The following is a 144,179-nucleotide window of genomic DNA, read 5'->3' on the forward strand; positions in this document are numbered from 1 at the left end:
CTGTCGCAGCTGGACACACAGCCTTTCAAGCCCACAATGGTTATCTCCCCACGCTCCAAACCACCCGATCCCTTTAGGCCGAGCTGACCTTCATTCCTCCCAGCTGACCTTCTTTCTATTCACAGGGCTGCAGGTCAACCGGTTAACCAACTTCAGCAGCCATCACGCCTGGACAAGATTGACCCTCCCCATCGTAACCCCATTCCCACTTCACACCCTCCTCACTCACACCGTCCTTCCTCGGAGGGATGACCCAATTCAAACCCCGCCAATGATGAATGCTTTGCCACGACGAAGACCAGTCGTCTTGTCGAAACGTCGGCAGGCACCCTGAGGCTTTCCTCTCCTGTGTTCACTTTGTGATTATTTTAAACAAGCTAGTATCCCCAGCAATTTGGGATCAAAATTTTGAAAATATTAAGATACTTCTACGAAAATATTGAAGGTAACGGTCCATTCTTCTGGTGTGTGGCCAAATCTTTCTTTTATAAAGTGTTTCCATCAATCGCATCCAACTGTTAAGACTTTCTTAAATAACCAATGGGGAAAGGTTTTGACGACAACTAAAACCACTATTGAAAAAAATTCAAGACTGCCACTGGGTGATCTGCGGTTGCACTGATTGCTACTTTATCTTACATGAAAAATGGCGTTCATAAAAGCTTTCTCGCTCAAAAATGCTTTTGTCCAGAATTGTTGGGTATGATGCAAAAACTCTTCACCTTATAATTTTGCCACATTTTGCGCTTCTTGTTTAGGTAAGTAAAAAAAATTAACTGCACCTGGTAACACTGCCCACAGTGCATAGCGTCTTATATTATTCCACAGAATATTGACAGCAGTGAAGAAATTCAACTTTTGAATGTTTGACTGTTTCAAAAAAGCAAGCGGGGCAAATATTCTTCACCTTATTATTTTGCCTCATTATTAGCTTCTTGTTTATGTAAATTAAAAATGCACTGACGACAGTTGATAACACTGGCCGCGGTCGAATATTATTCCACTGACTAGTCACAGAAGTGAATAAATTCAACTTATTAATGTTCGCTTGTTTTAGACGAGACAGATGTGCCAAAATGTTTCACTTTTTAATCTTGCCTCCTGATCCTTGTTGAGGTAACAAAGATGTTTTAACAGCACATGATAAATGAGACGAGTTCCACAGTGTCCTCTATTACTCCACCGATCATTCAGAGTATTGTAAATAGTCATCCTTTTAATGTATGACTATTATAAACAAGGAAGAGAAATCTTCAACCTATAATTTTTTGTCTCGATTAGGTTATTGCTTAGGTAAGAAAAAAGGTTTAACTGCAGCTGATAACAATGGACGCATTCCACAACGTCCTATAGCGCTCCGCTGACCATTCACGGCAGTGAATGCTCAACTTTTTAGCGTTTGAATTTTTTAAAGAAGCCACATGTATCAATTTTTTCACCTTGTAATTTTGTCTCAGGATCAGCTTCTTGTTTAGGTAAGGAAAATGGGCTTTAACTACCGCTTATAACACTGGCCGCGCTCCATAGCGTCCTATATTGCTCTACTTACCATTAACAGCAGTGAATAAATTCAACTGATTAGTGTTCACTGTTTTCAACAACAACGATGAACCGGAGTTCTTCACTGGATAAATTTGACTCGTGATTAGCTTTTTGTAGTTCGAAAAAAAGAAGGAGTTATTACGAAAGGCTGCTGCCGACAACGTAGTATTACTCCAGTGACCATTCACAGGTGTGAAAAAAGTCAACTTTTTGATGTTTCACTATTTTAAAGAAAGCAAGATGTGACAAACCTCTTCACCTCATAAAATCGCCTCATGGTTGGCTTCTTGTTGAGATAAGAAAAATGTTTTAGCAGCATGTGGTAACACTGGCCGCGGTGCAGAGCGTCCTGTATTACTCCACCGACCATTCAAAGATGTGAAGAAAGTCAACTTTTTAATCTTTGTTAATTTTTAGCAAGCAACATCTTTCATAGTTGTTCGACTAATAATTTTTTTGCCTTGGATTACCTGCTTATTTATAGGGGATAAAAAAAGCTTTAACATCGTCTGGTAACCCTGTCCTCAGTTAACAGCATCTTGCATTATTCCATTGACATTTCACAGCAGTGAACAAACTCAAATGCGCACCACAGATCGTCATTGTTACTTTGTACTCTTGCTTTCTTTTTGCACGGGTCACAATTTTTTGGACTTTGCTTGTCTGGGAAACCAGATGCAACGGCGTATGTGCTGAAATTGACTGAAATCAGGCTCATTGACGGCAAACTCGCTGTACGCATACTTCATTTTGAAACGCTGGTGTTCGCCAGTACCAAGAATAGAATAAGAGCCGGAAACTTCCTCGGTATCCTCGTATTTCATTTAGACGCGAATGTTTGATTCAGGGTTCCCTCGATGTCGTCGGGCACAGTCTCCCGGCTTTTGTTACATCCTCATCGATTTCCGGTTAGGCAGCAATAACGAATACAGTTTAATGTACCTGTAAGGCAATATTCTTTTGCTGTGATCCTATCCCATATTTGTGTACAGCCTTGTCGGCTGGTAGGTCCCGGCGTTAGCGCGGTCTGTTCATGAAATTACCATAGGCAAAAAAAAAAAAAATGCGCGGTTTGGCCCTTGATAGATGCAAGCGTCACAACCAGCGTTCGTGACTTTTCTGCGCTGGTATTAATTACCGAAGCCTTAAGAAGATGACTCGCGAATGAAATGCACGCTGAAAGTCTACAGAGATGCAGTACATGACCGGACAAATCTTGTGCCTGTTCAGAAGAGCGGGTTGTCGGGCTAGTTGGTTCTGCATAGTATATAAGTGAAATGTGCAACAACTGTCTAAGTTGTTGCGCATTTCACTTATATACTTGTGCCTGTAGCTAGCTGGTTCCATGAATTGAAATTTCAGTTATTGCTCTTATATCGAATTTGCTTCTTTGCGACAAGGGTCTTTTGAGCGTTTTTTTTTCCAGTACGCAATGAAAGCGCGTCTTCGTGAGTGCTTCCGAAGGTATTCCTGGTGACTCAGCTTTTTTTCTGGTTTTTAAGTGCAGTTCTATGCAGGCTTAGCGAATCGGGTAGGGATGCCAGATATGATGACCTCACCAGTTGTGGGCCCTGCGAACAACGCATTGTTGTATACTACCAAGAAAGACGACAAGAATGTCAGAACAAGCGCTGGGTGTTTTCACCTTTCCCTGAGCACTCGGCTAACCGGTGCCCTGGAGCCATTGTCAACCAATGACTAGTTCACATAGTGTTTCTATGAAAACCTTGCTTTTGTAAAGCGCAAGAAATGATTCAAGGCATCCCATGAAGATCTCCCCTCCGGGGTTCCGAAAAAAATTTTAGCTGGCTTTCGCAACCCTGGACTGTGTCAATTTTTTCTTTTCTTTTTTAACATTTGGGTCAATGCCCGAACAGCTTTTGTCACGTGTGTGTGCCAGCTATTCCAGGATGAAGCAAGGCACATTTTCAGTACCGCGCGCGTTAGAAGCCCAACAGGCTAACATTTTTTGCTAACCATTGCGGGAACGTTAACGATCACATGCACACACACACACTGCATAAGAGCGCCAGTGCTGCTGGAATCATCAAGTGTAGTCACGCACAAAACATCATCCTTTCCTTGTAAGTTTCTACTGCTGGGCTTACAAATAATATACTTAGAAAGTTGTTTGCATATATGCTCCAGTAAGCAAGAAATAATAATTAATCTACAGTGCGTAACTTATTTTGAAGCTCAGATTAAAGGAGTCTAATGGACTTCAGGTGCACGGTTTCCTCAAGTCAGCCAAGTGCACAAATAGCATTGTCAGGCTTTACGTTCTACGCGACAAAATAAAAAGTAGTTTCTTTAAATTGAAAAGAACGTAAGATGTCTGGCTATCTCCGTCAGGAGTCCTCCTCCCCTATATGATTTGGATTAGATAAGGTGTAGTGATGTCACTGCTACTTTCTTTGCTCTGTGGAGCCACTGGGTTTCTTTCTCACACTTGTGAATGTCAAGCACAAGAACTCTCAGCTCGTCCACATCTTGTAATACATAGTTTGAAATTTCGATCGTGACACTTAGTGTCACCTGCCGTGGTGACTCTGTAGAATGTCTAAAACAAGAACTCGGAACTCCTCCGCATCTTGTAATGTATGGTTCAAAATTTTCAGCGTGTCACCTAGTTGCACCGGCCGTGGTGACTCAGTGGGTGTATATTGCTTCAGGTCGCTAATTCCGAGGTCGCGGGATGAAATTTCGACCGCCGCGGCCGCACTTCGAGCGCGGAGTGCCCTTTGCGCCAAGTAACTCGGAAAGAGACGACAGTGTGTGCTAAATATAAATTAGGTCAGGGAAATCTATTGATAAACGATTTATGCTTGAAATCAATGGAACTTTCCTGGATACAACGACGGCGCCATGGCTTAGTTGGTCAAAGCGCCTGTCTTGTAAACAGGAGATCGTGAATTCGAATCTCACCCGTGCCTGATGCTTGTTATTTTCTTCTTGGTTTCGAGTAATTGATTGTGATGCAGCAGAAGTAGGATTCCATCCTAATTGTTATTTTTATTTTCTTTAACGACAATTTGGCGGTGCACTGAATTGCAGCTCTGGATATCACAACAGGCTATGCGTGCAATAAGCGCAGTGTGTTGCTTCAAATATGTGTATATTTCAATGCTTTGTCTTTTCTTAATCACTGTCAGCTTGCGACCGAATCACTTTCTGTTCGCCATATCATGAAAATTATCTGTCATATGCTAGGTCGAAGTAAAATCGACATTTGAGATAGTTGGTATAGCATCATGGAAAAATATATAGCACACTCAGGACAACAGACAGGATGCGTTTGTGTTGTTCAGTCTTCCTTGTCTGTTGTCCCGAGTGCGCTATATTTTTTCCAGTATGCTGGGTCGCCCTGGGAAAATACAAATGGCGTGATACCGCTTCTGCGGTGTTTGAAACTGCTAGCGGTTTAGAGTATATGAGGTTTAATGTCCCAAAGTGACTCGGGCTATGAGGGACGCCGTAGTGGAGGGCCCTGAGCCACCTGGGGTTCTTTAGCGTGCACTGACATCGCACAGTACACGGGCCTCTATCGAAATGCGACCACCGCGGCCAGGATCGAACCCGAGACTGCTAGCGACGGTGTAGTCGTGCTATCTGTGTAGTTTGGAGTAATCAGTAGTAGAGCGCGGTCAAGAGCGTCGGACGTCTTATCACTACGAGATTTGAGTGGGCGACTTAAGTGCAGCTTCGGGACGTTAAACTTCCCATGCCATACCATACCATACCGTACCATACCGTACCGTACCTTACCACGTCATGCCATTTCATACTTCAGCATGCCGTACTATGCCACATCTTACCATATGGTATGGTATGATAGCGCATGGTATTGTATGGTAAGGTATGTTATGGCATGATGAAAGAACACCTTACCATACTATACCATGTGCTATAATACCATACCATATCAAGCCATGCTTTGCCGTGCCATAAATACTACACCGTACCGTACCCTGCCATAACATGTACCGAACTATAATATCGTACCACGCTATAGCATAACACACTATATCGTGCCGCGATATACCATACCATGCTACCCCATACTCTACCACGAGCTCCCGTATCATACACTTCATGCCATACCGCACCGCATCGAACCATACCGCCTGCCATACCGCCTGTGCTATCTAGGACACCATACTAGGCCATGCTACGCCAATATCATACCATACCGCGTAATATTATACCACACAATGCCATTCCGTATTAACCATATTTGTTTCATTCCATAACATCTGCCATGAAGTACCATACCGAATATGGCATAGTGTGACACCCCAGTTTACTACACTGTGCCGTATCAGGCCGTATCAACCATGTCGTACCATACAGTATCGTACCATACCATACCATACCATACCATACCATACCATACAATACAATACTGCGTCGTACATTACCGGACATACCATTCCTTACCGTACCATATAATGCTGTGCCATTCCGTACCGTACCGAACATACCGTGTCATAACACCATAGTGTGCCGTACCGTGCTGCATCATGCCGTACCAACATGCCCTACCATACCACCCTATATCACGCCGTAACTTACCATACCAAGCCAAACATACCATACCGTACCATATATTATGCCGTACTATTCCTTACCGTAGAATACTTCACCGACTCTCTCGCTGACATGCCTGCTGTCGCGGGGTATGAAACAAGGTGAATGGACATGCAAAAAAATGAATTTCGATCCCACAGAAGTGTGGTTAAGTAGGTCTGCTCTGGTTGCAAGTTGTTACGGTGTGGTATGGTAGGGCATGGTTGGTACGGCATGATGCAGCATGGTACGGCACACTACGGTGTTATGACACGGTATGTATGCTCAGTACGGTACATAATGGCACAGCATTATAAAAAACAACGGGAAGGCACCGGTGAGATTCGAACTCACGATCTCCTGTTTACTAGACAGGCGCTTTACCCAACTAAGCCACGGCGCTTTTTTTTAGAGCGCAGCTCTTTGGCGTCCGTTCCTGGGTTTCGCGTCGTCGTCGGCCTCGTAACCAGCTCCGCCCCCAATGTCGCGCTTTTCAATTGGTCGAAATGCTCGTGACGTCACTGTGCGCGAATTTCAAATGGGGCCAATTGTACTTTGGCTAGTAACCATGCAACCAATCAAAGGGATCGTATAGTGATGCTGCAACTAAGTTGGACTGAGTTTAGTTAATTGCTTAATTAATCAATTAGCCTAATTAATATAGAGGAGAATGAAGAGGTCAGAAGAAAAGAAAAGAAAGACGCGCGCCGCAGCGACAACAGCGTCCGCAGAAGGAGACGCTGCTGAAAAAAAAAAGATAAGTACGAAGCCGCGTTCCCTCCACCACCACGCACTTCCCCACTCAGTAAGACGTTGCTCGTTTCATATACGTTGTGTCGAACATCCTAGACAGTTCCAACAATTGACAGGTTAATGACAGAACACGATGGATAGAAATACAATAATATAAATATGAAATAGCCTAATTAACCTTTCTAGTTAGACCGCATAAATCAATAAAACCGAGAACGAAATTGGTCGAGTTGGGGAATCGAACCAGGGTCTCCGGAGTGCGATACGAGCACGCTAGCCACTCCGTAATGCCAGCTGAATGGTTTGAAATGAACAAAGGCGCGTCTAGCTAATACGGCGTCTTCGTTCACTCCCATCTTCCCCCTTTCCCTTACGGCGAGGTGCAGGTGTCCACCCAGATATGGGAGAGAGATACATTTCCTTTCCTCAAAAAATAAATTTACCGTCCAGCAAGGCGTACAGCCGAATTGGCGATGGCGTTCTGTGGACTCCCTGGCAGCGTTGCAAGACGCTGTCGCTTTCCACTCTTACAGGCGAAGCTTAACATGTTAACCACACATCAGTAACACACGCAGACAGCCAATGGACGCGTCATTCGCTGGGAGCGCTTGATTCATCATTCACAACCACATTCTTAACGTACGCTCCCTTGCCGCACATGCCAAGGACGTACACCACGATCACATTCTGCGCCATTCCTCTGTACTTTGCTTTGCTGAAACCTGGATGGATCCCGAAGAGCCTCTCGAAATCATAGATTTCCTATACTGCTGTGGTGCTCGCAGAGACCACAACAGAGCGGCGGGAGTCGCTATCTACTTGCGCACAGGTCTCTCTGCAATACCAGTCGAAATGTTTGGCACGTCACATGAAGTTGGCGAACTGTGCGCCGCAAAGTTGCCCAACGGCTTGCTGGTAGTAGCTGCCTACTTCGCCCCTACCGCACTCACGAAAGACGTCGTGCACTTCCTGCAACTCGCATTAACCGTCCATCGATCCACACCGATGTTAGTAGTGGGGGACTTTAATGTTGACATAAAGACAAACAGCAATTTCCTAACACTTATGCGGGAGAACATCCCGTTCCTCTCGCTCGTAACGCGTCCCACGGCTGTGACAACCTCGCGAGGCACTTGTGTAGATCTCGTCTTTGAGAATCAAGCATTGGTGTACCAAGTCGAACATATATCAGTCTATTTCTCCGACCACAAAGCTTCCTTCATGACTGTCAAGAACTGTTAGTGGAGTCTTTGTTAAAGGAATACGTGTGAAAAATAAAAAAAAAATTCTGTGATAGCGCATACATGTGTTGCTCGATTTTTTGCCTCAATCTATCGAAAAGGTGAAACAGCTTATTTGCTGCGCTCAAATTTCGCATTAGGAAGTAACGTAATCGTCGGTAATTTTTTTTCTCTTTATTATCTAAGCCACGGCGCCTCACGGTAATGCCCAACGGTGAGCTCTTCCGGAGCATCTCTCGGATTTAGTTCGACTTGCCGCACCTAATTAATGTTCTGTGCACACTGGCACCGGACCCTGCCGAGTTACGTTGAGCCAAGGACACTGCGCTCGCCAGGTCTCTACAGCGTGACGCAATGATGGCTGTCGGCCTCTTTTGCAATCCTCGGGAAGCGTTCACGCTTTTGAGGAATCTGCGAGTTTCGTTTACCGTCGTCTTTTTGGTGCACACTTTTGCTTCTTGCTGACACGGGTGGTAGAGAGAACGAAGAGTGAAATGCCCACGGCCACCGTTAAGCCCGTCGAATGCAGATGGAAGGTGAGATGAACAGAATAAAAAGAAAACTAGTGTAATTATGTTAATACGAGCTCAAAGAAGAATGCTAGCGATGCAACTATAAGTTTGGAAGTAATTTACGATATATGTGCATGCATTTCTTAATACAAACACGATTTACCTTCTAAAAACCGCTATGTCCGACCTCAAGACTCTCACTTCAATAAGGTGAGCTCTCCTGGCTTTTGCTTATAGTTATAATAATAGGCAGGAGCGAAGTAATATTGAAGGACTATTGTTGGTCACCATCGGTGTCTCCAACACTAAGAAAACGTGCTTAATTGCTGACTGCCTTTTTCTGACTCTCACTTCAATCGCAGACAGAGCTAGAAGAATATTTGAATGCTCGGAGAGACGGTACAGAGCCAAATAATGAAAGAAAAGTGAAAAACTAAAGAAAAAGGCCGACAGCAATTAAGCACGTTTTCTTAGTGTTGGAGACACCGATAGTGACCAAACAATAGCCCTTCAATATTACTTCGATCCTGCCTATTATTATTACTATGAGGAAACACCAGGAGAGCTAATCTCATTGTATTCATCATCATTATCATCATCGGTCAATTAGTTAGGGTTTCCGAAGCACAAGGAAAGCGGGGAGCGAGCACAACAAAGCGATTTAAAGCTGCCGCTCGACCTCCGCGACTCGCCACTGTGAATCCCCGTTAAGTTTAAGTTTCACCATAAAATTAGGGTTTCCTGAATGTAATATGCATTCATCTTAGTTATTTTTCATCTATTTCACTATTTGTGACGTCAGTTGTGGGAATATGTTTTTTTTTTCCATTTCCACACATGGCGCATATGAACACAATGAACCAGGAGAAACGCGGTAAAAAGAAAAAAAAGTACGCGACAGTTTAAAACCATCTGAAGGGCCCGAATATATTTTCCTCTAATCGAATCTTATCGCTTATGATGATCACCGCATTCAATTTTCTTCCATCGTTTTTTCTGGTTTGTGTACATGTCTGTGGCGTGTTGCATTCAACACCATGCGCTGCATTGCAAAATACTGTGCCTGCCAAAACAACACAGAAATAGAAAGAACAAAAGTACGGTGATTGAGCGGTAGGAGGAAATGCTGTCGAGCTCGACCGCGGCGGCCACATTTCGATGGAGGCGAAACGCAAGAGGCGCCCGTGTGCTGTGCGATGTCAGTGCACGTTAAAGATCCCTAGGTGGTCGAAATTATTCCGGAGACCTCCACTACGGCACCTCTTTCTCTCTTACTTCTTTCACTCCCACCTTCCTCCCTTCCCTTACGGCGTGGTTCAGGTGTCCGCCGAGATGTGTGAGACAGATACTGCGCCATTTTCCTTTACTCAAAAACCAACTTACCAATTTATTTTTTACTCGGCAGTTCAGGAGGAGCTGACCGAAAGGGCAAGAACGGCTGCAAGGTACAATGCACTCTCGGAAGAGGTGGACAACCGCCCGTTTTTGTTTATGTAAAATCTTTCCATCATCATCATCCGTTCCAGCCACGCGACCCCAAACTCGTGCGCTCGCGCGTACGTGGCTTGAAGAACAAGAAGAAGAAGATTATCAAGCGCAACGGCCGGCCATGTCGACGCAGAAGCCACCCAAGGATCGCTCGAAGGTTTCTCGCAGGAGCCGTAGCCACAAGTCTTCCATATCAGAGGGCGGCGGGAGACGGCGGTCTTCAGCGCCCGCTGACGATGCGGGCCGGAGGGTCAGCAAGAGCGACGCCGCCCAAGATAGCGGAGGCGTACGCGGCGACGTCGCGGCCCTCTCCAAGTACACCTCAGCCCCGCCTGATGCGCCGCCGTCGCCAAAACCTGAGGACATTCCCGCGGGTTCGAACTCCTTCCCGCCAGCTTCGTCCTCATTGGAACAACCTAAGGACGCTGCCGCCGTCTCGGGCCAGGACTTGCCACCTCTTGCATCTCCGTCTGAACAGCCTGGGGACGCGGCCGTGGTCTCGAACGAGGTCCCTCCGCTGGCTGTACCCTCATCGGAACAACCTCATGACAACGCCGCGGCCCCTGACCACGGCTCACCGCCACCGGTTGTGTCCCCGCCGCAACAGCCTGAAGACGCTACCGCGGTCCCCAACCTCGTCTCGCCACAAATTACGTCCGCAGCTCAGCAGCCTGCGGACGTCTCCGCAGTTTCCGTCCCCAGCCGGCCGTTCGGCGCATCCTCACCGAAGCCTGGCGACGGCGACCCTGCGGTTCCCGCTGGACCCGACTTTCTGCCAGCGTTGCCCGTGCCATCTGTACCGGTAGGTGCGGTTTCGTTCGGGGTGCTTGTAAAGCACTGTGGTGCATCGTTGTAGTGACCGGAGGCGGGTGTAATTAAGGAGGCTCTGGCTAGTTGCTTAGGGGAAAATTTGGACATGCTTGGCGGTTCGTGGTAGAAGCGCTACAAGGGAGGAGGGAGCCCTACGGTATTTAAGATTTTAATGCACCCCCTCAGTAACTGGCATCTATTTTCATGCATGCATGATTCGACGAACTCGAAACGCAAAAAAAAACTCAAAAAGCACAGCGAAGTCTTTGGCCTTCTCTCAACGCATATAGGCTTAACGGCTACCCAGATATATATCGTAGTGATGCCGGGATCTTTGTGGAGCTGTTTAGATTCTTTACCTGAATTAAACTGGTATGCTCCACTAGTCGTCAGTTTTCGTGAATAGAGGTGGGGGTTATAGAATCGTGTTAGTTTGAGCAACTTTAACAGTTAACGTCAATGTGGTAACATTCACTGTGCTTCGATCGACCGTGAACAATAAAAGTTTTGAAGTTTGTCCTCCCCGTCTTTAAAAATGAGGCCATGAAGGACGTGTGGACAAATTTATCCATGCAGATTTGTTCATGTAATGTTTTCGCCAGAAATATCCATACAACCAACAGGCTTCGCTGCTCAGCCACGTAGTGGGGCTCTTGTGTTATAATAAGTCAACTCCGCAGCAGGAATGGAGACAAGAGTTCCGTTCACCTTCAAGAGCACTGCAGGTCTGGCAATGCAAACCGTGCCGTGTACTCCGCGCTCCAGAGGCAGACCCAGCGGCCTGTATATTTTCGACAAAGGCCATACTTTGCTCATCTTTTTTGCGAAATGAAAGCTGCGGTTGAACACGTTGTTCGAGGAGGTTCATTCAGATGTTCTCGCAATCATATCAATTCTGATTGTAGAGTTGTGAGCAATATGAAAGGGAGCAAAGTTTGATCATTCATGTCTTGATTAATCCATAACTATGTGTGACAAGCATGCCTTTATTTCGTTTTGTAACTAGTTTTTCTCTTGGCTTATCATATCCAAAAGTCAGGCTCAAAATCAGCGAAGAAATAACCAGAAAATTTGCAGTTTTGTGCAAAACGTTTGTTCCCTTTCGCTCCTTTTCTTATATCTTATAGCTATGCCTATTATTCTCAGTTTTAGACGACGCACTGTACATCCCGCGCTGGAGCGGTTGATTGCGCCAACACGGCATCAGCTGTGGTCATGGGTTGGCTGTGGGCAGAAGTGTGCTAGTCGCACCAACCGGTCGCATATGCCGGCTTTATGCCCACGTCGAGTTCAGGTTCCTGTGCGCCTCTCCCTCCAGGTGATCCCGTCTACCTTGGCAGTTCAGCGCCGCCAGTCGCGCTGGCAATCCCGGACATCGGCTTCATCCAGAGGTGCCCGCAGGTCCAGCTACAACGTCGAGGGCTTCGAAACGCGCGATGGAGCTTCGTCTCCTGGGGCCTACCAGTCGTCCTTCGTGGTGAGGAGACGCATCGTCTTCACGAGTAGTTTTTACCAGCTGCATGCAGCTCTCCGCCTCAGTAACGCTGCTCGGCTGCTTGGAACGTCGCTGTGCAATGAATTCCTGACGCAGCGCCTGCAGTCGGATGTAAGGGAAATGCAAAAAAATGAAGTTTAAGCATTACAAGGGATCTGGGGCAGCACTGTTATAGTCACGCCAAGCCTAGCGGCCTATCGCATTCTGTTCTGCAGCCAGCAAGACATTCTCTTTCTTTCTTACGTCACGGATGATGCCAACGCGCTTTCTTTGAATGTTGAAAGCCGTTCGCCACGTAGTGGCAGTGAAGGGAACTAGAAACGCTTGCCCCGAATTCCTGGTAGTGCTTGTTACATGAGCCGCGAAATTCAGGAGTAGGTAGTAGTGTACATCCTGACGACCAGCACGAAATTCGACAAGGGAACTCGCCCAGTATAGCGTGCTTCCAGTGGTGCACTTATCAATAATTTAAAATTTGTGCTACCTCACCCTTATTTCCTTTTCGGTACAGCCCAGGCTTCCACCCGGCTACTGAGCCGGACTACCCGGGTTCGAGTCTGGCCGCTGTGACCGCGTTTTGAATTAGGCGAAACTCAAATGCAATGACGCCCGTGTGCTAAGTGCGTGTTAAAGATGCCTAGGTGGTCGAAATTATTCGGGAGCCCTCACTACGGCCCCTCTTTCTCTCTTTCGTCTTTTATTCCCTCATTCCTTTCTTCCCCTCAGTGCGCGGTAGAGGTTTTCACCAAGTGAGACAGTTACTGTGCCTTTGCTTTTCTCAAAAACATTTTTTTTCCACCTAGTGTAAAACTTCTATCCCGCCGTTTCTTTCGTTAGAACTAATATTCCTATACAAAAGCTCTCTGTGGCTCCCGCAGAGTTGGGACACAGATGCTTAGTTTAGTTTATGGGGGTTTAACGTCCCAAAGCGACTCAGGCTATGAGGGACGCCGTAGTGAAGGGCTCCGAAAATTTCGACCACCTGGGGTTCTTCAAAGTGCACTGACATCGCACTGTACACGAGGCTCTAGAATTTCGCCTGCATCGAAATTCCACCGCCGCGACCGGTGGCGACCGATGCCTCGAGCTATGATATACTTAAATCTAGTGCTAAGCGGCACCACTGTGGATGGATGATACTGCTTTTTTGTAGTCTCCCGCATTACGCGGCATGTTTAAGTCGATAGCGTTAAAGCTCCTGTTCGGAAGAATATGCTGCGTCACGAGATGGCGAGTAACCCGCCTCATGGATGGATGTCAGGAAGCGTTTCATATCCACTTTGCTTGATGTTGCATAGTGGCGCCGGCATGCGGAGGCCAGCGAAAAATTCCCGCGACCTGATGTACGCCGCTGCGCCAACAGAGGGAGCAGGAGCTGTATAGAGTTTTCACGACGCGGGATCTGCGTCTGGGTGGAATGCTTCTGTGTGTATAGAGAAGCAAGCTTACGGGCGTAAACTGCAGTGTGGAATAGTTCAGACAAAAATGTCTAAACTGTGTTATAATTGTGGTAAATTTGTGAATGTGAACAAATAATAGAGACTGTTTGTGAAGTGGAACCACTGAAGGGAGCCGTTAACGCTATCGCTTCATACCCTTAAACGCGAAGTTTAAGTGGCCTCCCAGTTTTTTTTTTTTATTTTCAGAGTTAAATGTGTGGGGCATAAACTTGCTGGTGTTATCGGGCGGCACATTTGATGACAACGACCCGAGCGCTTGCTGTTTGTGTTCAACTCAACGTATTTTGAGGGCAGTGATCTCATGCCTACGTGGATCATCAGAGGGGGTTTCGAAATGCTTATCGGATCCAACAGATGACGACGAAAGTTGCACGAGGCTCGAGGCACGGCGGCGTGTACAAGAGGTCGTGCCTCTCGCGCTCCTGCCTGCAGCTTCCACACAGCTGCTCTGTGCAAGGGAGTGTCAGTAGTGTGTAACGGAACGGCGCCGGGTATCGACAGGTGTATCTCATCTACAGCTACTGCTCTGGAAAAAAATGGCTGGGGTTCAACGTGGCTTGAACCTAGTTATACGAGCCCTGTCTGAAATCAAATGCGAAGGTTCAAGGTCAAAGGTCAAGGTCAGGTACCCAATGGTCATAGTCATATGATCAGGTGGTCATGCTACGGTAGTTTGGGCCATACGACCACGCTGTTAAGTTCAGTTTGACCTTGTGAGGCATTCAAAATCATTGTCGATGTGGTGGTGCCCGCTTTCTCAAATCAAATATCAAGGTCAAGGGACAAGGTCAATGGTCAAGCTGAAAGGTCAAGGTCAGGTACTCAATGGTCAATCAGGTGTTCACGTGGTCACAATACCATAGCTTGGACCATACCACCATACAGTTAAGTTCGGTTGGACCTTGTGAAGCATTGAAGGTCATTGTATCATCCACATCGAAATCTGAAGTTCTGCACCGAGGAGCAGAGCTCTCGTTCTAATATGATTCCTTTGCCCACAGGCGAATGAATCTGCTGACGAAGGCCAGGCTAGCGTGTTTTGACAGTGTTTCTGAAAGTGCGTTTGATGTGTGTGCGAAGACGAAAACGAAGATTAGTACTGCAGAAAAGAAGTGCGCAGTCACAGTTTCACTTTCGATGGATAGTTCAGCCGCTCCGAGAGGGAAATAGTGAAGGGGAATGGAAGAATGTGGTGACAAAGAGGCACCGTAGTGGGGCTTCAGATTAACATTGACGACTTGGGATTCATCCTTTCCCTTACGGCAGCGTTGAGGAGTACGCCATGAGCGGCAGTTGCCACGCGTTTTCTTTCCTGATGAAAGACGAACATTAGAAGAAGTGATAGTGAAAGCTCTAGGTCCTTCTTGAGAACAGTCTCAGCATATGTTTTCAGCTAACTCGCTTGGTGTCTTTTTCCCAGGAACTACTACTCCGCGTCCTGGAGGCAGCTGCAAACACATATCCCTATTTACACATCCTGAACAAAAATTAATCCTGCCGTATACAACGGCCTATGCTAAACTTGTGGGGAGAAACTCGCCCTACGCCACACCACACGGCGCTGCAAAAAGCAAACGAGAGCGCCAAACATACAAAATACGAACGCGGAGCTAAGCTGCGCTATCAAGTTTGAACGCAGACGACCAGCTAAGGCTAGTCTCAAGCCCCCCTCTGGTATCTGACGCTACTGAGCGGCTTTAGGCTAGTAGAGTGCTCTTATCGGTAAGCAGATGCTGCAGAAGCTCTTGACTAGGGGTGCCTGCAAAGAGGATTCCGAGAGTTTGGATATTCTAAGGTCAGAGTTTTCAATCAATCAATCAATCAATCAATCAATCAATCAATCAATCAATCAATCAATCAATCAATCAATCAATCAATCAATCAATCAATCAATCAATCAATCAATCAATCAATCAATCAATCAATCAATCAATCAATCAATCAATCAATCAATCAATCAATCCGCGTCTAGCAGTGCTACCGACTTCTTTACAACTAGGACGGTTGAAGTGTCAAGTTCATCGTGCTGCAGTGCATAATAAGCGTAATTTATTTCCCACTTGCAAGTGTTCCCCGTCGGCATCATTACCTTCTGTTCATTCACAGGAACTGACACCACCACCCCAAGGCTTGGCCAAATGGTTCCGCTGGCTGGACGCGAAGACGGGTGCTGCACTCGCCGTCTTCCTTCTGATCGCTTCGGCCGTGTTGGCAACTGTGCTGCAGGCCAGCCAGAGCAGAGGCGAGCGCGGCTGGCTGTGCATGACGATGGACTGCGCGGCACACAGGAACCTCCTCGACGCGGTTCTCAACGAGAGCGTGGACCCTTGCCAAGACTTCGATGCGTATGTCTGCCCACGCCACCGCACACCCTCCGCTGAGGCATACGGCGTGGACGCTTCGACGTCCACTCTTTCATCCATGCGCCGACATTGGCTGGATGGCCTTGAGAATTTACTGGAGGGCGGGAAAGAGTTCCTAGCACTAGGAAACAAGGCGGCTGCCATGTACGCCAGCTGTCTAACTCACAAGCCGACAAACAAGGACGCCGTAAAGCAGTTCGTGGATATGCTAATACTTGGATCCATCGACGAGCGACAGCTAGTGGAGGATGTGTTCGGTGTTCTTGTGGACGTCGCGTACAACTGGCAGGCGCCACTGTGGTTCCGGGTTTCCGTCTTGCCCCAGAACGCTTACCATCCACTTCGGCGAGTACTCATCACCCGGAACCCGCTGATAGCGGAGTGGCAGGCAGCGCTAGAGGGAGTGAACGCCAGCGACGAGTACCGCAAGCGTTGGAGTCAAACGGAGGGCGAGCACGCCAGCGACAACGTCATCTTCCGGAGCTACGAGACCAGGAGGACAATCTTCAGCATGTTATTGAGCAAGGGAGCGTCTACCACCGACGCGCTGCTGAAGTTTTCCCTGGGCGACGCGTCCCGTTACAGCAGTTTCGCCAGTAACATGACGCAACTGCTTAATGAACGCATTAGACCGAATAAGGACTTTTCTAAAGATGATTTGATGATCTTTGAAGAAGCGCACTTGCTCGAAGTCATCAACGCGGTTTTCGCCAGCTTCGAGAACGGAGAGCTGATAGAACATGTCCTGTGGCTCTTCAGGGATGTTTATGGTCCTGTAGCTGACCCTTCCTCGCTACTGTCACATGGAGATGACCCAGACGGCAACAGAACGCTCCACCGTTACTGCTCGTCTCAAGTGGAAGCCAGCTACCACCTGCTGGTCAACACTCTCTTTGCTTTCGTGCGCTTGACGCCTCTTGTACGCCAGTCCATCAGCGATCTGATAAAAGGAATGCATCAAAAAGCAGTACAGTTGATAAGGGATGTAGATTGGCTAGAATGGCGCAGCAAGAGCATGGCTATCGCGAAGCTTGAGGGCCTCAAAACCCTGCTCTGGCCCCCAAATGAGCTTATCACGGAAGACGATCTATTCAACATATATGATGCTTTCCCTGACAATGCGTCCTCCTTCGCAGAATATTGGATGGAGACACGAGGAGCGATCAGAAATTACACCACCCAGAATCCTATAGGCAACATTGAGCTCCTGGGCGCTCCGGGCAGCTACGACGTGCCGATAATTAGCTACGTCCCCGTCTTGAATATCGCGTTAATCTCCATGGAAGCCTTGGCAAGACCTCTCTTCTACGGAGCCGGGACCCAGGCGGTGAACTACGGAGGCCTCGGTTACCAGTACGCGAGAGAAATGGTACGGGCGCTTGACCGTACAGGGGTTGGCATCGACGCATACGGAAGTATTGTGAATCGATGGATTTCTGGACTATCTGCGGCCGAGTACGAGAACCGCGTAGCCTGCCTTCGTTCGGTGGACAAGGACATCTTCCCAGACGTGCCTGCATTGGAGCTGGCGTACAGGGCATACACTGCGGTAATGCAGGAGGACGGACCAAAGATACTGGAGAGGAAGACCGAGACACAGATCTTCTTTATTACCATGTGTCTCGGGATGTGCAGGCAGCAGCGGGGACACAAAGAGCCAGCCTGTAACAAGGCTGTCATGGCGTTTGAGCCGTTTGCTGAAGCGTTTAAGTGTGACGGGTCCTCCAGGATGAACCTTAAGGAAAAATGTGCATTCTTTAAGTAGGATTTGCCAGAAAGGTTATCTGCTCACAAACAATTTGTTTTTGCGACCTTGTATTCGATTCTCCCGGTGTGCTTCTTAAAAGGACAGCCTCCAACTTGGTGCTTTTCTGTGCTCATCGTGTTCTTGAGCAAGTCAAGATGGCTTCAGGGACATTGCTTCATTTTAACGCTGATGTGTTTTTATATGCGGCTTGTTGATCTCCCGTGGCTGTCGAACTTTGATCTTCAATAGCGGCGGTGCATACGATCGGCTTTTTTTTAAATTTCGGTTCGCAATGTTATCTGATGTTTCTTTTTCTTTACTGCAGCGCTTTTTTAAGGGTAGCCTTTTCGCGCTTAATTTCCAGCGCAAGACTTTCCCTCGTTTGTGTTCGAAATGGCCCTCTCTGGTATGGCTTTATAGTTCTCAGGACAGATGTGTTGTTTTTTTTTATACTACAATCCGTACTATAGCTGTAGTGCTTGGGCCTGTGAGATTTAACGAGCGGACGAATTTTCTAGAGAGCCCACTCAAGATGTACTGTGCTTGCATACGCTAGATGGCACGTTTTGACATTCCTAATGCACGTTCCTTGTTAGTGGCATGCAATATCCGTCAGATACAGCTGTGAAATATACCCCATTCTCTTCCCCTGATTGCTTTCAACAATGATTCTTGCCTTGCACCTCTGCTTGCCTGAAAAGGTTGTCTTTTGTCGTGAGTACATTTTGTGTCGGGGTAGTCCTAATGCTCCCCTCTAACGGAAGCATATTCATTGTGCATTTCTGACCGAACAGAGCATTCCATGCGCACTTAATTGGCTCCTGAAGGTACACACTGCTGGTGTTATCAGGTAAGATTGTACTTGCGAAGTTCATTTGATTTGTTGCAAACTATTATCGTGATAACTCTCGTATATTAGGACAATGACAAATTATTTCTTCCATCTGACCTTCATAATGTATATGACAGGCGTTTCAGAGAAACCCGCCCCTAGTATTTAAAACTTTTTGGGGCAGCAGTATGGCATTTGCGGCATAGAAATACCAGTGCTGGCGGACGCTGGAACACCGATGCATCGCTTTAACACTTAATCCGGTTGACTAGATTGCTGGCAGCTAGTAATAGACATGCTACAATACATACAATAGACGTCACGATGTTCGGGCATAAGGAGGCAGTGCAAGTGGATCAGTTTTACGTTTATTTCGTGGATAACGCGCCTCCCTCAGTAAATATGCATGTTAGGAATTGTAACACTAAGGACCATTTGACAGAGGTACTAAAATAAGTACACGTACACATTTCTGCATGTACACGTGCATTTGAGAAAAGCGCGACGATGTAAAGCGTACTACTTCTACTGCATATAAATAAGCTCCACCACCACCATGATTAAGCTCACGACATAAGAGTATATAGAGTACACAAAGCTGTTTTTGATGGCGCCATGTCACTTGCACTTGCGCACAATCAACAGAAAAAGAACAGTTACTAAAACGTCCTCAGTATGTTGAGGACAGCGCATCATTGCACGCATGACTACTAGGACAGCGACGCTATACAACGAGCGCTGTGTCCCCTGCAGGAGTATCATGAAGGACATAGGCGACATGGAGTCGACGGTAGTCGTCGTGGCGGTGAGCGACATTATGATCGCACAGAAGGAGTCGGTTGAGCTTATTTCAGTGCCCGCAGTGAAGTCCGAAGGGGTGTGAAGAGGCCAATCGCCACGCCTCTCATGTTGACGCAACCAGCGACATGAACCACCCCAGCGTGACCAGAGTGGTAACGCGTAGTGCGAGCAGTCGGTGTTGACAAGCACTGCAAGGGAAGCCAGTCGCTCAAGATGCTGCTGTACACCCAGCAATGTGGATCTTCCGGACGTCTCTGATGATCCCGCCGGTTCACCGGTCGCCATCCGGGCGTCGTACCTGCGGCGATTGCATTTATTTACTTCTTTAATTTACACTGATTGTATACTTAATTTTACACTTGATGTATAATTATTTACATTATTTAATTAAGTATACAACACCTGTACCTTACCGGTACTCACCTACGGGGTAGAAACGTGGAGGCTGACGAAGAGGGTTCAGCTTAAGTTAAGGAAACGGGAAGAGTGGGAGAGGGAACAAACGCGGGTTAATGATATCCTAGTAGAAATCAAGAGGAAGAAATGGGCTTGGGCGGGGCATGTAATGCGAAGGCAAGATAACTGCTGGTCCTTAAGGGTAACGGAGTGGATTCCAAGGGAAGGCAAACGTAGCAGGGGACGGCAGAAAGTTGGGTGGGCGGATGAGATTAACGTGTTTGCGGGGATACGGTGCCCGCAGGTGGCAAAGAATAGGGTCAATTGGAGAGACATGGGGGAGGCTTTTGCCTTGCAGCGGGCGTAGTCAGGCTGATGATTATGTTTAGTTCATTAATTTTATTATTCAACGTGTCACAGTTTATGGCCTGCCTTTCATTCGTGTCCTGTACATTTTTTCTTGCAGTCGTCGTGAGCAGCGTGCAACAATGAACGAGCTGAACCTAAACCTGCTGTCCCAATTTGCTGCCTTAATAAAGGTGACTGCAGTTATCAGTCCAATAAGAATCCTTTAGTTAGAGATCAATTCGTGCACACAAATTTTGAATGTTAGTAAAAGTGCAGGAAGAGACAAGTTGATCTGGCGAGATCAAAACATTGCGTTGAAGACAGAGGGCCGAACAATGTAGCGCACATCCTTTCTTCAGGTGTAATGATTGTCCGTGCCCCTCCTGTTTTGTGGAGATATAAGGTCATCCAAGGCTGAGCTGGTGGTGCTAGACTAGCTCGGTTCTGCACAACTGTCGAAACCTGCATTTTAATACTATAGCAGGTGTGGACGTTAGGATTCATATGAAACGACATAGGTCGGAGCGGCCACATACGGGGGTCGGTCAAAGCGAGGGAGTTCAACGAAATTTCGAAAGAAAATATCAAAGCTTGGGTTGGAAACGCGCTTAACTTTTCACAGAACGAGATGAAGACACAACACAGAGTGCGAACTTACAACTGGTTTCAACGGAGGAAACGGGTTTAACCTTTAAGGTTTATAGGCTTTAACGTCCCAAAGCGATCCAGGCTATGAGGGACGCCGTAGTGAAGGGCTCCGGAAATTTCGACCACCTGCAGTTCTTTAACGTGCGCTGATATCGCACAGAACACGGGCCTCTAGTAATGGAGAAAACGGGTGTTCTTTTATACACAAGACGTGAGCGTCTTCAGTGGCACATAGAGGAACGAGAGAACATACTGATATCAGCATTCGAAAGCAGATCCACACTACAAAACCAGTCATCACGATAGCTTAATCAGGTCAACTTTTTTCTCGGACAACGCAAACGACGCAGTGCTGACACCTTTTGGCAACGGCGGATTTGATTTTGAAACGCTTCTGCGATCTCTCTTTCTATTAAGTTAAGCGCATTAAACCACCATTAACAACCTACTAGGCACAGTTCTCGCTATTTTTGGGTGGGAAGAATCCTAGTAGAGGGCTTAGGAAGAGATGACGAGCGATTGTGGAGCAAGATATAGGGTTTAAGAGGCGCTCTGGAGGCTTGAGACCACGCCAGAATTAGGTGACACTGACTGCATGGTTTCCGGCAGCGAAGACGCACTGAGGAGGAAATAAACGAAGAACCACTTTCTTCTCAAGTCACCTCCGTCCAGCAATAATTTTGTCCGCTAAAGTGAATGTGAAATTCACTTCCCTTGAGTGTGAAGAAGCATCACACAATATCAGGGTACCTAGCTAGAGCTGCAGCATCGTGCCCTACCATTGTAACGCAAAGAGAGCGTATACCCCGGCCGTACAGCTCTAGCACTGTCCCTTAATGACAACAATTGGTCTAAACCGGTGAAATTATGCGCATTACCTATAAGGCTCAAGAAACTAAAGGTCTAGGTGGGAAACAATGCTTTTCTTCGCATACGCTGCGGTCTGACTGCAGTGGTAATGTGGTAGTAAAACGTGCCAGTATATCATTTAATAGCAGGGATCTATATGTTGGCTGTTAAACAACATTCACATTTTATTTCTCGGTTTACAACGGGTTAAGTGACAGTGAGAGTTGCACCGCATCTCTATCTCCTCCGCCAATACCACACCAGCGCTCATTGAGGGCCCACTCGGATGACCAAATATTTAGCGAGCACGTGAATGTGGGAAATCCAAGGAGGGTTAAAAAGGCTGCCACTTGGTTCAGCATCTTAGTTACTGCCTGCCTGAACTCAACACTGCCAACGAGACAAGAAATAGACATGTACGAACTAAGCGAAACACAACTATTTATCAGGTCCATAACTCTTGCAAGGTATACATTCTTTAGCACATGCTCTGTCCTGTTTTGATACTATAATCATTTTTTCGATAATGCACGTGTGGCCGTACCTCTGTGACTTTACAGGCTTTTCATTAGTTCTACTATAGTTTATCATGTGCTGTGCGATGTCAGTGCACGTTAAAGATTCCGAAGGGATCGAAAATATTACGGAGCACTCCCCTGCGGCACCTCTGTGCCGATAAGCGCAGAAAACAGGCATGCCTGCCTACGCGTACCGGTGGTACCGAATAAGTGATCAGGCCTGGTGCAGTGGCTGTAGGTGCCGTCCTCCTGGAGCTGAGCAGCCAACTGGTTCCACCCCTTAACGCTGCCGATGGTGTACGCCTCCGGTGGCGGTCGGCACGAGTGGTCCATGGCGTACTCGGAGGGCAGCTCGGCACTGAGGAGATTAGAGTGAAAGGCAGCATCTGTCGGACCGGTGTCGAACTGCTCACCAAACTGGCAGGCCTGCACATGCGCACAGGGGGTACTGAAAAAGTAGACATGCCTAGTGCAGTGGCTGCAGGTGCCGTCCTCCAGGAGCTGATCAGCCAACTGCTTGCACTCCGTAGCGCTGCCAACTGTGAACGCCTCCAGTGGCCCAAGGCTTACGCCGAGGACTACAGAGCACTAAAGGGGAGGGGGGCAGAAAAAGTGCGTCTGTTGGAACATTGTCGAGGTGTGACGCAAAACGGCGGATATGCTCGTGGTTTCAGGGGCGGCTGATTAAGTATACTCACCTTACGCACTGGTTGTAGGCGCTGTCCTTTGAGGAATGAAATAGCTAATTTCTTCCAACTCGCCACGCCGAAGGCGGAGCATGCATCTCGGGTGTGTCGGCTCCATTGGTACATGACTTGCGCTCAGAACAGCCGCACGCCAAGGAAGTGGCACAGGAATGCGGTGCCTGTGGTTGAACAGTGGTACAACGGTTTGGCGCTTCCAGGCGGACGTCGCCGCAGGGCGCTTTCTCCTTTCACCAGTGGAATTCTCGTCAGCTTGGGTGGCTGCCACCTGTTTGCAGATTGCCGGGAGATCGGAATGCGTCTTCGAGCTGTTGTTGTTGATGATGATGATGGTGTCCTCAGGCTGAATGGCACATACCCACGGCGGGGGTGCCAGGGTGCATAGCGGATTCAAACGCACTCATGTACAGGGAATGGAGTATATTTAAAATTTGGGACGCAGAGCTAGAATTTGTACAAAACGAAAAAATACGGAGAAGGAAAAGTTGTGAAATCACATTCTAGCAGAGGAATCAACCAGATGAAATTATATAATCGTGAATAGAATCGCGCTTGCCCCGAAGGATAAGAGAATCGGAATAGATAGAGGAAGCCCAAGCCGAGCGAGGGGGATCTCCAAGTAAATTCTACGGAGAGCAGTGAGCCGCCGGTAGGAGAGGAAAAAATGTTCTATAGACTCAATTTCGCCACAAGACTCACAAAGGTTGGATATCGAAAGCCCCAATCGGCATAAATAAAGATTTAGCCGCGGTATCCTGCAGCGCAAAAGGGTCATGGACACCTCACATTGCCTCGAACTTGTTGTTGTTAACCTTTGAACAGCTATACCGGGACCGCGGTCTTCGTCGTCTTCTTCGCTGAGATCTTGCACTTGAGCACGAGCCAGCTCTCAGTGTCGTCCTTCGACCAGGCTCTGTCTGACAATTTTAGCTTGTCACATTAGAATTATGAGGAGCACTGCCTTATAGCATGCCGACACAGTATGCCACGGTCCGTACCGGCACTGAGTAGTTCTCAACACTGTTTTATATGCACCTTGAATCCCAAAATTATGCCCCGCGCGAGCATGTTTCCGTATAAAAACAGCAATGGCCGGGGTTTTTTTCGACAAAGAATGTTAGAGAAATCCAGCGCGCAAATCGGAACAACCACTGAACCGTCCGCTCAGTCCACAGATGCGGTGTCTACCGGTGTCGGTGACTGGAGAAAATCAGTACTTCATTGAGGTAATCATTATCATCATCTGCCTAAGTCCACTGCAGGATAAATGCCTCTCTCATATAACTCGTATTAACTATACACCGTCGTCCTGTACAAGCCGCGGCCACCTTATTCCTGCGAACTTCTGCAGCCTCCTGCTACGCTTGCCCTCTCTTGGAATCCGTCTGTTGCTTTAAGAGACCATCGGGGATCTTGCCTTCTCATTACATTATCTACCCTTGATTTCGAGCAGGATATCATTAACTCTCGTGTGTTGCCTGGAGCATGCTGCTGTCTTCCTGTCTCTAAACTTTACACCTATAATTTTCTTTCTATATATCACTGCGTTATCCTCTATTTAAACTGAATCCTGTTTGCTGTACTCCACGTTTTAGCACCTTAGGCCAGGACTTGCAGGATACGGCGGCTATATACTTTTCTCTTGAAGTGTATTGAGCACTTGCTGGATACGGCGGCTATATACTTTTCCCTTGAGTCGCTTTGGGACGTTAAACCCTATAAGCCAAACCAAACCTTGAGGTATATTGGTGAACTGGCATTCATGATATAAAAGAATCTGCCAAATGCGCTCCACCTCAATCTTATTCTCCTAATTATTTTCCTCTCATGGTCCGTATCTGCGGTCATTGCTTACAGTAAGTAGTTGTATTCCCTTACCACTTCCAATGCTTCGGAGCCGATCATGAACACATGTCCAACAATTTCGAGCAAATATTTTGAAAATTAGAAAATTGTAAGATACTTTTATGAAAATATTGAAGTTAATGGCCGATTATTCTGATATGTGAGAAAATCCTTCTTTTAAAGTGTTTCCATCGATCCCATCGAAGAGTTAAGACTTCCATAGAAAACTGATGGGCAACGATTTGGACGATAGCAAAAGCGCTATGAAAAAAAATCAGGACTGCGGCCTGGTGATCTGTGGATTTATTGATTGTTAAAGGGAAACCTTACATTATAAGAAAAAAATACGTTCATAAGAGGTTTCCCGCTGAAAAATGCCTCTGTACGGAATTGCCCAGTATGGTTCTCTTCCGAAACTGTTGCTTTTATCTTCAAATTTCTTCATATTACTTTGTAGACTATCTTTCTGCTTTGCCTGTCTATAGGTGCTCACTCATGTTTTGCTCAAGGTCAAAATCATGCGATCATGAGGTATCTCATGATAAGTTGTCTTGTTAAAGATGCGCGATATTGAACACAGGCGCACGGGAGAGTGCGTTGTTTTTTGGGCTTAATCTCTGGCTAGTAAAAACGGTGTCCCCGGAAAAGAAATTTCCATCGAGTAGGAAACCGGTCTCGGCGGCTGTTCTTTTGTGACTCTAGGCACGCTCTGCCTGCGCGCTGTCCTTGCTGATGGGCAAGTCGTGAAGGCGCAGAGACAACGTGCACTGAACAATAATTATATCCAGGAAATGCGGTGACGCAGTCGGAATTAATTGTTTCAAGGATGCGCTCGGTGCGGTGCCTCGTCGGCGTCGTGGCTTAGTTGGTTAAAGCGCCTGTCTAGTAAACAGGAGATCGTGAGTTCGAATCTCGCCGGTGCCTTAACAACATTTTTTTTACTTATCTCTTCCTCACTGTTGAGGTATACATGCCCAAATGTATAGACTATGGCACTAGGAGTCCTAAGAGCCAATGCATACATAGCACATTATAGTGCAAGCTCTTCCTCCTCCGGCACCTCTTTCCCTTTTTATGGCACCTGCCAGGTAGCTTCAAAACATTACAACCATGTTACTTTATTGTTTTGCTCAAAGGGTCATTGAATTATGTTAATTTTCTTTCTCTTTAGACTTTTGTGTGACGTTACCAATACGCTTTGGAATAGCTTTCCCTTGCATCTATAAACATTTAAACAGCCGAAATGCAAGATTCTCGAAAATGGTACATCCAACCTGCACGAAAATGCCGGTTGTAAAGGTACCCAACTTAATCAACGCTTTACACGAATCAGCAACGACAGCGACGCTTGAGCCCCCCAAAAATGGCGGGGGTTTAACTCAGTTAAGCCTAATGAGACGAGCGAAAGAGCGGCCTCCATCGCTCCGCAGAGTCGAGCCCCGAACGGCTCCAACTGAAGTGAGTGGGGAGAGGAGAGTGCTAATCACGTGGTCATGTCACGTGGTACGGTGGAGGCTCGACGCTGCGGCGAGGCGAGCGCCGCGGCGCAGGCGGAGCCCATCTCCAGCTGTGGAAAGTCACGTGTTGTGACGTCAGGCGTGTGAAGCCTGGCTCAAGGTCAAAGTGAAATGTTGTTGACCTTGAAATTTGCAGCTCGGAGAGTGGAGCTTTCGGTTCAATACAGCGCACATGCAACCCATAGACTTATCTAGGTGCGGATGCTATGGAGTCAATCTTATGCAGAACTCTCGCGGGCCTAGTCAAAACACTGCGCGTAAAGAAGCAGCTAGCAGTCCAATTCATGCCGTTTTCAAATTGCAACGGTCGGTTTGTGGGCCGGCGAGTTGTCTTAGTGCAATAGTCCTTTATTTTGCGCTAGGGTGAATGGATTTGTGAATATTTCAGATATCGATATATTTCAGATATGAATATTTCAGATATCGTTATTTCAAAAAAAGGTTGTGCTGTATGCGTTGTGTTGTGTTGGGTTTAATGCTTCTGTTTTGTGTGCAATATGGTTTTGTGTGCAACAGAAATCAAGATTCCATGCGTGTAGATAAAGACATAAATCAAGAAATGGAGTGTAGCGTTGGTGAGAGGAAGCCAAATCTGTTTTCTGGGGCAGACTACGTTGGCGCCAATGATTTAGCAGCACCCATGCGAAAGATTTAGACCGAGGTGAATTCATCTCGGTCGCGATGGCGGGGCTGGATTGCGGTCTAGAACAAAGTGCCAGCGACATCAGTTGAGGCAGTAGAACGCAAGCGCCAAAATGAGGTTAGTGACCAAGTACGAATGAAAAAGAATAATTGGTTTTATTTTTGTGGTTCATAACCATTTGAAACATCATTCTAGTTACTGGTTTTGGAAATGGTTTGCTTTCGTAGATTTTGTTGGAAAGTACAACCCGTTTTTGATGAAAAAAAATGGCTGAGGCTTAACTTGGTTAAGCCTGGAGAATGCGAAGCATCATCGTGTCGCGTAATTTGGAGGCGCACAACCACAGCGACGGCGCGAGGTGGGCCCCCGTTTCTCCACTGTCGTGACGTCATCGTGTCACGTGGTGTGACATCATGTATCACGTGATTTGGAGGCGCACAACCACAGCGACGGCGCGAGGTGGGCCCCCGTTTCTGCACTGTCGTGACGTCATCGTGTCACGTGGTGTGACGTCATGTATCACGTGATCTGGAGGCGCACAACCACAGCGACGGCGCGAGGTGGGCCCCCGTTTCTTCACTGCCGTGACGTCATCGTGTCACGTGGTGTGACGTCATGTGTCACGTGATTTGGAGGCGCATAACCACGGTGAAGGGCTGAAGTGGTAGCTAAAGTAGTATGCTTCGCATAAAAAATGCTCGCGTTTTCTGTCAGCAGCCGGAAGCAGCTCGTATGCTATCCACCATGACTCTAGTTGCTTATCGCTAGCGGCCAGCCAACGTGCTGCCGGTCTTAACAGGCCTGTGTAGCTCTCGGCATCTCGGGACTTCACCACTTCGTTGCTTGCGGCTGCTCGCCTTTTATCAGCGTTAATTTCAAGAGCTTGGTAACATTGCCCTGGTGTTAAGTTCTCGCCGGCTATTTGCGCGCATTTTGCCATGCCAGCCGCGGTTGGAGTCGTACTTCCAGTCGTAGGGTATTGTCGTGTCCGGTCGCTGTGTTGAATGCAGCGAAAGACGCACACGGTACTTTAAGACTTCGTTTATTTAAAGCCGAAGAGGGTGCGACCAGCGTCGACCGAGGCAGGAGCCGAACTGGCCGCCCGAAGAAAGGAGGGAGTGGAGAAGCGTCCACGGCAGGGAGTGGCTTCCCAGAACAGGAGGAGGGTGCGGGGGCGCACCGTGGGGGGGCCTCTGGCGACAGCGTGCGACGAAGGGCAAGCGGTCGTTAGGAGGGGATGCGAGTGGTCGTTAGGAGGAGGATTGAGTGGTCGTTAGGAGGAGGATGCGAACTGTCGTTAGGAGGGGAATGCGAGTGGTCGTTAGGAGGGGGCGCACACACACAAAAGCAATAAGGGGACACAACACTTCCTTCCCCCTTAGAAAGTTGCCTGGTATCGTGCAGGGGGTCGGCGCTCACGCGTGGAGGCGCGCTGGCTTTGTGCGCTCGGGGGAGAAACACTTGTAGGCTGGCTGTTGTTTGCTGTGTCTCCTAGGTCTGTCCTGGGCGAAGTCTCTTCTTCCGGGAAGAGGTGCCAGGCTATGTGGGAAGATGGTGCACGTGTTCTCTCCGCTGGCGGACAGCTCTCAGACGGCGTCGTAAATCTACGCAGCTGGTTGAGATGTCGGCGTGCTACTGTGCCATGTATGTTGACGAGCCAAGAGCGCAGGCCTATGCGTCTGACAATTGTAGCTTCCTCCCAGCGTGGCTTTTTCAGAAACTGTCGGGCGAGGACGCGCTGCCCCTCATTAAGCGTGCCGCAGCGCGGAATTGCTTTTTTTTTTTTTCGGAACGTCTCTGCCTTTGGCTCGGGGAGGATGGCTGTGAGCTGGGTTCGCATTTCACGCTCGAACATCATTTTCGAGGGGGTCTCGCCTGTTGTGCTCTGAACTGTCGTGTGCTGCTTGAAGAGAAAGCGCGCAAGGCGGCGCTGCAGCGAGCCTGTCTGATCTCTTTCAAGGGCGCGTTTTAGCTCGGCTACGTAGCGCTCGGCTTGTCCGTTTGTCGCTGGGTGGTAGGGGGCCGATGTAACTGATGAGATCCCGTTGTCGCGATAAAACTTGAGGATCTCCGCAGACACAAACGGTGTTCCGTTGTCCGACACTACCTTGCGCGGCAGGCCGAACGTTGCAAATAGTGATCGGAGGTTGTCAATGACTGCTGCCGAAGTCGTCTGTCCCATTTGCCTTATCTCAAGCCACTTTGTGTAGGCATCTACGACCACAAGGAAAGTGCAGCCCTCAATTGGTCCTGCAAAATCAATGTGCAGTGTGTGCCATGGTGTGTCTGGCTTTTCCCATTCTGGGACAGGAGCTTTCGGCGGGGCGCTCCGGCTGCTCTGGCAAGGCTTGCATTCTCGCACCACTGTTTCGATGTCGTTGTCAATGCCAGGCCACCACATGTAGCTTCTGGCACACTTTTTCATTGCAACGATGCCCCGATGTCCGGCGTGGATGAGAGACATAGCTTGTGCGCGTAGTTCTCTCGGCATCACAACTCGGGACCCAAATATGATGCAGCCGCGATGGGTGCTCAACTCTGTAGCTCGCCTGCGGTAAGCGTCGAAGTTGTCCCCTTTGAGTTTATGCACGTTGCCTTGTTGAACAGCTGTGTAAACTAGCCGGAGAGCTGCGCACTTCTGCGTAGATGCTGCAACTGTGCCTGCTGTAAGCGGAGGTTCTGGCAGTGCTTCGAACATCAGAACGTCTCCTGGTGGAAATGGTTCGTCAACAGTTGCGTCTAGTGGCAGACGGCTTAGCGCATCGGCGTTTTGATGTTTACTCCCATTGCGGTAGACCAGAGCGTAGTCGTACGCTGAGAGTTTGATGGAATGCTGCGTCGGCTCGATGACACCTTGCTGCTCCAGTTTGTCCAACTCTTTTTCAACTGAATCTCGGAGAGCAAACGGCACCGGCCTGGCCTTCAGAAATTTGGGTTGCGCGTTGTCCAACAACTCCAGTGTGACCGGGGGCCCTTCGTTTCCTGGAATCTCTTCCGAGAATACTCTTTCGTATTTCTCTTGGAGTTGCTCAACCATGTTCTGGCTCGGCGTCTGGTGTATGCCGCATATCATCACGCCTAGTGGAGAAAACCAGTTTCTCCCTAGAAGGCTTGATCCTGTGCCCTTCACAACAAGCAGAGGTAGCGTATGGGTCTGGCCGTTGTAGTTAACCTGCACGTTGGCAGAGCCCAATAGTGGCAGATTCTGTCCTGACCACGTTCGCAGGTGCGTGTCGTCTTGTTGCAGGGCGGGTGCGTCAGATGGCCATGAAGTTCGGAACGTGTCCTCACTGATCAGAGTACAGGCTGCGCCGGAGTCCACCTCGAACTTAATCAGCTGGTGATGTACGCTTACTTCTGTAAAAATCTTCGGTCGCGTGCCGAGATTCATGGTGTTCAGGTCGTACAACACAGATGGTGTTGCTGATGTTGTTCCATGGAGATCAGATAGCGGCGTATTCTCTGAGGCGTTGACGCTGTGATTAGGCTGGGAAGGTGACTTTATCTTGGCAAGTCTCCGTTTCGTAATGCATGCTCTTTCGATATGCCCTCGCTTGTGGCAAAAATTACACGTGGCTGACTGGAATCGACATCCCTGGGGGTTGTGTTGGTCGTCACACCGCCAGCAGCGTTGTGCCTTTTTGACCGATTTTACAACAACAGAAGGCTTGCGCACCTGGTTGCTTGTCTGGTGTACCGGCTCGGTGTTCCGGCGAATCCCTCTCTGCTGGTGACCGGCGCTCTCCGCTCGAACGGCGATGTCGTAAGCTTTGCTGAATGTGAGGTCCTTCTCAGCGAACAGGCGCTGCTGCAGTGACTCGTCACTCAGTCCGCACACAAATCTGTCGCGTAACATCACGTCCAAGGGAAGCATGGTGGTGTTAGCAGAAGAAGCTGCGTCTCCCTCCTGCCCGGTAGCTGTTGTCGACAGCGTTCCAAAATTGCAGTCGGCAGCGAGCTTCTTGAGCGCGGCTACGTAGGCGCTCACAGTTTCTCCTCCCAGTTGATCTCGTCGTTGGAAGCGAGCCCGGCTGTAGACCTCGGATGGTCTTGGGTCGTAGTGCTTTTGCAGCGCTTTTACGATGTCGTCGTAAGGCACTGCCGCTGGTGTGCTTGGCTGAATAAGGGCGCAGACAGTATCGTAGGTCTGCTCCCCGCACAGCGTCAGCAGGTTGGCCCTCTTCAAGGCTGGGTCTGTGATGTTGTTAGCTTCAAAGTAGAACTGAAGGCGTCCAACCCACGATGACCACGATGAGCCGTTGAACTCTGGTATCTGATTGGGAAACCCTCGCGTAGCCATGGCTTGTCAATAGCGTTGCGTAGCGCGGGTCGAATCCACTTTCTCGTCGCCACCGTCGTGTCCGGTCGCTGTGTTGAATGCAGCGAAAGACGCACACGGTACTTTAAGACTTCGTTTATTTAAAGCCGAAGAGGGTGCGACCAGCGTCGACCGAGGCAGGAGCCGAACTGGCCGCCCGAAGAAAGGAGGGAGTGGAGAAGCGTCCACGGCAGGGAGTGGCTTCCCAGAACAGGAGGAGGGTGCGGGGGCGCACCGTGGGGGGGCCTCTGGCGACAGCGTGCGACGAAGGGCAAGCGGTCGTTAGGAGGGGATGCGAGTGGTCGTTAGGAGGAGGATTGAGTGGTCGTTAGGAGGAGGATGCGAATTGTCGTTAGGAGGGGAATGCGAGTGGTCGTTAGGAGGGGGCGCACACACACAAAAGCAATAAGGGGACACAACAGGTATGACGTTGCTGCCGCCCCGGAAAGACGATGCCGTTCGAGACGAAGAGCGCACAGCCCGCGAAGAAGTAGTGCTCCTTAGGGCAGTGTAAAATTTAGAACTACTCCAGTTGCATTACGCAAGGACGCTGCGGTGTTACACTCCTTGGTAAGTACCCAAGAATTATGGACAACAGCAGTTTTGAGCGACCCTTATAAAAATGGTTTATAGACAAAAATCTACTAAAAGTGTATGGGCATAAAGCTATATATTGCCTATAGACTGTCTATGGAATTTGTATTGCCTATAGACTGTTCTCTAGGATTTGTCTATAGACAGTCTATAGACTTTATAGAGAGATGTCTATAGACACTCTATAGACTGTCTAAAACTTTTTTTGTAAGGCGGGAACCGTTCATGAACGCAGTTTTTTTCATATAACGTAAGATTTCACTATAACACTCAATATATCCGCAGATCGCTCGACGGCCGTCTTGCATTTTTGTTTTCTATTAACATTTTTGCTATCGTCAAAAGCGTTCCCTATTACTTTTTAAGGCAGTCTTAACTGTTTGATGCGATTGATGGAAACGCTTTAAAAGAAAGATTTTGCTATATATCAGAAGAATGGACCGTAGCCTTCAATATTTTCCCCAGAGTATCTTACGATTTTCCAATTTTCAAAATTTTTGTCCGAGGATGTCGGACATGTATGATATGCCGTTGTCAATGAAAGCCTATAGGAGCCAGACATGTTGCTGATAACGCCTGTATAGGAGGTGTGAGATGTGTTTCGGATGATAGCTTAGGAGCTTTTAGGAAAGCGCAAATGCTTTGTTGTGAATTTTGTTCATTTTCTGGCAGGTGCAATTTAACTGTGTTTATACGTTGTGTGTACTGCACGGAGGCAAATAACGCGTGAGATTTATTTGTGTTCGTGGTGAAGCAACACCACCGACAGCGTGCTTTTGACAGTTATTTTGATACACAGGTCTTTAGTGGCATGAAATTTCGGTGATTTAAAGTGTACACAGGCATCGTGGGACGCTTTGGAGAGATATACAGCCCGATATCTCGCAAAGTGAACACTGCACTGAACGTTTATACTAATTACGTGTTGCTGAGCGCTGGAAACTGCGTCTGAAAAGGTTTTTGGTAAGAGTGAGTTTTGTAGATATTCCGTTGGGATTCTGCCTTGTTATTTTGCCTTATTATCGTTGATCAGAGAATAGATTCATATATATGTCACGTGCCATGGTATCCTCACTTTGCGGAATCTTGATAGACTGTTGCTACTTCTATGTTTATATTAGGCACATACTTTTTAATGAGGCCAGTTGTTTCATTAAACTTTTCCTGGGTGATCTCTCAAAGCAAGTGCTGGCTTTAATGTTACCTACGAATAAAATCTTACTATTCTTAATTGGTCATTCACCCGTACCTTCTCATGCTTCCTGATTGTGTGTGCACTTGATATTACAATTTGTTTGATCCGCGTAGCTTTTGATCGTAATAGTTAAAATGTATGTTCCCCATACCTTCTAAAAGGCAGCCCTATAGTTTAACTGCGAAATCGGAGTACTATTTACAGCAATCTTGTGCCATGTAGGCAAAGCAGGCGATCGACTGGGTTCATGAGCCTCTTGTTGCGTCACCATTTGTAGCCTGAGTTGTATGTTGCGGTTCTCATATAATAGGCCTTTAGGCCAATGGCTGCTTTCGCATTCACAACTCTAAAGGACTTTGAGTCCCTACCTTAACTCTGTTTTTAGTTAGCTGACCATACACGAAATATTTCAAAACGAAATTTAATAGAGCAAACCACAATTTTGGCGTACATTTTCTGCTTTCAGCTTGTTGTCAAACTTCTCTGTTTATTGCCTAGAACAAAAACTGTTCTTAAAGATATAAGATGGGATATGTTGATTCGGACGTAGAAATGCACTCCGTAAAAATTGATCGACTTGAGTTATGATGTCCCTCTGTAGCAGGAAACGTTGGAGGTCGAAGATTAGTTGTACGAAATCCACCGCTGACTCACGATTCTTCGTAGAGAGGAACCTGAAATGAGGAAAAACGAAAAGAAGCTAGCATGCAGCAGGTCTTGACACATGTAGGAGTTTTGAAACAAGCGCTAAGTTGCTTATCGCTTTGAACAGTGAAGAGTAATTTTGCTTTTAGCATCTAAAGCAACTACTAAAGATATGAATCGAATACTAAGACAATTAACATATCAAAAAAATTGGGCAAAGAAGTGATAACTGGTCAAATGGAATTTCCCGAGGAGTAATTCTCGTACTGTTCGATTTTCGCGGCTATGTTCTGTGTTGTTTAAGGACGGGCAGGAAGGGCTATATTTCGAAAAAGTAGACGTGCATTTGAACGCTTCCCTACTGGCTCAATAGTGCTTTCCTACTGGCCTTGACAGTACTCCCACTATCGGAGCTGATAGTTCTTTTCTAACATGCCTGACAGTGCTCCTCTAGTGGTTTCGGCAGTACTCCTTCAGCGGTCCTCCTTCTTAGTACTACAACGAAGCTGTTGCGTAGGGCGCGTCTTACATTTCGGTAGCCGAAAGTGAAACGAAAAATATGTCAGCTTCAGCAGTCGTTCTGTTCAGTTGACAGACAAAGCGCCATCCCTACTGAAAGTTTCCATAATGTGAGTCCCATAAATCCACGTATTTTCATATGGACTATATAGAGTCAGTACAGAGTGTATGGAGTCGGTATGGACATTATGGAAAGTACAGTCTTTGCCAAAAGTAACCAGGCTGCATGGTTTGCTTCTCAGTCATATTATAAAGCTATTATTCTAGCCCTCAAGCTCTAGATCTCTGTATGGTAAGGAGAACCCCTGTGCTCACCTTCAAATCACTTTTCGATCTTTAGGGAAGCCGTGAGGGCTCTACTATACGAATGAGAAGCAAACCATCCAGCCTGGTTACTTCTGGCAAAGACTGTACGTATGGAAACTTACGGACCACATATGATGTCATTCACGTTTTATGGAAACCATACAGAAAACGTATGGATGTCCATATGTCTTTCCATATCTTATGGACTCCATCTTCCCATAATTCCATACGAGCTACTCCTGTGGTCCGTTTCAGTAGGGATAGTAAAACCTGCGTCACACCGGGGGGAGTTTTGCGCCCATGGTCACCTCTTTGCTTGTGTACTTACTCAGACTAAGTTTATAATTTACAAAGGATTATCTCAGTACACATGCAAACTACGAAAAACCGACCAAATTAACGACTTCAGGGACAATACAAACATGTACGCTTGCTCCTGCGGCTAAAAAGTTTAGTAATCGGTGCCAGCCAGTTAGGAGGTAGACGACGACAATATTCATTTAAGTTTTTTTCCCCTGGTTGCATAAGCAGCCTGTGAAAACAACTTTTGTGTACTGCCCATGATTTGCCCCCCCCCCCCCCTTCCTCTCTAAGAATGTTATAAAAGGAAAGATAATAGAAAAATATGCACTACTTTTATTTTTTTTACGCCGATCGCAAATTTCGTAACGTACTTCAGTGTTGCGCTAGGCGTTGAGCTCTGAAAGAAAATTACTAAATAATGTATTCCACTATTATTATCATACATGCTTAGAGTCAGTGTACTTTCTCGAATCCCGGTCAATGGTCAACTCACTGCGCAATTCCCTCTTCAGCCATGGCTCGATGTGGTCCTTTGCCAGAGATGGACGGAGGGCGTCGCTTGCGAAGCTCTCCGCGATGCTGCGTCGGCTGCTTTGACAGCTGACGAATCGCATCCTTCCGCAAAGGCCGTTGACAGTGGTCAGCGCAGACGACAGCGAGACGGTAACCGGGCCGGTATAAATGCTGATGTCACAGGCCAGACTGCAGCGACGGGAGCTGGACGATCGTTGAATTCCGATCGGGATTTCCAAGTCAACGCTCAAGCCGTGATGCGTGACATTCACTAAGAGGGTGCCGAATCTGGTGTCCAACGGCAGTGACGCCACCACGGGCATGTCGGACTGTAGTCGGAACTCGACAACCTGCGAGGCATGCGCCGAATATGGCATTTCTGAAAATATTCATTTTATGTCCCTGTCAGTAGTAAAAAAACACAGATATATTACACAAGTGATCTGCGGTATTTTTTTTTAATTCAAGCGTACATTTCGTGCGTGAGCACATATGCAGACGGGTGTGCGTGTGCATTGCAGGGCGTTTCAGGCAAACGTAACTAATTTTCAAAAATAGGCTTTTAAAGGTAAAAAATTGAGAGGACACTTTGGCAACCAAAGTGTTGAGAGGCGAAAGCCGAGGACATTATGCCGTGACGACTTCCGGTGGATGTGACGTCACGCCGTTCCCGTGGCTATATCGACGTCCTCGCTATTTCGACACAATTTCGACAATTTTGCCTATAATTAGTTAGATAATTAATCTACATTCATAAAACTTGGCTTCTAGGTTCATTTTTTCCTGCTTTATCTGAAGCAACCACTGGTTTTCTTTTTTAGTTCCCGAGTTAAACGCGTGTGACACGCTTTGTTAACAACTGATGGACGACAGTATAAGCCATTAAAGGCTTTCGTCTTAAAATAGGGCTTATAGTATTATAAATGGGGGCGGACACCGGAAAGCCGGTGAATTGTCTTAAGTAGTAAGCTGGTTAACTAAATTCTGATATTTTCTGATAACTGGGAAAGAAGGTTGTTTAGTACTGCTACTATGTCCTCTCTAGCAGACGCATGATATGCACAGCAAGTTCCGTATTGGGACATGACGCAAATGACCTTTTGAGTCGTCCACCTCTAAATAGCTTACGTGAGTACCGCCAAGGCTTAGTGACTAACGGCGAGGTAAAATAGTTTTAAGCACTGTGGTCATTACCGGCATTCCGTCCATGCAGATGGTTCGGACGGGCCCAACGCGTCGAAGCCAGTCTACTCCATCCACAACGTAAGACTCCCAATCGTGGTCCTGATATTCAAGCTTCATCCGGGAGGCGTACATCGCTGGCATCTTCCCCAGCGTGCCGTCGAGGGAGTGTTCCAGAAAGCGCTCAAAACTTCCGTCGTTGTATCCTGGGATGGAGCGTAACAAAGCTTGGATTACGGAACTGGTCGGAACTCTCAAGCCGATTAGCTTTTGTTGTCAAAAGAACATGATATTTGCAAAAAGAAGGGTCCCACTTTATTAATGCGAGAGCATTATGACTGTCGCGCCAGAAAAAAGTCCCAAATTCTGTCTGCAAATTTTGTCGGCACGATTACGTCGTTCTCTGAAGATAAATACGTGGAAGTTTCATTGCGGTAGGTAGTGGGTGATAAAATGTTGCTGTGGGAAAAATTTCGTCGATGAGGTGCAATTTGCGAATTAATTAAACGCGACAAAACCATTGAAAAATACACTCAGAGGTCAAAATATCCATGGACGTCGATACAGTACATGGAGGTCAGAATAGCCACGGACGTCGATATAGTGTGTGGACGTGTAAGGGATCGGTAGTGTACGCGGGGTCATCGGAACGCGGCTGGGGGCGCTCAAAGCGAAGCGTCTCCTTTCTTGGAACGCCGCCGCTCGCGAACGCGCCGGGAAGTACGGGTGTCCCCCCGCCCCGCGGTACCGACACGCGCACGTGCTGGCACGAATGTGTATTTGTTTTTATTTTTATTTTGTGGTGGAGAGGGTTCATCACCTTACAGGAGCTGGAGGGCTGGCCAGGCTCTCGATAAACCAATCATGTGAACATTGTAACATGATTGGAAGCCACCAAATGTGGGCCGGCCTTTAGGGCTTTAAAACCGGGCCCCGGAGCCGGAAGCGGGGTTCTGCGCTAAGGTGAGACGCGATGCATCTTCGGCTATGCCGAGTAGGGGCCTCCCCTAGTGTTAGCCAGTCCCGCCTTTTTGTTGCTTGTTCTTTTGCTGCTTAATATGTCTCTAGTGCACCTTAATTTGTATATGCTGTAATTATATGTACATAAATCTTCAAGTGTTCGCCTTACCCCTGCATCTCAACTCATCGCAAGACCGTCTCTGACGGGGCACCCCTGGTGCGAAGAAACGCTTCAGTCTTCAAGTCAAACAAACCGTCTCTGGCGGGGCACCTCTGGTGCAAGGAAGGAAGAAGAAGAACCTGAAATTTACTGGACGTTTTGCTTTCGGATTGCTCCAACGCGGTTCGCCGCGGCGATCTCAAAGTTTATCCTCTTAAAAGGTTCGCAAACGCCTGTCAAATTATTTTTTCCACCTCGAACAAGAGATTGTTCCGATTGATGTAGAACAGGTTCATAAAGGTTTGATACAAATAACTGCCTGTAAACAGTAAAAGTGGCAATAATAACCGGTGCTGCAAGGAATTAGTTTATGTAGAATATAAAGATGAATAAGGATTCCTAGTTTTGCGAATGAGTGTCGACAGCCTCGCCCACACTTTAGGGCGTCAGAGTATCTTTATTGTGCGTGTATGCGTCGGATTTGATGTTTAGTGAGAGCACTCACTACAGGTCTCTTTATGTTGTCATTGTTGGTGCTTTCTTGCATTCTTTCAGGATTCGCGCATGCGTGTGGTTGCTCAGTGATGGAAAGTTTTTTCGTTGTTCGTTTTCATTCAGTTGTAAGTTTAGCACCCGTCCTGTTCTCGCCTTTCTTTGTCCTGTCGAAATGCTACGCTTTTCATTGGGCATAAAGCACTACTTCGTTAGCAATTCTGAAAAAGCCGATGGATCTCTGAAGCCTCTACTTTTGACCCTTGACCTTAGGCCTTTGAGATGAAATGACTTGGATACAGTGGGGCTAGGGGAAGGTCACGTGGTACGGAACTTTAAAAGAAGTTGTCTTGAAGATGTTGCCGTAAGGCAACGTTTAGGCAATACTCAAGCTAATTCGAAACCAAATTGTTTCGCTAGTCATACTCGCTTTAACCGCGTTAGAGCTGTCATTTTGTTTTTCTCTCACTCATTTAACCCGCTTTTTCGTCACTTCCCTAAAAAGCTCAGTTCGGGTGGTCATCCCGAGTCAGACTGGTGCAGTGCCTTTCCGTTCTTCATAACCTATGGCCATTAATAATAAATGTTTAAGGACTCTTATACATAAAAAAATCACAGGGATGCCTAATTATCCTGTGTGTTAGCAATATGCGATAGCACTATAAACTCTTTATGCCTTTACCGGACGTGACGTCACTTCGAGTTTGGTGACGTCACTTGTGATGCTATCGCGTCAAAAGGGGCTTCATGCCGCCGCTTATGCTTGGTGCATTCCCAAAGCAAGCAATGACGTCACCCGCGAACACATCATCGCTGAGTAAAGTTCTCTTCCACGCGAGGCGCATTAAAAGCACTTGACTGCAGTAGTGCTGTCGCTGCTTGCGTGGCGGGCTTACCATTGTTGCATCCTACGCGGGCAACGGAGCTTGATTCCTGCACGTACGTGTAACCCGAGCTCCACCAGCTCATACCGGCTTCGCAGTGGTCCAGCCAACATGCCGTTAGCACAGCGGCCCAAGCCACCACTGCCTTGCTTCGACCCATTGCTGAATTCTTACCACTTCCCTGCGAGGAAAAATAAAAGATAACAAAATTTTGTTGATTTTTGGATAGAAGGTACTTTTCGGTAAACGTTTGCTTACTTATTTAAGTAACACTGAGAACGACTCCAATAAAATTTTGCTCGGAGTAAAATCCGATTGGTTGGATGTTAATTTTGCGCCTCTGTTTACGGACGCTTGGTAGCAGAAGGCGAATTTATTTTCCAAAAATTTGTAGCTAGAAATGGAGTACTATTTACCGCCACTCGAACCAAACTAGAGTGACGAGTACAATGGTGAGCAGCCTTGTCTAGAGCGCTTGAGCAGTGCGCACTTGGTAACAAAAACCGAAATTAGAGAGCAGCCCCTCATTACAGGGCAAAGTTTTCGTTCCTGCTTTGTTTACGAGGCTATCTGGCGCTACTTCCGTGCAAGCGTTGCAGCTGGACCCTAGAGGCTGCCACAAAATCTGGATTTGTTTGCAAGGAAGTGCACCACCCGAGCGCTCTAGACAAGGCTGCTCACCACTGTACCTCGACAGTAGCCTCGTTTTGATAAAAACGTTACAAAAAAAAAAGACACATAGACAGGACGAGCGCAGTTTAGCGCAATTTCTTATAGATTTACAAGACAATAACCAACTAGCTCGACAACAACAATTGCTAAGCCCTCGTTATTTCTCTGTGTCATGTATCTACTTCTCCCGTACAAAGCCCAAGGTCATGTGGGTATGAAATTTGACCTTCAAACTGGGAGGAGCGGAGGCTTGGCTCTGACGTCCTGCCACGTGACTCGCCACGCCTCGACACAGCTGCTTATGCGGAGTCGAGGTAACTCTCGCAATTGCCTGAAATAGCACGACGTGCCGTTTCGCTTTATTAAAGCTTGTGGCGTGTGTAGAGATGTGAAGGCCTGAAAAAAACACTGCAATTTTGAAAAAAAAAAAACAGTTTTTTTCGTTTTTTTCAGACGAGGGAAAATAGAAAGAAACATCGAAAATTTCAATTTTCAATTTCAAAATGCAATTTGAAGGTTTTATGGTTGCTTGATGGTTGCTTGCTTTAAATTTAGGCTTTCGTTTTTGCTTTGAAAAACATTACAGCATGCATCGTTAATAGACTGGAGAGCAGTCGTCATCGCCGGTGCCAGGTAGTGCTTTTAAAACGATCGTGCTGCGCATAGAGTTAATATAGGTGCTGCGAGTACGCGGGTTGAAGGCCAGGTCACATATAAGATCCAGGCTTGACTTAAAAACACACTAATAGTTTGAACAAAATGGCTGCAAATTCTACAGCGCTACACACAGGGGATAAATAACATAGGCTGCTGTGCACTTAAGCGGTTTTAGCAAAATACAAGCCTAGCTTCTTGATTTCCAACGCAGCAGAGTACAGGACATCCGCAGGAATTTGGTCCAGTACAGGGGTCTGCAGCGAAGCACGTGGCCCCATCTACCTGGTGGCAAGGCCTTTGTACCAACCAGCCGCTAACTCGTCCGGCTTGCCGACTGCTGCAGATACCACCATCATCCGCCAGCTGCGAACTAAACTGGTCCCGTTTCGGAAACGTCAATACAAGGATCCGCAACAAGCTTTCAGGGGAACGCGCTCGAAAGCTTGTGTATGTGCAGTCGAACCTAGCTGTAGACACAGCTTCAATCCATGCTGCTGCGCGTAGTACCGCATCCAGTGACAGTGACTCTTAGTCCGATATGGAGTGACTTATAGATTAGTTTTCATGTTCCCTTTCTCGGTGCAATAGAACAAGAAGTTCGTTCCACAAATATGATATTTAGATTTCCACATTCGCCTGAAGTGCAAATCATTATTTATCTTCTCGGTGCAATAGAAAAAGAAGTTTGTTTCACAATATGACATCTATAACTACATATTCGACTGAACTTCGGAGCATTATTATTGATCGTCGTGCTGTTGCAAATAAATCTTTTTTTCGTCACGTTTTGCAAAATTTCCAATTTTTCATGAAAAAAACCCTGAAAAAAAAACGGTTTTTTTCATGCCATTCAAAATTTCATGAAATTTTATATCTCTAGGCGTGTGCTTACCTTCGTGTGCTTACCTTAACAGAGGTTTCGCTCGTCTTACTAGGTTCTGCTGGGTACAACCACAGCAAATTTTTTTATCGCAATTTCTAATGGATTTGTTTTTAAATCCATTGCGCCAACAAAAAAAATTGTCAACGTTTGCTAGATTCACTTATCCGTAACTTGAATCCTTCACACCCTTATTTCAACACCCGCAAAAAAATGCCGCGTATGAATCGTTGGGCAGAGAACGAAACGGCTAGAAGCATTACTGACATGTATCGCATTCCTACAAAGAGTGCCCTTCCGCGGTGGCTTAGTGGTTACGGCACTCGGCTGCTGACCCGAAAGACGCGGGTTTGATCCCGGCCGCGACGGCCGAATATCGATCGATGGAGGCGAAATTCTAGACGCCCGTGTACTGTGCGATGTCAGTGAACGTTACTGATCCCCAGGTAGTCGAAATTTCCAGAGCCCTTCACTATGGCATCTCTGATAGCCTGAGTCGCTTTGGGACGTTAAACCCCAAACCAAACCAACCCTACAACGACGTTTCGTTGCGGCCGACATTGTTGTTGAAGCAGATATTGACCCTAAATTTTACCTTCTGACGTCACTGTACCCTTTTCCCTCACCTGAAGAGTCTTGTTAGGACGCTGTTAGCAATGGCACACAGGTGCAATTCATATGAGGCAGGGCTGTTGAAATGGGATGCCGCTGACGTTGCTCCCAGTCCATTTTAGCCAATTTCGGACCATATTTGCAAGGATTTATTATATGCATTGAACATTTTACAGGCAACCTTAGCCAAACGTCATTCTTTCGTGTTTTTTTTTTCTAGCAGCCGTTCCGCAGCGTACTGGAATGAAGTGACAAGAAAAAGGAGAAAGAGGGGAAGGGAGTGTATCAAAAAAGTTTGGCTGTCGGAGCCAAAGCGATATATGAAGAACTATAGCTCCGATAGCGTTGGGCTTCCAACTGAGCTTTTATTGCGCCGAGCCTAGTGTCAACTTTTTTTTAGAGCGATTCTAAAAAAAGATAAACATCTCTTTTATACCGCCGGTTCTAAATAACCATCCACTGGAGCCAAAAACTGTTCGGCATTTACTGATAACCATTTGATCTAAACGCTTCAGAAGCATCCCTTTTTTGGGGGCAGTAGTTCTTTTCAAAAACTTCACGCCATCACGCAAGTTGAACAAGAATGCCTTTTTGGTCGTCTCGTATTTTACTCATATCATATGTACTCACCGAAATTGGTATCGACATTGGATATCACTGAAAAATAAGTACATTGCTGCTTGCATAGAGCTGAAAATTGTTTTTCCAGCTCATGCGAAAGGGTCCCTGCTCTAAGGTCTACCTCTTGGCCACATAACCACAGATGATGCTCTCTCGTGGAGGTGCACAAAGGAAGAAAAAATTAAGGTGAAAGAACGCAAGAACTACTTGAAAGAAGCAAATAAAACTGCTCGTTAATAAAACTGAATACTCACAATAAAACTCGATCTTCAATAAAACTCAACTTGTGTACGTCTGTTCATGCGTCCTTGAGTTGTTTGCGTTGTTTCAAGAATGGATCATCATTAAAGGCAGTGTATACGATGTGGCCCGAAACATCCATGCATTAAAAGTTATTTGTTGCTTCTATTAAATTTACCTGCATACATTTGCATGGATGTTCCGCTACTCATAGCTCCAGTTTGAACATCTTGTGGTGCCACTGGTTCCACTGGTTTGTACAGGAGCAGTCGGGGAAAAAAAGAGACAGTCTCAATTACGTCTCATGTGTCGCAAATCACCGCCGTTGTTAGGCCTTTCGAGCGGTTGCAGGGGGCGCAGCAGACCGGTCGAGCGATCGCCGCACGTGATTGGTCAGGCCGTGCTGCTCTGCATTCAGTTACGCGCTGAAGTCGAGGGTTCGACGGCATGCCGTCTGGTCAGGAATCATGGCTTGTTGAGATTCACTCGTTAACGGTCAGTGACCAGTTAATCTCATCAAGTCAGTTACGCGCTGTTATCGGCGGCCGACAGATGGCGCCAGTTATAGTGACACCCAGGGAAGCGATTTTTTAAATTTACTCGCAGGAAATTGGTTGTAGAGACATATGAGCGCTCATGACAAAAGCTGGCTTTTGAACTGGTCAAAATCAGCTTTGTCATGTGCTCTCCTCTGTAGCATAGCTTTATTGCGAGAGAGGGACCCACGTGGAAAGAGCCCGAGCTGTTGAGGAAGTAGCTCGCCGCCTCGAAGGTGACGCTGAAGAGCAGCCGGGGTGCCATTGACCGCTCGAAGCCGGGCATCGTCTCCCGGAGGTCGGCCAGCAGCCGCGACATGCTCGGCGCTCGCGTCGTGCCGCCCAGGTCGAACGGCATCGGACAGGCGGCCGCTCGTTCCGGGGCAGGCGTCAAGTCGTGCGTGCCCAGAACCACGATGTCCTGCACTAGCGACAGCACGCTGCTCCCCCCCCCCCCCCCCCCCCCCCCCCCCGCGGCCACGCCGGGAATCACTGTGAATAAACCTTATACCTTACTCTTCGTCGAGCAGGGCTTCTCCACTCCTCTCTCTTAACGTCCTCACGGCGTGGTTCGGGTGTTCACCCTGCGTGACTGTACTAATCCTTTCCGTCCCATTTTCTAACGACTGCCTCCCACACTTTACTTTTAAACTCTGATGCCTCCGCCATAATAATCGTCATTACCAATGCCACTGGCACCACCACAGGGTCCGGAAGCGTAGCGATATCTCGACTAGTGGGGAAACCTACACCAAATTGAAGACAGTGTCCATACAAATGGTGCTTGTTCGCGTACCTTTTCATTTGAGTGTTTAATCTTCCGTTGCAGGCTGCCAGCATGATCTCTCTACTGTCAAAAGTTTGCAGTGAGTGAGAGATAAAAGGTAACTGCAATGTAGGTGCCCTTTGGAGGGCTTGCGCAGGTATATCTTAGCAGGGCCCTCTATTGTTCCTGCCGAGGGCGCGTGTCTCAGTGCGTGATCTTAGTAGATAAACTTTATAGTACAAAACACGTCGTGTCTTATTAGTACAGTCTGGACAGCATGGCTAATAGCAGAGACATATACAGTATGTAAGACAGAAGATATCTATGTCTAGAAGCCTTCTTCCTTCTAGTAGAAGGTCCCGTGTTGCGTCTGTCCTGTGCCCGTGTCCGACTAGTGTGTAAGTTCTGCACCTATACAACGTAACTACATGGGTGTGTCGGTATCAAGAACATCCATGCTCACATATACAGGAGCCCTGTGGTGTCCCGGCTACTCTACCAATTTGGGGCCCAGCTTTTAGCCTCGCTTATCGCTGCACAACGGAACCTATGGCAGAGTAGAAAAAGGAAGGGGTGATGGACAGACCTGCTGGGGGACAGCGGGCCGTAGGGCTGCTCCTTGTAAAAGGAGACCACGGCCGACACGAACAGGCCCATCCGACCGAGGTCGTCACGCATGCGCCCCATATGCTCGAAGAACTCGGCGTCCGTGGCCGTGGATGTGCGGTGCGACCGGTAGAAGAAGAGCAGCCCGTCGAGCTGCTTCGAGTGTAGCCACTTGCCGGCCACAGAGCTCAGTTCGTTCGGGGTGGAGCCGCGCACCTGCGCCACATCGTTTTGCATAGATGCAACAGAAAGCGACGAGGCAGTTGCACTGCATTTCGTAATGCATCACTGTAATGGAACATCCACATAAATAGTGTTCGGCGTCAAGAGAGAGCGAAGTCCGCCATACATAACGGCTCCAGCTCTTTCCGACGCAAAACCCGGGGGCGAGGCGAGCGCGATCGGTATAAACCCGATTTATGCTGTCAGCAAAACCGGTCGCTCAATAGGAATGAAAATTTCCCTCGCCACCTCGCTTGTTAAGAGCTGCTACCAGACGGCATAGACGTTTAGACTGAATAGGGACGTCGCAAGGGTGTTTGAGGTTTCAGTACATACCCCATGGTGCGTTTACATGTTTAGGGTATATCGAGCGATAGCATGAACTGTTGTCCTTCGTCGTGTACCCTATATTCCAAAAACATCCTTGTGACGTCCCTATTCAATCTAAACTTCTATGCCGTTAGGTAGCAGCTCTTATTCACCCCCATATATCAACCTTTATTGAGGAAAATAACTGGACCAACTTGCAGCGGTGTGTCCACATTATTCTGAGACCACACAGACTATAATCCTCCGCAACTCTGACGGCGTGATGCGGATCACTACCCTAGCTAGCTGTCCAGACAGAGGGTAGATCGATTCAGGACATATTCTGTATACAGACCCTATCACACCTGTCTAGAACGCTCGAGCGTTGTGCTGCGGAGCAAATGAAGTTAAACAAGTTCACATGCTGCTCTGCTGTTGGCCAAGGCGCTTGTTCCTGTGCGGCTCGTATGCCTCTCGAGCACAATTATTATCAGTGAAAGTCAATATACCTGTTTTAGAATTTTTGCTTAATTTCCTCATCACCACACGAGTGCTCTGGACAGTAATTAACTATACTCTGGTAGAGGGCGATTTGGCCTGTACACGTAACACTGCCAATCCCTCTCCGAATTTCTCACACTCGGTCCGTTCCTTTTGGGGTGCTGCTTTCACACGGACCTACAATACTTACAACGGGCTCCAGCGGTGCAAGTGCTCGTTTCCACGAGACGTTACAGTTCTGGTCTCAAATAAAGCTGATCGCATATATCCTCCTTTGACGAAAAGTAACGAACATACGACTGCCTCGCCCTGGACCACAGGGACTAAAACATACAGCCATAGCTTCAATAAACGGGACACAACACGAAGACCCACCCACCTGGCTGCAGAAGACCGCCGTGGTCTGGACGCCGTCGCCCAAGAGCGCGTACAGCGGCAGGCTCAGGTGGCGGCGTCGCAGGGACGCGAACGCGTCCACCCCGTCGGGGCCTCCGTCCTCGGCTCGCCGGTGGAGTACCCCGCGCGCCGTCAGGTGGACGCAGCAGTAGAGCACCACGGTGCACAGCGACGCCGGCACGTCTCGCAGCGAGTAGTCCCCGCGACCGGGTTCGAAGACGCACCACAGCTGTCGGCCGGAGGAGGCGCTGCCGGCAGTCGATGGGTCACCTCCGAGATCGGGGTCGTCCACGCTATCCACGCTCTCAGAGTCGTCGTCCGCGTCCTGGTGCTTCCGCTTTGTGCAACCGCGAAAATAATTCAGTTACAGCCATAGCTCTTAAACAGGGTTGCAGTTGCAAGTTGTCAATATGGTGTGAAACAGGCGAGCTGACTCTGCTGATAACACGCAGCTAAAGGTTCGGCTGTGGTTCGTGGCGCATCCGATAGAGGGCATCGCAAATTAATTAGTGATTGCACTAATTAGGGATACCACTAGTTAGTATTAGCAGCGGGGGTCGTATAGACTTGCTTTGGCAATACACCAAATCAGGGGGTACAAGGTGACATGGGATAGGCATCATTTGCGAGCAGAGAAGCTAGTCGCGAGAGATTGGTTTGGTTTTGGGGGGTTTAACGTCCCAAAGCGACTAAGGCTATGAGAGACGCCGTAGTGAAGGGCTCCGGAAATTTCGACCACCTGGGGTTCTTTAACGTGCACTGACATCGCACAGCACACGGGCCTCTAGAATTTCTCCTCCAAAGAAATTCTAGCCGGCGCGGCCGGGATCGAACCCGCGTCTTTTGGGCCAGCAGCCGAGCACCATAGCCACTCAGCCACCGCGGCGGCCCGCTAGTCGCGAGAGAGAGAATTTCAGCAGCGATTGAGTTGAGGGAAAAACAGTGGGCTAAGAAAGTTTTCAGTTACTTGTATATGAGGAATATCGACCCAAAATGGAGAAAGCGAACTAGAAAATTAACAAGCAAATGTCAGAACAGCAATGCGAGCGGGCGGGCGGGGGGGGGGGGGGGGGGGGGGGGATTCAGGAATTTTCGGTTAAGAAAAGGTTAAAGAAGCAGGGAGGGGGGGGGGGGGGTTGTCTGTGGAAAATACTTCCGATAAATAAATAGCAAACTACACCGTGCCGGTAAGTTCGCTATGTCCCATGTAAATCTTTTTCTGCCGTCACATCCATGACATTGTTTTGAAGCACAGGGACTTGATTTGGATTTTGATTTTGAACACGCAATTCTTTCAAGCGAGTAATATCTTGCTTAATTAGACCGTTTATTCTGCCTATACACAAATGCGAACCTGCTGACGTCAAGCGACGGGGCAACCACAGCTTTCGTCGGTGTTCTCTGTACCTTGGTCATCATTGCAGACTAGCCCATGCAGCAGCGATGCCTTGTGGAACCATAAGCATTTGCTACAAATTCCAACATATGATTTCGTTCAGTACGCGGGTGTGTCACTGTCGCATTCCACAAATTCGCCAAAACTACTCTTGCAAGCCTTCAGAAATGAGCATCAGTGCTCCCTGCACCTCGCTAACACCGACAGCGCCAGTGTCGCAGGCAGGTGAACTGCCACAGGCGAAAATGCTGGCGTTCGCTAGCACGAAGCAATTTTTAAAGGAGAAATGGCATCTACTGGCCTTCAAAAACCAGCCTTCCTTTCTGTAACCATTTCTTTGTCTCAATTGCAATGAAAAAAAAAAAAAAACAGAGATGTTAATATGGAAACTTCGTCACGACCTTGAATTTCTTTCGGTATATGCGTATTTTTACTATATGCAAACGTTTAGAGCACTTTTACCAAGTTAAGTATGGCAATGGAGGCTTGTATCGCAAGCCCCGGGTGGATGGATGGATGGATGGATGGATGGATGGATGGATGGATGGATGGATGGATGGATGGATGGATGGATGGATGGATGGATGGATGGATGGATGGATGGATGGATGGATGGATGGATCGATGGATGGATGGATGGATGGATGGATGGATGGATGGATGGATGGATGGATGGATGGATGGATGGATCGATGGATGGATGGATGGACGGACGGACGGACGGACGGACGGATGAAAGGTATAGCAGTGTACCCTGTGAAACGGGATGGCGGTAGTTGCCACCTTGCTCGGCTTTCCCCTAAGAAATCTGTCAAATTTAATGGTATTTGCTATATGCATAAAATTCGCTGTTTTTGTTTAATTACAATGTTCAATCCTGAACTTCCATTCTTACGTCAGCTTCTGAGCCATGTATCGTCCAGTCGCTTTTTGCTAACTTCCACCGCAGATTAATTCTTATGACCTTCGTTATGGCACTCAGAGAGAGTGACTGGGCCTACATCGACATCCGGATGGATACTTTCTCATTCTAGCGCAAGATTTTCGATCGTTCCTACAAATTTACCACACTCGGCACATATGCCATTTTCTTGGATAAATTTCTTTTTGCAGCTACGCTTTCTAAATACACCCTAATCAACCCTAGCTTCAAAAAGTAGGCGTTCTCTCCTGAGTTTCGTCCTGATTTGCCTTTTCCAGTTTCTATTCAGTTCTACAGTGCTACATTTCCCTTGAATTAATCTAGTTTTTACCTTCTGCACTTTTTAACCTGTTGTTTAAAGCTCACCATTTATCCGTCCTACTTCTTCCTGCATACTAACTAGTTAGTTTCCTAGTCCTTTTCTGCCAGTCAGCGCTCCTTCTGTACAAGTATTTATGCACCTTACACGCAATTTCCTCAGGCGTTGCGCTGAACTTAGTTGCGCTGAAGGTGAAGCCTACAGCGTCTCCTTCGTCCCCACAAGAATTAACCAGAGTCTATAAATCTTGGCTGTTAGCTAACCGTACAATACATATCGTACGCATATATTAAACCGGGGAACCGCTGCTCCATGGCCGTTCCGCCTATACTGCTCGATAGATCATAACCTAGATTACATTCTTTTAGCTAGCCTAGATTTCCATATTTGTCATGTAAATCATGAACAGCAGCGGTGATAGAGGACAACCCTGCTTTAATCCTGTGAGTACCTTGACAGTTGTCCTACTTCTTAACCCATTCCGTGCAATTTCAACTTTACTATCTTGGTATATTTCCACACAGAATTCCTTCTTTAGATTGTCGTACGCACAGTTTATGTCCAGGAAGGCTAAATAGAGAAGCTTGTTTTCCGCCCTAGATATTTCTATGCATAAGGTAAGCACGAAAAAGCCATCAGCTTGAGAACCCGGGGTGGCTTGGCAGAGCTGCACTTCTTAACAATACGTCATGACGAGAAAGTTTTCGCTCCACCAGAATTTTGCAAAAGGTCTACTTGCACAATGTAGTTTCAATGAAGGAAGAAAAACTTGCACAATGTAGTTTCAATGAAGGAAGAAAAAAAAAACGTTTCTAAGGTCTCACCGAGATTTGAACTCGGATCGCTGGATTCAGAGTCCAGAGTGCTAACCATTACACCATGAGACCGTAAAGAAACTCTTCCGACGCCGGGAATCGAACCCGGGCCTCCTGGGTGAAAGCCAGGTATCCTAGCCACTAGACCACGCCGGAACTGACGGAGCCGTCACATCGGGATCAAAGGGAGCCGCAACTCATAACCTTACCTAAGCAAAGCAAAAAAAAAAAGCGTGCCCAAGGTCTCACCGAGATTTGAACTCGGATCGCTGGATTCAGAGTCCAGAGTGCTAACCATTACACCATGAGACCGTAAAGAAACTCTTCCGACGCCGGGAATCGAACCCGGGCCTCCTGGGTGAAAGCCAGGTATCCTAGCCACTAGACCACGCCGGAACTGGTGGCGCCATCACCCCAGACACAAACTGCATCACACATCAGAGCGTGACCTTCACTGAACAGGACTGGAAGGTCAAAAAATGTGCGTCTCGCCCGGACAGTACTTTTTGACCGACATTCTTTAACTTAATGCTTCTCTCAAGCCAAAAGACTATATTGTTTTCGCATGCAGTTTTTTGTTTTCCCGCTAGATGGCGCAACAAGCTCGCGTTCTTTAGCGTTCTTGGTCTACGTAAGTTAGCCCGCGAAATTCAACCAGTACAGCCCTATATTCCGCGTTCGCTGCACTGTGGTTCGCTGTGACGCTACTAACTGAAAGATGCAGAGTCCTGTCAAATATTTTACTTTGTTTTTCTTGCTTGGAAGGCGTCTAGGTGCGGAGTTGACGAATGTTTGTGGGTGCGCTGTGAAATTTGGGTGTAGGGGGCGGCGACTGAACGCGACCACACGTTTAAGCGTTCCAGAAAATGATAACGGAACACGGATTAAGGTGGAAGTGCGGCCAGGAACATATTTGGAAGGTCGTAGATGTGGACAGAGGGGTGGATTCACTGTTGGGCAACCGAATGTCGCACAAACTGGAAGACATACGAAGACGCAAGATTCTGGCAGCTCTATAAGCGCTTTATTCTGAGCTCCAGTACGTTGAGATAGCTGGCTCACTCGGTTTTAAGTGCTGTGCACCGTTTTCCGGCCACAAATCCTTGTTTTCTCATTGTTTCAGCAGCCCACGGGTAAGCATTTACTTGCAATGCCTTCTCCTCTAAGAAGAACGGTCTGAAAGCTACAGACCAACAGGCAATATATATGTTGGGACCGGTCAGTGTGCACAGAACCAAGACGCAAGCACAGAGATTTCCTGCACATGCGCAGTTGCCACTCTACCACCCACATGCGACGCCATACAGGATTCCCGCCTTGCTTGAAAGAGAAAGGCAGAACCCGACGCCCACGACAGGCAACACCTTTTTTTTTCTTTCAAGGATGGTATGCAGACAGACACGGCATTGAAGTTTCAGATACGCACTCATGTGTTCACGATAAATTCATGCATAACGTTTTTTTCTTTTGTTTTTGCCCAGAACAAGGTTCAGCGCTGGATATACTTTTTCATTGCACAAGCGAAGCGATCGAATATGGCGAGCGAAATCCATTCTACGCAGAATTGTATAAGCACGTGCCGGCTTCTCTTCGAGGGCTTCACTGCAGGGGGCCATTTAGTCTATATCGCCGCTTGAGCCGGTCAGTGAATCGACATCCTGCGCAGAACCGATCGAATGCAGTCAGAATGAGGGCCACCAAGGCACCATGACGTCTACGTATCGAGCGACGAACATTACACTACAAGCTTCCTTTATTAATTGGTTATCGTGCATGGATTGGACCGAGGTATCACGGAGCGCTATACGCAGATCGGATATGATATCGAAGTTTTCGAGGTCTATCCAGAGGCATCGCTGCAATAGGGCGAATTTCAGTTATCACGTGGCCTCCGAGATCACCCCCACGAGCTCGTGATTATCTCGGAGGCCACAATTATCATTAACTAGTCAGCTTGTGATCCCACAGATGGCACTAGACGCAGCGGCATCAAATGATTATCATTATCATCATGCGGTAAAAACACGAATGTACCAATAAGCCTGAACTCGCATACTGAATAGTCAGGCCTATTATTGATTGGAGGTTCGTAGGAAAAAGTTATTCAAACACCTCAAGTTCGCACAATCCACCGAGAGCGATTGCGGAGCGCCTATGGGCGACGATGCGTACTAAGTTTCGGTAGCATTCATTTTTTCGCTACCGAAGCCATCTATCTTCTGTTCTTAATCTGTCGCTGCAGCGCTTGCGGAACACATTTCGTTCTCGGTCATCGTAAAGAAAAACGCTTGTACACGACGCAGACTGAAAGCGGCATTTGGGAACCGCCGCGGTGGTTCTGTGTATATGGCGCCTGGCTGCTGAACTCCCCAAAATTCAGGGGGGCACTTTGTTGACCTAAAGTGCGGTGAGGCGACAGCCTTTAGCGCGGTGTTGCTGCTTGTGTCACTGATGTAAGGTTAAGATGTTAAGTACACAACCGTTTGTGAATCTTAAATGCTGGAGACACTGGAGGGCGTTTGGGAGGCATCCGTCTGATTCGACGCCTTTCTGCAAACACTGTCCAGCGTCTTAGGCAAGGAGAACTACATATGCGTTGGCAGGAAGTAGCGTAGCCCATTAGTACGCTAGGCTGAGGAAAAAGATTTTTCGTGCAAAAAGATTTTTTTTTTCTGGTCTGTCTAGAAAAGCGTGACACCTCTGCAGACAACCTTCTGTCGACAACAGTGAGGCATTAAAGGCTTTCGCCTTAAAAGACGCGGGTTCGATCCTGGCCGCGGTAGTCGAATTTCGATGGAGGCGACCGTGTGCTTTGCGATGCCAGTGCACGTTGAAGAACCCCATATAGTCGAAATTTCCGGAGCCCTCCACTACGGCGCCCCTCTTAGCCTCAGTCGCTTTGGGACGTTAAACCCCCATAAACCAAACCAAAGCGGCATTTGCTTATTTACATATGACAGTCTGGGAATAACTGTCATTCGGACAGCCGAATAAAATTAATTGAACAAGTTAACGTAATTTGAAGATTTTTAATCAAAACAAAATCATTTGCATTGTTATTTCGGGTCTTTGCACTATTATGTACAGCGCGAAAAACTAAGACAAGGGAAGAAACACGCAAACAAACAAGCGCTGTGTGTTTGCGTGTTTCTTCCCTTGTCTTAGTTTTTCGCGCTGTACATAATGTTGAACCTTCACCAACTCGCCCAGTTTTCTGTTCTACTTAAGTCTTTGCACCTTGTTTTCTCAGCTTCTTGCGAGTGTGAGGCTGTTCTCAGTATAGTCCTTGTGATAGCCATGACCATTCGCGAACCTCTAAGCATTTAGTTTGTTCTAATTGATTTCAGTGTTAACTGAAAGCTGTCAATTCCCATCGAGCTGAATCACAATTTACTCACTGCGCATTATAGAACTTCCCGTGTGAGAATTATCAGGTGTCCCACACTTAATCCTGTCATTTTTCGTTACTTGTCAGAAGAAATATATTTGTCTCAATTTCAGACGTGATCACCACAGGGGTGCCCGTCTGAGTCCATACATACATACATACATACATACATACATACATACATACATACATACATACATACATACACATACATACATACATACATACATACATACATACATACATACATACATACATACATACATACATACATACATACATACATACATACATACATACATACATACATACATACATACATACATACATACATACATACATACATACACTGTGCGATGTCAGTGCACGTTAAAGAACCCCAGGTGGTCGGAATTTCCGGAGCCCTTCACTACGGCGTCCCTCATAGCCTGAGTCGCTTTGGGACGTTAAACCCCAATAAACCAAACGAAACCATACATACATACATACACGTTTGTGCAGCATACATGGCCAGGATAAATTGCGTTAATTCTTTACCAAGCCTTCCTTAGGGCCCAACTAACCAACCAATAAGAGATCGATTAAGAGAGTTCGACTGTCGCTGTCAGAGACCATGACCAAAGGGTGGTGCTGTTTACCACTTCTGTGCCCTAAAAGTGAGCCAACTTGACCCTGATACCACCTGAGCTGTGCAGCCCGCTCATCTAAAGTAAAAACACAAGTAACAGTGGAAGCGACAGCAAAAGGCTGCCAGTTCTCCAAACAACAAGAGTTTGGGCTGTTATTGGTCACAAGAGCGAGCCACGTGACCTTATGGGGAAAAATTGAACGCCGATCGGCTGAGAGACAATGAAAAGGGTAGTCACATGATGCCGTGATATTGCAGGATGCTCAGTTACCGACGCCAATGAAGCCGCAAACCCGGAGAACCATGTTTGATACATGATCGCTTGAAGACACAAGCATGAGCTATATATTTGTAGCTGCATGTTGCCCGGTCAGTGCTAGATGACGGACCAGCCTGGACGACTGTGAGCGCGGGGGATTCTCCTTTTAAATGGATTACTGTTAATACCGGAAACGGTGACTTGTGATCCGGCTGCACAAATATCGTGCGAGTGCATGCTAGCCGTAGTAGGCAATGCCTCCACTTGAACAGAAGATCTCTCCTGAATAAAAATGGCAGCAAACTGCTCTGCCTCCTCAAACCGACTGAAACTTTCGGTACCCGATACGGCTTACGTTGCAGAACATCGATGACGTGCAGTGAAGAGCTACCATGTCACATAATAGGCGTAGTTAAGCTAATTGTTGTCTTTGCATTGCGCTTGCAACTCTGCACAGGTAGCTAATCGATCATTTAGCCGATTAAGTTTAACAATGGACGGGGCCAGAGCCTCTAAACGAAGCATAGCAGCTATATTGTTTGAAAACTGCTGAGCACCGTCAGATTGGCGGTGAAATAGGCAAGTTGTCGCATTTGGGACCAACGCTCAGAGAGCAAAGCGTTTTAACATTTTTTTTTTGTACTCACTTCAAGGAGGCTCTTGAAAGAAATCACCTCGTCCGGGGTCATCTTGGTCGGACGGAATAACGCCAGGACCAACGCCACCTGCGTAAAAAAATAGAGACCGGAGTCAAATAGCTCTCACACAGAAGCATCAGCGAAACAAGCGTGCGAATTTAAGTTCCACCTGTACGTGCTACGCGTTGAACTGTATACGCAGCGGCTTTTCACCATCAAAGAACCCCCTTCCAGCTAATGGCATCCACCGATTCTCGTGACCCTGATAGTGTGACAAAACTGGGAGTGGTAGATGAAAGGGGAGGGAGGATCACTCACTTCTGTGGTCGGGGATAGACCCCTTCTCGGCGCTGTCGCTCCGCTCCCTGCATTGCCACGCTAGCAGGTGCTTAATAATCGGCCGACGCCATTGGCTGGAAGGAGGTCCTTTGATGGGGAAAAGCCACTTCGTTCTTGAGTTGTATCCGACTGTAGTGGCTACTGGAAGCAATTTCTCCTTGAGGGTACTGGAAATTTGCTATTCAATATCTCAGAGTACCTCGCAAATACACTCCACCTCATCTTAGCTATTTCACTCTCGTGGTTCTGATATGCGGTCGCTCTAGTCGGATACAATACAAGAATGAAACGGTTTTTCCCCGTCAAAGGACCCCTTTCCAGCAAATAGCGTCCGCCAATCCTCCCTAATGGTAATCGAAACTCCCTCGGACGTCTCATGGATATCCAAAACGTCCACAGGACATTCCAGGGAGCTTATTGCCCACTGGGTCGTGACCCTGCTAGCGTGACAATGCAGGCAGCGGCGCGAAAATGCAGGCAGGTGACTATCCCCTTTCAAGCAGCCTACGCGAGCCAAGGAGAGCTTGGCTCGCGTAGGCTGCATGGCCGTAATTCCCCGTGGTTCTTTCTTCCCACACCAAGACAATCCTCAGTGCAGGTGAACTCACCTGAAATGCCAGCACCGCCGCCGCCACGCAGAAGACAATCACGGTGCGTTTGTGGCTGCCCAGGCGGTGCAGGGTCGGACGGCTGGGGCACTGGTTCCGCTCCGAGGACTCGACCAGCGCCTGCTGGGAACCTCCGACCACTGCTTCCAGCTTCATTGCGGCACCGGCACTGGTTAGGGCGTGCTTGCGTTTATACGAGGGTTCGGAATGGGCTTCGCTGGTCCCTGCTGCACGCGGTACGGGCTTCTTCTGAGGGTTGGTGGTGATGATGATGATGTCCTCATGCTTAATGGCACATACCCGCGGCGGGGGATTGGCCTGGGTGCGTAGTGGATACAAACGTAGTCATGTACAAGGGGTGGAATATTTGGACAATTTTGCGACTTTGACTAGAATTTGTACAATAAAATACGAAAAGAAAAAAGCAGTGAATTCTCATTCTAGCAGAGGAATCTACCTGATGTAATTACATAGTCGTGGATATGTTCGCGCACCGGTTTCAGGGCATATCATTTGGCGCTTGCCCCGAACGAGAGGAGAATCGGAATAGTTAGAGGAAGCCCTAGTCTAGCGAGGGGGATTTCCAAGTGAATTCTACGGACAGCAGCGAAACGCCGGGAGAAGAAGAAAAAGTGATATATGGACTCAATTTCACTATAATTTCACCACAAGACTCACAAAGGTCTTCTTTTGCTTCATTTATGCCTCTGAAATATGAGCGATAATGGTGGCGTTAATACAGCAATGCTTTTCGAAATCTTCTAAACCTTTCGCGGGCTATTGTTGGTTTTGATGCACGGTGAACAGTAAGAGCACGAGTACAATTTTATTTTTAGAGTTGCAAATGAAGAATTACCTCTCGTGTGCTTCTTCAACAGTGTTGGTGAAGAAAAAAAATTGCTGGTGGTTTAGCATTGCTAAGCACGAAATATTGTGCGAAAGCGCAGTTTCTTTGTTTTTGCAGGTGCACGTCACAGCCACGCACCCGAAAGCGCGATTGAGATGTCCACTGACCCAGGGAGCCAGTTGTTTTTATTCATTAAATGGCTTTCCCTCTCCCTCTTTGTTGTTGTTGTTGCTGTTAGCCTTTCAAAAGATGGCACATACTCACACTGGAGGATTGACGAGAAATGGGATACGGAGGTTGCTATTCACCTGTACATATTAAAGGCAAAAAAAAAAAGCCCGCAGGAGAGCAACACCGGTAGATTCTCCTTCATGTAGGGCAGGGACTGAAAGGGAATAGGAGGTATTCATTGAGGGCGCGCTACCAGACGGCGCGAGCGTCGTCGCGGCAAACGCGCCATGTTTGCGGTCGTTCAACGCCAGCTCGCGCAGTGTCACGATACGCCGTGATTCGTGATTTACACGGCCTGAACTGTTAGTGATCCGTAGCATATTTGCACGCAACTCCAGCAGTCTTCTTCGCACAGAGGTGAAACGGCGACAATGGAGCCAAAAATGATCGAGAGATTCAGGCTCACGCCAAAATGCACAGAGGGGAGATAGCGCCAATCCAGACCTGTGTAGATATATAAATTTAGAGGAGGGATAAGACAGCGCAACCTCGTCAGAGATACTTCAAGCTGCCGAGGTCGTCAAACTTTTCTGCTCCAGCAATATCTCAGATGTTGATATTCCGCCGATGTTAAAAGGGCTGCGTCTTGCGCGCTTAGTAACGCACGTCGCCGAAACCTAGTTGCTGTGACATACGCTGTAGCCGGGAAGATAGGAGGATAAGCCTTCGCGAGGCTATCAGCGATCTCATTCACGGTCACACTGCTATGACCCATATTAAACGAGCAACGTTCAATGCGCAGGAAGCAGGGATAAGAATGTGCTTAAAAGTGGTAGAGTCAACATGCGAAGCGAGGGACGAACACAAAGATAAATAATCGACAATGACTGCCACTGCGGAAATAGATTGTTTAAAGCAAGTACTACTGCCAAAAACTACGCTTGAAAAACAGGGGTGAAATCTGGAAGGCGTAGTGAAAAGGACCAGTGTAAACGTGGACAGAATTTTCCGACACCTGCCTTTTCGTTGCATTGCGAGGCGTCGGTTGCTATTGTAATGTTTGTGGGTAGGCTCCTTAAATGATCTTCTGACAGTCCATTTAGAATACGAGGTGGTAAAAGTTTTGCATCTTGGGGGAAAATGTCGTCGAAAACAATGCAAACAGAGGACCCACTGCTTAGCGCTAGACGGATATTATAAATTTGCAAATTTATAGGCTCAAGTAGTCTTTGCACAAACAAAACGCACCAACAAAACGGCTGCTTCTGTTTGCGGCCCTTCCCAATTTTGATCTCCCTCGTTGTTAATCGCAGGTACCGCGCTCATTTTTGGAAGTGTGCTCTGTAGTCGCAACTTGTTCTCACATTCATAGATTTGCCTTATGGACAAATGATATTGCAAACCATCCAGTCACCGGTAACATCTAAAGCGATCTTCTAGAAGGTTGGTCTGGAACTTCCCAAGAAGCACAAAGGACATCTTGAGCTCCTCAAAGCAGTATCTTGCAATTTCAATAAATGCTTGAGTCGTCTGGATCAGAGCGCCATGAGTTTCATCAGACAACTTACAGGCATCCGCCCGCCTTTCCGTCCATCCCTCCAACCAGTCCAAGAAATCGCTCAAAAAGGCAAGCTTCCAGTCGAACGGAGAAGGGTTTTTGATATTCGTCCCTTAGTCTCAGTCCTTTGAAAAGAGTATTGACGCCGCCGCGGTGGCTCAGCGGTTATGGTGCTCGGCTGCTGACCCAAAAGACGCGGGTTCGATCCCGGCCGCGGCGGCTAGAATTTCTTTGGAGGAGAAATTCTAGAGGCCCGTGTACTGTGCGATGTCAGTGCACGTTAAAGAACCCCAGGTGGTCGAAATTTCCGGAGCCCTCCACTACGGCGTCTCTCATAGCCTTAGTCGCTTTGGGACGTTAAACCCCATAAACCAAACCAAACCAAAAGAGTATTGACGTTGACAACTTGAAACCGGCGGTTTCTTCGTGGTGTTTGAGCTTGTGCTCGGCTCCAATCACCCAAAGTGCGTTCGGTACGCAATCACTGAACACCCGCAAAGCAAGTTTAACATTCTGTTTCTCAATGTCTGTTGGAGAAACAGCTTTCCTGGACAGTGTAGCCGTACCAGAGTAAGTTCTCACTCTCTAAATTATATGCGTCTTTGATTGTCTTAAAAATTGCGAGGACACTTTGGCAACTAAAGTGTTGAGAGGCGAAAGCCGAGGACACTATGCCGTGACGACTTCCGGGGGATGTGACGTCACACCGTTCCCGTGGCTGTACCGATACCAAAATTGTACATCTTCCGGGGATCTTAAGTGTTAATTACGCTTAATTACGCACTTCTCCATCTAATTTGACACAAATACGACGTTTTTCCGACCATTCTGCGACCACTCTCCGACAAGACAAACGATAGAGATCTTTCTTAATGGCAATAATAGTCGGATTGTTAAAAGTAACTGAAGACAGGGCCGAAGGCAGAGATAGAGAATCAGTGTAAAAAGCAACAGGCGTAGAGGGAGGGTTGCGATTAGCATAAACAACAGCAGAATAAAAGGCTACAAGCTCAGCGGCATAGGCGCTAGAGTGTGGTTTGAAGAGAGACGATGAACGTATACAATATTTTGTGTTGAGCTAAGAACAACAAATGCGGCACCAGCTGAGCGAGGAGTGAAAGACCCATCAGTCCATCAGTGCAAATATGCAGGGCACGTTAACAAGAGAAGAATACAGCTTTTTGAGATCCAAGTTGAACAAAAGAAAATTTGAATTTCAATGAGCGATAGTCGGACCAGGGATAAAATAAAGGTTGAATTTGTGAGGGGTCGTAAAAGGTATTGACGTAAACTACAGATTGACATAATGTGAAAAGCATAAACTCTGCGCATAACTGGTCTAGATAAATAGGCAAAGGAAGAACGTTTGCAAGAACATGAAGAGCAGCGGTTCGCGTAGTATTATAGGCACCAGTAAGAGCCAGAAGGCGAATTCGTTGAAGCGATAAAAACGATCGATCTCTTAGCCGAGAAAGGGGGCAATGAAAGCACCAAGCTGGGGTGGCATAGGTAATTGTAGGAAGAATAACCTGATGATAAATTTGGCGCATATGAGAAGGAGAAACACGAAAATGGAAATGAAACCAATTAAGAAGCTTGGTGATGGATGCAAGAACTTTTGTATGCAAATAATTGACATGGGGAATAAAGCTTAAGTGAGAGTCAAAGACAACACCTAATAACTTAATACTAAGTTCACACTTGAGACTGTGTCTAATCGAATAGTCGGCTTACGCTTGTGTAACGCCGGGACTCCATTAAAAAACAAAACATAAGGACACTTTTTTGGGGTTTAACTGAACGCGGGATGTGGTACACCAGTTTTGGATTAAAGTTAAAACGGTTGAGCCCAGTGTTGACAACTCGCGGCCAGTTTTGCCAGGGATGAGTATAATGGTGTCATCTGCATATGCCTGAATGTGGATAGGTGAGGGGACAGGAAGGTTTAGGAGATCATATAGCAAAATGTTCCAAAGCAATGGCGAAAGTGGTGAACCCTGCGGACTGCCGAGGGAAGAAGGCACAGAAAGAGTACACGAAGGAGATTAATAGGTCAAATGGTGGTTATGAAAGAAAGACTCCAGAAGGGAATATAGATTTCGAGGGCTACGACGTTTTCGTAAAAAGTGTAAAACCAGAGGGTGCCAAACACTATCAAATGCTCCTCTGAAGTCCAGAGAAATGAGAACCACGGGAATTTTTTTTGTTTATAACTTTGTGAGAACTCCCGCAAATGATATAGAGCCTGAACAGAACTGCGGCCATGCGTGAAACCATACTAATCTCTATGAAGTAGTTTATTTTGGCGCAGGAAGTAATACAGCATACCATATAGTAAACGCTCGAGCACTTTACCGAAAGAAAATTAATACAGATCGGTCGGTAAGAATTCGGAAGGTGCTTTGGTCTATTCGGTTTGGGAATAAAAGCCGGCATTACGCCGGCAAAAATGGCGGAGCTGCGTCACGTAATCGGTAGGGTTGGGACTTCAATTTTCAATTCAATTCAATTCAATGCCTTCTATTTCCTTTTTCAGAGGAGGAGGCAGGACAAAAAGCCGTGGCAACGGCTTGACGCAGGTCCTGCACCCTTACAAATTGGCAGACATACAGATACTTTTGTGGCACAAGTGTTTGACAGGTCAAGAAGAAGAAAAAAAAACTTGTGGGCGAATCGGTGGATTCGAAAAATTTGAGGGATGTTTTTAGAGAACGATGGAAACTTTCGATCGTGCCGATGGCGATGGGATGGTAAGCAGTAGTTCTGATTCTTGAAGTGCCAAGTAAATTCATAAGGATATTTAAAAGAGAAGATTCAAACTGGGCGTCACGGTCGGTGGTGATGGTTGAGGGAACCCCGCACCGGGAGACCCAACCGGCGACGAATGTCCTGGCGATGGTGTCACTGGTGGCGTCAGGCAGAGGGAACGCTTCGGGCCAGCGAGTAAACCGATCGATGCAAGTAAGATACGAATGTCCCGCGGAAGGTGGCCAGGGACCCAATAGGGTAAGGGTACAGGCTAGTTGGTGATCCATAACATATAAATACCAGCGCAAAACAGCAGGACACACGACGAAGAACGAGGACACACAAGCGCTGATTTCCAGCTGACGTTCAATTGGTGAAAATGGGCTTAAATACTGGTTACAAACAACAAAAGGAAAAAGAATATCTTTGCTTGTCACTTCTTCAGGAAGCGCAACTCCGCATCCGACAAGGCGATTGAAGGCGCGCTGACACAATTATCTTGCAGCCCGGCTATCTCAGCAGCCTCCTTGATCTCCCGCACTATCTGGTCCGAGTGCCAGCTGATTACCGAACAGCTGGTCAAGTCCGGAGTGCACTGCTCTTCTTTCCCTGTGATTCGGTCTTTGATGATGCATTTCCGCCGGTGCAGCGCCAGATTGCCTGTACCTGTCTCGAATGTCCTGTAGCGATGTCCTTTCAGCCGCTCATTCAGGCAACGACCCGACTGGCCGACGTAAACCTCGCCGCATGAAAGGGGAATGGAGTACACCACATCGCCTCAAGAAGATTGGTCGGCATAGTGAGGTTGACGTCGTATTTTCGGCCCCTATGAAATTAGGCACTCTATGCGCATGTGTCAACAAGGGAGATGGCGAGCGTCGGCGGTGTAACACGGCACATCAGAACCCCTTCGTCGAATGTGTGGAGGGTGTGGTGTACTGTAATGTAGCGTAATGTAGGCGAGCGGCGCGCACACCAGCAGCGTGCTCTGACGTTACTCCGCGCATGCGCACAACTGACGAGGCGGGCGGCGTCTGCTTCGCCACCGGCGCAACGGCGAGGCGCGCGGCGCGTACACCAGCTGCGGGCTATGACACCACTCCGCGCATGAGCGCTGCTGGCGGAGCAGTGAGGCCACCGCACAGCGCGCAGCCACGCTGACCTCGCGAAGCGGCTGGCGTAGTGTAGCTATCGCTACAAAATCGATTCTTTTTTTTTCATTTGAACTGTTGTTTATTGCAAGCCATGGACAAGACAAACAAACAATGTCAGTACTAAGGAACTGAAAACGATGATGCGTACGATTTCAACAAAAAAGAACAAAAATAGACAACTACAGAGATTCCAGTCTTCCCTTTTTTATTTCTTTCACACATAGTGTGCTCCTTTCCTGGACTCCATTTGAAGGTGATTAGCCTGAACTATCGTGAGACTTCACGCAGGTATCCGATTAGAAAGGTTCCAATGTATGCATGACTGTACCATTGAGTACAAGCCATACTGAAGGACGCAAGCATACACAAGTGCTACAAGACAGGCAATACTTTCTAGATCGGTGTAACATATCGTCTATTGCAAGTGCAACGCGCCGTATATTTCACATCGATCTCGGAAGTCAGGGAGTTGAGGAAGAAAGGGTAGGGGTGGGAGTGATTGTATGGCATAATTATTCCCTTCAATTGCCTCCCTGCCTTGTCCTGCAGTGGGTAGGGGCAAGGAAAATGGAAAGCCAATGCCAGAACTCAGCGCCTACATAAGCTTGGATGTGGCTGCGGTTCGAAAGAGCGCAACCTGCTCCCTGACCTCTCTAATCTCTGACCTGAGCTTTTGTTATCGTTCATGACCTTTTTAAGCTCTGAGCTGGGCTTTGTGTTTTCAATCGCCAACTCGGTGAGCAGATCGGCCATGGCGACGTCCCTGGCATTCTTGGAAGCCCGGGACTTCGCGGCAGATCCGTAGTTCCTTTTGCGGCTTTTCAAGTACGCCGGGTCCTTGTAGTCTGTGGCAAAAGCCCACAAGAGCGCTACCTCCTTGACCTCATTAAGCTCTCTCCTGGTGCTAACTGTTTTTACTCGAGGCAATACCGCTTCAGTCACAGTAGAAAGGAAAGCGTTTCAGATATCGCTTCTAGACTGTTTTTTCTTTGTAAGCCACTAAACATGTCGACGCATGTTGTGGACCTGACACGACAATCAAATGAAGGAAGGAAAAAAGATTGCGCTTGATTTCAGCGAAAAGAAAAATGGGATGACTAGAGTGGTTGACATTTTTTCGTAGAAAAATGTGTCTGCATAAAGAATGGAACAGAAGTTTCTTAAAAGCACAGGAACAAGTCGATGATGAGGTGCAAGTTCTCTAAACTTAAGTATTCCAAGTATTACGAATGGGCACAAAAAAGGAAAATCGTTGGAAGTAAACGTGAAGCATGCACATTACCATAAACACGTCGGGATACAAAAAACTAAAACATACGTCTAAAAAGAGTATTCAATCGAAAACCCTACGAAAATTAAAAACCAAATGTAAGTGTATCCTTATAGTATTCCCTTTTCGAAAGGGGCTTAAATACAGGAGCCCATGGCTACGAGGCGCTCAAGAAAGTCATTGAAGAACCCAAAAAAGGGCGCGCATAGTGTGGGTAAAAGCAAAAATAAAAAAAAGTTCAGCAAAAAGACAGAACTTGATTATACACCCCCATGGGACTATAGCCGCTGTGCGCCGAGGACGGAACACGTCCGTGCATTTGCACTATTCGCATTCGCAAGTCAGAGAAAAATGACGGAACGAAACAACGGATGAAAGCTGAAGCATCGTCTGTTGTCGCAGAGCTACGCACTAAGACATAGCTCATGTAATCTGTAGCTGGATGCACAGACAAGAAGTCAAGATACCCGACACAGCAGGTATGTATACAAGGGCGGCGCAGATGTGTTAGTTTAGCTGAAGCGACAAATGCAGGTAGCCCTCCTACACGATGCAACAAATGCATACAAATGTGCGATTGCGATGCGAACCCTTAAGTCCATCACCTGCCCGCAATATCATTGCGCTCCCTCGGCGAGGATTTGACCGCTGGAGTTCCGCTCTGAGGACGCCATGTCATGGCGTCATGCTCAGAGAACGAAGACGCCCTGGACGGCTACTCTGGTGGCTTCGGGTATGGCGTCCGTCTCTTATTCTGGCGTTCATTTCGAACTTTCCTCCGTTCTTCTTCTCCTCTCTTCGCAATGAAGTTCTCCCTGAAAGCTGTGTAGCGTAGATCTTCTGTCAAGGACAGATGGCTGGGTACCCCCACTGTCGGGAACGGCATTTCTGCCCTGTTTTTAGAGACTGGGATTGAGACCCGGGCCTGAGAGTGAGGGTTGAAGGGCTGCGAAGTCATCGGTCTCCCGGCGGTTGACGGGGGAACGACCGCGCGTGGTGGCTCCATCCCTGGAAACGCCGGCTGCTGAGACCGGAGACTGACGATGGCTGAGACGACGCAGCTCGGGGGCAGTCCACTCGGATCCCAGAGGTGGCGATCCATTTGCGAAGTCAGCGCAGAGCTTTGCAGCGGGCTGGTGCATGTTGCACCAGTGGCGCCAGAAGCGCCCGGCTCTTCATCCGTGTGCTCAGGGAACAAGTAGTCCAGGCACAGCATTTCTGGGGCGAAGTCGCTGATGTTGCTTCCTTCGGGAACGCGGGCGGCCGTCGTGGACTTGGGGCCTTCGACGTCATTCACGGCGGTTGGTTTGCTCTTGCGCGACAAGTCCATCGCGTGTTTTTGACAAGACTGAGCTCCCACGACAATGATTTCCAGACTGGAATCCCGCTCTGTAGACGCCAGCAACGCGGACTGCTCTTCGCTTGGGAAGGGCAGGTGGTCTTTGCTGTAGGTTGCCTTAGCCTTCCATTGTGCGTGTGGTCAAGATGCTTCCAGAGCCCAGGATATGCTGCATGGTGAAAAAGAATCCAGCAAAAAAAAAGTCAAAATGCTGCGTCTTGGGTATCAGCCACCACATGTAGCACAACAGCATCACGGCAGCAGGTATTACAGATAGTATAAAGCATGCAGGTGCAGTACACATAACGACGCCTGTGTCCTCATGATGCATTGACCTTGTCGCGAGATGTTACGGAAACTTTCGCAGTATTATAGTAAAATGGATTTGCGACGCTGATATGGGTTGCCTGATAAAACCACCCACCCTCGCTGTCGTTTCTAATGCAAATTGGCTCGCTCTCGCTATTGGTGCGAATCGCTTGTGTGCCGCACTGTAAAAAATATATGTTTTGGAAGTTTTCTGAATGAACCAGCTAAAATTTAAAAAATAAAGCTAGCAATGCATACAGACCTGGTTCTCTGTTGCTGCTACATGCTTCGCTGTTGGCGACTCCTTTTTATTTATTACTGTGGCTCCCAAATCTACCAAGGCCTTGTGAATGGCCAAAAAACATTGTTATACAAGGTGGCTGCCATATTATCAGAAGACGGCATCTCCTGAGTAGCACTGAAGCACCGACTGTAGGGCTAATTAGCTTAGCGGGCCAAACAAACAGCGCAGCTGTGCACATACACGGCTCTAAACAAGCTAGGCAAAGCAGTGCTCAATAAAAAACGACCTTTATTTGGATTCTGTAACCACAATGTTTCCGTTTAGACAATTGCATTAACCACACAGGTAATGGAGTGGATTCTCTAACCACAATGTGCTATACGACTACGATGAACTATATCGACGGAAAATTACCAGCGCAAGAAGTCGAATTAGAGTAACGTTTTCAGAATGCAAGGACCTGTCCTGCGTCCATCCTCCCTTCTTTGTTTGTCCGTTGTGTGCTTTGTTATGCTTCCTGAAAACGTAACCATCTAGGCTGTCCACAAGCTCCTTTAAAAGACAGTAACGCTATTTCTCTCTGGACACGACTCAAGACGTGTGCACGGCTAACGCTAATACAAACACATCTCTAGAATAGCCCGCAGAAACTAGGTGATCCTAACACCAACGTAAAAGGTTGTAACTCTTTCCGACAAATGTTTGTTTTGTTTTTTTTCGAACGAATGAACAATTACGCCAAGTCGCCAGAGTTAGCAGACGATTCTTGCAAAATCGGGGCCACTAAATCGTCTTCCGACGGCAAATGCACAGAAAATAAAGGAGGCCTGGTTGCCAAGACCACTCTTGACCACGGCATGGCAGGAAAGAAAATAAACGCATGACCCTAGTCAGTGGTGAAGCAGTTTCCGAACACTGACGCTGAAACTCTTAACCCTCTTGGAAGCAATCTCGCCCTTGTAGATAATAGCCAAAGAAAAAGCAGGAACAGATTGCCAGCGATAATACATCGCAGCGATAAGCTCTGCAATCTCATGCAAATGTTATCTCCGTAGTTCATCCTCTGCTGACACAGTTCCGAAAAATCGCGGTGTCGTCTTCTGGGAAACGCAGTAAGCATTAAACGGTTCCCAAGTAACACACAGCTGCCCGAACATTGCTTGTATTCCCACCAAAATTGAAACAACATACTCGCCCACTGAATGCAGGCTGCTTTGCCCAACACCTACTAGCAAGTTAAATGGCGTGTTAATTTAACGCTAACTCCTGGAAAACAAACAAGAACAAATGCACGACTGCAGAAAAAATAAAAAACGTTTTTTTTTTTCACAGCCGGCACCTTACTAGCGAATCGCATGAAACTATCGTTCAGGGAATAAAAAAAAAGCAAACTAGATTTGCTTGTTTGAGCTCTCGATTCTAGGATAGTCGATAAAAAATTTGAACCGGGTCCAACGAACAAAGCCCGCATATTAAAAATGTGTGCTTAGCGCGGTCTTCCTGCAGTGACATACGTCACCAACATGCAGACGGCGCACGTTTTGGCTTTAGGTGGCAGGAAATAAAGCTGCCAAAATAAGTGCACAAACAAGAAGGTCTAAGTCTTATTTATACCAATAGCTAATGACAAAAAATACCGATTTGAATTTCTGGAGACTTACCACAATCTCTCGGTTTCACTTTGGTAGATTACGGCAGGTATCCTTTTTTTCTCGCGTCTTCGTGGCATTCGTAAACAGCAATAATAATATCGTAACTAACCAACGTCCACGCCTACACTGGAAAAATAATATATAAAAGGTAAACTAGCGCTCGTAATGTGCACTGAGCGGTTATGGGAGTGCGCCGTTTTGTCACAAAACAATCACATACCGAAAAGCTGAAGATGTCCCACCGTCGCAGATCACGGACAGCTCTCAACGAGTCGAAGCGTGGCTATGGTGGGCTGCTTGGCAGCGGTTCTCCTCCACAACCATTGGGCGTCACTGATGTACAGCCAAGGGGCGGCGAGGATGCGCCTCCTCGTGGTCGTTGGGTGAAGTTCCAAGGCAGAGGAGAAGATTACTTCAATATCGTGTATTTGTACATAGCTTATATTGCCGCCCTACCCCAGTCCTTTCTTCTATCGCTCCCCCCTTTCTTTCCTTCTCGCTGTCTGTTCATTCCCGCTAGCTGCAGCTCAGGTGCTTCGGGATTCGATGACAGATACTGCGGCTAGCAACGCCTTTTCCTTCCATTTTTATTTTTATTAATAATAAATAGCCACCAAGAACAACAACAGGGGAGTAAGTTTCTGCTGCCGTCATCACACGTGAACAGAAGGAACAAGTGTGATAGCTCGGATTAGTGCGTAATTCACGTAAGGTTCAAAACAACCAAGGGACAAGACACAAGCGCTGAGCTTAACTAAACGGTTGTAATCGGTTTATGACAAGGACAGAAAAACGCCAGCCACTTCCCCCCTGGCTAACTCGACGACTCACCCGTGTTGTTGTAACTGAAAGAGCGGTGAAAATGAAATTGCACGGGCCTGCCGACTGGCTCGAGCTGAGCCACCACCGCTGCCACGTGCAGATAGACGATAATTCAAAGATATGAGAGGAGAGAGTGAAAGAACCCCACATTTGTTGTACGGATAAAGAACGATAAGATTCGGAACGAAGGAAAACTCCCTCTGGTCTTTCTCGCTCTCTATCCACTCACGTGAACGCCCGCCTGTTTCATGGCCTGCGTCGATGCCGACGTGAATCCTCTTGTGTGTCAGCTTGTTACAGTCGACGACAGTTGCCGCGGTTGTTACCTTGATGCTTCCGACCTTCGTGCGCGGAGCGGCTCGGTCACAACACCAACGTGAAACTACGAAAGGGTACGCTTACCTGCGCTGCCTTCAATTATGCCAGGCGTCAAAACTGCCGCGGTGGCTCAGTGGTTATGGCACTCGGCTGCTGAACCGAAGTAAGCGGGTTCGATCTGGGCCGCGGCGGTAGAATTTCGATGGAGGCGAAATTCTAGAGGCTCGTGTACTGTACGAGGTCAGTGCACGTTAGAACCTCGGGTGGTCGAAATTTACTACGGCGTCCTTCATAGCCTGAGTAGGTTTGGGACGTGAAACCCCCCTAATTCATAAACAATTACTAGGAGTCAGTTAAATGAGGCGTCGCACTGTGGATGGCGTAGTCTCCGCTTTGTCTCTTTGGTTACTGTTATTTGGATACGGAGATAAGTACAGTCACCAACTTTCACAAAGCGCCGAAACATCGCTGCAAGCTGTAAACCAAGCTAAGGGATGCGAGTGTGGTCAATGACAAAAACATGTGAATGAAAATGCATATACAATATTTCGCTTTCTTTTACTGGAATGTTTTGCTGTCATGGAATGCTTGCTGATGCTATTCAATTTCACGCCAACAGGAGTAGCATGAAAGTCATGTCCCAGACAGAGCCGAATGATTTGCAGGGCAAATTAAGCTAGGGCCTTTTTTATTGCATGCAATATATTGTATGCAATAGCGTCGCAAAGATAGCTGTTTCAAAATTTTTCACTTCGATTGTAACCACGTGTCTATTTCTACTGTACAGTCGTCAGCACGTCTGTCTAGAGCGCTCGGAAGGCCAGCCTTTGGCTGTATATACTCTAAATGCTGCCATGCATGTTAGCTATCACCTGCTATCATTAGCACACGTCACAGCGCACCAGTCCGACTTTCATCTGGGCAAGTGCGGTCTCCACAAATGACGGTGTAAGAATAATATACTGAGGTGTTGACACTCTCCTCCCGCCGCGTGCGAGCGCGCCGCCTGCTCGCGGCCACAATATGTTCGGGGGAGGGAGCAGGTGTTGCCATGGCAACCGGTCGCTAACCTAGAGGGCGCTGCGAAAGGCGGGCCCATAAAGCCCCTCGATAATTTTAAAGTAGCGTCTTTCTGTGAACTATGCCGCCGCGCCGCGCACCGTCGCCGATCCTCCTTTCTCACCTCTCCCATCGGCGCTTTTCTCAACGGTGATTGGCTCCGCGGGCGGTCTCCGGGAAAAGCGCGCGGAACGTTCGCTCTTTTTGTGTTTTCATTTTTCGTCGGCGCCATTTTTTTGCCAGCCGCCGCTGCTACAACCGATCTGCCTGGCATTGCGCGCTTGCACTTCGCGTTATTCGCGCTCTTTTAGTGCAGCACTATGCCGAGTTGCTGCGCATTTCAGTGCAGAAGCCGGCGTGAAAAAGCCTTTGTTCTTTTCGCGATTCCGAGCGGCAAAAAAGACAGCATTAGAAGAAAAAAGAGGCTGCACAACATCGGCCTCAAGAACTTTACCCCGACGAAGACTGCCCACCTCTGCGAGCAACTGTGCATTTCTTCCAAGCGACTGTGTATACTGAAACTGCATGCATGCGCATCACAAAGCCAACAACCTCACTTAATTCACGGATCATTTTGCGTCGTTATGCGTGCTATTGTTGTCACTTCATGGTTCCGCTCAACGAGCTATAATAGCGGCGGCTGATGCATACAATGTGTGTGCATGTGTTAGCAAGTGTGGAAGCAAAAGTGTTGGTATGCGTGCAGCGGTAAATTTTTCGAACCGCTGGTAATGGTTCACATCGCAGTAATGCGGCGCATGTCCCGAGCGAGATTAAACGTAGATTTTTTTTTATGACTGCAACTTGTCTAACGATCTACGCTTATTTGTTGTTTTGCTGAACCGTTACGCTTCTACCAGGTGAGATTATCAATGCCACATTCTCGGAAAAGACCTCATATTGCATTCACATAAATAATTCGTTTTATAATCACTTCAGTGCTTTCCATTGTTGCCTGAATGTACTCAAGTGTTGTAAATATCCAATGCATGCCTTTTTGTATATTCATTGCTACAGTTTGTGATCATTTGCTTTAGTTGAGCATGGTCGCGTAGCCTTTTGTTGACTACATCATCCGCTCAAAAACTATAGGCCTACATCTGCGCTGTTTCGTTTCCCTAAGTATGTTTTTGTTTTCTGTGTTTTGTTTTGAGGACTGCACCCAACGGGTGACAAATGTCCCCAGCTGGCTTATTCGTGGTTTTTATGTATATTTTCGGTGTAACACTACATGACTCATCTGTAATAAACATTGCATCTGAAAAACTGTGTGTCATATTGTGACTATATATACTCATGACTGATATTAGTCAGGCACTTGCTTTAGGATAGCCTTGACTGTGGCTGACCAAAATGCTAAGACCCTATAACTTTCTCTTGGGTTTTGTCACGGTCGTTCCTATCAGTTTTTTCTTTCCTAACTTAACATCTCTTTAAGCTGATTTAAAAAGGAATAGAACGTGGGCGGAAAATGCCCAAGTGTGTCAAACTTTGGGGGTGGTCTACCTAAATTTGGAAGCCAACACTGAGTTTCCCATAGTCAAATTAGGTTGGACCCCAATGTTGGTCAAATATGGACGACGTCAAATTAATGGGTACCAGAGAGAGAAATTTTGGGGATAGCCCACCTAATTTTGGAGCCCACCATTGAATTGGTCATATTAAAATTAGGCTTGACACCAATTTTGATGAAATTCGGACAAGGTCAAATTTCGGTGGTTGAGAGGGCCAAATTCTGGGGTGCGGACACTTTCCTTGGATGACGGAAAAACGGTGCGCGGATCTTTGGCTCTCGGCTTCGGCTCGACATCACCTCAAGGTCGCCGACAGCGGGTGCTGAAGTCGTTTCATGCTTAACAGAAAAAAAGTTCATATTTGTTTTCAAGCCGCCGCGAAAATTCTCAACTACAAAAACGATTAAGCCGTTGCATGTGCACTGCGCGGTGCCGAATCTCAAACTGAAACTTAATGAAAAATTTTAGGACGGCCATAGAAGCAAATGCCCCAGATTGTTCCCAGCAACCTTCCCACTTCTGAAACTCCACTCGTGAACAACTTCGCGATAATTAGTTCGAAGTGAGTCTACATTTAACTAAACATTGGTATGCTGAAAATATTCAGGAATGTTCAAATCTATTGTAGATATTATGCTTCATATACTATGCCTTGTTGAGACAGACGGTATTGAAAAGTCAAAAATAATGTGAGATGTATGTAGCAAGTGGTTTTGTTAGTGCCGCAAGCGCTCGTAATTGGCACTTTCATTGCGCGAACGAGACGCTAATTTACGTGGCTCGTGGTAGTCACGCGTGTCGCATGTCTTTCTCGTGTTTTTATTCAATAACAGAGAGTGTAAAAAAGCGCGAACTTAACATGTGTCAGCCAAGTGCCCGGACGGCGAGCGAGCGATGGCCAAAAAAGCGTGCCGTGTGCAGCGCGCGCAGCCGGCGGGCGAGAATATTCGAGGAGGAAAACACCGGAGTGGAGGAGAGTGTCGCTACTTTCAAATTATCGAGGGGCTTTACGGGCCCACGCTTGGCGGCTCGGTCCGGCGTGGCGCGGCTCTGCGCATGTGTTCCTGCCACATTTATGAGTGTGCGGCTGCACTTCTGTGCTGTTTTAAACGCATTCTTTTATTTTGCAACAAGACCGTGCTGCGCAATGGGAAGAAAGTGCTTCGTGCCCAACTGCAGTTCGGGGTACCGGACTTTAATGCCCACTGACCATGTGTGCGCCAAGCATTTTGCAGAGGACGCGATATCCCGGGCATATTACGCGGAGTTCGATGGAAGAGTGCTACTTGACGCGGAAGAGAGGCCCGTGCTTTCCAGAAATGCAGTTCCTACCTTATTTTTGAACTGCCCCAAGTACCTCACGCGGCAAGAGATACCTAGAAAGCCACCTCGGAAGCCACCTAGAAAATGCCTTTTATCCGGAATTGTCATTAATATGTTTTAACATGCCACATTTTTTGCTACATTTGCTGTTTAGGTTACATCGAAAACTGCTGTTATCGCGCTGTGACACTGATTATATCTTGAACATTCACCCAGTTACAGCATTTTTTGTTTGCCCTGGGCATATGGTGTCAATACAGTTCTGAATTTTTTTTTATTGTTTTTAAATTGTGGGAGTACAGGACAGTCCAAGCATCTGAGTTGGTGATTTCCTCGTATTTTTTCACCTCATTGTGAGTTTCGAAAGCGTACTTGGCTGAACGCTGACCCCTGCACACGTAAGTCCTTCAAGAGCCATTTAGCCTCCTGTAGAAAGGAGCTTAATGAAAATTATGCCCGTTCTAACATGCGCTGACAGCGCACAGTACACGAGCCCCTAGAATTTAGCCTCCATAGAAATTCGACCGCCGCGGCCGGGATCGAACCCGCGTCTTTCCGGTCAGCAGCCGACCACCATAACCACTGAGCCACCGCGGCGGCCGATAAGAATGGAGCAAGAAAATTTCCGGTGCGTCAATTTTCTACCATTGCGAGCGGAAAATGGTACCGGGACCCCCACTTACATTCGTTGTGCTTAGAGCTATGAGTAGATCGAATGAAACAGGAACCGAGCGAGGAAGCGGAACGTGAATGGGCTTCGAGTGCTGTTCGACCGAGTCCATATCTTTAACTGCTTTACACACGATAATTTCATACAAACATAGTTTTCAGACTGGCACACTACTGATTTTAATTTCAAGCAAAGAATTTCCTCACAGTTTTGAATTCAATTCACGCCACCATAGCGAGAATCGAGCTGGAGCAGCGGAACCTCAAGGCGCCAGCACCGCTCAACTGGGCCCGCTGACATCTGCGCCATCTGTCGGCTTGCAGCCGAACTGCAAGGCACGCCCCGCCGCGGCCGAACATAATCGGGACGCTCGTGTGGGCGCAGTGTCAACACCGCAGTATTCTTGCACCGTGCCACAAATCTACTGGCTTCGGTTCACGATTACGCATCCTGGAGAATTTTGTCGCCGACTGTACATGCGCTACGCCTGCTGATAACGTCTGGTTTAAGATAACGTGCATCTGAGCATGCGTCGCCGCCCTGGTGACACTGCCATCATCACTATCGCACCGCCGGTCCGCAGCCGCGATCGCCGGTACAAACTTTGCAGCTTGCGGAACCAAAGCCGAGATAACACGTCTGGACGCAGGCTGCAGCAAAAATTTCCCGAAACGTATTGTTTCGGAATTTCGTTTAATTACCAGGGTAGTCGGTAGGTGCAAGGAAAAGCCAATGCCAGAGCTCAGCGCCTACATTCGCAAGCATGCTAATGCGGATCGCAAGAGCGCAATCTCCTCCCTTGCCTCTTAAAGCTCGGACATGAGCTTTAATTGCGAAAGCAATACTACTTGCCCTTTCCAGGATGACCACCATCGTGCCGCGGCGGTGACCACCATTGACCTTCATTTGACCTTGATTGCATTAGATTGGATTGGACTGGATTAGATTACACTAGATTAGATTGCATTGGATTGGATTAGATTGCATTGGATTGGATAGCATTGGAATGGATTGGATGGGATTGGATTGCATAACCGATGCATCACCACAAGTCTAACCACAAGCACCACCACCAGCTACACTACCAGCTGTACCATGGCGTAGGTACGGATATTCATGGTAAAACAGCGCGGAAAAAACACGAGGACGGAACAAACACGACAACACGAGCGCTGACTTTCAACTGACGATTTATTACGCACATGTGTACATATATAGCATTCCCACCAAACACTAAACAGAACAAAAAAAACACTGCATCATCACTGAAAATATTAAATCTACATATCTACAAATGCATGCTCCAAAAAGGCTGTCATCCCATACGTCCACGCATTTTCACACCGTCTGAAGAAAGTGGGGCGAAAATTTCAAATTGATGTGGTATTTTCGTCTCGCAGAAAATTAAGCAACATTTGCCGAGCTGTGCAGCGGAAGCGAGAGGCCCTACTAGGAAGGAGGATCGGTGGTGGTTGTACCACAGCACACGTAGAGAGGAGGGTTGAGTGCATCGAGGGTGTTGTTTATAAGATTCCCCTTTCTTGCGGTGGGTGGTATGTTGGCCAGACTGGGAGATGTCTAAACGAACGCCTGAGGGAGCACCATAATTCTTTGGACAAGGCTGCCGGTTCGAATTTGGCGCTTCACTGCAGGCAACCTGAGCACACGTGCGCCCCATTGCTTCATCAGACATCCGTCATCTTCAAACATAAGGATCAGATAGTAAGAGAAATAGTAGAGGCGTATCACATTGACAAAGGGGGTACAGCATGCATTAGTAAGCCCTCATTATCACTGGCTAACCGCGAAATCACCTTTTTGGAGCATGCATTTGTAGATATGTAGATTTAATATTTTCAGTGATGATGCAGTGTTTTTTTTGTTCTGTTTAGTGTTTGGCGGGAATGCTATATATGTACACATGTGCGTAATAAATCGTCAGTTGAAAGTCAGCGCTCGTGTTGTCGTGTTTGTTCCGTCCTCGTGTTTTTTCCGCGCTGTTTTACCATGGATAGTAATAACCAACTTGCCCACCTTTCTGTACTTCTAAATGTACGGATATTGCTTTCGCAATTACCGGGATTAACCAAGCTAAGCCACAGATAATTTTTTATTGTCGTTCATGACCTTTTCAAGCTCTGAGATGAGCTTTGGGTTTTCAGCTGCCATCTCGACGAGACGGTCTGCCCCGGCGACCTCCCTGGCCTTCTAGGCAGTCGGGACTTCCTGGCAGCTTCGCTGTTTTTCCTACGGCGTTCCAAGTAATCCGGGCCCTTGTAGTCTTTCGGATCGGAACTCTGGCGTCTCATCGGACCGACGGTGCTGGTGCATTGCTCAGGAGGACCCCCCACACAGGCAGAGCCGCCGGTGACGCTTTGAGAGACCGTAGGGGAAGACGAGTTGCTGCTATCCGACGATGTACGGATGTTCGTCACTGTACTTGAACCGAAAGACTTCATGGCGTCGTGCATGGGGTACGAGAAGGCTTGCGAGTTCCATTTCGGCGGCCGACAAGGTACCAAGAGTCCAATATATTCTGCATGGGAAAAGAAAAAACACAAAAGAAAAGCTTTAAAAGGACTGAACACTTACCAAAACGTGTCATAAGATTATGGTGGAAATAAAAATGTCGTGCTTCTAATTGTGAGAATAGAGCACTCCAGTATCTAGGAAACGAGAATTTATTATCGTAATTTGCCATTGAAAATCGTAAAAAAGCCACCTAGAGGTGAAACTCGAAATTATCGCTGTAGCCTACCATGTTACCACACCTCGGTAAAATATCGGTTGCTTTAAGTTCGCAGTTGTTTATTTTCTATTTGGAGTGTTCATGTGTTTTTGTTTATATTTAACGCTCTCTCCAGTGCGCCCTTCGACGAAAAGCAAAGCTTCCTTCGCATCATCGGTCATGCGCTTTTGGCTTTTGTGACTAGATGACGCCAGAATGTTTTGAATTTCTCGTGTAGATCACAGAGCGGCAACCACAGCCTACTAAAACGTTCGTCTATCAGGGGTTAATCGAATTTTGGAGTAGAAACTTCAATGGACGCTACTCCCCAATGGGCACTGAAACTTCATTAGACGTCCGCAGGACGTCTCAAACGTCCCCAGTTCGTCCTGGGGAGTTTCAGTGTTTATTGGGTCTATAAATTCGAAATGTGTTTTTACTGTGGGTGAGATGTGTATAAGTTTTTGGTACAGCACTTCTGCCCACGTGCAAACACGTTCGCTGAGCGTGGTTTCCAGCGTCGGGATGCATATATAAAACGAGCGCACGCATAGATTAAAAAAATCGTGGTAAATATCTTCTACACCATTTCCAACAAAACCGCTGCGGAATACAGCACCTTAGACAGCAAGCTTTCCGTTGTGCTGAAAGAAATGGGGTTGCTAAGGTTCAGTGTGCCGTCCCTTTAAAAATTACAGCCGATCTAGCTTACTTGCCAAGTTGTGAAGTGTGCGTGCTTGCACGTCGCGTTTGATTTCGCTTTCAGGTCGAGGTTGGGGTTTAGAGGTCACGCTGCAGGCAAAGATCGACGAAATCGGTGACTGAGCACCTCAGTGGTGGCGCACTATAAAATTCTCGATTCGCGCCGACGCACCACCCGCGTCAGATTCGCGCCGTATCGACGGTATCAATAGACAGCTCAGCTCCATTCAACGACGCCTGGATCCGCACTCCACGTTTTCTCCCTGCTAGACTTGGTGAAGGCAGGCCTACACGCAGACACCCACCGACCCGGACGACGTCCCGAAAACTGCAGTCTTTACCCCTTTCGGCTTGTTCGAGTTTCCCTTCATGAGGTTTGGCCTGAGGAACGCGGGAAAAACCTTTCAACGCTTAATCGACGAAGACGTCCGTTGCCTCGACTTCTGCTTCGTCTATCTTAACGACATATTGGTCTTTTCCCGTAACGCCGAACACTACACGCACCTTCGGCGTCTGCTCCGCCGTCAGCGCAACGGCGAGGCACGCGGCGCGTACATCCGCTGCGGGCTGTGACACCACTCCGCGTATGCCCACAGCTGGCGGAGCGGTGGTGCCACGGTTCAGCGCACAGCCACGCTGACCTCGCGAAGTGGCTGGCGTAGTGTAGCTATCGCTACAAAACCGCCTTTTTCATTTGAACTGTTGTTTATTGCAAGCCATATACAAGACAGTAGTGATGCAAAACTATCGCAAAATTGACTATCGATAATATATTATCGATAGTAATACTACCGATTCTACTATCCCTTTCGCTCACGTCTCAGTAACAGAAGAAAAAACTATTAATTTTTATACAATAGTTCCTTAGGGATCCCTGGTGCTATCGACATCGCTGTTCACAGACTTCAATTGAGCTGTTCGGCCCTGGCGTTGTCAATTGACACCACAATACAAATATTACGCTCACGTCTGTTCACAGACTTCTGTTCACAGACTTCAATTGAGCTGTGCGGTCTAAAGAAGTAGCAGCATGGGAGGCATGGAGTGAAGAAGCCGAGGCGTAGCAAATTTGTTCATTTTTATCTCACTAACCATTCGTTCTTCTGCGCTCAGATTTTTATATGTTGCGTGAAACGCCTATCCAAGCTCACATCCCCGTCGGAAATATTACTGAATGCGCAGACACTGCGTTCGAACACATTTTTGAGATGTGCGATTTTGATACCATCAGGGCTCAACGGTTGCCAGCGGTGGCCGTTGAGTGATGATGGGTCATCTTTGTAGAATAGAATCCGCTAGTATTTTAGCAGATGCACCTATACTAACGGCCTTTTTAGACTGCTGACATGAATGTTCATTACAGAAAATGGACAAAATCTTAAAATTTGCTTTTTGATGAATTGTAAAACGGAAATTTTCGCTATTATACATGATGAATATTCGGACTGAGCCTGGTGGTGGTGGTGGTGAAAAACTTTAATCAAAGAGAGCTTGAGGGTTAAAAAATAAATAAATAAATAACCCTGCTGCATGGTCGGTATCCTTAGTCCGGGACACCGCATGACGAGGCCCCGTCTCGCGCCCGTTTGACCAGAGCCCTTTGGGACTCCAGTGTGGAGCAGTTGAGGAGGGCAGTCTCCCATGCCTCTCGGGTGGGGGTGGGGGAGGGGGGAAGGTGAGGATTCTGAGTACATGCCCACACCATGTGAAAGATATCGCAGATCTCTCCACAGTGCGGGCAGCGCCCATCTGTGTTCGGATCGAAGTGTTTTGCTATTGCAGGACAGAGAAGGGTTCCTGTCTGCAGGCGCCGCAGAGTTCGCTCCTCCGCCTTACTCAGCCCCTTGACAGGTGCCGGGTAGAGACGGTGGCTGTCGCAATAATAAATTAGGATTTCGCGGAACCGCAGAAGCGGTTTATGAGCTTCTGAGCCATGAGAGCTAGGATGAGGAGCCCGGTGTGTGAGCGCTCGGGCGGCCGCATCAGCGGCCTCATTGCCTCGTAGACCCTGGTGGCCAGGAGCCCAGATCACTTTTGTGCGAGTTGGATGGGCGAGAGCGCGTCTTAGAATTTGCGAGGCCAGAGGTGATATTTCGCCTGCAAGATAATGTTCACAGGCCCGGCGAGAGTCTGTAATAACCGTTTTCGATTTTGGATCGGCGGCAGCGAGAGCTATTGCGACTTCCTCCGCTCGTGTTGAATTTGGGGCCCGAAAAGATAGCCCATCGACATTCATTCCCCGGTGGACTACGGCAGCCGTGAAGAATCCCGCGGGCGACAGCCCTGTGATGTCCACGTAATAGACGCCCTCTTTATACCCATATTGCCTCTAAAGCGTGCGAACCCGCGCTTGTCGTCTGCCTTCATGTGAAGCCATGTCCATGTTACGCGGGAGCGGAGCGACCAAGAGCATGTGGCGCCACAGCACCGGGATGTTCTCCGTCCCCTCTGGTATGCATGTGTGTTGGATGTGTAAGCGGTTTAGCAGGCGGCGCCCAGGCACCGTCTGCGATAGCCGCGTATATTGGTTCACGAGGTGGGCCTCCCGCAACTCCTGATAGGAGTTTACCACTCCCAACGCCTTCAGTTTGGCGTTGGAGGTAGCCACCGGAAGGTCCAGTGCTCGCTTTGTTGCCTTCCTGATGATGGCGTCAATGCGCTCGTCTTGTTGTTTGGTGGTGCGTAGGTACGGCACGGCGTAGAGGATCCGGCTGGTCACGAAGGCATAGGCGAGTCGTAGCGCGTCCCTGCCCCGCAGACCACCCCGCTTGTTGGAAACACGGCGGATCATGCGCCCTACCTGTTCACCTATGCTCTTGAGTTTCGCTATAGTAGAGTCCGGCCTAAGTTTGTTATTGATGAACAGACCCAGGATCCGGAGCTCCGCCACTTCTCTGATGGGACCGCCTGACAGAGATATGTGTAGAGACGTGTTGTCCTTGTGGTTTGTCCTGACGTGTAGAAGCTCTGATTTGGCGGGAGCACATTGGAGACCACAGTCGGCAGCATATGCTTCGACTATGGTGGCGGCCTGCTGAAGGCGGTCCTCTATCTCCCCAAGGCTCCCCTCGGTGGTCCAGATTGTAATGTCGTCTGCGTAGAGTGCGTGTTTTATGCCATCTACCTGAGCCAGTCGGCCGGGCAGGTGCATCATGGCGATGTTGAAAAGGAGCGGTGATAACACCGCCCCCTGTGGTGTACCTCGTGTACCCATAGAGTACGGGCCGTACTCCTCGTCCTCGATCCGGAGGAGTGCCTGACGCGCAGAGAGGAAGTCTCTGACATAGGCGAAGACCTTCGCCCCGCAGTTAGTGGTGTTCAAGTTAGAGAGTATGGTGGCATGTTTAACATTGTCAAACGCCCCCTTAAGATCGAGGGCGAGAATGGCCTTGTCGTTTTGTTGCATGGCTGTGGGTCGTATTATGTCCCTGTGTAGTTGGAGTAGGACATCCTGTGCAGACATGTGCGGGCGGAACCCGAACATAGTGTCTGCAAAGAGGCCCTTACCCTCCATGTATGGAGAGAGGCGATCCCTAACCATCGTCTCCATGAGCTTTCCCACACACGAGGTTAATGAGATGGGTCTCAAGTTGTCCGTAGTCACGGCTTTACCTGCTTTGGGGATGAACGTTACAAGGGATGTTTTCCATTCGAGTGGGAGCGGACACCCATCCCAGATCTGATTTATGTATTGTAGCAAATGGAGATATGCACAGTCGGAGAGGTTCGCCAACAGTTTCACTGTTATGCGATCCCGACCCGGTGCCCCACCTCGGCGCATTTTAGCCAGGGCCGCCTTAAGGTCATGCAACTCAAAAGGGGCGTCTAAATCCTGATTTGGCTTGCCGGAGTACGTGTACTCGGGCCCAACCGGGTCGTTTGTGCGGCAGAGATACCTGTCGCACAAAGTGTCCGCAAGTTGCGCCGTCGTACCTTGGTACCCGTGCAGAGCCCGCCGGAGCTGTTTTTGCGTCTCCCCTTTCGTTTGAGAAGGGGCGATGAGGCTGCGCAAGAGACGCCAAGTCCCCTTCGAGCTCATCTGACGCGCTGCCGAGTTGCAGCGTTCTATCCAACTGGCGTCTGTGAGCTGGGCGGCATATGCCGCAGCCTGCTCCGTAAGTTGTGCAATACGAGCTCTAAGCTTGCGATTCGTCTTGTGTTTCTTCCATCGTTTTGTTAAGCTCCGGCGCGCCTCCCACAGATGCAGGAGGTGATTGTCCACTGCGGGGATCTCGTCGGTGGTGTGAAGTGTTTGCGTGTGTTGTTTCTGTATGTTGGTGACCTGTGTTGCCCACTCCGTATAGCCGTCAGAGATTAGTACCGGAGGGACGTCCTGAATTCGAAATTGGTGCCAATTGGTTATTTTCGCCTGGCCCCATTTTTTACGGGCTGCCTTCGCCAAAAGCGTGATGCGGAGAAGGCAGTGGTCGCTGCCCAGGGTATCCCTTAGGTTCTCCCATGTGGCGTTTGTAGTGTTCCTAACCAGAGATAAGTCAGGACACGTGTCACGGGTGACCGAGTTGCCCACACGTGTGGGGCAAGACGGATCCGTGAGCAACGTAAGACGAAGGGTGGAGATGAGCTCCGCCAGCTTGCGTCCCCTGGATTTCTTGAAGTGATAGCCCCAATGTAGACTGGGTGCGTTGAAATCCCCAATGATTACCAGGGGTTCATTGTCAGCCGACTTGAGAGCACGATAGAAAATTTCGCTGAAAGTAACACGCGGCTTATGCGGGGGGCAATACACATTAAGCACATGTATTGACGGGTCGCGGCGCCTGAGAGGCAGAACCCTCACCATGGTGTATTCTTGCTCAGTCTCCAGATCAAGATCGACCTGAATCGCGGTGTATGCTTTATGCACCAGGATGCAGGTCGAGGGGCCCCCCTGAAACGAGCTATACCCAGAGAATTTAGCATCATTGCCGGGCTCTTGCAAAGCAAGAAGCGCCGGCATGTCACCAAGGGACTGCAGGTAGAGCTGGAGATGTGACCGTTTTTTGCAGGCTCTGAAACCCCTGCAGTTCCATTGAATGATTTCGAATTCGTCTAATTTTTTAGCTTTCTGAGAAGGTTTGCCAGCCATATTGATGTTTTTATTTTACAGTGCTGGGTAGCCACTCGGTTCGGAGGCCGGCGCAGCCCCAGGTAGGGGTTGCATCAACGCCGCGGCTATCGGCCCGGAACCGCTTTCTTCCGCTGCCTGTCGAGGAGCTATTTTACGTTTTAGCTGCGGGGAGTCGCAGGAGAGATAATTTTTTATTTGGGAGCTGACCCAGGGCTGCACCGCCTTAAGGACAGAGTCAGTCACCTGGGCCGCAATGTCGGGAAGCATTGTAGCAAATGCGGAACTGAACATGTCCTGAAAGGACTCGCGGACCGCAATCATAATTTGGTTCGGGAGCGCTGCTACCCGCTCCTCCAACTGCTCGGCTTTACGCTCCAGGGCCTCGAAGCGGCCGGCGTCCGTGGGGGCCGAATCGACCACCGTGTCCGCGGTTTGCCGCGAGACGCTAGTTAGGCAAGATGATACTGAGGATCCGTCATCACTATCCTCGGGCTCAGCGTTCTGCATGGGCTCGGACTGCCCGGCCTGCTTAGCTTCTAATTCTTGAATTTTACGGGCGAGAATTTGATTTTGGCGCCTGAGCTCCTCTACCTGCCGCTGTAGGGCGGATTCGGTGGGGGAGGGAGGGGGGGTGGGCCCAGAGACTAACCCACTCCAACTGCTCACCTGATTTTGGCGTGGTACCAGAGGTGGGAAATCCTCGGCTTTCAGGACCGGTGGCCTCGTCGGGTTCCCGGACTTCACAAATTTTGGCGGCCCGGACTGGGCCTTCTTGGGTTCGGGCCCCGGGGCCTGCTTGGGTCCGGCCGTGGGCGTCTGGGCCTTTTTGGGTCCCGGCGTCTGCTTCTGCTTTGGGGTGTGTGGGCGTCCCGGCTTGACGACCTTGCGGTACTTGACCGCGCAGCCAGGCGCTCCGGTGGGATGGCTGCCTCCGCAGATGAGGCAGCACGGGGAGCATTGATGTTCAGCTGGGCCACCGTCAGGAGCAGCAGCAACCTGAGCCCCGCAGCGTTCACAGCGTCCAGGCTGCGGCCGCGGGCAGGCGTCGGCCCGATGCCCCACCGTGCCACAGCGAGGGCAGGCAGGGATCGTTTTCTTATAGAAGCGGACGGGGAGACGCTCGCAACTATAAAGCACGGTCCGCGGCACCCTTGTCCCCACAAAGGTGACCACAGCAACCTGCGTTTTGCCCAGTTTGCGCACGGATAGTACGTTGGGGTCCTCACTGAGTTTTTTCTTGACAGTCTCAGATGTCTCGTCCGGGGAGACGGTGATGACGCCCTTGCAGAATTCGCCGGAGAGCTTAGGGTGGCCCCGGAATAGCAGCGTGCGGCCTCCGACCGGCAGCATGACGTCCCGGAGCAGCTTCTCCGCAGCTTCCACTGATTTCAGTGTGCACACGAGCACATTTTGCTCCCACACGGGCCACACTGCAAGCCCCACACTTGCGGCGTCCCCGAGGATGCTGCGAACGGCAGCGCCGGCGTGTCCGGGACCTAAGGTGGCCTTCAGGTCGATGGTTTCTCGTGGCTTAAGCACCACAATGATTTCGTCTTTCCCGATGCGGGGCGTGTGTTGCGGCCGCCACCGGGGCTGTTTTGCTTGTTGCACAGCTGCATGTTGAGCGTTCTCGCCCTGCACATGTGCAGAGCTTCCCGCCACCCGTTGCTGGCCGGCGTCCGTGTTGGCGTCCCAGGAGGCCTTAGTCTTCCTGCGTCCGCGCCATACGCGGACCATGTCTTGGAGGTATTCCTCCTCGCTGGGAAGAGGCTCTTCATGTTGAACGGTTTCCATGTTAACGATCCCTATGGAGGTGGGATCGTATCCGGTGACTTGGCCTTGGACCGCCATTGCCGAGGAATCCCAGAGGAAACCCCGAACGCTGCCGGCGCAGGCCTTGCCACCGTCAGGCTTAGCGCCGCAGAGATGGGGCGAGGTCTTCAAAGCACTGAAAATGGAACAAAATTCAGCGCACCTTGGCAAATGTGGTGTCCACGGATGCCGCTTAGGTTGCCGGAGACGATGGTGCCAAGCTTTCTACGGGAAAGAGTTGAGGACCGCAAATAACAGCGATCATTGGTAGAGCCGACGTGGCGTGCGACCGCTCGCGCTGCCTGCCACCGGCGTTTTCCAGCCTGGAAATGACCATGCGGATGTCGGCGAACAGCAACCGGACCAAAGGAATAGCGAGAACAAATGCACGCCTGACCTTGCGCTTTTATTCCCTTTTTTACCTCTATCCTCCTCCCGTGAGCTGTGAGCATCGACACTGAGCTGCAAGAAGCGACCGCGGTATTTACACTGAAACTCGCGCTCCGCCGCTCGTGCAGCACGTGTGGCGCGCCCTTGATGCTCGTATCAATGCAGCGTGTTTGGCTGTGTTTTCTTGAGAAAGAGTATTTGGTGTGCTGATAATCAGCTTCTGCTTTCTCCCCGGCCGAGAGATATCCCGAACTCATAAGCCTATGGATGAGATTGAATTTCCTGTCACCTGTAGGGAACAGCATTCGGTCAAGGCACAGACACGACGAGATTATGTTCCACTTTATGAATTATTCTATAGCAAACAGCTGGTTTGAAAACAAGCGCAAGCTTAGAGCTGTTTTATTACGGAAAATGTAATGACATTATAATTATTATAATATTATAGTAAAATAGATTTGCAATGCTGATATGAGTTGCGTGATAAAACCACCCGCCCTCGCTGTCGTTTCTAAGTCAAATATGCTCGCTATCGTCCTCGGCACGAATCGCTTGTGTGCCGCGCTGTAAAAATCACGAACTTTTGGAAGTTTTGCGAAAGAACCTGCTAAAAAGTAAAAGCAAGAAAACTGATAGCACTGAGGCGACCAACACACTGGAGCATGGCGATAGTAACACGTCCACATACCATATCGGTGGCTATTGTGACGTCCATGACATCAAAGTAATTTCCGCGCGTAAATAATTACAACTCGTGAAGGAAATTTTTCTCGCAGCAAGATCTCATGACGCACTTCCACAATCAAACTTCTGCACATTTATCTTTGCTGGATGACACAATCGTGCGGATAAGATTTGATGACGCGACATAGATATCTAATGCATTCGGATTAATAAAGCTAGCAATGCCTACAGTGCTGGTTCTCTGTTCCCGCTACATATCAATGCTTTCCTGGCCGATCCTATGCAGCAAAGCCTTTCGGCGACGTATGAATGGCCAAAAAACATTGTTGCTGACTTATACAAGGTGGCTGCCATATTATCATAAGGCGGCAACTCGTACAAAGCACTAAAGCGCAAACTGCTGGGCTAATTCGTTTTACATGGCAACCAAACAACGCAACCGTGCACATACATGGATATTAACAAACTAGGCAACACAGTGCTCAATAAAAAATGACGTTTATTTGGATTCTGTAACCAGAATTTTTCCGTGCAGACAACTGCATTAACCACACTGTTAATAGAGTCGATTCCCTAACCACAATGTGCGATACGACTACGATGAGCTATATGGACAAAAAATTACGACCGCAAGTGGCCGAATAACGAGCGCCCTCTTCAATTTTTTAACCAAAAACCGTCGTACGCAGAAGGCAATCTCGCATTCTTCACCGAAAAGGTTAGGAGAGACGACCGTTTATCTGTATGGGAGGGAACTTGTTGAAAGGACACAATAGAGCTGAGGCGCGAACGACAGGAACGGGTCGAGACAGGTACACGTCAAGGGAATGCATCATTGTAACCTTTGCACAACTTTCCTTTACACTCTACCTCGATAGCTGGCAATGTCTGGCGGGGCTTCAGGTTCACACAGATTTGGGGCAGCCCCGCACACCTTTTCGAAGAAGGACGCTGACTCATCTCCCCTCGCACTAAACCCTTCAGGCAGCATTGCAGCAAGCGAAAACGTGTCTGTAAACGAGGGCTTTTGGTTGGAAAACACCTTTCTGTAAGCCAGCTTTCCCGCAATATTGCAAGTTGTCCATTTTCAAAAAGCAAGCGCGGTCCTGCGTCCATCCTCCCTTCTGTGTTTGTCCATTGCATCCGCTATTACACTGCCTGAAAACGCATCCATCTAGCCCGTCTGCAAGTTGTTATAAAAGATATAGTAACGCTATTTTTTCCGGACTCGACTCAGCCATATGTGCACGGCTAACGCTAGTATAAACAGATCTCCATTATAGCCAGAAGAAACGAGCTGAACTTAATAACAACGTAAATAGCGGTAACTGTTTCTGACAAATGCCTGGTATTTTCCTCAAACGAATAATTACGCCAAGTCGCCAGAGTTAGCAGATCATTCTTGCAAAATCAGGGCCACTAAATCCTCTTTTTACGGCAAATGGACAGAAAATAAAGGAGGCCTGGTTGCCAAGACCACTCTCGACCACGGCATGGCAGGAGAGAAATAAAATACGCATGACCCTAGTCAGTGGTGAAGCAGTTTCCGAACATGGACGCTGAAACTCTTAACCCTCTTGGATGCAGACTCGCCTTTAGATATTAATAGCTAAAGAAAACCGGCAACAAAATGACAGCGATAAACTTCTGCAACCTAATTCAAATGCTATCTGCGTAGTTCATTCGCTGCTGGCATAGTTCCGAGAATCGCGGTGACGTCTTCAGGGAAACGAAGTCAGCATCAAACGGTTCCCAAGTAAAGATACACACACTACTGAACTAACATTGGTTGGATTCCTGCTAAAATAGAATCGTATGAAACTGCCGTTTACGATATAAAAACAAAAAACAAAGCAGGTTTGCTAGTTTGAGCTCTCGATTCTAGGAGAGTCGACAAAACAAATTTGAACCATGGTCCAACGAACACAGTGCGCATACTAAAATCTGTGCTCAGCGCGGTCTCCCTGCAATGGCATACGGCACTAACATACAGACTGCGCACGTTTTGGCTTTACGTGCGATTCGGCTTCATTAGTTGTAGCGCCGCGTAAAGCTCGTCCTCGGGATATCCAGGTCGCGTCTTCTGCGGGCTGCTCGCACGGGCCTTCTAGAGGGAACTCATCCAAACACAGGGCTCGGCTGTGTATAAATCCTCATAGAAGCAGCGCGCGGCATTTAGCACCCCATCCGCGCTGGCTGTTAAGCGTGGCCCGCATGGAGCGTTTTTTACCCGCGAAATCGCGCCGCGCGCTCGACGCCGACGAATTCACTCCCGCATGGTGAGCAGCCGAGCGGCGCGCGCTACGGGCGCGTTACGGGATGCGTTGACAAGATGGCGGCGCCCTGCTCGCCCACTTCGAAATAAATACATGTCACCGCTGTATTCTTCGACGTGATAGCTCGTTCAAATGGTAGCGGTTCACTTTTATTCCGCCTACTCTTGCCCACGCGTAGAGGTATAAGCGATAACTAGACCTTGTTTTTCAGATAATTTGGCGATTTTCAAGCTCTTAGGCCTAACTAAATAGTGTGTGTTTACCTCGCAAGAACGACACCTGGTGAAGCAGTTCTCTAGCTTTTAGTCACTTGCTACATTTTCATCTATTTGCAGTTTTTCTTCTTGGAACGAAAAAAGGCTCGCAACGCACCCATCGTAGTTATCAGTAGTTACGGATAAAAAATTCCTTCAACACAGCGTTGATGTGCTTTGGCGTCTTGTCACTAGATGGCGCTACCTGAGGGACGGCGCGGCCAGCTGAAAGCGACTCCCCCGAAAGACAACACGCTGCTCGGCCGTTTCGGCCGAGAAACACGAAGCCCAATCCCCGGTACTATAGTGAACTAGAACTCGGTACCCTCGGAGCGCCAAACGCCCGTCTTTCCGGGAAGCACGACGCAGTTACACGACGCAGATACCCGACGCAGATACCCGAGAAGCGGCGCAGCTACAGTGCCAGAGAGAGCTCGCGAGCGCGTCTCTCGGCCGGCGTGGCTCCGTACAGAGTCACGTGACGCCCGCTCCGGCTCTGATTGGCCCTCTGTCGCTGCCCTCTCCCAGCGTCGGCGCGGCGTCGACGTTTTTTTTTCTGTTTCGACAGAACCCGACGATTTGGCAAAAACGTCCTCTCCGGCGGCAAAAAAAACGCTCCGGTGCCGTCGACGCCGACGAATCGCCCAGAAAAACGCTCCATGCGGGCCACGAGCGTCTGTGGCGGGGTCAGCTGCCGCGGTGAGCGTGTCGCTCTTTGTCGCGAGCCGGCGGCGCAACAGGTGTCGAGCACACCATACTTCTCGCTCCCACCGCTCGGCCCGCGCAGTTGCGCGCAGCCTGTCCCAACGGCTCCTTGCATAGCGCCGTCAGGGTTGGAGCAATGCTCGGTCCCTGCGAGAGGGGGGCGGATAGCGCGATGATACTATCAGACACTATTCGGATTTCCTCCCGTTCCTCTCGCGCTAACTTAATGCCCCACTCTTGAAAAGTCTCCTTAACGCGTTGCTTCATCTCGTCCCAAGACTGCGCTGACATTGATGGGGTGACGTGCTGTTGTATCGTACGTGCGACATCTCGGGCTACGCGGGCGTCGTCTAAGAGTCTGACATTCAGCCTCCAGCACCCCTTGGCTCGCGGTGCAATGTCTGGGGCACACAGACGGGTGACAAGCAACCTGTGGTCGCTTAGGGCGGTTGGAAAAACCCATGCGGATTGCAGGCTGCTCGAGCGGCTCGGCGAGACGTATGCCCTGTTGATACGGCTCTCGCTGCCGCGGCCCGTCCAGGTCATGCCTGCACGACCTGGCTGCAGCGCGCGCCAGCAGTCTATAAAGTCGAACTCGCCCACAAGGTCACGCATTGCCCGTGCGCTAGGGGCTCGCGCACCTTGCGCAGAGACCTGCCGCGTTGTGAGCGGCGATCGGTAGGAAACAAAACACAATTGAAATCGCCAAGGAGTATGACTCGCGCAGGGCCCACCAGCTTAACATCTAACCCCTCAAAGAACTGAAGTTGGCCGCGGCGGCAAGGTGCGTAGATGTTACACACGCGCATGCCGTTGTTCAAATCAGTTGAAATCAAGCGGCCTTCAGTGTCTCGGTCATGGCGCAGCACCTTGAGTCCGATGTCTCGAAGGAAAACAAGAGCGACCCCCCCCCCCCCCCCCCCCCCCCGATTCCGTTGTCCCAAAGCTCCAGTATGATTTCGTGCCGAACGACGTATCGAAGTTAGCAATTTGCGCCTGCCTGTGGACATACGTCTCTTGCAAGGCTAACACGTCGACGCGCTTGCTTCGCGCGACGTGCACGACTTCCGCTCGTTTAGCTGCCCTCGTGAGGCCGCGACAATTCAGCTGGCCTAGTACAAGGGAGAAAGCCGTGGTGGTGGGGGGCGAGCGGGAGGGATGCGGGGGGGACGGGCAGTCGGTTAGTCAGACGTTGAAAGGGGTTCCCCCTCCGCGTCCGGCGAGAGGGGAGTCTGGCGTTGATTCATATCTTGTCAATGCAGAGCACGTGCGAGCTCTACGTCGTGGTGCTCCGCGGAATAACCGAAGACGCGCACCATCTTCGCCCTCGCGCCTCTGTACTCAAAAGTCACTGCTGTGCCCTGAACCTCAACTACGGGATCCTGTAATAACTTTTCCACAGCAGCACGCGTCTTAAGAAAGACCTCAGACTTTCCTCCCGTGAAATCCTGAACGCCTCCAAGCTCATTCTTATTGAAGCGTTTGACGAAAATCTTAGTGAACTCTACCGTGGTTGTGCCATGCGGGACACGACCGAAAAACGTAAAAGGCTTGAGCCTTTTCGCTGCCGCCATGGCGGCGACGCCGGGCGCGCGCGCGCCCTGCACGTGGTCGTCTTCTCTTTATGCTCGAACCATAACTCAACGCTGCACACAAAATGCAACATGCGGGACAGGAAAAACGGCCAGCTGGTCTACTTACCACTCCGCAGCGAGGTATCTCAAACCGCCAGGGTTCAGCAGGCCCCGCGTCGCGGTCGGACTAGGTAGTCCTAGCCGCAGGGAACACAAACACACGGAAATCCAGTGCCGCGTCCAGACAACACGATGAAGAAAGCGCGACGAGTCCTTCCCGAGACTACACAAGACTAGCACTGATCCAGGAGTGCGGTCCAGTGGTTTTGCATGCCTTTTTATATGCTTTGCAAATACAGAAGTTAGGGCGGTTATGTTTGAAGGCCCGCCCCAGACTTCGCTAACCAATGAAATTTCAATATACAATAGCCCCAGCCCCTGTAGGTTGAGCACAACCTTGAACCCAGGGCTTGGGAAAGCGAAAAAAGAAACACAAAGAGAACACTTCAGGACTCACTCTCCACGCGGGACTCCTCGCCCTCTACGCGTGATTCTCTCCCTTCTCCACTCTGGTCTCCTCACCCGCGTGTAGCTTCTCCAAGAAAGACGACAACAGGGCGAGTCACGTGCTGAATCATCTTATGAGTGTGCAGTAGCAGAAGCAGGAAACGAGCCCCACTGTGCTTCGGTGCTGTCAATCATGCCACCAAACAAAAGGGCCCTTCGCGGAACGCCCAGTTCCCATGTTCCCAGTTTCCGGAAAGTGGTACAGGAATCCGCTGGCACGTTTTCTTAGAGCCCCGGTAGCCGGCAGACGTGGAGACCCTGCTAAGTGGGCAGCCACTTCCGGGCTTTTGTATATATTTGTGGTGGACGCGGGTGCGTAGCAGGTGCGGAGCAGGCAGGTGCGGAGCCTCAGCGCAGACTGGAGGCGCGCAGTGGCCTCAAGCTAAAGTTAAGAAAGAGGGTGGGGGCCTCACATCTCGTTTTCACATTGGTAGATTACGGCGGGTATCCTTTTTCTCTCGTTTCTACGTGGCATTCGTAAACAGCAATAATAACATCGTAACTATCCAACGTCGACACCTAGACAGGAAAAATTGGACAACTTGCAAAATTGCGGGAAAGCTGACTTAGAGGAAGATGTTTTCCAACGAAAAACCCTCGTTCACAGACACGTTTTCGCTTCCTGCAATGCTGCATGAAGGGTTTAGCGCAAGGGGAGATGAGTGAGCAGCCCTGCACTGTGTCCTTCTTCGAAAAATGTGCGGGGCTGCCCCCAAATCTGCGTGAACCTGAAGCCCCACCGGGCATTGCCAACTTTCGAGGTAGAGTGTAAAGAAAAATTGTGCAAAGATTACAATGATGCATTCCCTAGACGAGAACCTGTCTTGACCCGTTCCTCTGGTTCGCGCCTCGGCTCTACTGTGTCCTTTCAACAATTTCCCTCCCATACAGATAAAGGGTCGTCTCTCCTCTCCCTTTTCGAAGAAGAATGCGAGATCGCCGTCTGCGTACGAGGGTTTTTGGTTGGAAAATTGCAGAGGGCGCTCGTTATTCTGCAGTTGACCATTAGCACTGGTAATGCGCAAGGATCGGTTATGGGAGTGCGCCGTTTTGTGAGAAAACAATCACATACCGAAAAGCGGACGATGTCGTCCCACCGTCGCAGACCACAGACAGCTCTCAATGAGTGGAAACGCGGCTATGGTGGGCTGCCTGCTTGCGATTCAAGGCTCCGTGCGCTGGTATGGTGGAGCCAGCAGCGACCGCATCGCCAGCGCCCCCGTACGGCACTCCCCGCGTTAACTGGATGCCCAGTGTGTATCCGTCAACCTGTCCGCATAGCAGACGCGCGGTGACATCGTTGCGAGAATGGCATTTCGGCTGGACCCCTGCTTTTATGCGGATTTGTGCAATGTTCGAAATTACACATCTTTCCCCGCTGAAAATGAGAAGGCGGGAAATGGAGCATACATTGGATAAAAGAGAGATGTTATTCTACAAAAAGGTCGTCCAAAATGATCTTTTCTTTTTTTTAAAGAAATAAAGTATTTATTTAGCATAAAACTTGAAATACAAACACACAACTTCAGGGACCCAACAAAATTTGTTTAAGGGTCCCGACCATTATAAGCTATTACATATGACGTAGACGGCAGCAACAAATAAGGCAAATATATGGCAATAAGCATGTTACAGCAGTAGGCACTGGATACTAGTGAAAATATCAAATAAACATGTTATAGTTAGAAAAAAAAAACACAAACCACCGCACTAAAGAATGTAGACTAGGTTGAATTTAGTAGAAAATGTTTTAATTGTTTCTGAAAGCCATGAAGTGTAGGTGAAATTTGAACATTATAATCAAGACTATTCCACAGATAAGGACCCGTAAATTGCAACGTTTGTCGACCATAATTTGTGTGTATTGAAGGAAGCAAGAGCCGATGTCTTGTAGTAGACGTGTTGGTGCGTAGTGAGTGACGATTAGATAATCGCAATTTCCCTCATTACAAAAGGCCTGGCAGCAGTTCAACGGTTTGTTTTTGTTTGGATTGCTTTTATTTATGTTCCTGAGCAGAAGTTATGAATCGTTGATGAAGGTGGCATTAAGAACGAAAAGTGCGCGTTAGCCTTTCGACAGCACACCTCATAAAAACAAGAACTGCCGACTTCCAGCACTCAGCCATGTCCTTACGTCACCAAGGATATTCCGTAGTGCTGCAACTTCTTACGGTAAGCTTCGCGGCCTGCTTAATGTATTTGGTCACTGAAAATGTGCTGTACAGCGGTTTAAACTGACCACTTGTTGTAATTCCTGTCATCTTCTTTACAAGTCTTTTTTTCTAAATCAAAAGGTCTCGTTCCCCGAAGACGCCCTCGTATTATTCGAAGAAAAGAAAAAAGGCAAGTTCCTCCCTCCATGTTAACTCAGGAATGTTTCCAGTAGACTGTAAGATGACTCAGGGAGGGGTGTCCAAAGCGTACATGGGTTGACTACCCCCTATCTACCAGTATAATAGAGGGCGAAGGGGGTAGTCCATCGTCTTGCTTTTCCAGTACGACTGGTTTCGGGCCATTCTTCAGGATTCAGCCTTGAAGAGCGACTCGCAAATGTGAATGCGCCGTAAAGAGACGCCTGCCGCTTTTCGTGTCCGCCAAGACTGCTAGAGTGTCATCCGGGAAGGAGACCTTTCACGGGAAAACAAACCTTGCAAAGAAGGTGGCTTAAAAATTTCCCCAAGTGGTTCCTAACATATGTAGTAGCAGTGTCTTTGCAAGATGCGATGCAGTTCTGTTCCAACTTCCACATGACGATGCAGGAAAGAAGATGGAAAAAATAGCCAGACAGGAGTTGGCACATGGGACGACAATTCACGAAGTAACTTCAGCACAAACCTAATGATGACGTGCTACATCTAGTTTCTGTTGCTTTCAGGTTGGGCTGATCATCGATTCTGAGCAGTCATGACTGTGTTGCAGTCCCGACGGCAGTGTGATATCGGGCGGCACATTTCAACTTATTGAAATTAAGTGCCCTTAAGTCTAAGGAACAAGTATCTGATTGACCCAGACAAAGAAATCAGCTATGTGCCATTCATTATGTGAATGGACACTTTCAGTTGCGTAAAAGGTACATTCGTAGTACACGCAGATAATGATAATGCTGTATGTCCTGAGAATTGACACTGCTTTACTTTATGTGTATTGTCCTCAGAGAAGCATAGCTCTAACAATCAAAAAGGACGAAGCATTTCTTGCCGGCTATGTACCAAAGTTAGAGGACTTTTATTTCAGCTATTTCCTGAAAGCACCGATTAAATGAATGCCCAACGGCATTTTGACTATCGCTGTCTGCAAACTGAACGAGAGTTGCATCCACATTTGACCCCACCTTTCGCCCCCTCTGTTAACCAGGTGGCGCCACGCGGATGGATAGGAGCGCCCCCTTTGAAACGGGGTGGTGTTAATTGCCACCATGCTTAGCATTTCTTTCTCTATTTTTGTTCAACTGTGCTGTTAATTCTCATTAAGATTCGCCATCTTCTTTCACTACGGTTTTCTACACTTCTAACCTTATGTCACATCTCTGCTTTTCAGCCACCAATCGCTTTCTGCTAACTTCCACTGCTGATTTAATTACATGATCATTGTTATCTTTAAACCCTAGGGCCTCAGGAAGAGTGACTGTGGCTGCATCGACATCCGGATGGATACCATCACATTTCAGTATGAGGTGTTAAATTGTTTCCACAGATCTACCACACACTGCACATGTGTCAGGAGGCTTGCGACGAAGCCGTGGAAGAAGACGTCGGTTGACTCCTGGACGATATGTCCAGCGGCAGCTCCTGGTAGGCTTGCGGCCCATTGGCAGAGCTTTTACTGCATGAATCCAACTCTGCAAGAATCCAACTCGAACGGGGCAGCTGGGGAGTTCCATTTTGGCGGCCAAGGTACCAAGAGTCCAATGTCTTCTGCACGGGGAAAGAAAAAACACAAAATAAAGCTTTAAACGGACTGAGCACTGACCGAAACGTGCCATAAGTTTATGGCGGAAATAAAAATGTCGCGCTTCTAATTGTGAGAATAGAGCACTGCAATATCAAGGAAACGAGAATTTATTATCGTAATTTGCCATTGAAAATCGTAAAAAAGCCATCTAGCGGTGAAACTCGAATTTATCACTGTAGCCTACCATGTTACCACATCTCGGTAAAATATCGGTTGCTTTAAGTTCGCAGTTTTTTTTTCTTTCTGGAGTGTTGATGCTTTTTTTTTTATATTTAACGCTCTCTCCAGTGCGCCCTTCGACGAAAAGCAACGCTTCCTTCGCGTCATCGGTTGTGCGCTTTTGGCTTTTGTGACTAGATGACGCCAGAATGTTTTGAATTTCTCGTGTAGATCACAGAGCGGCAACCACAGCCTACTAAAACGTTCGTCGACCAGGGGTGAATCAACTTTTGGAGTGGAAACTGCAATGGACGCTACTCCCCAATGGGCACTGAAAGTTCATTAGACGTCCGCAGGACGTCTAATGAACCGAAGTGTCCGCAGGACGTCTAATGAACCAGCGTCGGGAGGCATATACAGAGAATTTAGTTTTTATCTGGCGGATTTCAAACATACCTGTGAGCAAACTACTGGCCTAATCGAGTGCAAACTTCACTCACGGGGCAGAATATTATGGTCTACGTTCTTTGAGACGTAATTAAACGTCGGTACTTGCTTGCATTTCGTGAAATTAAGAAAAAACTGCTGTCAACTGCGAGTAAAGCTGGAGCCGAGCAGCTGGTTTGACAGGGCGCGCCATCTACCGGAAGGCGAGATTCGATGAGCAGACGAGCCGCATCTTCGATGCTAGCGCGCTACTCCCCTCCCACCCACTGAGCCGGGACGTCGTTTGCCTCGCCTTCCGGCAGATGGCGCGCCCTGTCAAACCAGCTGCTCAGCTCGCGTATAGCTCGCGTCTGCGACAGCTTTACTCGCAGTTCACAGCAGTTGTTTTCTTAATTTCAGGAAATGCAGGCAAGTGCCGAGGTTTAATTAAGTCTCAAAGAACGTAGACCATAATATGCTACCCCGTGAGCGAAGTTTGGTCTCTATTAGGCCAGTAGTTTGCTCACAGGAATTTTTTAAAATCCCCCAGATAAAAATGGAATTCTTTGTATAAAACGAGTGTACGCATAGTTAAAAAACAGAGGGTAAATACCTTGTACACCGTTTCCAACAAAACCGCTGCGGAATACAGCACCTTAGACAGCAAGCTTTCCGTTGTGCTGAAAGAAATTGGGTTGTTAAGGTTCAGTGTGCCGTCCCTTTAAAAATTACAGCCGATCTAGCTTACTTGCCCAATTGTGAAGTATGAGTGCTTGCACGCCGCGTTTGACTTCGCTCTCAGGTCGAGGTTGGGGTTTAGAGGTCAGGCTGCATGTAAAGATCGACGAAATCGGTGACTGAGCACCTCATTGGTAGCGCACTACAAAATTCTGGGACTTCTTAAAGGTACGGACACACTGTCGTAAAACCGCGCGCGGCACGCCGGCGGCGGCAAGGCGCTTGCTGCGAAACCTGCCGCGGCGGCGGGTTGTTCTGCCGCGCAGCGGATGGGTCGAGGAGCCATTTTCGGCGTCTTGCCGCGTGCCGCGGAGCGGGGAGACCAATGAGGGGCGACCGGCTTTGTCAAGTGGGGAGCGTCTGTGTCGCCACCTCTTGTCGTCTACTTAAGTTTATATTCTAGTTCACTGTACTTAAGTTACATGCCGGCGGTGTCGCGCGCGCGGACCTCGACATCGTCATCGAGGTCACTTTGCCGCAGCCGTCGGCCCCCGTCCAGGCTGTCGCCGCACCGCTTAGAGGTGCACTGAAGAGGAATCTGAAGTCGTCTTTTTGCCGCGGGAACTCAATCTACACGTTCCGAGCATTCTGAGAAATTTCGATTCATTGCCCTGTGTGGCCGATTTCCCTGATTAAATGGAATAAACGTGCGGCTCGCTTTTTTTTTCATTCTCCCAGTACGGTGGGCGGTGTCGACCAACGCGTGGAGTGCCTTTCACCCAGTCCCGTGGCGGCTTGCCACTCTGCCATCTGCGGAGTAATACGTAGTAGTCGGTAGTAGCAAATAGTCCGCGCGTATTTTTACTGCTGCGGGCTTATTTAGCGGCTATATTATCTGCAAATGAAACGATTTATTCACGGAAACATAAAAAACAAAATAAAGCGAAAGCAAAGCCTCCACGGAGCTGGCTGAAAGGCACTCCACGCGTTGGTCGACTCCGCACACCGTACTGGAGAATTAAAAAAATAAAGGCGTGAGCCGGACGTTAATTCGATTTAATTAGGAAAATCGGCCACACAGGGCATAAATCGCAGTTTCTAAGAATGCTCGGAACGTGTAGATCAAGTTCTCGCGGCAAAAAGACGAGTTCAGATTGGCGCCGTATCGACGGTATCAATAGACAGCTCAGCCCCATTCAACGACGCCTGGATCAGCACTCGCCGACGCACCACCCGCAAAGCCGTCGCCACTTCACTCTGTCCCGAAGAAGACCGAAGGCTGGCGGCCCTGTGGGGAGTACTGCGCCCTCAACGCCGGCACCATTCCCGCCGGGTACACCGTTCACCACATACAGGACTTCGCCCATCGCATTTATGGCTGCCACGTTTTCTCCCTGCTAGACTTGGTGAAGGCAGGCCTACACGCAGACACCCACCAACCCGGACGGCGTCCCGAAAACTGCAGTCTTTACCCCTTTCGGCTTGTTCGAGTTTCCCTTCACGAGCTTTGGCCTGAGGAACGCGGGAGAAACCTTTCAACGCTTAATCGACGAAGACGTCCATGGCCTCGACTTCTGCTTCGTCTATCTTGACGACATATTGGTCTTTTCCCGTAACGCCGAACACCACACGCACCTTCGTCTACTTTTCCAACGCCTCGATGACCACGGCTTACTCGTCAATGTCCCATAGAGGGCGCTCGGCGCTTAAGTCGTCAATTTCCTCGGCCATGAAGTTTCATCAGAGGGAACTCGACCTTTGCCTCAACGCATCTCAGACCTGCAAAATTACCCCCAACCCACCACCGCTAAAGACCTTCGCCGTTTCCTCGGCATGCTGAACGTTTACAGGCGTTTCTTGACACATAGCGAAAAATCCTCTAAAAATCCCCAGAGAAGCAACCTAGGAGGCAGGTGGGCCCCCTAGGCCAAGTAAATCTTGTGGCATCATCACAACTTGCCCGCCGGATTGTGAGTAAACTGTTCACTGTGGCCGTTAATGATTCGTCGATAGAGGTCGCTCGAGGACAGCGACCGGGGTCCCACGAGCCCCACCGATGGCAGCGCCTGCCATCGCTGGGCAGTGGTGCAACGCTTAACATCTGGACCACTGCACCAGGAGTAGTGTGAGGATTTCCAGGGATGTATGAATGTCAATTAGAGAATGACCAATTGTGCACATATGGGCATTAACCAATTCAAGCTATCTCACCACACCCTTAAAGGGAGACTGAAGCACTTTTTCTGAAAATCGGGCTGGCAGCGGCATCCTATAGTTTTTCATGCTGTATACTGGAATATCGCATCCAAATAAGGCAAAAACAAGCGCGAATTCCTTTTTTAGCCGAAATATGCGGTCTGTGCCGCGGGGCACGCCGCGCGGCGCGCCGCCGCCCGTGATTGGTCAAGAGAGGTCGTGACGTCACTTTGAGGACTGGAGAAGCTGCCGATGCGGATCCGGCGCTGCGTTGAAGGCAGATCGCAGCTTTCGGTGTCGTTGTAAAAGCGAATACGGCGACTATTTTTTTTTACTGACCACCGAAGAAAAGGATACTACAGTTTGATCATTCCACGTATCGCCTGAAACCAAAAAAGACACAAGCAAAAAATTCTATGCCTAGCACAAGCATACGCCAGCGTCAAAGACGCGATACAGACCATGCGTAAAAGGTGCCAGCACAACATCGGCTCGTATTCTCGGAAAGGAAGGGGTGCGAACAATACTCAAGTCAATTACCACCACCGGACGCCTCCTGGCTCGCCCGGAAGAGCGTCATCCTAAAGAAAAGGCCCAAAGCACTGTGTAAATCTTGTTCTCAGTACCCGGCGTTGCAGGTTGGGGCAAGAAAGTATTTCAAGTGAACGATGAAGGAGCACAAAGTTGGTGTCAAAATTAGCGAAGCGCAGTGGCCAAGCACTGCGAGGCATGTGACCACAAGATAGTGACGCAATCATGGTGCGCTAGAAACCAAGCCAAATACGCGCACAAATACGCTTCACTCCTGGCGCGTTCAGCAGATGCCAGAAAATATTAATCGCTGGTGCCTCGGAAACGTTCGCCCTTCCTAGATTTGCAGTTTAGGTTCAGTGAAGTAGTTGCTAACTATATGTGTGTTTAAAAGCCAAGCTAGCTGCAACTCGCCCGCTGCCACAACTTGATGAAGAAACCGAGTAAGGTTGCGGTGTTTTTTTTTTTGCAAAAACTCGGTTGGCATTCATTTCTCTCATAAATTTGCATCCGAAATCAACGTCGAACGCTTTCATTTTAATTGCTTAGCTAGGATTAAACGAGATGCCGCATATGAAGAGCTTCGATGCTTGCTTGCTTTGCTTTATTGTGCTTTGCTCTGCTTGCTTGCTTGCTTGGACACGTCGAACCGAGTATAAAATCACTAACCGAGCCTTGCTGAGCACGTCTCAGGTGGTCTGGCCGCACCTAAGCTGAGGAGAGCGACACATGCTTAAGCCTCTATAAGGTTTCTTCAGGGGCTAAGTGAGCATGTTTCTACTTTTAAAAGAGGCGCTTCTTCGGAATGGTGACACGCCTCTTTGCGCGAGGAAATCGATGGAACTGTGTCATGGTTCAGCCGCGCCTTTTTGACAGAAATCTCCAGAGATCACAATAGGACAAGCTCTGCCTGTATCCGCTTTTACGAAAGTGTTTCGAGCAGAGTACGCTTGCTTTAGTCGGCTTGAATTCTTCGTTACAGAAGCGAGCGGTTGCGCTGCGAGCTTGTGGTCTTGCGGAAAACAGCGGAAGACGACACTGTCGCGGCCGTAGTTGTTCGTGGACACGAACGCAGTGTAGTACCTGTTGAATCTGATTCTCAAGGTCGGCTGACACGCTTTGTACGTCGCAACGCACGCAGTGCGAGGAACAACGCATGCAGCACGAGAAACAACGCGCGCTGAAAGCGCGCTCGGGTGCGCCGAAGCATCCCCGGCTCCTCAACATGACGTCACGCAGGCCGACATGGACGAGGTTTCCCTCTCCGCTGTTCCCTCTCCTGCGCTCGCGCGGGGCGCGGGAAATTTAAACATCGTGTTTTTAATTGGTGTTTTAGCCAAAATCGGAAAAATAATTTCACAGACGTGATCAGCAGTGACACTACTTCAAAACCCTAGAAGGTTAGCTGATTCGAAAACCGCCTCAGTATCCCTTTAAGGCGGAGCATAAGTCTGCCTTCCGTTTTTTTATCTCCGTGTTCTTACGGTTGAAACAGACGACCAGTGGACCTGGCCTCAATGTTCAGCTCAGGTTACGTGAGGCGGTAACGTCACAGCTACCGGTTGGGGTTGGAAGCCGAGACAACGTGAGAAAAGAAATTCAGTTATGAATTATTCCCTAGGCGTCGACAAATTATGGGCGGTGATCATGTACAGGCGCGGCCATAAGTAAAAGGAGCACGCTATTGCGTTTGAAGTGCAATCACGCTTTCTCTATTGGTAATGAAGAAGTGTTGTTTGTCTACAAGAAAGCCCAGGAACCTCATCTACCAGCATGCGCGTACCACTGCTGGAAATTTCAATTAGGTGACGCGTGAAAAATATTCGAAGACAGTTGCGTGCTCCGTTTACTTTTGTCCGCGCCTGTACAGTAAACTTTTAGCCTTCAAAGTCAAATCTGAAACAAAATTTTGATGTTAATACTCTGTTGACCCGGGTTCGAACCCGACCGCGGCGGCCGCGATTCGATGGAGGTGAAACGCAGGAGGCGCCCGCGTGCTGTGCGATGTCATTGCACGTTAAAGATACCCAGGTGGTCGAAATTACTCCGGAGACCTCTGCTACAACACCTGTTTCTCTCTTTCTTCTTTCACTCCTACCTTCCTTCCTTCACTTACGGCGCGGTTCAGGTGTCCGCCGAGATATGCGAAACAGATACTGCGCCATTTCCTTTCCTCAAAAACCAATTTACCGATACTCTATTGATTTGGACTACCTAATTTCTCTACGGGCACAATATAGAATGGAAAAAGTAGGCGCCTGAGACGTCAATAAATGACAGAAGAAAAAATTGGCTATGGTTTAGCTCCGCCTAAACCTGGAGTGACGCGATAGCTACAGCTGGCCGAGTGGAACTCGCTCAGTCGAATTGCAAGGTCAGTCTTTCGCCGCTCCGTTTCACTCGGCGTGCCTTCTTGATCTTCGTCCCTTGACGTGGAATCACTCTCTCCCCCTCTCCATTCCTCCCCCATTCGGTTTCGCCGGCGCGCCGCTCCGCCGGCAGCTGCTCCGCACCACGTGACCGACCACGTGAACTGCCACGGCGCCGCCGCGCTGTTGTTGTTGTTGAAAACTTTTATTGTCCAACAGAGAAGGACCACTCCGCCTGGGCCGCTCTGGTCGCAGTCGATGCTGGCCGGGTTGGTTTCGCCGGCAGCCTCTTCTGCCAGTTGGACGGCGGTGAGATGGAGCTCAGGGTCCGAGCTCCGCAACAAGGTTTCCCAGGCTTCCCTACTGCTAATGTTTTGCGCCCTGCCTGGGGAGTAAGGACACTCCCAAATTATATGGCCGAGGGTTCCTCTCGCCCCACACTTTTTACATTTATCGTCCTCGAAGTCCGATCGGATATGTTTATTTAGTACTGGGTTTGGGTATACTCCAGTCAGCAGGCGTCTCCACGCCGCCGCCTGATTCCTATTTAACGCCGTGTTTGGTGGGGGGAAACACCTCCGGCATTGCCTGTAGTGTTCTGTAATCTCTTGATACGAGATTAATCGCCCTTCGCTATCATGTTCGGCCTGAACCAGCCCTTCCTGTACAGCTCGGAGGTAGAGATCTCGAGCTGCACTGTGGGCCACCTCGTTACCGCTGACAGATTCGTGCGCCAGGGTCCAGATGATGTTGATCGTCCTATCAATCGCTCCTTGTGTTAAAATTTTGGTGGTGAGGGGGTTTACCCTCCCTCTACTGAAATTTTGGATTGCAGTTTTACTGTCGCTAACAATGTATCTAGCTTTGGTGCCAGCGCAAGCGATCGCTATCGCGGCTTTCTCCGCTATCTCGATTTATTTCCCTAGTATGGTGGCCGCCGTGATGAGAGTGCCCCCCCCCCCCCCCCCCCCCCACCCCATCTACCACCGCTACGGTCATATATCGACTGTGTCTGTCCCCTGCCGCATCAACGTAGGCGACTTCATTTCGGGGTTTGCCCCGATATATTTTTTCTATCGCTTCCGTCCTTTTCTGTCGTCTTTCCTTATTAATCTCAGGGTGCATGTTTTTGGGTAGGGGAGGGATTCGTAGGTGCTCCCTGATTTCCCTGTCAATGTCGACCCTATCCTTTTGCCCCTCTCTGTGGCCGTTCCAAGATTACTGAGCGTAGCTCTTTCCACTCGCGTCGTGCTGAGTCTTTCAAGTTGCGAGGTTTTAACCGCTTCCGTGATTTCTACAATCGTATTGTGCAGGTCTAGGGCCAGTAGCTTCTCCGTCGACGTACATGTTGGGAGCCCTAGAGCCTTTTTTACGCATTTCCTGAGGAGCGCGTCTATCTTGCTCCTCTCATCTACCTTTAGGTTCAAATATGGCGTGGCGTAGCTCACTCTACTAATGATGAAGGCCTGTACCAATCTCAGGATATTTTTTTCCTTGAGACCGCCTCCCTTACGTGAGACCCTTCGGATGAGGTTTAATGTCTGGGTCGCGTGGTTTTCTAACATGAATTGTGATCGTGTTTCTCCCATGTGTTTGTAAGTGGAGGCCCAATATTCGTATTGTGTCTACTTTTGGTATCTCCCTTCCATCCACGTACACCTGTGAGTCAGAGGGAGGTTTGTTCCTGAGTGCCTTGCCATTATACACGAAGATTTCTGATTTTTCAGGCGAACATTTAAGTCTTCTGTCCTCCGCGTACTTAGAGATGATGTCTGCTGCCGCGCTGAAGGCTCGAAATGTTAGCGTAATGTAGGCAAGCGGCGCACACACCAGCTGCGTGGTCTGACGTTACTCGCGCATGCGTACAACTGACGAGGCGGGCGGAGTATGCTCCGCCGTCGGCGCAACGGCGAGGCACGCGGCGCGTACACCCGCTGCGGGCTGTGACACAACTCCGCGCATGCGCACAGCTGGCGGAGCGGTGGTGCCACGGCTCAGCGCACAGCCACGCTGACCTCGCGAAGTGTCTGGCGTAGTGTAGCTATCGCTACAAAACCGCTTTTTTTTTTCATTTGAACTGTTGTTTATTGCAAGCCATGGACAAGAAAGTAGTGATGCAAAACTATCGCAAAATTGACTATAGATAGTATCGATTAAGCAAACAAGGGAAGGGGGATGAGGGGCTCGTTATAAATATGAGAGAAGTCAACAGCCACAGAAACCAAAGGGCACAGGGGATTTTTTTAAATTATTTTATTTATTTTGTGGTGTTGATCAATTTATAATATTACTGAATATGTTATCGCTTAAAGCTAATTGATTAGAAAAGCAAAAGAAAAATAACCACATGCCACCGGTGGGATCCGAACCCACGACTTCCGAATTACGCGTCCGGTGCTCTACCGCTGAGCTACGGCGACGGCTGTCAAACCTTCTGCTTTCGCGGATATTTGTTTACAAATAACCTAACCTTGGGAGTGTTCACCAGTGCCACCCACGTTCTTAAGCGGCGGACATAGCACGTCCTGAGTTACCGCTGATGTGACGTAGACCGTAGACTATCTATACTAGCTGAAACTGTCGTTGGTAAGACTATTGATAGTAACAACATTGATATTATGCATGGCTAGCGATATAACCAAAACATTTGCGATGCCTGATTGGGTTCACGGTCTCATGGGATTAACGTCCCAAAGAGACTCAAGCTATAAGGGACGCCGTAGTGGAAGTCTCCGAGTCAATTAAGACCAGCTGTGGTTCATTAACGTGCACTGGCACAGTTCGGAAAAAGCACCCGCGTGCACATGTTACATGCACGTTCGTTCGTCAATACCTGCCGGAAGCAGACATCTGGGCGGCTTCGGCATCTGCCATGCGATGGACGGGAACGCGGCAGTGAGAAGTGACAAAGGAGGGTGCGCATCCTTTTACGCGTTTGTCGCGACCGCCCGCCCAACCAGTTTGTTTCACGGGAACGGAAAAAAAAAAATCTCTGCCTCTCCCGTAACCGAGAGTAGAATAAGCATGAAATGCAGGACAATCAGAAGCGTAGGCGGACACGACGAGACGCAGGCCTGAAAAGAATGTATATGCAGCGCGTTCGAAACTGTAAAGTGGGTAGAGGCGAAAGCGTTTTCCGCACCACTTTGCCTGTCACCACTGGATTACGTCATACATAGTTGATGACGAAGAAATGACAAAATACTAAGTAGTGACCAATTGCTGATTAATGACTAGATATTAATTAACTGCTAATTAATGACGGTTAAGCTTCACCTTTAGGAGTGGAACGCGACAGCGTGTTCTAGCGCTGTCAGGCAGTCCACGGAACGCCACCACCTGTTCGGCGCGATGCCTTGCCCTTTGAACGCAAGGCTTTTTGAGGAAAGGAAATGGCGCAGTAATTCTCTTGCATCTCGGCGGACACCCGAACCGCACCGTAAAGGAAGGGAGAACGCCACCACCCGTTCGGCGCGATGCCTTGCCCTTTGAACGCAACGCTTTTCGAGGAAAGGAAATGGCGCAGTAACTCTCTGTGATCTCGGTGGACACCCGAACCGCACCATACGGGAAGGGAGGAGCGCCACCACCCGTTCGGCGCGAAGCTACTGGCGCTCGTATGCCGGTCCTGTAGGAGGGCTAGAGTGTCTCGTTAAATTTCGTATGATGCCCGGATGTTCTCGTTTCAGTGCCCGGATGAGTGGAATTCAGTGCCCGGATGTTGGCTCTCGGCGTGACGTCACCACACTGTCGACAGCGGGAGCTAAAAGCATTTCATGCTTAAAATACATGGAACTGCATCCAATGAAAGAACAAACAGCACCAGTTGTGCTGGCTTACACGACACTATCGTGCACTGCAGACGTCATCTTGCTGACGAAACCGCTGCAGAAATGCTTTCCGCACACATGCTTCGACACTAGGACATTCTAACATTTTGTCCAGCTACTTTACGTAGGGAACGTCTGCAGAGCTCGGTGAAGCGTAGGTCACGAAAAGGGACGAGTCCTGTCAGTTACTCATATGATCACCTCCATACCACACACTCGGAAAACCAAGTTTAGGTTGCAGTGGGTACGCGTGGTTGATTTTATAAAATCGGTAGTACTATATATAACAAGTAGTATAGATACGGCTATCGATAGTCTTTTTGCCATGGATAGTTCGATAGTGACTCAACTATCGATAGTTTTGCATCACAAGACAGACAATGCCAGTACTAAGAAGCTGAAAATGATGACACGATTAAATCGACAACTACAGAGATTCGATTCTTCCATTTTCTTTATTTATTTCACACATAGTGTGCTACTTTCCTGGACCCCATTTGATGAAACGAACACTGGAAAGGGAGACCACATGCGCACACTACCAACTGATTAAACGGAAAGGTGGCATATTTGACCGAGGATTTGACCGCTGCTCTGGAGCAGGTGGTGTTGTCTGGAGACGCCATGCCATGGCGTCATGATCAGGGAACGAAGACGCCCTGGACGGCTACTCTGGTGGCTCCGGGTATGGCGTTCGTCTCTTATTCTTGCGTTCATTTCGAAGTTTCCTCCGTCGTTGTTCTCTTTTCGCAATGAAGTTCTCCCTGAACGCTTTGTAGCGCAGGTCTTCTGTCAAGGACAGATGATTGGGTACCCCCACTGTCGGGAACGGCATTTCTGCTCTGTTTTCAGAGACTGGGAACGAGACCCGGGCCTGAGAGTGAAGGTTGAATGGGTGCGAGGCCACCGGTGTCCCGGCGGTTGACGGGGGAACGACCGGGCGCGGTGGCTCCATCCCTGGAAACGCCGGCTGCTGGGACCGGAGTCTGAGGATGGCTGAGATCGCGTGGCTCGGGGGCAGTTCGCTCGGATCCCAGAGGTAGCGATCCACTTGCGAAGTCAGCGCAGAGCTTTGCAGCGGGCTGGTCCATGTTCCTCCAGTGGCGCCAGAAGCGCCCGGCTCTTCATCCGTGTGCTCAGGGAACAAGTAGTCCAGGCACAGCATTTCGGGGGTAAGGTCGGTGATGTTGCTGCCTTTGGGAACGTGGGCGGCCGTCGTGGACTTGGTGCCTTCGAAGCCACTCACGGCGGTGGCTTTGCTCTTGCGCGACAAGTCCATCGCGCGTTCTTGAGAAGACATAGCTCCCACGACGATGATTTCCCCACTGGAATCCCGCTCTGTAGACGCCAGCCGCGCGTACTGCTCTTCGCTCGGGCACGGGAGGTGGTCTTTGCCGTAGGTTGCCTTGGCCTTCCACTGTGCTCGTGGTCAAGATGCCTCTAGAGCTCAGGATATGCTGCATGGTGTAAAAGAATCCAGTCAGAAAAAAGTCAAAAGGCTGGGTCATGGGTATCAGCCACCACATGGAGCACAACAACATGTCTGACAGCTAGCGTAAAGCTTATTTGTAGCACGACACTGAAAGGGATTAGCCGTTAATCGAAGGTGCATATATTTTCTCACTGCAGGTGCAGGACAGATAATGACGTCTGTGTCCTCATGATGCATTCACCATGTCGTCAGATGATACGCAAACTTTCGTAATATTATAGTAAAATAGATTTGCGATGCTGATATGGGTTGCGTGATAAAACCACCTGCCCTCGCTGTCGTTTCTAATTCAAATGGGCTCGCTATCGTGCCTGGCACGAATCGCTTGTGTGCCGCTTTGTAAAAATGACGAACTTTTGGAAGTTTTCTGAAAGAACCTGCTAAAAAGTAAAAGAAAGAAAACAGATATCACTGCGGCGACCCACAATGGAGCATTGCGAAAGCAAAACGTCTACGTACTATATCGGTGGCTATTGTGACAACGGCAGTTTTGACGTCAAAGTAATTTCCGCGGGTAAATAATTACAACTCGAGAAGGAAATTTTTCCCGCAGCAAGATCTCATGACGCACTTTCACAATCAAACTTCTGCGCATTTATCTTTGCTTGATGGCGATACCTTTGCTTGATGATGATAAGATTTGATGGCGCGACATAGATATCTAATGCATTCGCATGAATAAAGCTAGCAATGCCTACAGTGCTGGTTTTCTGTTGCCTCTAGATGATATGCGCTTGGCGCCTCCGTTGTATTTACTACTGCGGCGCCCAAATCTAACAATGACTTATGAATGGGAAAAAAACATTGTTGCTGATTTATACAAGGTGGCTGCCATATTATCATAACGCGGCAACTCGTACGTAGCACTAAAGCGCAAACTGCTTTGCTAATTCGTTTTACATGGCAACCAAACAACGCAACCGTGCACATACATAGATATTAACAAACTAGGCAACACAGTGCTCAATAAAAAACGACGTTTATGTGGATTCTGTAACCAGAATTTTTCAGTGTAGACAACTGCATTAACCACACTGTTAATCGAGTCGATCCCCTAACCAAAAAAATTACGACCGCAAGTGGCCGAATAGACAACTTGCAGAATAACGAGCGCCCACTACAATTTTTGCAACCGAAAACCCTCGTTCGCAGACGGCAATCTCGCATTCTTCTTCGAAAAGGGAGAGGAGAGACGTCCCTTTATCTGCGTGGGAGGGAAATTGTTGAAAGGACACAACAGAGCCGAAGCGCGAACGAGAGGACCGGGTCCAGACAGGTACTCGTCAAGGGAATGCGTCATTGTAACCTTGGCACAACTTTCCTTTACACTCTACCTCGGAAGCTGGTAATGTCCCGCGGGGCGTCAGGTTCACGCAGATTTGGGGGCAGCCCCGCACACCTTTTCGAAGAAGGACGCTGACTCATCTCTCCTCGCGGCAAACCCCTCGGGCAGCATTTCAGGAAGCAAAAACGTGTCTGTGAACGAGGGTTTTTGGTTGGGAAACATCTTTCTGTAAGTCAGCTTTCCCGCAATTTTGCAAGTTGTTCATTGTGGTAACGTTTTCAAAAAGCAAACGCCAGTCCTGCGTCCATCCTCCCTTTTGTGTTTGTCCATTCCATCCGCTAAGTATGCTTCCTGAAAACGCAACCATCTAGCCTGTCTGCAAGTTGTTCTAAACGATATAGTAACGCTATTTTTTCCGGACTCGACTCAGCCATATGTGCACAGCTAACGCTAGTATGAACAGATCTCTATTATAGCCCGAAGAAACTAGCTGAATTTAATAACAACGTAAATAGTGGTAACTGTTTCTGACAAATGCCTTGTATTTTCCTCAAAGGAATAATTACGCCAAGTCGCCAGAGGTAGCAGATGATTCTTGCAAAATCAGGGCCACTAAATCCTCTCTTTACGGCAAATGGACAGAAAATAAAGGAGGCCTGGTTGCCAAGACCACTCTCGACCACGGCATGGCAGGAAAGAAAAAAAAAAAACGCATGACGAGGTGAAGCAGTTTGCGAACATGGACGCTGAAACTCATAACCCTCTTGGAAGCAGTCTCGCCTTTGTAGATAATAGCCAAAGGAAACCAGGAACAGATTGCCAGCGATAATACATCGCCGCGATAAACTCTGCAATCTCATGCAAATGTTGTCTCCGTAGTTAATCCTCTGCCGACACAGTTCCGAAAATCGGGGTGTCGTCTTCTGGGAAACGCAGTAAGCATTAAACGGTTCCCAAAGTAACACACAGCTACCCGAACATTCCCACCAAAATTGAAACGACATCCTCGCCCACTGAATGCAGGCTGCTTAGCCCAACACCTACTAGCAAGTTAAATGGAGTGTTAATTTAACACTAACTCCTGGAAAACAAACAAGAACAAATGCACGACTGCAGAAAAAAAACTTTTTTTTTCTTCACAGCCGGCACCTTACTAGCGAATCGCATGAAACTGTCGTTCACGTAATAAAAAAAAAGCAAACTAGATTTGCTAGTCTGAGCTCTCGATTCTAGGAGAGTCGACAAAACAAATTGAACCATGGTCCAACGCATACTAAATCTGTGCTTAGCGCGGTCTCCCTGCAATGGCATACGGCACTAACATACAGACTGCGCACGTTTTGGCTTTAGGTGGCAGGAAATAAAGCTGCCAAGATAAGTGCACAAAGAAGAACTCAGTCGTATCTACACCAATAACTAATGACAACAAATACCAATTTGAATGTCTAGAGATCTACCACTATCTCTCGAGTAAATTCAAGACGGTCCTTCCTTTCCTCGGAGGAGACGGTCAATGATGGAGATGATGAAGACAAGAAGAGTAAATATATTTACGTGTATGTACTACAAGGGCAAACTGAGTTACAGAAACAAAGTCACAATCTCACTGCAACTTAATGGGAAATTCTCACTCTACCTCACCTTGCTTATCGACCGGAGGGTTGCGGTTAGGTGCGTGTAGAAGCACGGGCCAAGCACGGAGTCCTTCTCGAAGTGACGGCGCGAAAACGTCGACAATACACAGAATAGAGGACACCACGAATCCTTCCCGAGACTACTCAAGAGTTGTCTGATCCAGGAGTGCGGTCCAGTGGTTTTGCATGCATTTTTATATGCTTTACAAGTACAGATGTTAGGGCGGTTATGTTTGAAGGCCCGCCCTAGACTTCGCTAACCAATGAAATTTCAATATACAATAGCCACAGCCACCGTAGGTTGGGCACAACCTTGTACCCAGGGCTTGGCAAAGCGAAAAAAGAAACACAAAGAAAACATTTAGGACACACTCTCCACGCGCGACTTCTCGCCCTCTCCGCGTGATTCTCTCCCCTTTCCACTCTTGTCGCCGCACCTGCGTGCCGCTTCTCCACGGATGACGAATTCTAGGTGAACAACAGGGCGAGTCACCTGCTGAATCATCTTAGGAGTGTGCATTAGCAGAGGCAGGAAACGAGCCCCGCGGTCCTTCGGTGCTGGCACCAATGCCAGCAAACAAAAGGGCCCTTCACGGAAGTCCCAGTTCCCATGTTCCCAGTTTCCGGAAAGTGGTACAGGAATCCATTGGACAACAATAACGAGCGTCCTCAGGAATTTTCCAACCGAAAACCCTCGTAAGCAGACGGCAATCTCGCATTATTCTTCGAAAAGGGAGAGGAGAGACGTCCCTTTATCTGTATGGGAGGGAAATTATTGAAAGGACACAATAAAGCCGAGGCGCGAACGACAGGAACGGGTCAAGACAGGTTCTCGTCAAGGGAATGCATCATTGTAACCTTTCCTGAACTTCCCTTTACACTCTACCTCGGAAGCTGGTAATGTCCCAGGGGGCTTCAGGTTCACGCAGATTTGGGGGCAGCCCCGCCCACCTTTTCGAACAAGGACACAGTGCAGGGCTGCTGACTCATCTCCCCTCGGGCTTACTCCTTCGTGCAGCAGGGCAGGAAGCGAAAACGTGTCTGTGAACGAGGGTTTTTGGTTGGAAAACATTCTAGAAGTGTGTGATGAGAGGCTAGTTGGTAAGACATACTGAAGACACAAAACTACGCAGGAGACAGGACACAGAAAAAAGCAGACAGGACGCTCGTCCTGTCTGCTTCTTTTCTGTGTCCTGTCTCCTGCGTAGTTTTGTGTCTTCAGTTTGGAAAACATCTTCCTGTAAGTCAGCTGCTAAGCGGGCAGCCACTTCCTGGCTTTTGTATACATCATTTTACGAGGAGCGGGCAGGAAAGGGAGAAATACTCTCAAACACGTGCGCTGCGCGACACCCCACTGTTGCCGTCCTCCCCTGGGCTGATAATCCGGCGCGCGGAGCAACGTCCGCGGCTGCATAGCTACCGGTCAAGCGCGTGTTTGCGTCTGTACAACAAAAGCAGCAATGTTGTTCGGAACACCAACGTCTTCTAGACATCATTGTTTTATTGTCGGTTGCGGAAATAGTCCACGAAAGTAGAAAAAAACAAACACGGCCAGTATGTACGCGCACCATGTTATGCGAAGGTGTTAGCACGTCTGCGGTTCCATTTCTTCACCGCTTTTCCGCCGGTCCCGAGTTGCATTGGCAGTGGGCGTAGTTGTGGAACAAAAAATACTTGCGCCAACAAAAAGCTTAAACGTTAGCGCACTTTGTGTGACGAAATGCAGACAGAAACAAACCCACTGTCTGTGCCTAATATCGGGCGCGGAACGAAGCGCAGCGCCTGGGTTACCAAACTATAATCTGTGCATAATTTTAAGAGATCAAGTATTTGGACGGCCTTGGCAGAGCTCTTTTAATTCAGCAGTACACTATGTGAGGACTTCACAATTAAATTTGGCCACAACTTCGTTTCGCCGCCCCACATGGTCGTCAATATCGGGAGGGTGTGGGGACCGCCACCTGAAAAAAATAAACATGTCGTTAGTGCAAAAATACTAATTTAATTTGCACAGCATGGCATGAATAGAAGCGGCGACATGAACTTTTACCCAACTGCAAAGTGAGGAAAAATGCAGCCATGGCAACGTAAGATGAAAAAATACACGGCATGCACAGGACGGTAAACTCTGCCACGCATTGTAATAAATTATTTGACTGAAATCGCGTCAAATGCACTAAGAAAAAAATCCAAACTATGCATAACCGTGCCAGAGATACAACAAACGCAGCGACTTGAGCAATGCCCCGACCCGATTGAGATTGGAATTCTCAACACAGGTGCGGCGATTCTGCCTGTCAGTAAGTGGTAATAGCGTTCCATTAGCGTACCAACCTATTAGATCGTGTAATTGCACATTTTCTGGCATTTGTGCACCAGTCAGTACTGGCGGGAGCGGAGAAGGCGAGAATGCGAATTGCTTTCAGTCAACTGGCTTGTATCGCTCGTAGTACGAACAGCCCTACGCAAGCGGCAGGAGGGGCCGAATTTCAATTTCTTCGCGCGTATCTCCCCAAACAAACATTCTAATCATCAGAAGTGGATTCATTTCGGTCATGTACCCGCTGTTTCAAAAATGTTCAGTTTGTAAACGGGGTACTCGGTCGCAAGCTCAGCGTCTAAACTGTCACACTCGCCATGTCCAAGCAGGCAGCGAAAACGTTCAAGAAAAAACTGCGCTCCACGAAAAACTAGATATTCATTGCTCTCCGCGATCTTGTGATTCAGCACATTTTGCTTTCGTTTTTCTAACATGCAACACCGTGCCGCATTCGCCCTAGAGGCAACCGGCGACAAAAAAGCACGCGTGAACTGCGAGCATGGCACTGACCGATGCTGATCGTTCGCTGCGTCGAGGAATGGTCGCTTGCTCCCAGTTGGTTATTGCAGGAGCTAATGGCATAGCACACACGAGGATGGACACGAGGCGAACGCCCACCCGAAATTTCTAGGCTTGGCAGGAATAAAACGGGCGAATGACACTTTCAGAGATCGCAATCTGCTTCGTCTGCAGCCCACCGGCTGCAAATTATCAGCCCACGATGGCGTCGGCGGTAGGCGGCGCTCGAGTAAAACAAACATGGCGGCGCCCAGGTATCGAAACTAAAATCATGTATATGTTTGCGGTGAACACGCGGGTGCGGAGCCCGTGGCTTTACCGAGAGATCTCCGCGTAGACCGGAGGTGTGCAGTGGCCTCAAGCTAAAGTTATGAATGATGGTGGCGGCCTCACATCTCGTTTTCACATTGGTAGATTACGGCGGGTATCTTTTTCTCTCGTGTCTACGTGGTATTCGTAAGTCCCAATAATAATATCGTAACTATCCAACGTCGACACCTACACAGAAAAAATAATACATAAAAGGCAAATTAGCACTGGTAATGCGCAAGGAGCGGTTATGGCAGTGCGCCGTTTTGTGAGAAAACAATCACATACCGAAAAGCGGACGATGTCGTCCCACCGTCGCAGACCACAGACAGCTCTCAATGAGTCGAAACGCGGCTATGGTGGGCTGCTTGCTTGCGATTCAAGGCTCCGTGCGCTGGTATGGTGGAGCTAGCAGCGACCGCATCGCCAGCACCCCCGCACGGCACTCCCCGCGTTAACTGGATGCCCAGTGTGTATCCGTCAACCCGTCCGCATAGCAGACGCGCAGTGACATCGTTGCGAGAATGGCATTTCGGCGGGACACCTGCTTTTATGCGGATTTGTGCAATGCCCGAAATTACACACCTTTCCCCGCTGAAAATGAGAAGGCGGGAAATGGACCATACGAAAGAGAGATGTTATTCTACAAAAAGGTCGTCCAAAAGAATCTTGATGAGATAATCGCAATTTCCCTCATTACAAAAGGCCTGGCAGCAGTTCAACGGTTTGTTTTTGTTTGGATTGCTTTCATTTATATTCCTGACCAGAAGTTATGAACCGTTGATGAAGGTGGCATTAAGAACGAAAAGTGCACGTGAGCAGTTCGACAGCACACCTCATAAAAACAAGAACTGCCGACCTCCAGCATTCAGCCATGTCCTTACGTCACCAAGGATATTCTGTAGTGCTTACGGTAAGCTTTCCACTGGAAATGTACTGTACAGCGGTTTAAACTGACCACTTGTTGGAATTCCTGTCAGCTTCTTTACAAGTCTTTTTTCCAAACCAAAAGGTCTCGTTCTTCAAAGACACCTTGTATTATTAGAAGAAACGAAGAAAGGCAAGTTGCTCCTTCTATGTTAACTCAGGAATATTTCCAGTAGACTGCTAGATGATTCAGGGAGGGGTGTCCAAAGCGTACATGGGTTGACTATCCCCCCTTTAACCAGTAAATTAGAGGGCAAAGGGGATAGTCCAGCGCCTTGCTTTTCCATCATGACTGGTTTCTGGCCATTCTTCAGGCTTCAGCCTTGAAGAGCGACTCGCAAATGTGAATGCGCCGTAAAGAGACGCCTGCCGCTTTTCGTTTCCGCCAAGACTGCGAGAGTGTCATCCGGGAAGGAGAGCTTTCACGGGAAAACAAACCTTGCAAAGAAGGTGGCTTACGAATTTCCCCAAGTGGTTCCTAACATATGTAGTAGTAGTATCTTTGCAAGATGTGATGCAGTTCTGTTCCAACTTCCACATGACGATGCAGGAAAGAAGATGGAAAAAATAGCTAGACAGGAGTTGGCACATGGGACGACAATTGACGAAGTAACTTCAGTACAAACCTAATGATGACATGCTACATCTAGTTTCTGTTGCTTTCAGGTTGGGCTGATCATCGATTCTGAGCAGTCATGGCTGTGTTGCAGTCCCGACGGCAGTGTGATATCGGGCGGCACATTTCAACTTATTGAAATTAAGTGCCCTTACAGTCTAAGGAACAAGTATCTGATTGACCCAGACAATGAAATCTGCTATGTTCCATTCATTATGTGACTGGACACTTACAGTTGCGTAAAACCCATTCCTAGTACACGCACATAATGATAATGCTGTATGTCCTGAGAATTGACACTGATTTACATTATGTGTATTGTCCTCAGAGAAGCATAGCTCTAACAATAAAAAAGGACGAAGCATTTCTTGCCGGGTATGTACCCAAGTTACAGGACTTTTATTTCAGCGATTTCCTGAAAGCACTGATTAAATGAATGCCCAACGACATTTTGTAATTAATGTACAAAGCTCCCCCTATCCTTTAATGCTATCGCTATCGCTGTCTGCAAACTGAACGAGAGTTGCATCCACCTTTTGACCCACCTTTCGCCCCCTCTGTTAACCAGGTGGCGCCACGCGGATAGATAGGAGCGCCCCCTTTGAAACGGGGTGGTGGCAATTGCCACCATGCTCAGCTTTTCTTTCTTTATTTTTGTTCAACTGTGTTGTTAATTCTCATTAAGATTCGCCATCTTCTTTCACTACGATTTTCTACAGTTCTAACCTTATGTCACATCTCTGCTTTTCAGCCACCAATCCTCCAATCGCTTTCTGCTAACTTCCACTGCTGATTTATTTACATGATCATTGTTATTTTTAAACCCTAGGGCCTCAGGGAGAGTGACTGTGGCTGCATCGACATCCGGATGGATGCCATCACATTTGATTATGAGGTGTTCAATTGTTTCCACAGATCTACCACACACGGCACATGTGTCATCTTCGTTAAATTTCTTTTTGTAGCTGCGCGTTCTAGGACACCCTGACCTAGCTTCAAAAAGTAGGGCACTGCCTCTTGAGTTATCACACAAAAATTCTTTCCTGATCAGCCTTTTCCAGTATCGTTATAGTTCTACAGTATACTTCTTTTCCATTGAATTAATCCAATTTTTAACTTCCGCGTTTTTAACCTGTCGTTTAATGCTCTTTCTTTCTCCGTCCTCATGACCGGCATACTTACTGGTTAGTTTTCTAGTTCTTTTCCGCCACTGTGAGTCAACGTTCTTTCTGTATAAATATTTAAATACCTTAGCTGCCCATCTGTTATCGTCCAATTTCCTCAGGCATTCTTCATATAGTATTTTACTCTTAGCTTCCCGTGCCTCGAACGATGCCCAGCCAATATCCCCTTGTACCGCCTCGTTTGTGGTTTTGCCGTGGGCACCTAGTGCTAATCTTCCAACAGCTCTCTGATTTACGTCTAATCTCGACTGAACTTCTGCCCTTAAGCACAGAACCGCATTGCCGAAAGTAAGTCCCGGCACCATTATTCCTTTCCAAATACCTCTTAGTACTTCATATTTGTTGTACCCCCATAATGCCCTATGTTTCATTATCCCGGCGTCTCTTCGTCCTTTTGCCCTAAGAGCCTGTTCATGCTTTTCCGTGTATATCTGCCCTTCGTTTAGCCATATCCCGAGGTATTTGTATTCGGCCACTTTGGGTATTTCGTGGCCTTGTATTGTAAGCACCTGATCAGTTGTATCGTTAAAAATCATCACACCTGATTTAGTTGCGCTAAAACTGAATCCTAGAGCGTCTCCTTCGTCTCCACAGCAATTAACCAAAGTTTGTAAATCTTCCTGGCTATCTGCTAACAGTACAATATCGTCCGCATATATTAAACCCGGGAGCCGCCGCTCAACTACATTTCCGCCTAATCTGTACGACAGATTATAACCTAGATTACTTTCTTGCAGCCTTCTTTCCGTATTTATCACATAAAGCATGAACAGCGGCGGTGATAGACGACAACCCTGCCTTAATCCTTTGTGTACCCCCTCAGTTGTGGTAATTTTTATCCCTTCCCATGTAATTTTAACTTTATTATCTCGGTGGATTTTCCGTAGAAATCAGTTATCTCAGGACCAATACCTACATCTTTTAATATGTTCCACAGGAGTTCCCTGTTCACGTTATCGTATGCACCGCTTATGTCCAGAAATACAGAGGTCTGTTTTCCCCCTTAGCTATTTCTATGCATTGGGTGAGCACGAACAGGCTATCATCTAATCGCCTACCCCTTCTGAACCCATTCTGAAGTTCACCGAGTATCCTATTACCTTCTACCCATGATTACATTTTTAATTTCACCGCCTGCATTTCCAGCCTGTATATAACAGATGTTTTCGTAATCGGACGGAAGGATCCTATGTTCATCTTATCTCCTTTCCCTTTATAAATCAAATTCATTTTACTCTGTCTCCAGCTGTGCGGAATTTGCTTATTTGTTATGACTGTCTCCTATGCTTTTATCAGCGTCTCCTTGCTTCTGGCACCAAGTTCATTAATCAGCTTAATTGGAATTTCACCTATCCCTGCGGATGTGGTTTTAAGAATATTTGCCTCCGCCTTTTTAAAGTTAAAACTGTTCTCTATTGTGCTGTCCTGTGTTGCTCCCTCCCTTGGGGAGATTACCCTATTGCCGTTGCTAAATGACGCAGCTATAACTGACGTAATGCAGTTCCCAGCGTCGTCTCCCTCTCAACATTATGCCTTAGAATCTTTAATCTATTAATCTAGAATATTTAATCTTTTATTTGCATCGCAAACTTCAGCCAGCCATTGATCAGTCAGAGGACTGTTTTATTTCAGCCTGGATAGAGGACCTGAACTTGCTGTTTCTTTTGTCGATAAGATTCCCATTTTAATTTCGCCTATTTCATCTTCAGATAACTGCGCCCTCTTTGCTTCTCTGTGTTCCCTTGAATCCACCCGACGTTGTTCGATGGCCTCCTCAATTTTCATATTCCACCAGCTTCGTGACTTCCTCTTTCCTCTCCAATGGTTTACTCCTTTCACTTGTTTCATTTTTGTAGTGAGGAGTAGTTCTGATTATAATCGCACTTTTCTATGGGGCGTTTCTCGATTGCTTCCTCTATGTCGGCTGCTATTAGCGCTATTTGTTCGTCGTTTAATTTTGCGTTGTATTTTTGACTTCGCTGGATTTCTCTTTTGACTAGGGCTCCCAACTGTAGACTAATACGTTTATGATCACTTCCTAGACTGTACTTCCCCTTTTCGTCTATTTCCATTATTGCGAGCTTGCTATAGATGCCCTGGGACATTAGACAGTAGTCAATGGTTGTCTGTCTGTTACGGGATTCCCGCGTGATTTGTCCCTCACATTTAGTTTCTCTATTCGCAATAACTAGGTTGTGCCGCTCACATAAGTCTAGCATTAACTTCCCGTTGCAATCTGCGTATCCATCCAGATCCTCGATGTGGCCATTCATGTCTCCAAGCAGAATAATATCGGCACCGTCTCCAAAGTGCTTTATATCGTCATTGAGGCACTCAACTAGATCCTTGTTTTCTTGCCTGCATTTGTCCCCGCTCCCTAAATAAACTACCCCTAGCCATGTCCTTTTGCCAGCAATTGTACCTGATACCCAGACATGCTCTTTGCAAGTTGATTTTATTCTTTTCCAATTTGTTCCTTGATGTATCAGCACACCTACTCCTCCCCCCTTCTTCTCCGTTGTTATTCTTTTGCACCCTTCCCAGACATAGCCATCGATTTAAGGTGGATATTCCAGATCCCTCAGATGTGTCTCGCATAGAGCGCACACACCGACTTCTTCATCCTTTAAATGCTGTTCGTTTTCTAGCCATTTCGCTCTCTTTCTACCCCCTTGCATGTTTATGTAACTGATACTGGCGTTAAATTTCTTTTTAATAGTTTTTTTTCGGGCCTCCTAGTAGCCATTTTGTTGGGCTCAGCCGCCATTGCTGCATTTACTATTTCGCTTCTACCTACCCCTACGCCCTGGGCCACCGTGGACACCCTAAAAAAGCTACCGCTCGGCCTGCCAGGCGCCAGCTTACCTCTTCTCCTACCATTCCACTAAAATAGATACCATCTCGACTAAAGCCTCTGCCCAAGCTTGCTGTGTGCACTTCCGTGTTTATGTCTACCACCTCAAAGCCATTCTCGAGGCTTAACGTCCTTATCTCTTGATTAAGATTGACAACGTGGTTAGCAACCTCTCCATTCCTTCCTTGTACCTCCGGCACTGTGCACACCACGATCTGCGCTTGCTGTGTGATCGCCCTTATACCGTCAACTCCCTCAGCTAATCTTTTCCCTACTTGTGCGGCGTTACCATTCAGGACATCATTTAGCCCCGCCGCTACCACTACCAAGTTAAGCCTTGCAACATTCTCGGAAAGTTTACTTTTTTTTCTCTCAGTACCTTGTCCATTGTCCTCCCTCGGATACCCCGACTGCTACCTGCCTACCACCCTTTACACGCTCCAGTACAGCTCTTTTGCAGCGCCTCATGTTTGAGTCACCAGCGATAAGCATTAGCGATAAGCACTCTGCTCCTCCCTCATAACTTCCGGAGCTTGCTGCCTCTTATTAGTGACTGTGACCTCGTTCCTTGGGTTTAGCTCGTTTCCCTTCTCTGTATCGCCTCTAGACTTCCTAGTTGCCACCTGTGCGTAGCTGTTCCTGTCTGAACATGCCTGACTTACTTGCTTATCGCTGTCCATGCCAGTGCAAGCCCCATCCACGTGGCTGGCGCTGGAATGTCTGCCAATGTGGCTTCCGATGGCGGTGTCAGCCATTTTTGACTCCAACTGACCAAGCTGTTCTTGAAGTTTGCGCTTCTCTGCCCTTTCTACCTGTAACTCTCTTTCTAGAGCATCCATACGCAGCAATAGTTTGCAGTTCGCCTGTTCAGCCCTGTCCAGGCGTGCACCTAATACGCAGAATTTGCACATAAAATCTGCGCCTTTGGCCTCTTACACCGATTCGAACCGCGTTTCTTTTGAATTCACTGACGCCTCACATTCCTTACATTTAACCTTCAGTAGCTTAACCATCTTAGCAGCACTCGATTATTGCTACCACCAAATGCTAAGATATCTACAGGCGTAAAAGAACAAAAAAAAAAGAAAAACACTTGAAGACACGTGCACAAATAAAATTCTGCCTACCGCAAATGCCGATCGACCACTTAGAAAGGAATCTTTTTAAACAGTTAACGCACAAATAAGCACTGAAAAAACTATAGCTGCCGGCCAGAATAGACCCGGCCGATTATAAGTCACACCCCACATTTGTTGTACGGATAAAGAACGATAAGATTCGGAAAGAAGAAAACCTCCCTCTGGTCTCTCTCGCTCTCTATCCGTTTTTAAATTATAAATCACGCAGCTGTTGAGCATTGACCCGTAGCAAGCGGCGCACGTCTCTGGCGTGTTTAGCAGTGAAGGATGGAACCAACTCCTGAGAAGGCCAGACAAGAGCATCCCACTGGCACTCATTTCGTGGGCCCAGGAAGTGCCCCCCCCCCCCCCCCCCCCTCGGGGGGCCACACCAAGCCCACCTGCCCAAAATCCCGCCAATCTATGGCAATAAAGTTGTTTCTCTCTCTATTGGCGTGTTTCGCGAGCAACTTAGACCGCGTGTCCTCGGACGCTGTCGTCGGCTCTGGTTTTGAGTTCGTGCCCTCGGAAACCTGCCCCACTCCCGTGAACGCCGGCCTGTTTCTTGGCCTGCGTCGTTGGTCTGCCGACATGAATCCTCTTATATGTCAGCTTGTTAGAACTTCGTGTGCAGAGCGGCTCGGTCACAACGCCAACGTGAAACTACGAAAGGGTACGCTTACTTGCGCTTATTTCAATTACTAGGCGTCAAAACCGCCGTGGTGGCTGAGTGGTTATGGCACTCGGCTGCTGAACCGAAGGACGCGGGTTCGATCCGGGCCGCGGCGGTAGAATTTCGATGGAGGCGAAATTCTAGAGGCTCGTGTACTGTACGAGGTCAGTGCACGTTAAAGGACCTCGGGTGGTCGAAATTTACTACGGCGTCCCTCATAGCCTGAGTCGGTTTGGGACGTGAAACCCCCCTAATCCATAAACAATTACCAAGCGCCAGAGAAATGAGGCATCGCACTGTGGGTGGCGTAGTCTCCGCTTCGTCTCTTTGGTAACTGTTATTTGGATACAGAGACAAGTCAGTCACCAAATTTGACAAAGCGCCGAAACGTCGCAGGAGGCTGTAGACCAAGCGAAGGGATGCGAGTGTGGTCGATGGCAAAAACATGTGAATGAAAATGCATATACAATTTTTGCTTTCTTTTACTGGAATGTTTTGCTGTCATGGAATGTGTGCAGTTGGAATGCGAATCGCTGCTATTCAATTTCACGCCAACAGGAGTATCATGAAAGTCGTGTCCCAGACAGTGCAGAATGGTTTGCAAGGCAAATTATGCTTGGGTCTTTCGTATTGCATGCAATATCTTCGTCGCAAAGAAAGCTGTTTCAAAATTGTTAACTTCGATTGTAACCACGTGTCTATTTCTACAGTACAGTCGTCAGCACGTCTGTCTAGAGCGCTTGGAAGGTCAGCTGTTGGCTGCATATACTATAAAAGCAGCCATGCATGTTAGCTCTCACCTGCTATCATTAGCACACATCACAGCACGCGAGTCCGACTTACATCTGGGCAAGTGTGGTGTCCAGCCCGCGGTTAACCACACAGCTATTGACTTCGGTTCCCGATGGCGCGTCCTGGAGACTTTTGTCCCCGACTGTACATGTGCTGCGCCTACTGATAACGTCTGGTTTGAGATAGCGTGCATCTAGGCATGCGTCACCACTCTGATGACACTGCCATCACCATTATCGCCTCGCCGGTCCGCAGCCGCGATCGCCGGCAAAGGCGTTGCAGCCCGCGGAACCAAAGCCGAGATAACACGTCTGGACGCAGGCTGCAGCAAAAATTTTCCGAAACGTATTCTTTCGGAATTCTGTTTAATTACCAGGGTAGTGGGTAGGCGCAAGGAAAAGTTAATTCCAGAACACAGCGGCTACGTTGTCTTGCACGTTGATGCGGCTCGCAAGAGCGCATTCTCCTCCCTGGCCTCTTGAAGCTCGGACATGAGCTTTTTGTTGTCGTTCACGACCTTTTCAAGCTCTGATCTGAGCGTTGTGAGCTGAACTTCCAACTCGTCGAGCCGGTCTGCCCTGGCGACCTCCCTGGCCTTCTTGGCAGCCCGGGACTTCCTGGCAGCTTCGTTGTTTTTCCTACGGCGTTCCAAGTAATCCGGGTCCTTGTAGTCTTTCGGACCGGAACTCCGTCGTCTGATCGGCCCGACGGTGCTGGCACGTTGCTGTGGAGTACCCCCCACGCAGGCAGAACCGCCAGTGGCGCAGTGAGCGACCGCGGTGGGAGACGAGTTGCTGCTGTCCGGAGATGTACGGATGGCCGTCACAGCGCTCGTCTCGAAGGATGTCAAGGCCTCGGTCGTGGGGTACCGGGAGGCTTGCGACGAAGCCTGGGACGAGGACGTCGGTTGACTCTTGGACGATAAGTCCAACGGCAGCTCCTGGTAGGCTTGTGGCTCATCGGCAGGGCTTTGACTGCATGGATCCAATTCTGGAGACGGGGGCAGTAGGGGTAGGACATCGACGAAGCCTCGAACGGGGTAGCTGTGGAGTTCCATTTCGGCGGCCGACAGGGTACCAAGATTCCAATATATTCTGCATGGGGAAAGAAGATACACGAAAGAAGAGCTTTAAAGGGACTGGACACTGACCAAAACGTGTCATAAGATTATGGCGGAAATAAAAATGGCGTTTTTTCTAATTGTGAGAATTGAGCACTGCAATATCAAGGAAACGAGAATTTATTGTCGTAATTTGCCATTGAAAATCGTATAAAAAGCCATCTAGCGGTGAAACTCGCAATTATCGCTGTAGCCTACCATGTTGCCACATCTCTGTAAAATATCGCTTGTTTTAAGTTCGCAGTTGTTTTTCTTTCTGTAGCGTTCGTCATGTTTTTTTTATATTTAACGCTCTCTCCAGTGCGCCCTTCGACGAAAAGCAACGCTTCCTTCGCATCATCGGTCATTCGCTTTTGTAATTATATGGTGCGAGAATGTTTTCTGTTATAGATCACAGAGCGGCAACCACAGCCGCGGAATATAGCACCTTAGACAGCAAGCTTTCCGTTCTGCTGAAAGAAATTGGGTTCTTAAGGTTCAGTGTGCCGTCCCTTTAAAAATTACAGCCGATCCAGCTTACTTGCCCAACTGCGAAGTATGCGTGCTTGCACGTCGCATTTGATTTCGCTTTCAGGTCGAAGCTGGGGTTTACAGGTCAGGCTGGAGGCAAAGATCGACGAAATAAGTGACTGAGCACCGTAGTGGTACGCACTATAAAATTCTGGAATTCTTAAAGGTACGGACACACTGGCGGAAAACCGCGCGCGGCGCGCCGCCGGCGGCAAGGCGCTTGCCACGAAACCCGCCGCGGCGGCGGGTTCTGCCGCGGAGCGAATACGAATGGGTCGGGGAGACATTTTCGGCGGCTCGCCGCGTGCCGCGGAGACCAATGAGGGGCGACCGGCTTTGTCACGTGGATGAATGGATAAGAGCGCCCCCTTTGAAACGGGGTGGTGGCAATTGCCACCATGCTCAGCTTTTCTTTCTTTATTTCTGTTCAACTGTGTTGTTAATTCTCATTAAGATTCGCCATCTTCTTCCGCTACGGTTTTCTACACTTCTAACCTTATGTCACATCTCTGCTTTTCAGCCACCAATCGCTTTCTGCTAACTTCCACTGCAGATTTATTTACATGACCATTATTATCTTTAAACCCTGGGGCCTCAGGAAGAGTGACTGTGCCTGCATGGACATCCGGATGGATACCATCACATTTGATCATGAGGTGTTCAATTGTTTCCACAGATCTACCACACACTGCACATGTGTCATCTTCTTCGTTAAATTTCTTTTTGTCGCTGCGCGTTCTAAGACACCCTGACCTAGCTTCAAAAAGTAGGGCACCGCCTCTTGAGTTATCATAGAAAAATTCTTTCCTGATCTGCCTTTTCCAGTATCGATATAGTTCTACACTGTTTCTTTTCCATTGAATTCATCCAATTTTTAACTTCCGCGTTTTAACCTGTCGTTTAATGCTCTTTCTTTCTCCGTCCTCATGACCGGCATACTTACTGGTTAGTTTTCTAGTTCTTTTCCGCCACTGTGAGTCAACGCTCTTTCTGTATAAATATTTAAATACCTTAGCTGCCCACCTGTTATCACTCCACGTGGGGAGCGTCTGTGTCGCCACCTCTTGGCTCCTACTAAAGTTGCATGCCAGCGGCGGCGGCGGTGCCGCGCGCGCTCCTGCAGAGTCACGGACCTCGACCAGTAAGGCATGGAGGGAGCTTTGCGCGGCGGCGCTTTCCCGCGTATTCCTTGCCGCCGGTGTGGCCGTCCAATTCGCGGGGTTGCGCCGCCAGCGGCGTGCCGCGCGTTTTTCCGCTAGTGTGTTCGTACCTCCGCTGACGGCACAATCCTTAGCCCTTTCCACAATCCTTCCCCTTTCACGCCGCTGGCGGCCGGGAAAGTATTAAGGATAGTTGCCGGGCCAGTTGGTACATGATCTCACCGTAAAACAGCGCACTAACACGGGACGAAGAAAGAAGACACGCACAAACACAGCGCTGAACTTACAACTGACAAGAAAAGAGATTCAATATCCTGAATAACCATTGACATGATGCGACAGGAGGATATCTTCCTCGCCTTGCTTTGTTTTTTGTTTTTGTATTCCTTTCTGCTATTTATTGCGAGCAATGCAATAAACCATGCAGTTCTAAGTTCAGCGCTGTGTTTGTGCGTGTCTTCTTTCTTCGTCCCGTGTTAGCGCGCTGTTTTACGGTGAGGCCGGGAAATGTGTACACGGGAAAGCGCCGCTGCGCAAAGCTGTCTCCACACAAAACCGGAGTGCGGCGCGTCCGCCGCCGCTGTAACTTTAGTAGGAGCCTAGAGGCGGCGGCACTGACGCTCCTCACGTGAGTAATTCGGGCGCCGCTCACTGGTCTCCAAGCTCCGCGACATGCGCGAAGCCGCCGAAAATGGCTCCCCGACCCATTCGATGGGCTATAGAATCAACATGCGAAGCGAGGGACGAACACAAAGATAAATAATCGGCAATGACTGCCACTGCGGAAATAGATTGTTTAAAGCAAGTACTACTGCCAGAAACTTTCCTTGAAAAATAGGGGTGAAATCTGGAAGGCGTAGTGAAAAGGACCAGTGTGAAAGTGGACAGAATTTTCCCACACTTGCCTTTTCGTTGCATTGCGAGGCGTTGGTTGCTATTGTAATGTTTGTGGGCAGGGTCCTTTAATGATCTTCTGACAGTCCATTTAGAATACGAGGGGGTAAAAGTTTTGCATCTTGGAGGAAAATGTCGTCGAAAACAATGTGGACAGAGCCCACTGCTTAGCGCTGGAAGAATGTTATAAATGTGCACATTTATAGGCTCAAGTAGTATTTTCGGAAACAAAACGCACAAACATAACGGCTGCTTGCGTTTGCGGCCCTTCCCAATTTTGATTTCCCTCGTTGTTGGTCTCAGATACCGCGCTCATTTGAGGAAGTGTGCTCTGCAGTCGCAACCTGTTCTCACATTCATAGATTTGCCTTATGGACAAATGATATTGCAAATCAGCCAGCCGTCGGTAACATCCAAAGCGGTCTTCTAGAAGGTCGGTCTGGCACTTCCCAAGAAGCACAAAGGACACCTTGAGATCCTCAAACCAGTATCTTGCAATTTCAATAAATGCTTGAGTCGTCTGGATCAGAGCGCCATGAGTTCCATCAGACAACTTACAGGCATCCGCCCGCCTTTCCTTCCATCCCTCCAACCAGCCCGAGAAATCGCTTAAAAAGGCAAACCTCCAGTCGAACGGAGAAGGGTTTTCGATATATTCATCCCTTAGTCTCAGTCCTTTGAAAGGAGTTTTGACGTTGACAACTTGAAACCGGCGGTTTTTTCGTGGTGTTTCAGCTTGTGCTTGGCTCCAGGCACCCGAAGTGCATTCGGTGCGCACTCACTGAACACTCGCAAAGCAAGTTTAACATCCTGTTTCTCAATTTCTGTTGGAGAAACAGCTTTCCTGGACAGAGTGTAGCCGTACCAGAGTAAGTTCTCACTCTCTAAATTATATGCGTCTTTGATTGTCTTAAAAATTGCGAGGACACTTTATCAACTAAAGTGTTGAGAGGCGAAAGCCGAGGACACTATGCCGTGACGACTTCCGGTGGATGTGACGTCACACCGTTCCCTTGGCTATATCGATACCCAAATTGTACATCTTTCGAGGGTCTTAAGTGTTAATTACGCTTAATTACACACTTCTCCGTATAATTTGACACAAATCCGACATTTTTCCGACCATTCTGTGACAAGAAAAACGACAGAGATCTTCTTAATGGCAATAATAGTCGGATTGTTAGAAGTAACTGAAGACAGGGCAGAAAGCAGAGATAGAGAATCAGTGTAAAAATGAACAGGCGTAGAGGGAGGGTTGTGAATAGCATAAACAACAGCAGAATGAAAGGCTACAAGCTCAGCGGCATAGGCGCTAGAGTGTGGTTCTTAAGAGAGACGATGAACGTATACAATATTTTCTGTTGAGCTGAGAACAACAAATGCAGTACCAGCTGAGCGAGGAGTGAAAGACCCATTAGTGTAAATATGCAGGGCACGTTGACAAGAAAAGAATACAGCTTCTTGAGAACTAAGTTGAACAAAAGAAAATTTGAATTTCAATGAGGGATAGTCGGGCCAGGGATCAAATAAAGGTTGAATTTGTGAGGGGTCGTAAAGGTATTGCCGTACACTACAGATTGACATAACGGGAACAGCATAAACTCTGCGCATAACTGGTCTAGATAGATAGGCAAAGGAAGAACGTTTGCAAGAACATGAAGAGCAGCGGTTCGCGTAGTATTATAGGCACCAGTAAGAGCCAGAAGGGGAATTCGTTGAAGCGATAAAACACGATCTCTTAGCCGAGAAAGGGGGCAATGAAACCACCAAGCTGGGGTGACATAGGTAATTGTGGGAAGAATAACATGATAATAAATTTGGCGCATATGAGAAGGAGAAACACGAAAATGGAAATGAAACCAATTAAGAAGCTTGGTGATGGATGCAAGAACTTTTGTGTGCAAATAATTAACATGGGGAATAAAGCTTAAGTGAGAGTCAAAGACAACACCTAATAACTTAATACTAAGTTCACACTTGAGACTGTGTCTAATCGAATAGTCGGCTTACGCTTGTGTAACGCCGGGACTCCATTAAAAAACGAAACATAAGGACACTTTTTTTTGGGTTTAACTGAACGCGGGATGTGGTACACCAGTTTTGGATTAAAGTTAAAACGGTTGAGCCCAGTGTTGACAACTCGCGGCCAGTTTTGCCAGGGATGAATATAATGGTGTCATCTGCATATGCCTGAATGTGGATAGGTGAGGGGACAGGCAGGTTTAGGAGATCATATAGCAAAATGTTCCAAAGCAATGGCGAAAGTGGTGAACCCTGCGGACTGCCGAGGGAAGAAGGCACAGAAAGAGTACACGAAGGAGATTGATAGGTCAAATGATATAGAGCCTGAACAGAACTGCGGCCATGCGTGAAACCATACTAATTTCTATGAAGTAGTTTATTTTGGCACAGGAAGCAATACAGCCGACCATATAGTAAACGCTCGAGCACTTTATCGAAAGAAAAATTAATACAGATCGGTCGGTAAGAATTCGGAAGGTGCTTTGGTCTATTCTGTCTGGGAATAAAAGCCGGCGTTACGCCGGCAAAAATGGCGGAGCTGGGTCACGTAATCGGTAGTGTCGGGACTTGTGGACGAATCGGTGGATTCGAAAAACTCCCCAGGAAGACGGAGGGGCGAACCGAAGACAAGTTCTGCTGGAGTGCAGCGAAGATCTTGTTTTAGCGTAGCACGGAGGCTGAGCAGAACCAGTGGTAGGGATGCGGTCCAGTGGGTAGTGTCGAGTTGGGCTTTGAGGGATGTTTTTAGCGAACGATGGAAACGTTCGATCGTGCCGTTGGCGATGGGATGGTAAGCAGTAGTTCTGATTCATGAAGTGCCAAGTAAATTCATAAGGTTATTGAGAAGAGAAGATTCAAACTGGGAGTCACGGTCGGTGGTGATGGTCGAGCGAACCCCGTACCGGGAGACCCAACCGGAGACCAATGTCCTGGCGACGGTGTCACTGGTGGCGTCAGGCAGAGGGAACGCTTCGGGCCAGCGAGTAAACCGATCGACGCAAGTAAGATATGAATGTCCCGCGGAAGGTGGCCAGGGACCCAATAGGGTAAGGGTGCGGGCTAGTTTCTGATCCATAACATATAAATACCAGCGCAAAACAGCAGGACAGACGACGAAGAACGAGGACACACAAGCGCTGACTTCTGACGTTTAATGGGTGAAAATGGGCTTAAATACTGGTTACAAACAACAAAAAAAGAAAGAGAATATATTTGCTTGTCACTTCTTCAAGAAGCGCAACTCCGCATCCGACAAGGCGATTGAAGGCGCGCTGACACAATTATCTTGCAGCCCGGCTATCTCAGCAGCCTCCTTGATCTCCCGCACTATCTGGTCCGAGTGCCTGCTGATTATCGAACAGCTGGTCAAGTCCGGAGTGCACTGCTCTTCTTTCCCTGTGATTCGGTCTTTGATGATGCATTTCCGCTGGTGCAGCGCCAGATTGCCTGTACCTGTCTGGAATGTCCTGTAGCGATGTTCTTTCAGCCGCTCATTCAGGCAACGACCCGACTGGCCGACGTAAACCTTGCCGCATGAAAGGGGAATGCAGTACACCACATCGCCTCAAGAAGATTGGTCGGTATGGTGAGGTTGATGTCGTCTTTTCGGCCCCTATGAAATTAGGCACTCTATGCGCACGTGTTAACAAGGGAAATGGCGAGCGTCGGCGGTGTAACACGGCACATCAGAACCCCTTCGTCGAATATGTGGAGGGTGTGGGGTACTGTAATGTAGCGTAATGTAGGCGAGCGGCGCGCACACCAGCAGCGCGCTCTGACGTTACTCCGCGCATGCGCACAACTGACGAGGCGGGCGGCGTCTACTTCGCCATCGGCGCAACGGCGACGCGCGCGGCGCGTACACCAGCTGCGGGCTATGACGCCACTCCGCGCATGCGCGCAGCTGGCGGAGCGGTGGTGCCACGGCTCAGCGCGCAGCCACGCTGACCTCGCGAAGCGGCTGCCGTAGTGTAGCGCTCGCTACAAAATCGCTTGTTTTCACTTGAACTGTTTATTGCAAGCCATGGACAAGACAAGTAAACAATGTCAGTACTAAGAAACTGAAAACGATGATGCGTACGATTTCAACAAAAAAGAACAAAAATAGACAAATACAGAGATTCCATTCTTCCCTTTTTTTATTTATTTCACACATAGTGTGCTACTTTCCTGGACCCCATTTGAAGCTGATTAGCCTGAACTATCGGGAGACTTCACGCAGGTATCCGATTAGAAAGGTTCAAATGTATGCATGACTGTACGATTGAGTGACTAGATGAAGTGGCAAAACACTAGGCGTGTTATATATAGCTCACAGAAACACAAGTGTTGTACAAGCCATAGTGAAGGACGCAAGCATACACAAGTGCTAAAAGACAGGCAAAACGACCTAGATCGGTGTAATATACCGTCTATTGCAAGTGCAATGCGCCGTATATTTCACGTCGATCTCGGAAGTCAGGGAGTTGAGGAAGGACGGATAGGGGTGGGGGTGACTGAACGGCATAATTCTTCCCTTTAATTACCTACCCGCCTCGACCTGCAGTGGGTAGGGGCAAGGAAAATGGAAAGCCAATGCTGCTCCCTGACCTCTCTAATCTCTGACCTGAGCTTTTGTTATCGTTCATGACCTTTTTAAGCTCTGAGCTGGGCTTTGTGTTTTCAATCGCCAACTCGGTTAGCAGATCGGCCATGGAGACGTCCCTGGCATTCTTGGAAGCCCGGGACTTCGTGGCAGATCTGTAGTTCCTCTTGCGGATTTCCAAGTACGCCGGGTCCTTGTAGTCTGTGGCAAAATCCCGCAAGAGCGTAACCTCCTTCTTGACCTCATTAAGCTCTCACCTGGTGCTAACTGTTTTTACTCGAGCCAATACCGCTTCAGTCGCACTAGAAAGGAAAGCGTTTCAGATATCGCGTCCAGCCTGTTTATTCTTTGTAAGCCACTCAACGTGTCGACGCATGTTGTGGACCTGACACGACAATCAAATGAAGGAAGGAAAAAAAGATTGCGCTTGATTTCAGCGAAAAGAAGAAAAATGGGATGACTAGAGTGGTTGACATTTTTTCCTAGAAAAGTGTGTCTGCATAAAGAATGGAACAAAAGTTTCTTAAAAGCACAGGAACAAGTCGATGATGAGGTGCAAGTTCTCTAAACTTAAGTATTCCAAGTATTACGAATGGGCACAAAAAAGGAAAATCATTGGAAGTAAACGTGAAGCATGCACACTACCATAAACACGTGGGCATACAAAAAACTAAAACATACGGTTAAATAGAGTATTCAATCGAAAACCTTGCGAAAATAAAAACCAAATGTAAGTGTATCCTTATAGTATTCCCTTTTCGAAATGGGCTTCAATACAGGAGCCCATGGCTACGAGGCGCTCAAGAAAGTCATTTAAGAACCCAGAAAAAGGGCGCGCATAGTGTGGGTAATAGCAAAAATATAAAAAAAAGTTCAGCAAAAAGACAGAACAAGTTGATTATACACCCTCACGTGACTATAGCAGCTGTGCGCCGAGGACGGAACACGTCCGTGCATTTGTACTATTCACATTCGCATGTCACAGAGAAAAATGACGGAACGAAACAACGGATGAAAGCTGAAGCATCATCTGTTGTCGCAGTGCTACGCACTAAGACATGGCTCATGTAATCTGTAGCTGGATGCACAGACAAGAAGTCAAGATACCCGACACAGCACGTATGTATACATAGGCGGCGCAGATGTGTTAGTTTAGCTGAAGCGAGAAATGCAGGCAATCCTCCTACACGATGCAACAAATGCATACAAATGTGCGACTGAGATGCGAACCCTGAAGTCCATCACCTGCCCGCGCTATCATTGCGCTCCTTCGGCGAAGATTTGACCGCTGGAGTTCCGCTCTGAGGACGCCATGCCATCGCGTCATGCTCAGAGAACGAGGACGCCCAGGACGGCTACTCGGGTGGCTTCGGGTATGGCGTCCGTCTCTTATTCTGGCGTTCATTTCGAACTTTCCTCCGTTCTTCTTCTCCTCTCTTCGCAATGAAATTCTCCCTGAACGCTTTGTAGCGCAGGTCTTCTGTCAAGGAGAGATGGCTGGGTACCCCCACTGTCGGGAACGGCATTTCTGCCCTGTTTTTAGAGACTGGGATTGAGACCCGGGCCTGAGAGTGAAGGTTGAAGGGCTGCGAAGTCATCGGTGTCCCGGCGGTTGACGGGGGAACGACCGCGCGCGGTGGCTCCATCCCTGGAAACGCCGGCTGCTGAGACCGGAGACTGACGATGGCTGAGACGACGCAGCTCGGGGGCAGTCCACTCGAATCCCAGAGGTGGCGATCCATTTGCAAAGTCAGCGCCGATCTTTGCAACGGGTCGGTCCATGTTCCACCAGTGGCGCCAGAAGCGCCCGGCTCTTCATCCGTGTGCTCAGGGAACAAGTAGTCCAGGCACAGCATTTCGGGGGTGAAGTCGCTGATGTTGCTTCCTTCGGGAACGCGGGCGGCCGTCGTAGACTTGGAGCCTTCGATGTCACTCACGGCGGTGGCTTTGCTCTTTCGCGACAAGTCCATCGCGTGTTCTTGACAAGACTGAGCTCCCACGTCGAGGCTTTCACCACATGAATCCCGCTCTGTAGACGCCAGCCGCGCGTACTGCTCTTCGCTCGGGAAGGGCAGGTGGTCTTTGCCGTAGGTTGCCTTAGCCTTCCATTGTGCCTGTGGTCAAGATGCCTCCGGAGCCCAGGATATGCTGCATGGTGAAAAAGAATCCAGCAAAAAAGAAAGTCAAAATGCTGCGTCTTGGGTATCAATCACCACATGTAGCACAACAGCATCACGGCAGCAGGTATTACAGATAGTATAAAGCATGCAGGTGCAGAACACATAACGACGCCTGTGTCCTCATGATGCATTGACCTTGTCGCGAGATGTTACGCAAACTTTCGCAGTATTATAGTAAAATGGATTTGCGACGCTGATATGGGTTGCCTGATAAAACCACCCACCCTCGCTGTCGTTTCTAATGCAAATTGGCTCGCTCTCGCTATTGGTGCGAATCGCTTGTGTGCCGCACTGTAAAAATGAAGTTTTGGAAGTTTTCTGAAAGAACCTGGTAAAATTTAAAAAAATAAAGCTAGCAATGCATACAGACTTGGTTCTCTGTTGCTGCTACATGCTTCGCTGTTGGCGACTCCTTTTTATTTATTACTGTGCCTCCCAAATCTACCAAGTCCTTGTGAATGCCAAAAAACATTGTTATATAAGGTGTCTGCCATATTATCAGAATACGGCATCTCCTGAGTAGCACTGAAGCACCGACTGTTGGGCTAATTAGCTTAGCGTGCCAAACAAACAGCGCAGCTGTGCACATACATGGCTCTAAACAAACTAGGCAAAGCAGTGCTCAATAAAAAACGACCTTTATTTGGATTCTGTAACCACAATGTTTCCGTTTAGACAATTGCATTAACCACACAGGTAATGGAGTGGATTCTCTAACCACAATGTGCTATACGACTACGATGAACTATATCGACGGAAAATTACCAGCGCAAGAGGTCGAATTATAGTAACGTTTTCAGAATGCAAGGACCTGTCCTGCGTCCATCCTCCCTTCTTTGTTTGTCCGTTGTGTGCTTTGTTATGCTTCCTGAAAACGTAACCATCTAGGCTGTCTACAAGCTCCTTTAAAAGACAGTAACGCTATTTCTCTCTGGACACGACTCAAGGCGTGTGCACGGCTAACGCTAATACAAACACATCTCTAGAATAGCCCGCAGAAACTAGGTGATCCTAACACCAATGTAAAAAGTTTTAACCCTTTCCGACAAATGCCTGTTTTTTTTTCGAACGAACGAACAATTACGCCAAGTCGTCAGAGTTAGCAGACGATTCTTGCAAAATCAGGGCCACTAAATCGTCTTCCGACGGCAAATGCACAGAAAATAAAGGAGGCCTGGTTGCCAAGACCACTCTCGACCACGGCATGGCAGGAAAGAAAAAAAACGCATGACCCTAGTCAGCCATGAAGCAGTTTCCGAACACTGACGCTGAAACTCTTAACCCTCTTGGAAGCAGTCTCGCCCTTGTAGATAATAGCCAAAGAAAAAGCAGGAACAGATTGCCAGCGATAATACATCGCAGCGATAAGCTCTGCAATCTCATGCAAATGTTATCTCCATAGTTCATCCTCTGCTGACACAGTTCCGAAAATCGCGGTGTCGTCTTCTGGGAAACGCAGTAAGCATTAAACGGTTCCCAAGTAACACACAGCTGCCCGCACATTGCTTGGATTCCCATCAAAATTGAAACAACATACTCGCCCACTGAATGCAGGGTGCTTTGCTCAACACCTACTAGCAAGTTAAATGGCGTGTTAATTTAACACTAACTCCTGGAAAACAAACAAGAACCAACGCACGACTGCAGAAAAAAGAAACGTTTTTTTTTTTCACTGCCGGCACCTTACTAGCGAATCGCATGAAACTGTCGTTCACGTAATAAAAAAAAAAGCAAACTAGCTTTGCTTGTTTGAGCTCTCGATTCTAGGATAGTCGATAAAAAAATTTGAACCAGGTCCAACGAACAAAGCCCGCATATTAAAATATGTGCTTAGCGCGGTCTTCCTGCAGTGGCATACGGCACAAACATATATAGACTGCGCACGTTTTGGCTTTAGGTGGCAGGAAATAAAGCTGCCAAAATAAGCACACAGACAAGAAGCTCTAAGTCTTATTTATACCAATAGCTAATGACAAAAAATACCGAGTTGAATTTCTGGAGATTTACCACAATCTCTCGGTTTCAATTTGGTAGATTACGGCATGTATCCTTTTTTTCTCGTGTGTTCGTGGCAATCGTAAACAGCAATAATAATATCGTAACTAACCAACGTCCACGCCTAGACTGGAAAAATAATATATAAAAGGTAAATTAGCGCTCGTAATGCGCACTGAGCGGTTATGGGAGTGCGCTGTTTTGTCAGAGATGAATCACGTACCGAAAAGCTGAAGACGTCGTCCCACCGTTGCCGATCACGGACAGCTCTCAACGAGTCGAAACGCGGCTGTGGTGGGCTGCTTGGCAGCGATTCTCCTCCACAACCATTGGGCGTCACTGATGTACAGCCAAGGGGCGACCGGCTACCCGTGGTCGTTTGGTCAAGTTTTAAGGCAGGGGAAAAGATTACTTCAGTATCATGTATTTGTACATAGCTTATATTGCCGCCCTTCCCCTGTGTTTTCTTCTATCGCTCCCCCCTTTCTTTCCCTCTCCCTGTTTTTTCATTCCCTCTAGCTGCACTTCAGATACTTCGGGCAACGTGTTTTCCTTCTATGTTTATTTTTATTAATAATAAACAGCCACCAAGAACAGCAACAGGGGAGTAAGTTTCTACTGCCGTCATCACACGTGAACAGAAGGAGCAAGTGTGATAGCTCGGATTAGTGGGTAATTCACGTGAGGTTCAAAACAACCAAGGGACAAGACACAAGCGCTGAGCTTAACCAAACGGTTGTAATCGGTTTATGGCAGGGACAGAAAAACGCCAGCCACTTCCCTCCTGGCTAACTCGACGACCCACCCGTGTTGTTGTTGCGACTAAAAGAAGGGTGAAAATGAAATTGCACGGGCCTGCCGACTGGATCGAGCTGAGCCACCACCGCTGCCACGTGCAGATAGACGATAATTCAAAGATATGAGAGGAGAGAGTGAAAGAACCCCCACATTTGTTGTACGGATAAAGAACGATAAGATTCGGAACGAAGGAAAACTCTCTCTGGTCTTTCTCGCTCTCTATCCACTCACGTGAACGCCCGCCTGTTTCTTGGCCTGCGTCGATGGTCTGCCGACGTGAATCCTCTTGTGTGTCAGCTTGTTACAGTCGACGACAGTTGCCGTGATGGTTACCCTAGTGCTTCCGACCTTCTTGCGCGGAGCGGCTCGGTCACCACCCCTACGTGGGACAACGAAAGGGTACGCTTACCTGCGCTGCCTTCAATTATGCCAGGCGTCAAAGCTGCCGCGGTGGCTCAGTGGTTATGGCACTCGGCTGCTGAACCGAAGTACGCGGGTTCGATCCGGGCCGCGGCGGTAGAATTTCGATGGAGGCGAAATTCTAGAGGCTAGTGTACTGTACGAGGTCAGTGCACGTTAAAGAACCTCGGGTGGTCGAAATTTACTACGGCGTCCTTCATAGCCTGAGTCGGTTTGGGACGTGAAACCCCCATAATTCATAAACAATTACCAGGAGTCAGTTAAATGAGGCGTCGCACTGTGGATGGCGTAGTCTCCGCTTTGTCTCTTTGGTTACTGTTATTTGGATACAGAGACAAGTACAGTCACCAACTTTCACAAAGCGCCGAAACGTCGCTGCAAGCTGTAAACCAAGCTAAGGGATGCGAGTGTGGTCAATGGCAAAAAGATGTGAATGAAAATGCATATACAATATTTCGCTTTCTTTTACTGGAATGTTTTGCTGTCATGGAATGCGTGCTGATGCTATTCAATTTCACGCCAACAGGAGTAGCACGAAAGTCATGTCCCAGACAGAGCAGAATGATTTGCAGGGCAAATTATGCTTGGTCCTTTTGTATTGCATGCAATATATTGTATGCAATAGGGTCGCAAAGATAGCTGTTTCAAAATTTTTCACTTCGATTGTAACCACGTGTCTATTTCTACTGTACAGTCGTCAGCACGCCTGTCCAGAGCGCTCGGAAGGCCAGCCTTTGGCTGCATATACTCTAAAAGCTGCCATGCATGTTAGCTATCACCTGCTATCATTAGCACACACCACAGCGCACCAGTCCGACTTTCATCTGGGCAAGTGCGGTCTCCACAAATGACGGTGTAAGAATAACATACTGAGGTGTTGACACACTCCTCCCGCCGCGTGCGAGCGCGCCGCCTGCTCGCGGCCACAATATGTTCGGGGGAGGGAGCAGGTGTTGCCATGGCAACCGGTCGCTAACCTAGAGGGCGCTGCGAAAGGCGGGCCATAAAGCCCCTCGATAATTTGAAAGTAGCGTCTTTCTGTGAACTATGCCGCTGCGCCGCGCACCGTCGCCGATCCTCCTCTCTCACCTCTCCCATCGGCGCTTTTCTCAACGGTGATTGGCTCCGCGGGCATTGCACGCTTGCACTTCGCGTTATTCGCGCTCTTTTAGTGCAGCACTATGCCGAGTTGCTGCTCATTTCAGTGCACAAGCCGGCGTGAAAAAGCCTTTGTTCTTTTCGCGATTCCGAGCGGCAAAAAAGACAGCATTAGAAGAAAAAAGCAGCTGCACAACATCGGCCTCAAGAACTTTACCCCGACGAAGACTGCCCACCAGGGTTGCCAGGTCCTCGGGGAAGAAAAGCGCCAAAAATTTCCGAAAAGTAGCCAAAAAAGTTGCCAAATAGGACAAACATTTCATTTATTAGCCAAAAAAGTCGCCGAGGTAGGAGAAAACGAGAATATTTTTTTACATCGATACATGTGGTAAAGAATTTCTCCAGACAAAAAGATGTTTTACTATGTGTTAACCGAAATAACCGCTGTTTAGGTCGATCTTAAGTGAAAACACCCTGCATTCCGTGTGGCTGCAGTGAAAACACCCTGCATTCCGTGTGGCTGCAAGGAAGAAAGACGTTCGTTATGGGTGACCGAAAGTAAAAATGCCTCCATTCCGGATGCTCACGAAGTAGGCGCTTTATTGTATTGTCACCATGTATTTATTGTATGTCACATGTCACCATTTGAAAACTGTAGGAAGTGTGGCAATCATACCAATCATTTAGAAGGCATCCTTACCTTTCAGCTTCGGGTCGTCCATTCACTGTTTCCGGAATACCCGGCGGGCACTTGCGTTTCCCCATAGCGAAACCAGAGCGCACCGTTCTTTCGCACCCGCTGGACCACAGTCACTTGTCTCCGGACTTTCTTTCCTCGGTGTTCCCGCCAAAAATCGCGTGTGTCATGTACAGTCCTTGCCAAAAGTAACCGGGCAAAGCTGGTTTGTTTCGTAGCGATATGGCAGTCCTTAAAGGTGCACTGAAGAGGAATCTGAACTTGTCTTTTTGCCGCGGAAACTCAATCTACACGTTCCTAGCATTCTTAGAAACTGCGACTTATTGCCCTGTGTGGCCAATTTCATTTCATTTCATTTCATTTATTGGTTTTGTTTGGCCAGTACAGAGACTGCAAACAAGGGAGAGCAAGCTAAAGGCGCCTAGTAGCGCCTGACAGGGGCCTGCCCTCCCCATGTAAAAAAAACAAAACAAAGTGGCACTTGCCAATGGTACAAAGTTTCCATAAGTAACAGAAACTAGAAAAGCAGCGGATATATTGACAACGAAACAGAGATCAAGCATGCATAGAGCTAAGCACAACAAACTAAGATCAAAACATAACAAAGACAAAAACTGATTAGGTAGAAACACACCACAACTAGCTATAACAAAAATATTCATGAACAGTTTTCCTAAACCTGACCTCGGACATATTTTGTAGCGACAATTCTGTTAAATATGGATAGGTGTTTAATGTATGAGGAATTATGTGAATTAATGTAGGGAATTATTTCCCTAATTAAATCGAATTACCGCCCGGCTCCCGCCCTTTTTTTTGAATTCTGCCTCGTAGGGTGGGCGGAGTCGACCAACGCGTGGAGTGCCTTTCACCCAGTCCCGTGGCGGCTTGCCGCTCTAGCCTCGGCGGAGTAATACGTAGTAGTCCGTAGTAGCAAATAGTCCGCGCGTATTTTTATTTCTGCGGGCTTATTTTGCGGCTATATTATCTGCGAATGATACTATTTATTCATGGAAACCTAAAAAACAAAATAAAGCGAAAGCAAAGCCTTCACGGAGCTGGCTGAAAGGAACTTCACGCGTTGGTCGACTCCGCCCATCCTACGAGGCAGAATTCAAAAAAAGGGCGGGAGCCGGACGTTAATTCGATTTAATTAGGGAAATCGGCCATACAGAGCAATAAGTTGCAGTTTCTAAGAATGCTAGGAACGTGTAGATCGAGTTCCCGCGGCAAAAAGACAAGTTCAGAATCCTCTTCAGTGCACCTTTAAGCTCCGAATAAGTTTAAAGTAAGGTGAGCCCTTAACCTCACGTTTTGACACGTTTCGGTCTTTAGGGGTTCAGTGAATGCTTCGTTATGCTGTTGAGAAGTGAAAACCTACTGCTCGGTTACTTTTCGCAAAGGGGGTACATATGCCTACTGGCGCCTCTTTCTGCTTCGTATAGCAACCAATTCTATTTTTAAAGTGCATGTAACATGGCGGTAAAACTCAGTAGTATACGAATTATTAGCAAAAAAAGTCGCCAAAAAGTAGCCAACTCGCCAACCTCAAATTTTCTGTCGCCAGACGCCTCTAAGAGTAGCCAATTTGGCGAGAAATCGCCAAACCTGGCAACCCTGCTGCCCACCTCTGCGAGCAACTGTGCATTTCTTCCAAGCGACTGTGTATACTGAAACTGCATGCATGCGCATCACAAAGCCAACAACCTCACTTAATTCACGGATCATTTTGCGTCGTTATGCGTGTTATTGTTGTCACTTCATGGTTCCGCTCAACGTGCTATAATAGCGGCGGCTGATGCATACAGTGTGTGTGCATGTGTTAGCAAGTGTGGAAGCAAAAGTGTTGGTATGCGTGCAGCGGTATCCGCGGTGCGGTAAATTTTTCGAACATCTGGTAATGGTGCACATCGCAGTAATGCGGCGCATGTCCCGAGCGAGATTTAACCTAGATTTTTTTTTTATTAATGCAACTTGTCTAACGATCTACGCTTATTTGTTGTTTTGCTGAACCGTTACGCTTCTACCAGGGGAGATTATCAATGCCACATTCTCGGAAAAGACCTCATAATGCATTCACATAAATAATTAGTTTTATAATCACTTCAGTGCTTTCCATTGTTTCCTGAATGTACTCAAGTGTTGTAAATATCCAATGCATGCCTTTTTGTATATTCATTGCTACAGTTTGTGATCATTTGCTTTAGTTGAGCATGGTCGCGTAGCCTTTTGTTGAATACATCATCCGCTCAAAAGCTATAGGCCTACATCTGCGCTGTTTAATTTCCCTAAGTATGTTTTTGTTTTCTGTGTTTTGTTTTGAGGACTGCACCCAACGGTTGACAAATGTCCACAGCTGGCTTATTTTCGGTGTAAAACTACATGACTCATCTGTAATAAACATTGCATCTGAAAAACTGTGTGTCATATTGTGACTGTATATATACTCAAGACTGATATTAGTCAGGCACTTGCTTTAGGATAGCCTTGACTGTGGCTGACCAAATTGCTAAGACCCTATAACTTTCTCTTGGGTTTTGTCACGGTCGTTGCTATCAGTTTTTTCTTTCCTAACGTAACATCTCTTTGAGCGGATTTAAAAAGGAATAGAACGTGGGCGGAAAATGCCCAAGTGTGTCAAACTTTGGGGGTGGTCTACCTAAATTTGGAAGCCAACACTGAGTTTCCCATAGTCAAATTAGGTTGGACCCCAATGTTGGTCAAATATGGACGACGTCAAATTAATGGGTACCAGAGAGAAATTTTGGGGATAGCCCACCTAATTTTGGAGCTCACCATTGAATTGGTCATATTAAAATTAGGCTTGACACCAATTTTGATGAAATTCGGACAAGGTCAAATTTCGGTGGTTGAGAGGGCCAAATTTTGGGGTGCGGACAGTTTCCTTGGATGACGGAAAAACGGTGCGCGGATCTTTGGCTCTCGGCTTCGGCTCGACATCACCTCAAGGTCGCCGACAGCGGGTGCTGAAGTCGTTTCATGCTTAATAGAAAAAAAGTTCATATTTGTTTTCAAGCCGCCGCGAAAATTCTCAACTACAAAAACGATTAAGCCGTTGCATGTGCACTGCGCGCGGTGCCGAATCTCAGACTGAAACTTGATGAAAAATTTTAGGACGGCCATAGAAGCAAATGCCCCAGCTTGTTCCCAGCAACCTTCCCACTTCTGAAACTCCACTCGTGAACAACTTCGCTATAATTAGTTCGAAGTGAATCTACATTTAACTAAACATTGGTATGCTGAAAATATTCAGGAATGTTCAAATCTATTGTAGATATTATGCTTCATATACTATGCCGTGTTGAGACAGACGGTATTGAAAAGTAAAAAATAATGTGAGATGTATGTTTGTCGCATGTCTTTCTCGTGTTTTTATTCAATAACAGAGAGTGTAAAAAAGCGCGAACTTAAGAGCGCGCGCATGTGTCAGCCAAGTGCCCGGACGGCGAGCGAGCGATGGCCAAAAAAGCGTGCCGTGTGCAGCGCGCGCAGCCGGCGGGCGAGAATATTCGAGGAGGAAAACGCCGGAGTTGAGGAGAGTGTCGCTACTTTCATATTATCGAGGGGCTTTACGGGCCCACGCTTGGCGGCTCGGTCCGGCGTGGCGCGGCTCTGCGCATGTGTTCCTGCCACATTTATGAGTGTGCGGCTGCACTTCTGTGCTGTTTTAAACGCATTCTTTTATTTTGCAACAAGACCGTGCTGCGCAATGGGAAGAAAGTGCTTCGTGCCCAACTGCAGTTCGGGGTACCGGACTTTAATGCCCACTGACCATGTGTGCGCCAAGCATTTTGCAGAGGACGCGATATCCCGGGCATATTACGCGGAGTTCGATGGAAGAGTGCTACTTGACGCGGAAGAGAGGCCCGTGCTTTCCAGAAATGCAGTTCCTACCTTATTTTTGAACTGTCCCAAGTATCTCACGCGGCAAGAGATACCTAGAAAGCCACCTCGGAAGCCACCTAGAAAATTCCTTTTATCCGGAATTGTCATTAATATGTTTTAACATGCCACATTTTTTGCTACATTTACTGTTTAGGTTACATCGAAAACTGCTGTTATCGCGCTGTGACACTGATTATATCTTGAACATTCACCCAGTTACATCATTTTTTGTTTGCCCTGGGCATATGGTGTCAATACAGTTCTGAAATTTTTTTTATTGTTTTTAAATTGTGGGAGTACAGGACAGTCCAAGCATCTGAGATGGTGATTTCCTCGTATTTTTTCACCTCATTGTGAGTTTCGAAAGCGTACTTGGCTGAACGCTGACCCGTGAACACGTAAGTCCTTCAAGAGCCATTTAGCCTCCTGTAGAAAGGAGCTTAATGAAAATTATGCCCGTTCTAACATGCGCTGACAGCGCACAGTACACGAGCCCCTAGAATTTAGCCTCCATAGAAATTCGACCGCCGCAGCCGGGATCGAACCCGCGTCTTTCCGGTCAGCAGCCGACCACCATAACCACTGAGCCACCGCGGCGGCCGATAAGAATGGAGCAAGAAAATTTCCGGTGCGGCAATTTTCTACCATTGCGAGCGGAAAATGGTACCGGGACCCCCACTTACATTCGTTGTGCTTAGAGCTATGAGTAGATCGAATGAAACAGGAACCGAGCGAGGAAGCGAAACGTGTATGGGCTTCGAGTGCTGTTCGACCGAGTCCATATCTTTAACTGCTTTACACACGATAATTTCATACAAACATAGTTTTCAGACTGGCACACTACTGATTTTAATTTCAAGCAAGGAATTTCCTTACAGTTTTGAATTCAATTCACGCCACCATAGCGAGAATCGAGCTGGAGCAGCGGAACCTCAAGGCGCCAGCACCGCTCAACTGGGCCCGCTGACATCTGCGCCATCTGTCGGCTTGCAGCCGAACTGCAAGGCACACCCCGCCGCGGCCGAACATAATAGGGGTGCTCGTGCGGGCGCAGTGTCAACACCGCAGTATTCTTGCACCGTGCCACAAATCTACTGGCTTCGGTTCACGATTACGCGTCCTGGAGAATTTTGTCGCCGACTGTACATGCGCACGCCTGCTGATAACGTCTGGTTTAAGATAACGTGCATCTGAGCATGCGTCGCCGCCCTGGTGACACTGCCATCATCACTATCGCCCCGCCGGTCCGCAGCCGCGATCGCCGGTACAAACTTTGCAGCTTGCGGAACCAAAGCCGAGATAACACGTCTGGACGCAGGCTGCAGCAAAAATTTCCCGAAACGTACTGTTTCGGAATTTCGTTTAATTACCAGGGTAGTCGGTAGGTGCAAGGAAAAGCCAATGCCAGAGCTCAGCGCCTACATTCGCAAGCATGCTAATGCGGATCGCAAGAGCGCAATCTCCTCCCTTGCCTCTTAAAGCTCGGACATGAGCTTTAATTGCGAAAGCAATACTACTTGCCCTTTCCAGGATGACCACCATCGTGCCGCGGCGGTGACCACCATTGACCTTCATTTGACCTTGATTGCATTAGATTGGATTACATTAGATTGGATTGGACTGGATTAGATTACACTAGATTAGATTGCATTGGATTGGATTAGATTGCATTGGATTGGATAGGAGTGGATTGGATAGCATTGGAATGGATTGGATGGGATTGGATTGCATAACCGATGCATCACCACAAGTCTAACCACAAGCACCACCACCAGCTACACTACCAGCTGTACCATGGCGTAGGTACGGATATTCATGGCAAAACAGCGCGGAAAAAACACGAGGACGGAACAAACACGACAACACGAGCGCTGACTTTCAACTGACGATTTATTACGCACATGTGTACATATATCGCATTCCCGCCAAACACTAAACAGAACAAAAAAAACACTGCATCATCACTGAAAACATTAAATCTACATATCTACAAATGCATGCTCCAAAAAGGCTGTCATCCCATACGTCCACGCATTTTCACACCGTCTGAAGAAAGTGGGGCGAAAATTTCAAATTGATGTGGTATTTTCGTCTCGCAGAAAATTAAGCAACATTTGCCGAGCTGTGCAGCGGAAGCGAGAGGCCCTACTAGGAAGGAGGATCGGTGGTGGTTGTACCACAGCACACGTAGAGAGGAGGGTTGAGTGCATCGAGGGTGTTGTTTATAAGATTCCCCTTTCTCGCGGTGGGTGGTATGTTGGTCAGACTGGGAGATGTCTAAACGAACGCCTGAGGGAGCACCATAATTCTTTGGACAAGGCTGCCGGTTCGAATTTGGCGCTTCACTGCAGGCAACCTGAGCACACGTGCGCCCCATTGCTTCATCAGACATCCGTCATCTTCAAACATAAGGATCAGATAGTAAGAGAAATAGTAGAGGCGTATCACATTGACAAAGGGGGTACAGCATGCATTAGTAAGCCCTCATTATCACTGGCTAACCGCGAAATCACCTTTTTGGAGCATGCATTTGTAGATATGTAGATTTAATATTTTCAGTGATGATGCAGTGTTTTTTTTGTTCTGTTTAGTGTTTGGCGGGAATGCTATATATGTACACATGTGCGTAATAAATCGTCAGTTGAAAGTCAGCGCTCGTGTTGTCGTGTTTGTTCCGTCCTCGTGTTTTTTCCGCGCTGTTTTACCATGGATAGTAATAACCAACTTGCCCACCTTTCTGTACTTCTAAATGTACGGATATTGCTTTCGCAATTACCGGGATTAACCAAGCTAAGCCACAGATAATTTTTTATTGTCGTTCATGACCTTTTCAAGCTCTGAGATGAGCTTTGGGTTTTCAGCTGCCATCTCGACGAGACGGTCTGCCCCGGCGACCTCCCTGGCCTTCTAGGCAGTCGGGACTTCCTGGCAGCTTCGCTGTTTTTCCTACGGCGTTCCAAGTAATCCGGGCCCTTGTAGTCTTTCGGATCGGAACTCTGGCGTCTCATCGGACCGACGGTGCTGGTGCATTGCTCAGGAGGACCCCCCACACAGGCAGAGCCGCCGGTGACGCTTTGAGAGACCGTAGGGGAAGACGAGTTGCTGCTATCCGACGATGTACGGATGTTCGTCACTGTACTTGAACCGAAAGACTTCATGGCGTCGTGCATGGGGTACGAGAAGGCTTGCGAGTTCCATTTCGGCGGCCGACAAGGTACCAAGAGTCCAATATATTCTGCATGGGAAAAGAAAAAACACAAAAGAAAAGCTTTAAAAGGACTGAACACTTACCAAAACGTGTCATAAGATTATGGTGGAAATAAAAATGTCGTGCTTCTAATTGTGAGAATAGAGCACTCCAGTATCTAGGAAACGAGAATTTATTATCGTAATTTGCCATTGAAAATCGTAAAAAAGCCACCTAGAGGTGAAACTCGAAATTATCGCTGTAGCCTACCATGTTACCACACCTCGGTAAAATATCGGTTGCTTTAAGTTCGCAGTTGTTTATTTTCTATTTGGAGTGTTCATGTGTTTTTGTTTATATTTAACGCTCTCTCCAGTGCGCCCTTCGACGAAAAGCAAAGCTTCCTTCGCATCATCGGTCATGCGCTTTTGGCTTTTGTGACTAGATGACGCCAGAATGTTTTGAATTTCTCGTGTAGATCACAGAGCGGCAACCACAGCCTACTAAAACGTTCGTCGACCAGGGGTTAATCGACTTTTGGAGTAGAAACTTCAATGGACGCTACTCCCCAATGGGCACTGAAACTTCATTAGACGTCCGCAGGACGTCTCAAACGTCCCCAGTTCGTCCTGGGGAGTTTCTGTGTTTATTGGGTCTATAAATTAGAAATGTGTTTTTACTGTGGGTGAGATTTGTATAAGTTTTTGGTACAGCACTTCTGCCCACGTGCAAACACGTTCGCTGAGCGTGGTTTCCAGCGTCGGGATGCATATATAAAACGAGCGCACGCATAGATTAAAAAAATGGTGGTAAACATCTTCTACACCATTTCCAACAAAACCGCTGCGGAATACAGCACCTTAGACAGCAAGCTTTCCGTTGTGCTGAAAGAAATTGGGTTGCTAAGGTTCAGTGTGCCGTCCCTTTAAAAATTACAGCCGATCTAGCTTACTTGCCCAGTTGTGAAGTGTGCGTGCTTGCACGTCGCGTTTGATTTCGCTTTCAGGTCGAGGTTGGGGTTTAGAGATAACGCTGCAGGCAAATATCGACGAAATCGGTGACTGAGCACCTCAGTGGTGGCGCACTATAAAATTCTCGATTCGCGCCGACGCACCACCCGCGTCAGATTCGCGCCGTATCGACGGTATCAATAGACAGCTCAGCTCCATTCAACTACGCCTGTATCCGCACTCCACGTTTTCTCCCTGCTAGACTTGGTGAAGGCAGGCCTACACGCAGACACCCACCAACCCAGACGAGGTCCCGAAAACTGCAGTCTTTACCCCTTTCGGCTTGTTCAAGTTTCCCTTCATGAGCTTTGGCCTGAGGAACGCGGGACAAACCTTTGAACGCTTAATCGACGAAGACGTCCGTGGCCTCGACTTCTGCTTCTTCTATCTTAACGACATATTGGTCTTTTCCCGTAACGTCGAACACTACACGCACCTTCGGCATCTGCTCCGCCGTCAGCGCAACGGCGAGGCACGCGGCGCGTACACCCTCTGCGGGCTGTGACACCACTCGGCGCATGCCCACAGCTGGCGGAGCGGTGGTGCCACGGCTCAGCGCACAGCCACGCTGACCTCGCGAAGTGGCTGGCGTAGTGTAGCTATCGCTACAAAACCGCCTTTTTCATTTGAACTGTTGTTTATTGCAAGCCATGGACAAGACAGTAGTGATGCAAAACTATCGCAAAATTGACTATCGATAGTATTATCGATAGTAATACTACCGATTCTACTATCCCTTTCGGCCCTGGCGTTGTCAATTGACACCACAATACAAATATTACGCTCACGTCTCAGTAACAGAAGAAAATACTATTAATTTTTATACAATAGTTCCTTAGGGATCCCTGCTGCTATCGACATCGCTGTTCACAGACTTCAATTGAGCTGTGCGGTCTAAAGAAGTAGCAGCATGGGAGGCATGGAGTGAAGAAGCCGAGGTGTAGCAAATTTGTTCATTTTTATCTCACTAACCATTCGTTCTTCTGCGCTCAGATTTTCTTATGTTGCGTGAAACGCCTATCCAAGCTCACATAGCCGTAGGAAATATTACTGAATGCGCAGACACTGCGTTCGAACACATTTTTGAGTGCGATTTTGACACCATCAGGGCTCAACGGTTGCCAGCGGTGGCCATTGAGTGATGATGGGTCATCTTTGTAGAATAGAATCCGCTAGTATTTTAGCAGATGCACCTATACTAACGGCCTTTTTAGACTGCTGACATGAATGCTCATTACAGAAAATGGACAAAATCTTAAAATTTGCTTTTTGATGAATTGTAAAATGGAAATTTTCGCTATTATACATGATGAATATTCGGACTGAGCCTGGAAATGGCCATGCGGATGTCGGCGAACAGCAACCGGACCAAAGGAATAGCGAGAACAAATGCACGCCTGACTTTGCGCTTTTATTCCCTTTTTTTACCTCTATCCTCCTCCCGTGAGCTGTGAGCATCGACACTGAGCTGCAAGAAGCGACCGCGGTATTTACACTG

General features: G+C 48.1%; 2 protein-coding genes and 6 non-coding genes across 8 annotated transcripts; 1 reads left to right on the plus strand and 7 right to left on the minus strand.

Annotated features, from left to right (window-relative positions):
• Positions 1-6,437: 6,437 nt before the first annotated feature.
• On the minus strand, positions 6,438-6,511 carry TRNAT-AGU (transfer RNA threonine (anticodon AGU)). The gene has a single exon. It is a non-coding gene; the product is annotated as a tRNA-Thr (tRNA).
• A 15,981-nt stretch (positions 6,512-22,492) lies between these two features.
• On the minus strand, positions 22,493-55,635 carry LOC149331733 (uncharacterized). The gene is made up of 6 exons (XM_089557404.1): positions 55,480-55,635; positions 54,542-54,619; positions 46,151-46,504; positions 44,720-44,955; positions 43,558-43,807; positions 22,493-22,795 (listed from the first exon to the last, which is right to left on the minus strand). The coding sequence occupies exons 1-6, from the start codon at positions 55,633-55,635 to the stop codon at positions 22,493-22,495; spliced, it is 1,377 nt and encodes a 458-aa protein (XP_089413530.1).
• Positions 25,769-25,842, plus strand: TRNAT-AGU (transfer RNA threonine (anticodon AGU)). Its single transcript has one exon. It is a non-coding gene; the product is annotated as a tRNA-Thr (tRNA).
• TRNAQ-CUG (transfer RNA glutamine (anticodon CUG)) lies at positions 49,620-49,691 on the minus strand. The gene has a single exon. It is a non-coding gene; the product is annotated as a tRNA-Gln (tRNA).
• TRNAE-UUC (transfer RNA glutamic acid (anticodon UUC)) lies at positions 49,704-49,775 on the minus strand. The gene has a single exon. It is a non-coding gene; the product is annotated as a tRNA-Glu (tRNA).
• Positions 49,860-49,931, minus strand: TRNAQ-CUG (transfer RNA glutamine (anticodon CUG)). Its single transcript has one exon. It is a non-coding gene; the product is annotated as a tRNA-Gln (tRNA).
• Positions 49,944-50,015, minus strand: TRNAE-UUC (transfer RNA glutamic acid (anticodon UUC)). The gene has a single exon. It is a non-coding gene; the product is annotated as a tRNA-Glu (tRNA).
• A 19,294-nt stretch (positions 55,636-74,929) lies between the features above and the next one.
• Positions 74,930-104,656, minus strand: LOC149331739 (uncharacterized). Its single transcript, XM_089557405.1, has 4 exons — positions 104,192-104,656; positions 92,967-93,151; positions 81,660-82,686; positions 74,930-75,013 (listed from the first exon to the last, which is right to left on the minus strand). Exons 1-4 carry the CDS (start codon positions 104,654-104,656, stop codon positions 74,933-74,935), a joined length of 1,758 nt encoding a protein of 585 aa, XP_089413531.1. The 3' UTR covers positions 74,930-74,932.
• Positions 104,657-144,179: the final 39,523 nt, after the last annotated feature.

The sequence above is a fragment of the Amblyomma mixtum genome, chromosome 8 (assembly GCF_055824585.1).
Source record: "Amblyomma mixtum isolate Tamu chromosome 8, ASM5582458v1, whole genome shotgun sequence".
NCBI lineage: Eukaryota > Metazoa > Arthropoda > Arachnida > Ixodida > Ixodidae > Amblyomma > Amblyomma mixtum.

Coding starts and splice junctions, on each gene's coding strand:
- LOC149331733 (XM_089557404.1), bottom strand. CDS start 55,635: ATGAAGCTGGAAGCAGTGGTCGGAGGTTCCCAGCAGGCGCTGGTCGAG. Junction 54,620..55,479: donor CGGCGGTGCTGGCATTTCAG/GTGAGTTCACCT, acceptor TTTTTTACGCAG/GTGGCGTTGGTCCTGGCGTT. Junction 44,956..46,150: donor CGGCGGTCTTCTGCAGCCAG/GTGGGTGGGTCT, acceptor GATGTGGCGCAG/GTGCGCGGCTCCACCCCGAA.
- LOC149331739 (XM_089557405.1), bottom strand. CDS start 104,656: ATGGACTTGTCGCGCAAGAGCAAAGCCACCGCCGTGAGTGGCTTCGAA. Junction 93,152..104,191: donor TGCCGTTCCCGACAGTGGGG/GTACCCAATCAT, acceptor TTCCCCGTGCAG/AAGACATTGGACTCTTGGTA. Junction 82,687..92,966: donor TCTTCTTCCACGGCTTCGTC/GCAAGCCTCCTG, acceptor GCGCGGACGCAG/GAAGACTAAGGCCTCCTGGG.